At 43.7% G+C, this 118,842-nt stretch overlaps 1 protein-coding gene across 20 annotated transcripts; it reads left to right on the top strand.

The window, feature by feature from the left end:
• Window positions 1-2,183: 2,183 nt before the first annotated feature.
• Window positions 2,184-77,518, top strand: IKZF1 (IKAROS family zinc finger 1). Of its 20 annotated transcripts, none has more exons than XM_063085296.1 (8): window positions 2,184-2,229; window positions 9,912-10,031; window positions 47,315-47,374; window positions 55,301-55,561; window positions 61,079-61,246; window positions 65,786-65,911; window positions 69,743-69,877; window positions 76,809-77,518. In XM_063085296.1, exons 1-8 carry the CDS (start codon window positions 2,190-2,192, stop codon window positions 77,516-77,518), a joined length of 1,620 nt encoding a protein of 539 aa, XP_062941366.1. In that variant the 5' UTR covers window positions 2,184-2,189. The 20 variants fall into 20 exon arrangements, with proteins under 20 accessions (XP_062941366.1, XP_062941369.1, XP_062941371.1 ...); XM_063085286.1 differs by having other exon boundaries at window positions 2,190-2,229; window positions 69,743-69,847; XM_063085299.1 differs by lacking the exon at window positions 47,315-47,374.
• The last annotated feature ends 41,324 nt before the right edge of the window (window positions 77,519-118,842 follow it).

The raw sequence follows: 118,842 nt of genomic DNA on the forward strand, positions 1-118,842 counted from the left end.
GAAGTAACTTGAGTGGACAACTGTAGGGTGTTAGTGAAATAAAGCAGCTGAGCAGTGCATAGTCATTAAAACGATGATGCTGATGTATTTTATTAAATAAAAAGATATGTGTAGCATTAAATGAAAATATATTTTGAAACAGTATATTTTGAACATGTCTAATGTCTATTTGAAAAAGCACAGACACATGCATGCACACACACTGAAAAAATCAGTAGTTCTGAGTGGTGAAAATTATGGGCATTTTCTTGCCTTTAAAAACAAGTTGTAAAAAATATCTATCATTTGTGTAGCAAAAAGTTTAAAGTGAACACTCTAAAACTTTTGTGGTGGAGTAGTTATTGCGACAAGATTTGACTTCTATATGCTTCACCAATCAGAAAAGAGGCATTTTAGAACTGGTTTGTGATACACCACAATAAAATACTGTACTTGTCTTCAGAAAACCAAAGAACAAAGTTCTTAGTTCTCGTGTTAGTGCCGCACAGTGATTACAAAGATTTTTTTTTCATTTGAGTCCATCTTGTCTGTTTGTCATTGTTTTGACAGTTTCAGAAGAATCATAGCATTTTGCCTCGTTTAGAGTAAAAGCATACGAGACTCTGGACAGACTGCTGTTGGATGACACTTGTGCTGGTTTTGTGCTTGCTTCTGGGGGCAGTTGCCTGGCTTCCATGTGCTGGTGGACGCACCCTTTGGGACTGAAACACCTGTGGGCTGTGGAGCCTTTTTCTCTCCTGTGGCCACTGGCTGTGCTCCTAAGCCACACACTAGCCTTGAAAAGTCATGTCACAACTCAGAGTAGTTTTGTGCCTTTCAGAAAGAGATGAAAACCACTCCCTGTCTTCTTGTGACTAATAATGATATTCCTGAAATTGAAAATACATATTACATATGCACCATGAAAGATATTAAAGATATGAAGTTATATATATGTAGATATGTACTCGTATAGAATGTCTGTTCACACGGTTTTCAGCCTCATTGGAGAGGGTAAGGTCCCCGACTCTTCTGTCAGTTTCCAGGTCCCTGGTGAAAACAGGCATCAGCTCAGATCCACACATCTAAACCAAATAGAAGGAGGTGGCCAAGGGGAAAAAAAAAAGTAGGAGGGGACCTGGTTTAAATTCAACAAACAGACTCAGTTTTCTGGTTAGTAAAAGATCTCTTCTGCATAAATGAGCAGATTTCTCTGAGGTCACCTTCTGCACAGGCCACACAGTTCTAACCCACGGAGCTACCAGATGTCATCTTCTGTGGGCACCTGAGGCCTCTGAATTGCAGCCGGACCCTAAGTGCAAAACAGAACACACTCTTTATTTCCACCCCACTGACACCGGGCGTCTCTCCCTGGTGTTTGTGGTGCCTTGCAGTGCAGTGTGTGGGACATTCACTGTGACCACCAAAGGACAGCAGCATCTTCCCAGATGTTCTTTTTTTTTTAAATTTAAACCAGCTTGAGGAGCCAGCCATCTGTCAACAAAACAGGAAGGCCTGGGCCCTCTCCTGGGCTTGTTTTGCTGCCGTACTGAGCTTCTGTTCCCCTGTGAAAGAGTGCTGGTGAAGTCTGAGGCCAGGGCCGAGAAAGATTGAGGGACAAAGACAGAGGCTTCCGTGTTGCCCATCTGCCAGGCTGGAGGTGTATTCATTATTGATGGCGGTGGTGCGCTTGCTGCTCAGATATGCAGCCTTGCCTGGGTAAATGAGACATTCTTCAGCAAATTGCTTCGTTTTTTGATTGCTGATTGTACGCGTGTCACCAAGCTGACTCAAGGTTCATCGATGCATGCTCAGTAAATTAGAAAGAACATAACTATGGATCAGCCAAGAGAATGAATTCTGTGCCTACAATGACCCAGGGCCATTTAATTTTCTGCTTAATTTTGTTGCAGTCAGTTTGCATTTTGGGTTATTATGCAGTAGGAAATTAACAATAAATAACAAATTTGGTCCTCCTGTGCTTGTAATGATATTTTTATAAATCTTTGTAATGCTGTTTTTAAAAGGATCAAGGGCTGTGCCAGTCTGATACACCAGCAAGCATGTGAGGAAGGAAATGCATTATTCTTGCCAGATAACCTTGTTGTTCAATAGCATAGGGTTCTCTTTCTCTCTCTCTCTCTTATCTTATTAGTATTTTTGCTTTAAACTAAAATCCCTTCCTCTCTTTCTCAGATAACCCGAGGACAATGGACGCTGATGAGGGTCAAGACATGTCCCAAGTTTCAGGTGAGACCTATGAGATACCTTTATAAGGAGCCCTTGAGGCAGGCTCTGCTGCAGCCAGAAGTCAAGGCACTCACTATGCTCATGGGGGAGGAGAAGGGGCTGTTCTGCAGAAGGAAAGATGAGGATGGAATTTGTATCTCTCTTTACTTCAACACTTACAAATTATCCCAGTTTGAGAACCTGAACAGAAAAATCTCCAAGATGAAGTTAGTTTTACTGATAAAATTGAGAGCAAATTGGAAAAGATTAAATATAGATTTGTATTGTTGGGGGAGGGGGGTGGCTTATTCATGTGCCCTAGAACCCAGACACGTGCCAATGCTGGTGTTTGAAAGGTAGACAATCAGAGACAGGGAGGAGAGGGGCAGAGAAAGGGAAGAAAGTAGCTTGAAAAACATATTGTGGCGCACAATTCAGCATACTGAACATGTGTGAGGTGTAGACACAACATTGCTCTCCTTTACCATGGATTTTTTCAAGCCATAGTGGACATAGTTCTCCTCATCATAGAAGACCCAGGAAATGGAAACATCAGTAATGGGAGAAGCCTCAGAGTGAGTCACAGATTGTCCCATTAGGCGACGCTGAGGATGGACCGCCAGCCAGTCTGGCAAAAGCTGCACAGTCCACACACCCACAGGCGTAGGAAGACAGTGTTTTATCTGGAGGTGTCAGCAGCAGTAGTGGCTTCCATGAACTTTGGGGTTTCCCACTTTGGGTGTTTTAGGGCCTCACAGGCTCATAGCCAACTCCAGAAGGTTGGCCGCTATGCGAGAATGGTCTGTCAGTGTTATCTGCACCTTGGCTGAGCTGCCCGCATATGTGTTGAAGTTTTTATTAAATTCTGCATTTTGGTCTAAGTCAGTGCTCATGACAGAGACCTGCTTGGTGGCCACTCACTGGAGAATGTGCAGGAGAGAATATTCTGAATCTCATCAACCTGGAGGTAGATCTGCTGCAAATCGTGTCTTCCTCTCTACTCAGTCAGCTACTCCTTTCATTTGCAAAGTTTTGGACTTAAATACTCCAGGGTGCAAAGAACAAGCAGATGGCTAGCTTTTACAGTGTGGCAGTTAGGCACTTCGTGTGTAGTTGGTAGATGTGAAAACAGGTCTGCAAGTTTGGCATTAACTATATGAACCAAAATTGTACATCTTCCACAGCCTAGAAACTTCACTGTAAGGAATTTGCCTTAGGGATATACTCTCACAAGTGCACAGACTGTTTAAGCATATGCTCATTGCAGCATTGTGATGAATATTTAAAAATTATGGTACATCTATGCACTTGTGGATACAGTTCTTAAAAATGAGGAGGATATAAAATATACTAGCATAGAAAGAAGTTCAAGACATATGTAAAAGGGAACAAGGCATGTTCTGGATGGGGTGTATAGTGTGACCCCATTCTTTAAAAAGTAAAAACACACACACACACACACACACATTTTCTCTCTGCTTGTGCATATCTTGAGGAAAAATTTCAAATGATATTATTAACCTGGACTTCCTCTTCAAAGATTGGTGGTGGAAAGAAGGGGGTGAGTTAGGAAGACTTTGCTTTTTCATCTTCTACCTTTCAGCATTGTTTGAATTTATTTTCCTTACACACATACATTTACTTTATTTCTTAAACAAAAGTACAACAAAAAACTAGTTAAAAAAAAAAGAAAAGAAAAGAAGTTAAGCTCTTTATAGCCCCTCATCTGGCTGCCCTGGCCTCTCAATGAAGCCTAGGAGAACTGGGTCTGCTAACTGCTGGCTAGATGAGGATGCACGGGCATTACTCGTGGAAGAGGATTTCATTCACTGGGTTTGCCTACTATGGCTAGAGGGGATTCAAGTGCCAAAAAAATTCCAAAGGCAAGAAGAGACCCTTTCCTTGTTCCTGCTCTGCTGCTGCTGCTTGTTACTTTCATCTTGGGGAGCTCCTAAATTGTGTAAATGGAGAAGCTAAATCTCAGCTTGCGTAAATTCACTCGAAGAGAATGAAACCCCTTTGGTCCCCATTCTGATGTTGTAAAGTCAAAACTGAATGCTTTAGCCTAGGAGCTGTCTCTGCAGTGTGTCCTCTAAGAAACAGCTGGTCAATATTATGATCTCATATCTTGGTAACAAAACTACAGATAGTTTTCCTCTGATAGTTTTCTTTTCCTTCACATTATGCTAAATATGTAATGTGTTCTCGACTCTGACTGTTTAGTGGAGAGGGTCGCTAGAGTGGGGACAAGAATGGAGGGGGACCTTATTACACAAGACTTCCTGAAAAAGAAAACTCTTTTTGCGTTTGAAAAGATTTGGTCTGAAATTTAGTTTGCATCCACTTAGGAAAGGAATTACTATTTCAAAAACACTAATAGTACTTTTGATTTATGTTAAACTGACCATTCTAAATAGTGATTAGAGCATTTGAAGAGGTGTGTCAGTTTTAGTGAAGACGTAAAAGATACTTTTTCTACTTCTTGGAATTTTCTGCTTCACCAATTAAAACTAAGATTTGTTTATTCATCTCTAAAATTGGGGGAAGTGGCAGTTAATTATGGTATGTACACTTAGCCAAATAGGAATTCACATTCTTGATAGGAAATCTGAGGAATATGTTAAAGAATCATCCTTTTTACAATAAAATGTTCAAATATCAGCAATTTCATAGGGTTCAACATAATACATGTGAAATACTTACTTGAAAAACAGAGAAGTACTTATTATCTGCCCTTTTTCAAACCACTTGGTTCTTTCCTTCCTGGGATTTATCCTAAATGTAGACTGTGCCCTAGTTTATAATGTCTTGCAGGTAGGAGACAATAAATATTTGCTGACTTGAATCTACATGTGTTGGGAAAATGTTACTGATAGGCTTGGAGGAGAGTCCACTTAAAGCAAGCTGTCATTTCCTTTAGAGCATATCTCACTAATTCTTTGGGTAAAGTTTTCTTGTCTCTCTTTTTTTGTTGTTGTTGGGTTGGGGGTGCTATCTTTCCAAAATGCTTGTGCATGTGCATTATTTTTTGCTTTTGTTTCTAAAGAAAGAGTTAGCCTATGGGAGAGTGGAAGGCCTGTCTTAGCATCCCACCTCTGCCTCCAACTGTGGGACATGAGACTGTTATCATTCCCTCCTGGACCGCTGTAGTATCATCTGCAACATGATGGACTTGAACCAGTCAATCTTTAAGGTTCCTCTGGGCCCTATGACCCTGAATATAGGAGGGTACTTCAAAAAATTCATGGAAAAATTTGTATTATCTTTTAATTCTTTTCTTCCACAAACTTTTTGAAGTACTTTGTATACTGGATATTTTCTTAATGCTCTTTATAATGTGATTGTTGGAACATGGATACAAGAAGTATACCCTGTAGATAGACATAATCTGCTTAGGGAAAGGAGGCTTATATATGTTGAAGTATCAGTGGAAACATTTAATCATAGTAAATCACATCGATTGAATGCTTTATATTTACCAAACACTGCCCTAAGCATTTTCTCATTTCAACCTTACAAGGACCCACTGAAGAAGATATAGTTATCTCCAATTTGCAGGGAGCTGAGACTCAGAGCATTTAAGTAACTGACCAGAAGTCCCGCAGGTAGACAGAGATGGTTCTGGAGTGTGAGGCCCATTTAGACCCTAGAGTGCAAGCTTCTCCACTGGTCTGTAGACTTGAGATTCTATATTCTGAGCTTTTATTTACCTCAGGAATTATGTTCCCCAAGGTAATTGTGTGTAACAGAAACTCATGCATTTGGCACAGGTGGAATCACAGAACTTTGTTGGGTGAATTACAATCTCCTTGAGAAATTATTTGCTTGCAGTCGATAAATTAATTATACAATTTCTCACCTAATTTGCCCTCAAAAACTTCTCATAATTAATGCTGTACTTGAAACATTTGCAATAGGTAAATTAAATATAAATTGGTGTATTTATAACTTACCCAGAAGTTTCTTTCATTTTTCTAAATAAGTGAAATTTTACTGCATCTTCTAAATGATTCCATTTAAATACTTGCTGTCTTGCTCTCCATACCCCTGTGTGTTTGCATGTGATTGTACCTGCCCTTACAGAAAATATGGGAGCTTGGTGCTATATGTACCTTATGTTTCTATAGTATGTCACAGTTTACCAAATAATACTATGAGCTTATTTAGCATATCAGACTGCACACACATTAAGTTTATTTTATCTTTAGCGTAACCCTGTGAGCTAAGCCAAAATCATGTTTTTTAGCATCCTTTTATACTTGAGGAAAGAGTTTTAAAGAAGTGACCTTTCTCATCTTCCTGTCAGTCTTACAATTTGGTCAAGCCAGAACTAGATCCTGGATCAACTAACTAGTCGCAGTGTGTTAATATTTGGTGTTGTTTAAATATTATTAAATATTATTTAAACATTTGGTATAATATTTATGTGTTGATTTAACAATTTTTAAAAATCTTTTATAATCTTTGCATGGTTTTTGCATTTTAAATGGTTAACTGGGCAAATTTGTTTAAAATCAACACGTAAAAGTATTTTGCCTACAGTGAAGGTTTTCATGAAGCAGTAAATTTTCATCATGGAGATCTCCGGCAATCAAAGTATACGCGGGTCCCTGGATATAGAGGCTCACAGGAGTGATTAATGTCTCAGCACCATGACTCAAACTTTGGGGCTTTTAGGCAAATCAGATGACCTCTTGAAAACTATCACTGAAGTAAAGCAAGATAAGGTTGAATTAAAACAGAGCTGTTGGAAGGCGTGTGCATATATCTCACTTTTTACTAGAAGCCCCTGTATATACCAAGACTGATTTTTTATTCTCCCTTCTCCCCATGTGGTTTCTTCTCCATAGAGTGTTGCTATTGATCAATCTGACCTATAGTATTTTAGAATCATGATCCCTGCTGCCTTCATTATTCCTTTTCTTCCCCGTGTTTAAAAAAAAAAAGAAAGAAAAAAATTAAAAAGAAGTACCGAGATGCAAGGTCAGAGACACCGGAGAGCTGGCACTTAATTCAGTGCAGGAACCCAAGACAGAAATAATTCTCAAGAAGCATGTCTATTATTATGAACATCCTCAACAATTTGTAGTTGATCTTGTTTCCTACTAGACAAATCAGTTAAATTAAAAGAAAAGTAACCAAGAGTTATTTGGATGTATTTTAGCATGAACTCAGCAGAAGGTGTAGGTATTCTTTCATTGGACAGGTCCTGATTCTGTGAGATCCTCTCTCAGTTCTAGTGTGCATGGCATCTCAGGCTTCCAGAGCATCGTGGAGCACTCCAGAGTTATCAGAGGGAAGACCACGATAAGAAAATAAGTTAATAAAGTTTAGTTTTTCAACCTGCCACCTCCACCCCATAATAATGATAGCTGGTTAATCACAGAGACACCGGTGCACACTCTGTATGCCTTGTACCTGTGTAATCATTTTGCCAGCTTATTAGGCCAGGGGGCTCCACTGTCATTTCCATGGAGGAACTTTAGGGGGGTCTTCGGGAAGGTAAGTGGCCTGGGTCCCCAATCTTTCACCCTCTCCACCCTGCAACGTCCCCACTTTACCTAGAAGGCCTATTTTATATATTAAAGTTCTGTGTAAGATTATTTTCTTATTCTTTCTCGCACCCTGAAAGGAAAGGATTCTTCTGACCACCTCCCTAAAGTCCTCAAAGTCTGAGGAAGTCATCTTATATGAACATAAGCGTTCTCAAATGGTTTATAGAACCCCTGCATTCTCCTGTTCAGAGTTCTTCCCCATTTATAAAAGAGGTGAAAAGTAACACTAAAGACATTAACTATTGTGACTTTTAAAGTCTTCCATTTAGGGCCATGAAAATAGTACTGACTTCATGCACATTTCCAAGGCTTTGTATAACATGAGCGCTTTCAATCAATTTCTCTCTGGCCTTTTGTTTCTCCTTGGGAAATTCTTATAATCCTGTCTCATCTTTAACTATTCATCTTATTTTGGCTATCCAAATATACCCAATAATGCTCTTTCTGAAAATATGCCAATTGTGGTAATTACAGAAAAGCTGGAATATTAAATTGTTCTGTCTGTTTCCTAGAGTACTCAATATGATTCCCCAAAGCATAGCCTTGGTGCCTGGGCAGGTTCTATTTTAAATATTCCAGTAAAGGTTGCTGCATACATGGGGGATGATTCTGATGGTCTCGCCAGTCCTCTGAAATGTTGGTGTCACTCTTGTAGAAGGTTTATTCAAACAAGAAAGGAAATTTCACACTGTACCTTATCATATTTTCTAGTTAATTCATCACTTGCACGTTCTCCCAGAAGTCTGGGTTTGTCTACGTGGGAATGTCATCTTCCCTGCTAAATCTTGTCTGCTCACTTGGCAAACACACAATCCCCATCTGTTGCTGTCCTACCTGTCTTCCTTTAGCATCTTAATCTAAATTGGTCTTCTCCAAGCAGCTAAACTACATTAGTTTGCATTCGCTTAGCTCCTCACTAGCTGTTTCTCACTTGTGGTTTGTATCTGGTAACTGAAGTTTAAGTTAGATCTTGAAGGGTGGAAGCTATAGGAATTTCAGCTTCAATGGAAAGAGAGCATTTTCTGCCAGTCACAGCTTCTTGGAGTTGGATTTCTTGGAGTGGGAGTGGACTCCCTATTGCTAGAGGCTGTGATCAAGCTTAATTCTAATTCAGTCAGAATAAATATACTTATCCTGTAAAACCCTGTTTCATTTGGTAAGTCCTACTTTGTGAACTATAGGCAACTTTTGCATGTGTGTGAATTACATTTTAATTTTCCATTTCAAAGAGAAGAAAATTCCTGTTGGCAGAGTTTGTTTGCATACAGGGAAGGAATCTTTTTCTCAATAGGAGTGGGTTTCCCTTTCATTCTCTCCACGAAGTTAAGTCAAATTAGGCAGCTGGCAAAATATTCCCTGGCTCTTCAAATGAATGTGAACAGACCCCAGAGTATGTAGTTCTGAGTAGGGTGCCCCGTCTGGTGTCCTTAAAAACTAATTGATATGAGGGTGTGGTGAGGCAGGCTTGGAGGAGGGTAAATTGCAACAACCTTACAGGGGGAAAATTTAGCAAAACATATGAAGAGCCTTAAAAACGAATGTGCTTTTTGACCCAGCCATAAAATGGCTGGAGATTTATACCAGGGTGATTATTAAGGATATTTGCAAAGTTTAGTTACTCGGATGTTCATCACAGTGTTGTATATAAAAAAAGATTAAAAACAGTATATGTTCAAAAGTAGAAAAAATGATCTAAATAAATCCTAATATACCCATTGTAAAAAAAAAATTGTGAAAATATGGTCACTGGCATGAAATGCATTTGTGAGAATGTCCAAAAGCTAGTTTATTTTGAAAAGCAAAATATATCACCACATATTATCTATAATACATTAATTTATATGTATGTGCACACACACACTCACATAGAGACCATAATTTTAATAGTGGAAATCTCTGGAACTACAGATAATTTCATTTTTTTCCTTTTGCATGTTCTCTCATGTTTGTTTTGTGGGGAGAGGGGCAGTTATATTCTTTTGCGAAAAGAAAAATATGTATTAATCCCAGAGAAATATTAACTCAATCCAGCGGCCTCCTCCTCAGCTCCCCTCCCAAGCCAAGCCAAGGTGAAGTCCAGGGGATCTTGGGCTTTCCCCGCTGGTGACAGTGACTGCCTGAAACTCAAGCTCTGACTTGTTTCCTCAGGGAAGGAAAGCCCCACAGTGAGTGACACTCCAGATGATGGTGATGAGCCCATGCCTGTCCCCGAAGACCTTTCCACCACCTCTGGAGGACAGCAGAGTTCCAAGAGTGAGAGAGTAGTGGGTAAGTGGGTCGTCCCCATCACCCCTCATCCTCCCTGCAGGCATCACCTGCTGTTCCTGTGTAACCTTCGGAGACAGTGACTAAGGGACGTGAGCCATTTTATCTTAATTGTCTTGTTAAGGAAATATGCTACAGAGGTCAGCAGGATGGGGCCTCTTTAGGAAGGACGATGGACACACACAGGCCAGCATGGCTGTGAGACCCACCTGCCCAACAAAATGGCAGAGCTGAGGTGCACCTCTGCCATGGGACGTATCTCTGTCATGCTCCTCTGTCCTCAGTGCACTCGCAGGAGCATCATCAAATTTTACAGATTGTAGTTAGTGAAAATTACACATTTTATGTGTTCCTGCGATAGGGCAATTTATCTTGAGAGCTTTGCTTCACCTGGCCATTTTATGTTATCCCTCAAACCTCTACTTCATAAATGCCAGAATTAAGTGAAAATAGAAAATTTGATAAATGGAAATATTTAAATGTTAAAAATAATATAGATTATTGAAGCTAGCAAACATTTACATATCTTTTCTAGAAAGGGATAGGTGTGGAACCATCTGAAATCACTCCACTGGTTAACTTAAACATGCTACAGTTAGTGTTTAGAAAACTTTGTCCATCCTATTTCTTACAAGAAAACAGAGGCCCAGAGAAGTTCACTGAATTAACCAAGACCAAATGGCAGAGTCAGAATTAAACTCTATTTCTGACTCAAAGACTGTTTTCACTCCGTAATACCATGTTCTCATGAGCTGAGTCAGCAGTTCCTTGGAATTTCTATTTTCTTTTTTTTAAAAAAGAAGGAGCTGTGTTATTGAGAGCCACCTATTTGCACAAAAGAATATCAAGAAGGATATGTAGGTAAAATGAGGTAGGATGGATCAATGCGGAACAGCTACATAAACCGCATTCTCAGGCTTGTGAAAGTCACCTCGGCCATCACTCTATGGGACATCCTCATGCAATAACTAAGAATATGAAATAACTAAGAATTTATAAAAAATATATATATATATATATATATACACACATATATATATAAAACATATTTTGTATATTTTCATGTGTCTTAGAAATGAAGTTGACTTTGGGTGTAATGGTTCTTTTTTAAAAAACTTAGCTATATAATTCATGGCACAAACAGATAATGATAGTGGCAAAGCTGCTGGGTACAGATGAACCGAGAAAACAAGTACATTTATGAATTCTTTTTCCCTGTTGGAAAATAGCTACTATATGAGGGAAGATAAGTGGGGAGAGAAATAACACTTGTAAATCACTATGTTCTATCCAGGAAAGCTATGTACATCATTTCAGGGTTTCCCAAAGTTGGATCACATGTGATCACGCTGTATTTTACTTGTGTATTTATTTTTAAGGTTGTCTTCTACTTATTGCAAGTGATACTAGTTTTCCCATACACTGTACTGCTACAAAGGTTCCTCTTAAAACACATTTACATAAATTAAAAATTCACCTTAACTAAAAACATTAAGCCAATGGATGATAGTCCATACACATGATAAAAATGTGCAAAGGTGGCAGATGGGTAGCTAGCTAATGTAGGGGCAACCTGTGTTCCCTCATTTGTTTAGTCTCTGAAGCACCCGGTGCCACCGGTGCCCTTCTCCCCAACTAACACATGAGCAAACTGATGCTCACACCCTGCCTGAGGACGCAGAGCAAGAGGCTGAGGGGCTGGGAGCCAAGAGGAATTATCCATTACCCATGTAAATGAATTGAGAGCCCAGACGCCAGAGCTGGCCTGTGGCTCGGGGTCACTGTGCAGAAGGTGGTGGGCTCTCCCTGCAGTCTTGCTTCAGCGTGGAGCCTTCGAGCCATCGTGGCCGAGGTGGGTACCCTTTAGAGAACTGAAAGTTGGGCTGATTCCTGGAGAGTAAAGGACAGCCACAGTTCAGTTGGTAGAGATAAATAAACCAATGTTATAAATAACTTCAAAATAGTCTAAATATCTCACCCCTTATGAACTTCAAATTGTTGATAGTTTTCCCAGGTGAGGGACCATGGTTGGCATTGCTAACTGGTTCCCGGGACTGTGTTCTGTCCCTTGGAAGCTGAGCTCTAGGGCCCCAGTGTGTGCAGTACAGGTGTCACCTGAGAGTCTGGGCAGGTTAGTCAACTTCCTATGGACTCTGCCCACTGCCCCTTATCATGTGTGACATGATTTCAGCCCACTTTTCCTTTCAGACAACATGAGTTTCAGAATTATGAAATTTAAAGACCCTGGAAGATCTGTTTGGGTGGTTTGTAGATAGCAGTAGATGTAGCCCTACAGACTGGCAGGAAAGCCAGAGGAGGTGGGCACCGAATTGGGAGTTGGGAGAGCAAATGCTCTCACGGGACTGGAGGCCAAAGGTCATGGCCACGAAAGCACAGAGTGCAAAAGCCAGACAACAACAAGCCCTAGATGGGGGAGTTTTGGGGAGAGGAAGTTAGGAAGTGCAAGGACCCCAGAAGACCCAGAAGGAGAAGAGACATCAAGGCAAGAAATGACTCCCCACAGTGACTCCGTTTCAGAGACCAGCCTTTATGATTCTTGAAGGAAACCAGCTAGCTGTAGTATGTGGAGACAGGTTTTTTATTAAAGTAATTTGTAGTATGTAGCATTAAATAAATGACTTAGGTAGGTAACATCAGGACACAGCATGAAAAGGTAGGGGGAATTTGTAGATCAAAGGAAACCAACTTAATGCCATATTTCGTCAAATTATTCCATGGGGATGAGTCAGAAGAACAGAGAAGTGCGACAGAACAGAAAACAGGAAATGAGAAGAGACCCTCCCCAGGATGAAAGCAGTAAGGCAGGCAGAGGAAGCAGAGTTGTTGAGATGCGGGGTACACAGAAGGGGTGGAGTGGCCCTGGGGAGACGGGGTGGCCTGACGGAGCAGGAAGGAGGGGAGATAACTTAGAAGGGACAAGTCCAAGTCCCCTTCTCCCTGGCCTTGTTGTGCCCCCAGGCAAGGCTTTTCCGGTTGGACCTTCGTTTCCTCCTCTTAAGGTGACAGTAGCAACTAAACACATATCACAGAATGGCTTTGAGGGTTAGAAGAAAAAATGGTAGATATATTTGCTGAAGATAGAATAGCAACAGCAAAGTAAAAAGGATAGAAAAAGGCAGAAAACTTGTGCCAAACAGAAATTTTAAAGATTTACAAGAAGGGTAAAGGAACCTGTTGAAGCTTCAATGGAAAGAAGGGAAAGAGAATAGATAACATTGTTACATTAAGGATAGAAGAAGCACTTATTTATTTTAAAGAGTCCATCCATAGGGTAAGCAAACTGAAAACAGAACCAGAAGAGAAGGGAGGAATTTGCTCAAATAGGGTGAGACCAAAGGAAAGATGTAGGGTGCCGGCCACCACCAGACCCAAGTTAAAGGGTACGAGCTGTGACTGTTGAAATTTCAAGGGGAAATGGTGAGAGGCTAAAGGATGGGAAAAGGTGGGAAAATATTTGGTAATAATAGATTGCAGGCAGGGGTGTCTGTTTTAGAAAGACAGAAGGGGGCCGAGCCCGTGGCGCACTCGGGAGAGTGCGGCGCTGGGAGTGCGGCGACGCTCCCGCCGCGGGTTCGGATCCTATATAGGACTGGCTGGTGCATCACGAAAAAGACAGAAAAAAAAAGAAAGACAGAAGGAATGCTTTTGAAAAGCTGTGAGCTGTTATTACCAGTGGCCTCGTTCGGTTTTAGACAAATCTAAATCTCAACAAGGAGAACCAACCAAAGTGGCGGGAAATGGTAGAAATCAGCCCCCTCGGATGGGGGGTGGAGGTTATACTGCTGGGTGGGCCACTCCAGTGTGGCTGGTCCAGTGTTGAAGGAATCCTGTAGTCTCTGTGAAAATATAGGAAAGCAGGTGGCAGAGCCCCAGGGCAAGGCCAGAGCTCTAGAATCAGTCTCCGTTTTCTTCCAGGTCTGAGTAAGAGGAACAAAGGATTTACAGTGTAGCTCACAGAATTTGAGTTAGACACGCAGGAGAACTTTCTGGCAAGGAGAGATTTAGTCATCAGAGGGGTCTGTTTAATGAAACTGTAGATCGTTCTTCTGAAGTGGTCTCTTTAAAAGCGAGAGAACTCTCACCTCTCTGAAGTGGTTGTGTATGAAACTGTTTAAAGATGAGGATGCACTTGGTGACCTCTTAAGGCAACCCCAAATTTACTCAATCAGCCGTAGCACACTTACTAGGGAAATGAAAAATGGGTACAGATTGATCCTGGAAATTTGGACAGGGGCTCCGAAAAGTCTTTCATTTAGGATTGTCAGGACTGGGGTCTAGACAGCAGACAGGCATCTTGCTTAAGAATACTAAACACTTAGTTATTTTCTTTCTTTACTCAAGAACGCTTCCATTTCTTCCTCCTCCTTCATATCAAGGACTTTTGCCAGTTTCTGACTTGCTCTCTCTTTACCTGTGCACGTCTCCATGTCCTGCAATTGACTGGGGATCCTTGGTCACCAGGAGCCTACTGACCAGCACACAGGTGCGCTTCTGACTCCGAGAGCAGGGAACTGTGGCTGTCGATTGGGCTGGTTCCAAGCACAAGACTGGCCATGAACAAGGAGGAAGGAGGTTTTGTGGGCTGGAGCAGAGGAAAAAAGAAAATACCAGAGGATAGAGAAGAAGGGTACGAGGCTAATAAGCTAGGATGGCCACCCCTGAGAAAGATGACAGCCAAATATAGGGTTTAGAGTGGATCAGAAGCACAGGAATGCTGTAGGACTGAACTGGCACAGACATAGAGGGGGTGGTTGAATCAGCATAGAACTGAGACCAATAGGGGTTGAATGGGGCTTACTGGGTGACTTGCCTACATGGATTGTTCATCAGGACAGTCTTATGCAGTAGGTTCTTTTAGGCAGAACGGAATGTGAGTTTGAATACGGGGACATGGCAAATGTGAGTATTTATACACGCCCATTTCACTCTAGAATGTGCTTCTTTGTCTGCTCCTGTAAGCAGCACGCTGGCGGAGCTGTGGGGGGATAACCATTGTGGTGTGGTTCAGGACGTAAGTGCTGGACATGGTACCTCCGGGACACATGGCTCTGTGCTTCATGGTAACGCTGAGATACAAGCCAAATCAGCACAACTTTGGTCCTTCACGTGGAATAGTTTGACTGGGGTTTGATTCACCCTAGAAAAATGGCAAAAAATGCAAAAGGGTAGAAAAAGTATCTTTTCCTGCCAAGAATCCAGGAAAAATGACCATGAGTAAGAACATATATCTTCTTCTTCTTCTTTTTTTTTTTTTTTTTTTTTTTGTTGATTCATTCAATCAAGAAAAAATTCCTTTACTCAGCCGTGAGTTCTGGGACTGAAGTGGGAATTGTAAGAGGATCCATGTATTTTCAACTGGTTATTCTGGTGCCAAATCTCCCCTTCATTTTAAAGTGTTAGGCAGGAGACTGAGATTATGCTGGGGGTAGGCAAGTGACAGTAATACTCTTCTCCAGCCCAGGAGGGAAGAGGAGGAGCTGGAGACAGTTGTTCAGGATGGAGAGAGAGCCTCAGCTCTGGTCTAATTGGAGATTGGGCAGCGGCTTCTGAGCACAGATGCAGAGCCTGCTTATCTAATCAGCAGCTAGAGGAAGTTGTTTTATCTGTGAAATGCATCTCTTCTGAACCGATAAACCCCATTTTAGCTAGGGAGAACTATTATCTAGCAGCATCTGAGCTGCAGCTGAGCTCAGGCATGTTCAAATGTGAGAGCAGACACAAGCAGAGAGCAGTCTGCTCCACTTCAGAGTGGCTGGGGTCTTGATTCGGGGTTGTTTTTTTTTCCTCCCTCTATTTTCTTTGAGGAGCAACTAAAAGCATATCATTTGGATTCTTGTTCACCTGGCTTTTGTAGTTCCCTGTCCCTCTACCTAGTTGAATTATAGTGCAGTGGTTTTGATGGGGCAAACTTTTACAATTCTATATTATTCATCTTGCAATTTCCTATCTGTATCTTGGAATGCCTTGTGAAGATAGCAGGTGTTGTTGCTATAAACATATTCAAACCGAGAGGGTGCCGGTTGGAAAGCCTGTCCTTTTCCTGAACTACTGAAACGTAAGATACTACAGCATTGCAAAAATTATTTTCCCACCCTCCAAGTCTTTCCCTATTTGATGAGAGAGGCTACTATGTAATAGGCTCATTGCTTCCCATTTCAAGATAAATTTTAATTTACAGTCTTTCCAAATTGTCTTTTTATTACCTCTGATTTGTCAGTTAGGGCAAAATGTTTGGAAATCATGATCTTCTTCACAGAATTCTGTGACAGTTTTGGTACACTAAATAAAAATAAGTGATTCTGTGCTGTATCAGATACAATCTTGTACTAGGTTTTGGTATAGACAGGTGAGACCAGGCAGCAGAGTTTTAAGAATGTTCCGTGGAGAAAACTGCAGTTGATGCATGTGTGTGTATGTATGTGTTTGTGTATGTGTGCATGTAGTATATGTGTCATGTTTGTATGTGTACATGGTACACGTGCATAAGTGTGTACATGTTCATGTGTGTGTGATATATGTGTGTGATGTGTGTATATGTGTATGTATATGTTTGTATATGTTTGTATGTGTGTGATGTGTATGTGTGGTGTGTTTGTGCGTGGGCATGTGTTTGACGTATGCATATCTGCTATGTGTTTGTATGTGTATGGTGTATGTGTGTGTGGTGTGTATATGTGTGTATGTATGTGTATGTGTGGATGTATGTGCATGTGTGTATGTGTGGTATGTGTGTATATGTGTGTGTTGTGCGTGTATGCATGTGTATGTGTGTGTGTGTGTGTGTGTGTGTGTTAGGTGATAAGAGACCACAGTAGCTCACTTGCAGGCACCAACTCTGTGCCTGGGAGCACGCTTTCTGGATAGTGAGAGCCCTGGTTTGGTTGTTCCCCAGCTTGCTAGCCCTGGCAAGTGACTTCACGCCATTTCTGCACCCACAAGATGATGGTGTCCCCTGGCCCCTGGGGACAGGGTGGACGGTCACCCATGGCAGCTGCTGTTGACATTGCCATCATCTTCGCACGGCATGCTTGATGCCAGATATTCCGAGACATCTGGAGACTGGATAGACTGTGCCTGTGACGACTGTTAGGAGGTGACTTCAGGGAGAAGCCTGACCCCTAGACCTTACCCAGGGCCTCAGGTTCCTCGAGTGTCTGCCCCAAAACAGAGTCACCATGACCAAGGTGCCGCCCTGCCCTGTCTCCCCTGCTGAGTCCGCTTTAGGATTTGTGTGGATTCTGCTTCTGTCAGCTTAGAGCTTTCTGCACATTGTAGTTTCTCTGCCTCTCAGGACATTAGGAAAGCCCCATTCAGTATCAGTGACGTTCACTGAGCCCTTGGCTGGGCCAGGCTGCTGCGGCCACTGCCTTTAAGAACCTGCAGCCACAGACTGGAGACGGATGGCAGGTAACGGTAATGCAGAGCCAAGCTCACCAGCATTCGAGGATTTTCTTCAAGAACGCAGACAAGGAAGGAGTGTTCCTGACTGGGGGTGCGCCAGGGAGAGGAGGATGGGGAAGACTCACAGGACACCTGCAGCATGAGCAGGGGACGAAAGCGAATCCTGTTTCAACATGAGGAGGGTGGAAGGAGAGGGGTGGGTGAAGCGAGACAGGCACGAAAGGGCCCCTGTGGCTTGCTTTGGGGCATGAGGAAGGCGGGTCTGGGAGGGGACCCTCCGAACGATCCGACCTAGGGAATCACCCCTTCAGACTGTGTGTTAGAAAGATTGCTCTCATGACCGGTTAAATAGGGACAGACCAGCAAGGCCTCAGTTCAAAGGAGAAACACTGTGTCCTTAGCAGGGGCAGCGGTGGGAGAGGGAGAGTTAGGTGGGGGTGTGTCCCACTCACTCCATGGGTGTCGGGGGTGAAGCTGCTGTAACTGTGACTCTCTACCGAGCGAGATGGGAATATACCCAGAGTTGGGATTCACAGGAGATCTGGTGATGGTTGGAACTGTCTCGAATGCAGGGATGTCAGAGGTGGAGCTGGTTCCAGCTGTGGTGTGACCTCAGCTTGGGGGACGGTGGAGCACCGAGGGCCTTGGGGAATAATACCTTTAATTGTCTGGGAGAGAAAGCAAAGCAGGAGACAAAGAATGAGCTGTCGGACTCAGGCTAAATTTCTAGAAAGAAATATGGCATAGAAGCCACTGGAAAGAGATTTTAACGGAGGCAACAGAGTCAAGGGGTGGTCAGGGTGATGGTGCCTTAGCAAGAGGCCTTGGGGGTCACAGGTGGGTTTTCCAAAAGTAGCTCTGTAGGGTGGAGGCAGAAGCCAGCGTGTAAGAGGGACACGAGAGCAGGCGTGGGGATAAGAGGGCGGCCGCAGACGGAGGAGTTAGGGACAAAGGGAAGAAGAGAAGGAGCAGGCTGAGGGGGTTGCAGGATGGGGGGAAGGATTTATAGGTTGATCTTTTTAGGAGGAGAATATTTAAATATGTTTGAAGGCTGATGGGAAGGAACTGGTGGAGAAGGAAGGATTAAAATATCCCAGCCCAAGAAGAACCCCAGGGCTGGCAGGGATCAGTCACCTAAAAGCTGGGCTGGGGGCACTGCCTTGACCATGTCCCGGGCAGGAAATGTTTCCCCATGGCTCCTCAAGGTGCTGTCTCTATTCAGAGTGGCACACACAGGACAGGTCTTCCTTGACCACATGCTCTGAAGTAGCTGTCTCACCATTCTCTAGCCTTCCTGCCCTGTTTTTCTCTATAGCCACACACATCACCCCTTATGGATGGAGGGCTCAGCCCTGATTGCTCACTGTGGCTCTGCCAGCTCTGGGGTATCCCCTAGCATAGAGGAGGTGGTGCCCAGTAAGTGTGCGTTGAATGAATGGATGGAGTGCTGGTGTTGACTTCTCAAAGAGGCGAGGCAAGGGCAGATGGAGAGTGCAGGACAGTAAGAGAACTTTAAGTCAAGAGGAAGGATTTTAAGGCTGTATCTGTGTTCAGCATCTTGATTATTTTAAGTCACCGTTTCTCAGTGGGCACAACTGATATTTGCGGGAGACCTGCCTCGCAGGAACTGTAGCCACCCACATCACAAGTGGTACCCCTTGGCCCTGGTCATCATGACACCCAGAAAGTCTCCTCGTGTTTCTTGTCTGGGAGAGAAAGCAAAGACAGCCCTAATTGAAGTGCCACGTTGTAGGCTGAACGCTTTCATCCTCCCTTCCTGAAACACCCACTACCCACTCATGAGAAGTTTGCAAATCCAGAAGGGCCATTTTTGGCTGATTATTTAAGATTTTTTAGTATAGTCAATAACGTTCCAGAACCTGACGTAGGAATTAGAAAGGAACACCTATAGAAAAACCAGGCCAGAAAAGGTTGAAAAACTTCCATCCTTGTTTTCCAAACATGCTTCTAGATTTCACTTCATGTCTCCTGAGGTGCAGGTTAACTGTGGAAAGTTGTTTATGTTTATCAACAAAAACCAGTATTTATCTTATCTTCATTTTATCTCACAATCTAAATTTAGGATCACATTGTACCTGACAGCTGGTTTACTAAGGGATATAAAAAAGATTCTTAGATGATGAGAAGTGCTATCAGAGTAGTAGATAAATAATGTTTTCTCCTGCTAAGTTTTTGGTCCCAATTTTATTTTCTGCTTTGTTCCATCTGTGTTGAAAGAGTAGTTGGCTCTGTGTATAAAACAACCAACCGACATTTCGTTAACTTTCCTTCTACATGGGGTTTCAGAAAGAAATGGAAAAAAAAAAAAAAAAAGTTTGAGCTGTGGTTGCCAGTTGCCACCTGTCCCCTATCTGGTTAGGACTTTTCTGATTTGGGAAGTGTAAATATAACCCAGAAAAAAAAAGCTTCCCCTCCTTTTATGCAAAAGTAGAAAGGTTTCAGCAGAGCAGAGCCCCGACCATCGCCCTGCAAAGTTTCCATGGAGCCAGTTAAATGAGAAGAAAACGCACGTTCTGGGGGAGCTGGTGACTTCAGGAAGCTGCACTCACGATGTCTGCTCTGGCTCGCCATGCGTAGTGGAGGCTGCAGGACTGTCCTCCCCCAGATAAGCCCAGTTGTCTTCAAGGTCTTAACAGGAACTACATTTCACAAATTACCACAGATCTGCTCAAAATGTTAAGCCCTTTGCCTGGGAGGATTTGTGGGATAACAGAAATTTACAGGGAACTCCTAAAGTGTGCTCCAGTTGGAATCAGCTGACAGCTAAATTCTCGGAAAATCCGCTAGGCTATTCTTTGACTGTTGGTAGCTTGAAGTCAATCATGGTCGGACGTATTTCCACTGCAGAAATTGGCAAATGCTACAAATTACGGCTTCTTTGTGGGGGGGGGGGGGGAGCTGGTTTATCTGCATGCACTGGCTTAAATACAATTTTAATGTCCTGACAGCTACAATGAAATTTGAAAGAAGGAATTATTTTGTGGATCACTCTGTGTCTGTGTGTATGTGTCTGTTTTATGAAGGGGGCTTTAGGAAAGAGTGAGCCTTTTGTGGAGGACTGTGGGGCAGTAAGGGGTACATAGAATTTGTCCAACAAGAGACTCTTTGCTGTTGATATTACAAACTGGAAATGTTGGAGCAACTAGAATCTCCATATCAGCAAATAGAATGCTTCCTTTGCATTGACTTTGGTTGCTGGTGGAGTATGATTAGAAAAGGATTCTATGTCTTATTTATGAGATATTACTATTATTACTATTGCTGTTATTTTGGTTTGAGGAATTTTAAAGCACAAAGCAAGACTTGTCTAAATTACATTGTTCCTAAATTACAGTGATTTTTCCAGAAAAGCATTAGCCTCACTGTATCCTTCAAATCATGGGATTAACTTGGTCTTTTTGAAAGAATTTTTTGTTTGACTTCCTTAGATTAGATACACTCCTGAGATGTGTGTACAGATCTAGGAGGTGATGGTAAGGCTTCAGCTGTCCTTGTGCCAGCGGTGGTTTCCTGAAGACACTTTCTCAGTAAGGGCTTAGCAATATGCAAATATCTAGGGGGCCTAGCAGAAAACCAACCCTACTGTGGAATGACTGGAGATGCTCTTTGCACCTTCGAGCTTTGAAGCGCCTGACACTCTCTCCCCATTAACTGAAGAGCTGTTAGGTGCCCTACTTTCAGGATTTTGAGTTCAGCTTCAAGGATCTTTGAGTGGCAGGTCGCGGTGTGTCTTTGTGAGGCCCGCTGCCAGGAGAGTACTTCCCTGACAGGGGATGTGGCTGCAGGCTGTCCATTTCCACTGAAATGGGCAGTGATTCCTGTGAAGCTCTGAACAGCCGGTGTCTTCCCCCACCAGGCTGGGCGTGATCAATGGAAGGCCTCCAGCACCCACCAGTGCCTGGCTGAAGTGGCAGGGCCGAGTGGCATGTGTGGTCATTCTCTTTTTCAGAGTGAAGGACTGTTCCCCTAGAAGTGAAATCCTGCTGAAATGAGAAAAGGACTTTTATTATAGCCCTGCAGGCAGCAGTATGATTATTTTTATTATTATTCTTAGAACCGGGCAGAATTTTGACTGCTTTTATAATATCTCTGTGCTCTCCAGTTGAACTTGGTGGCAATAAAAATAAGAACCTGACAGTGCCCCCAGAGCACTTACTCCTGCTGAAGTGCTAAATGATGACAATTAACTATTACCTGGTGTGGCTACCACTTATTTAATCCTAGCATTACAGTTTAAGCAGTCTTTAGTGAAATTAGTGTTCAGTAGAGAGAGCTGTGGTTTAAGTGAGGTGGCTTTAATCCTGAGAAGATAATGGAGTTATTTTTGCCTTTCCTGAAAGCTGTATTTAATTGCAATTTTAAGGTATTATTACTACCCATATATGGTCTCAACACTGACTTTTATATTTAACTTTGTAGAGGTGGATGTAAGCATTTTTTATAAGGGTTTGTATTTGTTAGTTTACTTTTCCCATTTCAATAACTATTTTTTATTATTGATGAAGTATCTAAAAACCTGTCCTTCAAATCAGCCCACTGCGTGCATGTGTGCACCACACACACATGTATGTGCATATTAAGTGTTAGGTGTGAGGTCTTTCTAACTGGGTCTCTAAGCTGACAGTCCCAGCCTGGATTTATGCCTTTTGAGACACAGCAACCTTGATCAGACTTTGGTTGGTCGACATAGGTTTTATAGATGGATGGTAACCAGCATTTCTGGAATGTGTTTGAGAAACATGGGAGTCAGACATACTTGGGTACTACCCTCCAGTGAAAATAGAATGCAATTTGCATTAGTACTTCCCAATTTTCTAGTGGCCACATTAAAAAAGAAAAATGACACAGGTGAAATTAATTTTAATATATTTTGCTTAACTCACTATGCCTAAATATTATTACTTAAACATGTATTCAATATAAAAAATTATTAATGAGATACTTGACCTCCATTTGTTCTAAGTCTTCGGGATCCAGCATATATTTTATGCTGACAGTACATTGCAATGCGATTGGCCACATTTCAAGTGCCCAGGGGCCACAGAATCTAGGGGCCATGGAAGCTAGGGGCCACCTACTGGTCGGGCAGATCAGTGGGCTCCCAAGAGAAGAGTATCATTATATTATAGAAAATCTTTTAAAATTAATCCTTGCTGAATTTTAGCCAAAAACTAGTCATTTATCAACCAAACACTAGTCATTTGTCTCCAAGGCAGTTTTAAAATCAATTTGCTCTTCAAAACATTTGCTCAATGTTCATCACAAATGAATGTGAAAATTTGGTTTTTTGGTTCTTCCATCTTTAGCCCCCATTTGATTTAGAGAAAGTCTAGGTCCCGTCCAAATTCAGCATCCTTTGGGTTTAGTTCATGTAGCTCTGTTTTAACTATAGGTCTTATAGGCATTTGTTTCAGTGTACAATAATGAGAATACAGCGACATGTAAGCATGTAAATCATACCCGTTTTCCAAAGCTTAGTAGCTGAATTATGCAGAAATATAAGATTTTAGTTTCCATTTTCATTCCTTCATTTTATTTTCGTGCACTCTCTCTGGTAACTTTTTTGAGTTAGGACATCCTCTTTAGTTTTTTTGCAACAAGGTAATTAATTGCTTTATAGACACAAAGCACATTTCACGAGAGTGCCATTGGGGACCTGTGCTAAGTAAACTAAGCTTCCAAGACAGACACCACCACATCTGTGAAACTGTTTTGCAAAAATTGTGGAGAATGAAGCCTCTTGATAATTCCTAAAAGATGCTGCTGCCTCCTGATGAGGGGGTGGAGCAGAGGAGGTGAAGGAAAGCACTTTTTTAAGGGACAGGGAGCAGCCAGAGAAAGCCAGCCTGCCATTTCTCCTCAGCACCCGTGTCTTGAGAGACTGTGCGTGGGTGGCCCTGGCATTTGACTCCCTTCCTGGGTAAGGGACACCTCCCGCTGCCAACCACGCTCTTCTTGCACTTCAGAGGACAGCGTGTGCACAGGCGGCTGCCACACTTCCTGAGCACACGCCGTCCAAGGCACAGATTTGACATGGTGGCTTTGATTGTTCTGTTACTGTCCTTAGCCCTTCCTTTCCCTCTCTCTTTTCTTCCCTTTCTTGCCTTCTTTCCTTCCTTCCCTCCGTTTAACATTTGATCATGGATACACTTTCATCAAGCTTCTGTTACATGGGTCCAAGGGTCAGTTACTCAATCATCTTGCCCTCCAAGAGCAGACTTTTTACGAGGCATAGAGAAGAGGCTGCCCAGGAGCGTCAGGTCCGCCCTCCCTGTGCGACAGGTAGACTAAAGCAGTGGTGCAGTTGGCAGTGACTGAAAGAGTCAAAGCCACACAATCCTACAGATCACAAGCTCTGGCTCTTTGCTGCTTATTAAATGAATTAGACCGGGGTTACCTGGTTCAGGATTTATTGACAAGGAGAACTACTTCTTTGCACAAGAGGATTGTGCCAGGAAAAAAAAACATTGTGGCAGGTGAGAAGGTTGCTTGCTGGCTCTAGCTGTGGCAATGCCAGTTTCTTAGGTGAGTGTGCATAGAGTTTAATATTGTGCAGCAGGCCTGGGATTAAGGACCATTCCCCCTGAACACACGCCCAGCAGGCCTGACCTTGGAGCATCTGCATTTATTCCAGGTTCACACTTTCTTTGCATCTCCCTCCTACAATTACCTTCAGACACCCAAGCACATGCTCTTGAATATTTGAGTCTGGGTTTTATTTTTTCTTCAGAAATAGTCAAAAGCCCTTTTAGAACCTAGACCTTTGAATAAAGTACTGAATTAACCTGAGGAATGCTGGGGGATGTGGGGGAAGAGGCGGTGGTTGTTCAAAATAGTATGTGATTGTAAAGTAGTAAGAATTGTTTTTTGGGCTGACTTATAAATTTACCCTAACATACAAAAACAAAGGAAAACAAGAAAACTTCAGAAGATGAGTCTAGCTTGTGATAGGAGATTTTGGAGCAGAACTTCTGGGTTTAATTCTTGGCTCCCTGCCTTACTAGAATTTGGATAGGTGTGCAGGCCTACCTTAGAGCTCCTTTTTCTTCCTCTGCAAAACCGATTGAACAAGATCACATTTTCTCCTAAATGAATGATGTGTAAAGTGGAATTTTGAGAATTCATTCATCTGCACAGCTGGGTTGGGAAGGGTGAACCCCAGCCCTGTGCTCACTGCATGCGCTTCCTCCTGCCAGGGTGCCCGGGCCACGTCTTTCCTGCCCTCTGCCTTCATTGCTTTGTCCCTTCCAAGGAGTCCCTTATGTGGTCCTTCAGCAGCATTTGTAAGCTCCTCCTCGTCACACATCACCAACGCATAGGGCAAGTCATCCACATCTTACCTTCGCATTTAGTGCACTCTTGGAAACAGAGTTTACAAGTTGTACACTGTTTGCCTAAGTTCATGTGAGCACATCTAGAATTCTTCCACTCCTCAGTATCAGTGCTAAAATCCAAACATAGCTTCGTACATAAGGAGATCTGTGGTGGCCGCAGCCTGGCGTTTGGGCATGAGCTGGCACAGCTGTACAACTTTGGTACCGTGTGCAGGAAGGTTGCAGGATCTCCCCAGCGCTGCTCCTGTTATCACGTCTCACTCACATAACACAGCTCAGGGTAAAAAGTAGAAATGTGAACATTTTGACTACAGAAAGACTAAATCCAATGTATTGTGAAAACCCTCTTTGTAATGCCTTTTCATGAGACTGGCTGCAGAAATAGACAACCATCTTGGTAAGGAATTGAAAGTCTGGAATTGACATTGTAACCACCAGATGAAAATAATTGAAACAAAAGGGAAGGGAACAGTGCTTACACAGTTGAGGGGAAAAAAATAAAATGTGTCATCTAAAAAATTAAATCAACTATAGATGGGAAAAAATGAGAGGAATGAATGTTTTAAGTTTTGCTATGTAATTAGATTTTGCTTTGCAGTCTGGAATCTGTGAAGGTCATACCTGTGGCCTTGTTCCTGCCCTTTAGCATACACAAAATCTGAATTGACAACATCCTGGGATCCCAGAAATTATTAGTGGGTCCTACATTAAATTACCATCTTATTAAAATGTTTATAAGTATACACTATGAATTTGTTTTCTCCTCTTTAGTCTTGAAAACCAAAAAGAGGTCCGAATGTTTATTGACATGTTACTCAGAACTGTATTGTCTCCAGAGGACAGTCACTAAATCTATTACAAGCTGTTGGAGCAGATGTCATAGGAAATCAAAGATGTGTAAGAACCAGCTCCCTTGAGGAGGTAAATAAACTGCAGAGACCTAAATGGTACCCTTGCACCTCAGTCTCTGCCAGATGTGGAGCCGAAATGACCTGGTTTTGAGTGGTGTCAGCATTCCAGAATGCAAGGAACCAAGCGGGAGGTGGAGATTGAGCTGGTTTATGGAGGATCAGTTAATGAGACCGGTGCTTGTTAGGTACCTGCTGTGGCCCAGGCTCCCTGCTGGGCCCAGGTGTGAACAAGACAGATAAGATTCCCAGGGTCAAAGAGTTTACATTTCAGTGGAAGAAAGGAAGGATGCGGCCCAGAAGAGGGAAAAAATGGTAAAAAGGGGAAAGATAGAAACAAATATAGAATAAACTATCTACTTGTCCTATAAACAGTTCTGCCTGAGTTTGAACATCTGGCTTAATCAAACTATTTAATGAAAATATTTAGCTTGATGCCTTGGAGTTCATGGTTGCTTCTACTGAATGTGCTGATTGCAGTGTGACCATTCCCCTAGTGGAAAGGCAAGTAGCAGCTTCTGTCTGCACATGAATGAAATGGGTAAAAGTTTAGAAGTGCTTCTGATGCTGACACCTTCCTTGCACCCCCAGCGCCCACAGCTGGCCAAGTGCACGGTTTGTTTGCACAACCTTCTGCTGCTCCTGTGCAGAGACATCTTCATTCCCAAAAAGCATACTAGATGGAAGGCCCAATGCCTAAGTTCTTCTTCAGCATCCTTAACAGGTGATTGGCCCGCCAGTTCTGACACCTCGGGGGACCCATTGTAGGTTTAGGGAAGGACTTCTTATTGGAAAAGTCCTGAACTAAATCTGTTTCTACCTTGATCCATTCCTGCGACCTCCTGCAATATAACTACTTTCTCTTATCTCAAGTGTGAGAGCCCTTCCGTCACTGAAGACAGCTACAGTAGGCCCTCTAAACATTCCCTTCTCCTGGCAGAAGTGTGTTCATTTCCTCAGAATATAATGAAATAAACCCCACAGTACATTGGCCTTGCTAACTCCTGCTGCTCTCACTCTGCCCTGGTATTCTTTGGGATGCCTGAATCCCTCCTAGATCATGGCACCCAAAGGACCTTCCTGGCCTCAACAGAGAATGCAGAATGAAAGAGAAAAACGAGCCCCTGCTTCGGGAGGAGCTCGTGTGGCCTCCTTTGCCCTCAGGATGCAATGGAAGACAGCATGCTAAAGCCAACTGTGGGATTCTGCGAAACTCGCTGCTGGTAGTCTGTGAAACCATGGAATATTAGACACATTTCAGTGCTTCTGAACTTTGTACAATATTCTAGTTCTGAGGGGCAGAGAGCCAAGTAGCAATATCACCTTCCTTGCTCCTCCTACTGCAGCACATGTGCACAAACAAAATTAGGTTAGATTTCCACAGCCAGGACCCATGTTAGCTGTCAACTGAGAACCCATGAGTCAGTTTCTCAGGAACAGCTCTGAAGACTTACCTCTCTCATCCTGTGTTTGTGCTTTTGATATTTGGGTCGAAGGATAGGAACTGGCCATTATCATCATCTTGTTTGGTTCAGTCAGCCTGTTAAGATCTTTTGGAAATACTGTATATGCCAGATGCAGGGACAGTGATGAAGAAGACAGAATTGCTACCCTTGAGAAGCTTATTTATTTATTTATTTGTTTGTTTGTTTGTTTGTTTATTAACAATCTTGTAGTCTGTTACAATAATAATTTTTAAAAGATGAAATTGGCATACCTGAGCTGCTAAGGACACCATTTCGCCTGATCCTGACTCCTCTAGCGTCCCTTGGCTCACTGTCAGTACAAGCACCTGCAGAAGGAAGCAGGTCATGATGGTGTGCCAGGGAACCAAGCTAAGGTCAAAGCCACGCTTTTGTAGTATGAAAACTGAGTTTTTGCGAGTTCCTTGTAGGAAGCACAAATCACACCATGCATCTAACCAAAAGCAGAAAAATGTCGCATAGGAATACGCCTTCAATTCTACTTTATTCCAGCTCTAGTCTTACAAGTAGCTTTGCGTATCAGACTTTTAATTGAATTTCATTTTTACTTTTGTGAGTGAAAATATCTTGAGACAAATCTGTTCTTTCCTGAAATCCAGAATTTCCAGAGCTCAGTTTAAATGTTTGATGGCCTATCACATGGTTCTGTGAATCATTCAGGGGCAGGTGGTATACCCCAGGTATGGTATGATTTCTTAGAAAGATTAAGTGAAAGGGAAACCAGGTAGAAAGAACGCTTTAGAGTCATAGGTGTGCAGTGGCTCTCTGTGACAGTTTGTGGTGAACACAGCATCGTGTTGCTGTGAACGGAGACCCCGTGTCCCATGTTCCCCGACTCTTTAGGTCAGGAAGGCTCATGCTCCAAGGTCCATAGAAAATGGGGCCTGGAGAGGAGGGAGGGATGTTTTACTATCATCAAAGTATGAAGTACCTACTTTATTTAGAAAGAATAAAGAAAATCCCAAGATTTTCATGTGATATACCAGGGGAATTTCCAAGAGAATTCTCTTATCTGAGAGACGTCTCTGCTGATTTCCCATCAGTCAGCCTTTCCTTCACAGTTAACTAGTGAAAAGAATTCATGTCTTCAGTGTGCCAGAAAAAATAATTCTTTGAAGTTTTAAATTGCTGCCTCTGGAAATGACAATCCCACCTTTTTGGGCTCCCCGGGACAGAGTGAGCAAGTCCTGGCCAAAGCTGAAGCAGGAGAAGGTTCATTGACTTTGTTGACTTCATGAGATGCCCCACAAGTAGGCCGTTAGCAAAATTCTCACCTCACAAAGAAAAATAAGAGTGGGATATGTACATTGAGAAAGTTATTTTTGGCACACTCTTTGAGGTAAAACACCTCTTTCAGGTGCTGCTTCCTCATTACAATGGTCCCAAGATTAGAACAAGAGGCAGGTTCTGAGCCGTAGTCGCCCCCACAGCCTGTGCCGGGCCTGGCCTCTTGAGCACCAGGTGGCTGCCATTTTGTGTCAGCAGCCCGCAGGCCGAGCACTGCTGGGACAGGGCGGTGCAGGGCCACAGCTCCTCAGAGGATAGGCACGGAGAAAAGCAGAGTAGCAAGACAGCACTTGAGAGGGTCAGCAGGAAACGGTTTCAGTCGGTGCTTTGTTATTTTGCCTAGTCATAGTGCCCATTCATTTAATAAGATGCACCAGCACCACCGCTGAAGTTGCTAAGGGGTGCTGCACTTCATAAGGTTGAGTCACCTGGAGGAGAAGAGAGAACTGGCAGTGGCGTCAGTTTAGGGGACTTCGTCCTAGCCATGGGCAGGCTCTGCTGTCTCTGCTCCACAGGCGAGGGAGGTTCCAGCAATGCCTGGCCCCTGGCCGGCCTACAGATGCAATTCGCTACCTGGAGCTGTCCAGTCTCCCGCTTGGTCATGGGTTGGCTGTTTTATACAATTAAGAAGGTTAACTAACTGATCTTCCAATCACACATCTTGTATGGACACAAGTTTTCAGATATTAAATCTCTGGCTGTTTTGACCCCTAGTTGTTACCATTTTTTATGTTAAGCATTTGTTTTTGAATTGATGACCTTTGTTCCCACCAAAAGAATGAATATTAGCTGAATGACACGTTGAGACAGATTGGTATTGTATTGCCAACAGCATTAGTAAATGGAAGGAGACTTTGACTGTGATATCCAGCCTATCAGTTTATTCATGAAATATTTTTTGAGCACAAAAGGATGAATAAGGACAGCCTGACTCTTTCTAAGGAGGGAGAATATACAGAATGTTAGAGCGGAAGTATAAAAACCCACAAAATAAGCAAAGAGAGAAATTGGTTTTGATGAGAAATGTGTAGGCTTTTTAGAAGATAGGACATATATTCTGTACCTTCAAGAATGGGTAAATTTTAAAAGAAATTGATGGGGGAAAGGAACAGAGTGTGAACACAGTTGTGGGCCAAGGAACTGCAGGTGTAGACACAGAAGCTCTGCGGCCGGCTCCGCTTTACACAGGGGCCGAGGGGAAGGCCCTGGGGGGAGGGCTGGCGTTGGAGAAGCCCTTCCATACATGTATTCCAGAAGCAGTAATGGCTGCTCAGTTTAAAGCTGGGTGGGAGGTGGGAGGTGGGAGTGTTGGGGAACGGGATGGGGAGTTATTCGGGATAGTTTACCTCCCCCCAAATAATTGCTGGTCTGAACCATTCCTTCTATTGCCTTTTATCAAGACATCTTATAACATGTATCACCCTGGCTAAAATCCTGTAACATTGCAATCATTAATTTTTGTATTTTAAAACATGTTAAGAGGTCTGTGAGAAATAAGTTTGGGACCCTTCGTGCAAAGTTCGAGTCAAGGCTTTGAAAACAAGACAGCTTGTCTTACTTATTTTATAAATTCATTCAGAAAAGCCGTAGGTTGGAAAATACCAAATCTAGATATAAGAAGCCATGTGGGAAACAAATGCAGTTATCCCCAAGTCAGTAGAGGTGCTTCAGCAGTGATAGGAGGACGAGGGTGTGTGTGTGGTGGCCGTGCACCCTGGGGACAGGCGTGGCTTTCAATCCTGTAGCCACCTTGTGGCTTTGATCTAGCTGCCCCTCCTGTCTGAGCGGCCATGTGCTGATGCCCTGTGCTCCAGAGGACCGTGGGCTGAGCTCCTGGGATACACACCAGGCCAAACACCCATGGGTTCCCTGCATCACCTCCTTAGCAGGAGCCCAGCTGCCCAGGCTGATCCCTGTCTCTGTTTCTCAAGAAGACTGTACAGACTCTCCCTCCTTACCGCCATCTCCCCCCACCTTTGGCTTTCATGGCACAGATGCTAGATTTGGTTTCCAGGGCCCTTCTGGGAGTTGAGTGAACTGAGCGGGTAGCGTTTCTGAACCCACCAGCAACTCACACCCTCCCCCGATCTTCAAAGAAGAGTTTGCTTGCAGGTGACTTTGCAGCTGGATTGAGAATCCTTAGGCAGGATTCAGAGGCAGGCAGGCGGGAGGATCAATTGAGTTCTGATAGCACGTTACACCAGCAGACTCTTAAGGATGACCTTACCTTGCGCACAGATGACTCTGCCTCACGCTCAACCATTAGAAATGTGTCACTGAAGTGTAAAACTATTTATGCTGTTAGATTTCCCATCATTTCTGTTCTTTCATTCCTTCTCATTTGCATTGGTTACTCATAAATGTAGATCTTTAGTACAATTTGTACAACTGCTCTGTGTGTCAGTCTGTGAAAAGAAATCACCGGACACGCTGGGCTCTTGGTACTGCGGCTTCCCCACGTGCTGGGTTTCAGCGGTTAACAGAGGGTAGTGGCACCATCGGTTATGCCTAGGGGCCGAAGAGGATCAGGCGAGCAGAGTGGGCCTCTGTTTTATACATTTAAAGATTTAAGACCTGTTTTTTAAATACTAGCTGTGCATTCTAGCATAAGGAGCTTATGTTTTAACACGGTAACTCTAGTTGTTTAATTCAGTTTGTGTATTGCATCCCTGAATAAAAGAATAGAAACAAACTGATAATAAACTTTGTAAATTTTGATTTGAGATTACTGAAACATTTACCACATGACAACTGTCCATTAGATACTGTTTCTTTTTTATGTATTTTTATAATATCGGCAGTGGGGGTGTGGATTTAACCATTATATTTTTATGATATGGAGGATGAATTTAATCATTATAATAGTTGGGGGTTTTTTTTAATTTTAAAAAGTCATTTATCTTGGTGAGAAATCATATATCTTCAGAACCTTGATAAACTGAGTTTTGCATGATTACACCTTAAGGTTGAAACACATTTCATTTCATCATTTCCCAGAAGGGGCACTGAATTCACCCATTTCCTGTTTTTAATCTCAGAATATTCTCTATTTCCTCCACATCTACTTTCCCGGCATCAGGACCCTGGAAGCAGTCGACACCAAATTCATTTACCTCTACCTGACATTTATGCACTTTGCACATAGTTGCAATCAGATCCACAGTCTCCGTGCACAGAAAAAATGGATCTGGGAGGCAAAAATTGCTGTCCCAGTCACAGGTGAAATTGCTCAGCCAGCCAGCCAGCAGCCCATCATGACAGCAAATGTTCCTGGAGCCCCTGTGATATCTGGGGCTCTACCTGGCCTGACACGCATGTTCACATGTTCATGGCCACCTCCGCCAACAGCTCATTAATCTAGCGTCTGGCAGGAGGGAGCATTTCTTCAAGGCTAAATTTTCTAAAGGACTCCAGCCTGCCCCATTTTATTTTCAGTGCATTTTAACCCTTTTGGATGAGGAATCTTCCTAGAACCTACTGGATACCTCCAGTCTCTTTCAAGATTTTTAAAAGGCTGTCTTGAAAATACTTGAACTGGCTCTTCCTAACTGAAGTTGACTGTTGTAAATACTGGCTCCAGCACTTTGGGGAGCTCACTTGTGAGTGCACACTTAGTGAGCAGGGAGGGAGGGTTGTATCATCAGTGCATTCGCTTGCCCATTCTCTTGTTTATTCCTCCCTTCAGCACATGTTTCTCTTGCCTCCAGTGCAGCAGAGTACTGACTTCTAGATTTTCCACAACAGTCTAGATTGCAGATGTGTAGTCTTCTCGTGGCCAGAAATTATCTTTGCGTTGGTCTCCCGAGAGTCCAGAACTTCACTCCAGAAAAAGTCATTGTGCGTAGAGCTTGTAGCTGTGCCCTGACCGATCCTGGCTTTGAATTTGCTCATCTGTTTCGACAATGTTTTCTGTCTCTAACTTTGCTTTCTAATTTGCAACTTCTAATCTGCTGAAGATTAAGAAAAGACCATTTAATCATTTTTACAGCTATGCCTAAAGTAAGGGCATAAGCACCCAGCGAGTGCCAGAGGGACTCGCCTATGAATAAACTTGTGAATTTTAGTTCAGGGGTTTGACTTCTCTTTGGTTGCTTGCCTTAGAGGTCGGTTTTACTTTCCTTCTCACTTTTGACCTGTTGTCACTACTCAATGCAGATGGATGTGTGTGACTTCCGAGTAAGAACAGTGTCAGTGGAAGGGGGTGAGCCCATCCGGTGACTGTTCATCTCAGGTTTATGTATTTAAGTTTAGCATTTCAGAATGAAGCCAAAGAGATGACATTTTCAACCTCTTTGGGTCATTTATTCACATCCTTTCTATTTAAATTTTTGTTGCATTTCTCTCACTTAAACCTGAAGCCTCCAGGTTGAAATAAAATAGTAGAAACATTTCTTTATCTAATGTGCAAATGTGTTTTTATTGTTTATTAGGAATTTTATTTTACTTGGATTTCAGCCATGACATAGCTTGGCAGAATCAGGAACCTAAATGAGAATTTTGTCATTGCAGAGGGTAAAACTTTCTATGAGTTACACATAATATGTATTTTCCCTTCTTACGTATTTTTAGAATTTTGTTATACTGTATTTGCTAAAAATGAAATATTGCTCATAAGCAAGGTTACAGCTTCCATGCCTCTTCTCCTTGCTTAGAGCTTGTGGTAGAATCTCTTCATAAAAGACACAGAAATAAAAGAAAGAAATGAAGGCCCAGGTTCTGCAGGAGTGGTCCCTATGACTCTGTGCCCACACCCTGACACAGGACGTGGTGGGAGCATGGGGCCATCCTCTTCCTCCAGCATTGAGTGGAATTTGCAGATCCGTGTTTCTGGGACTTTCAGGACACTTGCATTTAAAAAAAAAAAAGTGAGAAAGAGAGAGCGACCTGTCTTTCTTCTTCCTTGGTCCCACCAGCTACATACACGCTTGCTGTGATGAGCTGTTTTAGCTGCAGATCCTTCCCATGTCACCATAGCTCCCAAATAGGCCTGATGATGGAGCCCACATACATCTGCTGGCCTGTCCTTTATTTCTGGAATGGATGTAATGATGCTATGACAGAGAACAGAAAAAGAAGTTGCCTCCAGCCTCTGACATCACCAAATGGAGTGACTGACCATCTGGGCCCAGTCCTCTGGTGATGTGGGTGAGGACATCCAGGCCAGAAGACTCAGAGCTCCCAGGTGCACTCAGGACTGCGGGTACCAGAGGCTGTGACGAGAGGCCTGCTGGCCAAGGGCCTGGTGGATGCCGTCTTTGCTTCAGGATAAATCTTCAACTGTGTCGTTTTTATTTAATGGGATTCTCTTTTCAGTGAATCTCTAAATTTACTAGTAAGTTGCTAACAGTTTTATTTATTAAAAAGTATCAACAAGCCTCTTTCATGTGTCTCCTCGTGAGCAGTAAATTTCCAAGGGCCTTGTGCTTGCTCTGTGGGGAGGAGGCAGTTGTCACAGCTTTTTCCTGCTCGCTGCGCCTCTGTTGTAAGAAGGAGACCCATCCATGCTGGGACCCTGTCTGGCCCAGAGTCTGGATGCTTGTAATGACAAAAGGCTGCAGAGAAGGGAGAACTTGCCCTATAGCATCTGCCTGGGTGGCGCTGATCTGTGGGCTCTGCTGGGCTCATCTATCACTCGGGATTTAAAACCCCAGGCTTGCCTCTTGTGCCTGTGAGCTGTGTCTTTGGCAGTTCTCCCTGGCACGGAAGGGGCAGTGATTCTCCCAGCCTGGGCTCCCTCCAGCGCAAGCCGAGCCCAGGTGTTGTGAGCAGAGAGATCATTCGAAAGGTGATCCTGGAGGGCAGGGGGGGATGAGGAAGAGAAAACCAGTGCAAAGATGCATGGCCAGTTGGTCACCGTGGTGGGTGACTGGGCTATGTTCCCCCTAGGGCCCTCGGCATGGATTGATCGGGCCCCGGCTGGCAGGGCAACCTGGTGGAGGTGGGCAGCCTCTGCTTCCAGCTGCCCTTGTGTGAGCAGAGCCCTTCCCGCAGCCTGGCATGCCCAGGCAGCAAACACTCAAGCATCAGAGCTGGGGTGAGGGTTCTGGGCACCCCCCTGCTGAGGGCGGGACAAAGGGAGTCTGAGAGGCAGCAGGCAGCTTGGTACGACATCCAAGGCAGCAGTCTCTGTTCCATGTGCTTTTTGTTTAGACAGAACAAAGAAACAAGGTTCAGAGTTGAGAAACCTGCTTGCAAAAACTGACAGCAAAGAGAGAACGCTGAAATTTTGGACTCATGGGTCTCCTGTTACCCTCTCTAGTATTTCTGCCCTTCTTTTTCCTAGCACTGGTAACTAATTTTAAGAGTAGTCCATGCCTTTGGTTACAGACCCTGTGGTCACAGAGGTGACTCCCCATGGTGGGTTGGAGAGCCCTCAGCACAGATGCTAACACAGATGTTAGTACCCCATAGAGTTAAATAAATGTCTGTTGAATAAACTGGTTTATCTAGGGGGAATATGGTCAGTATTTAGGATTTCAGTGGCAGGTGGGGACAGCTTCAGTGTTACATTTCACTGTCAAAAAGTCATGTTTAGTAGAAGCAATACCTGAAGCATAGAAATGCAATCCAGAACACCTGCCGTCAGGGAGCCCAGAGGAGCATGGCCAGGGGCTGGGGAGAAGGTGGAGAAGGCAGGCATCAAGCCTCTCTCCTGGGCAGCCCCTGCAGTTGGCCGCCTCCATTCTGCAGGGAAGTGACCGAGAGGTCTGAGCTTTCCTTCCCCTCCCCTGAGCAGAAACTCACCGAAGGTCAGGTGCCTATAAGGTCCGCGTCATCAGTGAGCAGGGCTGGAGGGTGGAGAGCAGTAGGAGAGGGTCATGTTTAAGGCATGATCGAGGCACTGCCTGATATCCACCAAGGGCCAGACTGCAGGGCAGGAGACAGGGAGCATCCGGAAGTCCTCCCCAGGGCCCTGAAAACTGTGCTCCCTGGGCTGTGTGCTGAGGAGCTGTGGTCAAAACTTTTTGTACAAGTTTTACTCAGCTTGCAGTTTCTCTTGTTTTACAGTCATTACAAAGTTTAATGTGTTAGCTTGCAGATATATAAATACGTACATACATACATACATACATAAATGGAAAGAATCCTCAGAAGGGAGCACTCAAATTTAAAGTTTCAATGGATAATCAGTATTTTCCTGTAAAAACAATAATCATTCTTGGGGTAGCCGATGTTTCTCTTGGAAAACAAGAGGGGGAAAGGGTGCATTAATTCTAAAACGTGCGCTAGTAAGGGAACTTTCCATCAGAATGCAGAGGCCTCTGTCGGCATGACGGGCTGGAAGACCTCCTGGGCTGGGCCCCTGGCCCCTCCTGCCACAGGCTTGTGAAAACATTAGATAAGGACTTTTTTCTAAGCAACCTCCAAACTCCTCTGGTGAGGATGCCTTAGACTCAAAGATCTGCTACTGGTTATCTCCACAAACAGAAAATGCCGCAAATGCGTCAATTCACTATTTTGTTCTCATTTTCCCTAGATTTCAGGCTTTTTGCTCCTTGCCTGTTAAAAAATGATATTTGGAGATCCTTACATTTACCTACCTGAACATATTTATGCTTTCTGTTCTGTTAGTTTTATTTTTTGCTTCAGTCCTAAAATTAAATTTTTGATTATAATGTTAGGAAGTTTTACCATGTTCTCACTCTGGCTTTTTAAATACAAAAGAAGTCGAATGGCCTACTAGAAATGTCAGGGCCCTCTGGATCTAGCGCCGCTGAGGTGCCGCTGAGGGGCAGGAGTGCAGGGCAGACTCGCACAAAGTGGGCTTGTTACTCTCCCTCCAAGGCCAAGAACTGAGCACTCATACTCTTTAGAAGTTTGGTGTAGATGAAAGAAGGCTGTGTGTGAGCATGTGTGAGTGTGTGTGTGTGTGTGCATGGGTCTCTATCTCCGTGTGTGTGCACGTGTTCTCTGTGTGTGCATGTTTCTCTGTTTCTGTGTGCATGTGTGTTCTGTGTGTGTGTCTGTCTGTGCATGTGTGTTTTCCTGTGTGTGTGTGCATGCATGCATCTCTGACTGTGTGTGCGCATCCATCTGTGTCTGTGTGTGTATGCATGTGTCCCTGTGCAAGTGTCTGTGTGCATGTGTGTCTGTGTACATGTGTGTTCTTTGTGTGCGTGAATGCGTCTCTGTGTCTGTGTGGATGTGTGTTCTGTGTGTGCATGCGTGTGTATTCTTCTGTGTGTGTGTATGTGTGCATGTGTGTTCTTGTGTGTGTGTGTGTGTGTGTGTGTGTGTGTGTACGCTTTGCTAAGCCACCAATGCAATTCCTTGCTCTTACTTCCCTTTCTGTCACTTCTCCATAATTCTTCATATTTCAGTTGGGCTGGTGTCTCTCAGTGGCTTCCTCTTTTCCTGCATTCCTATATTTCATTATTCACCCTTGTTCCTCTTCTAGGGCTTTTACAATATAGCCAGGAGGATGTGGAAACCCAGTTACAATATGACACACAAGCACAGTGTCACAATCGTTGTTCCTGGGCCCTATCTCCTGGAGATGGGGCAGGACAGTGCATCTGGATGAGGAGAGAGGAGGATGACAGGGTGGGGGGCAGAGGACTGCATGGAGAAGTTGGGGCTCCTGGCACCCACTGGACAGTGTTCCTTGGCAGCCTAGTGGCCCGTGAGTGGGGCAGCTCTGCACAGGGCCATGGGGTGCCTATTTCTGCCTCGGGAGCCCAGGCCCCTAAGACTGAGCTTCTCAGGACTGAACTTGTGATCCTGCTTTTCTCCCAGACTACCCAGCTGGCTCCCAACTTCCCTCTTCTGTCTGTGGGGTGCTGTGATGGACCCCCCACCCCCCAGCAATCACCATCCACAGACCAGACCAGTCGCCCTACACTAGCTCCCTGATGTGACTCCACTGAGCAAGGAGGGGTCTGGGTTTCATCTCAGCTTCCAGAGGCCTCTGGAATTGGGCCCAGCCTGCTATACCCCCTGCCTCCCGATCACTGTCCCCAGGTCTCTCTGAGCCAGAGTTGTGGGGGAGGACCACCCTTGCTGTGGCCCCACACCTCCACTGGTTGGAATTCCCTATTCCCCTTCTCATTTTGAATGCCACCTATCTGGGAGGCCCAACACTACGTGACCTCTCCTAACTAACACTCCCACGTCCTCCCTCCATGGGTATTCCTTGTCTTCCTGAGAGCCAAGGACCCTTTCTGTGCTGCTGTGGTCACACAGGCCCTATGTTCTGGTGCGACCTCCCACGCCTCACAGGCTGCAAGCTCCCTGGGCACAGAGACAGGGTTTTCCTCTTCTAATCTCTCCAGCTGCTTACTCGGGCTCTGCGCGCACACGGCTCCTCCAGCAATATGTACCGTGGCTCATTCTAAGGGCCTCATTTCATAAACTTGTAACTAACTGTTGGGTTGGGAAGGTTTGCAGAAGTCCGTTCTGGAGTTGGAAGGGCATAAAGGAGCTACGAAAAAAATGCCTTTGGAGTTCCTGAAGTTGGCTCCGATCCCTGCTTTGCCTGTGTCTTACCCGGTGACTTTGGGCCGGTGAGGAGACCTCTCTAAGTCCTGTTTCTCTCATTTGTGAAGTGGGGGTAACACTTTCCTCATGGAGCACTTCATGGATTAGAAAAACCTATGTATAGGAAACACTTAGCGTGGTCCCTTCACCTAGTGAAAGCTCATAGCTTCGTATGGGCACAGCTATTTTAACCAAGTCAACTCGACTTAGATATTTCACGCTTACTTCTTCTTGGATTTTTAAATAGGGAGAATTGATGACCTAAACCGGTCATTTCCATATATTTCCCAGTAAATGGCTGTTGAATCATAAGGCTAGAAAGATGGGAAAGACAGGGAGGAACCTCCCTTATTTCGAAGAAGTGTTGCTGATGTGAAGGACAGGACTTTCTGAGACACTCTAATCCTCAGAAACAGCTGATATCTACTAGGAAAAATATGTGGCATTTGAAGGTTCTTCCCAAGAGATGTGAGATTTTGACAGAAATGCCAGGAAGTCAGAGGTTTCTGAGTAATGAGCTAGTCTCAGATGAAGGCTGTGGCCACGGCCGGGAGCGGGGCAGCTCGCCCTGCTTGAGCGCCGATGACTGTGCTGGGCCTGGCGTCCTCGCCCTGTGACTCTCTATTCGTATGGAGACATGAGACTGGCATGTATGCAGTTTCATACATAGGAAGCTGAGGCTTGGTGGTGTAATATGATTCTCTCAGGTCCCAGAGCCACTCGGAGGCACGGGGGCCACTCTGTGCACAAATTTCCACGGCTCCTGCGGTGGTCGGAGCAGCCCACTAGGGCCAGTGCTGAGAGTGACACCCCAGGGTTCCATGACATAACACACGCCTGGCACTTACAAAGCATAGTGCTAAAGGCTAGGAGATGGTGGGGGGTGGGAGGTGGAGGAAGAGAGAAGGGAAGTTTAAAAAGAGAGGGGGGAAGCTTTAAAGAGTTTGGAGTTTATTTTACCCAGGTTAGCAAAAAGTCAACACAACGCTAAAGGGCTTAAAGCATTCACATCTCTTGTCTATGTCTTCTCAGAGCCACTGTGTGACTTTATCATCCAGATATAGAATTCTGCCCCAAGTCCCAGTGCTTTGTCCAGAAATCTCTACAGGAACCTTCCTGGTTAAGATGTGGAGGGCACATGAGTGTCATCATGACTTGTCAGTACGTAGAGACCCAGTCCACCTCCTGGGCATTGTCCGCAGGCTGTGCTCACAGAGCTGGGGTCTAGTGAACGTAGCTTGAGCACAGGAGGTGATCTGATGTTCAGAACAGTGGGGACTGCTGTCCACCTGTCTCCATCACTGTCCTTCTTAATGGAAAGTCACAGTACATAATGTACTCTCTTCCCATTTCACTGAGCTGCCTTTGTTAAGTGTAGCAAGAGCAATCTTTGCCATGTGTAAACACACACACACAGGTGCACACGTGCACACACATGCACATCACATGCACACACAGGATCCCTCGTGCACACACACATGTGTGCAGGCTAGCACACCAGGCCAGAGGTATCCCCAATTCACGTGCTCAGTCCCAGCCAGGCTCGCAAACTCAGCCCTTGCTTCCCTTCACAGACGGCCAGCTCAGTTACACACATGCTGAGCTGGCTTGTGTTTTCTTCTCTTTCCTACCACCGGCAAACCGCCTGGCTGGAGCCTGAGAAATGTGCTTTCTGGGAGGAGCATGGGAAGAAATGGCCCTGGCAGGAACAAAGGCGACATCTCCACCTGGAGTGTAGGAAAGTCCCCCGAGGCCTGCTGACCCCCCCAGCATTTCCCACATGATTAATACATAAACACCCCTTTTTCCTCAAAGATCAGCAGCCATCTGAAGACAGCACATGCGCAGGGCTGAGTCTGTGGGTTGAGGGCGGCGGGGTCGAGAGGGTCGTGCAGCCACTGTGTCAGCCGTCCCATCCTTCCTCTTTTGCTAAGTCACTTTCTGCCTGGAATTCTGACAGGGACCCGTTGGGCTTCTGGGAGGGAAGGACAGCAGAGGGTCCACCCCGTGTGTGTCCTGGGGGAGATTACTTTATCTCTGGCCTCCCTGAAGCAGGGCCTGGGCTTCTGGAATCTTTAGGGGCTGACACCGTGCCAGTTCTGGGGATGGGCGGGAATGTCTGTGAGTGTTCGACAGCGTGGAGCTTGGCCCTGGGCTTCTCTCAGTTGATCACTTTGGGGGATGAAGGCAACAGATTTGGGGTGAGATTCTCAGTCCTTTCTTTGCAGGTGTTTCCTCATTTTAAGTCAAGAGTGATGTATCCTATCCTTCATCCATGTGTTAAGTGCACGTCCTATTTCAGGAAGCTGGGTCAAGTTCAACAGTCAAAATATTTCCTTTAGTCTTCAGTCCTTCATTTGGCCAAACTCCTTTGACACTGGAAGCAACAATTCAGCCTGTTGCTTCCTCAAGAACGTGTTTGTGGGCAAAGCACATCCAAAACACACGCGCAGTTACATGAGCTAAAGCACATGCCCCAGCAGCCGATCGGCTCCTCAGTCCCACGCCTGCCCATGTGGCCTGCCATCCCTGCCATGCAGTGTGTAGTGTTTGCCTAGTGTGTCCTCTGCCTGTCCTTGCAGGGCCAAGACAGAGGAAAATGGCCCTCCATGCACGTCTACTGGTCACAGAAACATTCTGGGATGCCATCCTGCTCGTCTGCACAGCCAGCACTCTTGTGTGCAGCTCAGTTACTGAGTAGAATTTCCCTCCCTTATCATTTTGGCCTACATAGTCCAGTATACATTTCCCTCATTGGGATACAATTTAGAATGACAAACCAAATAAAATTTAATTTTTCACTCATATCCACCAGTGCACCCTCCCGTGGCACATGACAAAATCTGTCTGATAATTATTCCTCCAGCCTTCTTAACTTTCTTCAGCCCTATTTATTGCCTGAATATCTCTTTTCCCTAGAAGAAAGCTCCCTCTGCTTTTATTATTATTTCTTTCCATTTTGTCCTTTTCACTTGATTTTCCTTAAATAATGGGACATCGGGGTATTTCTGTAGGCTTGATGTGTTTAGAATAAACAAATATTATTTTTACAAAAATATTATTTTCTTTCAAAAAAAAAGAAAAAGAAAGAAGGATATAGCATTCAGAAAATATCCCTAAGCCTGTTCTTTAACCTACTGAATGTTTTTTCCCAAACTGTGGTTCTGGGGAGATCCCAGGCCTGGAAATAGGCTGACATGAAATACCTTTGAGAAGGTGGGTGAGAGAACATTCCAATCTCAGGATCTAGAAAGGTTGCAAATGGTACGGAAATAGTAATTTAGAAGCTAATCCCATAAATAGAGCCATCATTTTTGAACCTGCTGTTTACTTCTGTTCTTTAGGAGACAGCCTTTATCCATTTCTATCTTTCTGAGCCAGAGGTTTATCTATCAGAACTTTCTCTGTCCTATTTAGTTCACTGGGGAAAAGTTAAAATTATGGCAATGTTGTGTTACATCAGGAGGAAGAAGACATTGGTTGACCCTGGTCTTCTGTTGCGCTCTCTACATTGACTCATGCTCTGGAAGGTAGATCTGACAACTGAAATTTGAAGTAGGGCAGAGTGACTTTTGACATTTTGGCATGTCCCATTTGAAGCAACCAAAATTGTCCCTTGTCCTGACAGTAACCTTGAAACACCGTGAGGGCAAGTGATGCCCTGAGACGGGTCCGCTGTGAGTACCCCCAGGGCCTTTGGAGTTGAAGGGGAGACCACATAGATAGATGCAGAGCTCGAAGGTGCCCATGGCATTTGCCCTGAGAGCATCTGCCTTTGCTCCTGGCCTTCGGTGGCCTTGCAAAGCCCTATTCCTGTTGTTTTTTCCCCTTAAGACACTTGGTGAATGTCGGTTGGGTGTAGCTAATCCCACAGGCCCTGAGGTCTTTGCTGACAAGAAGATAGGCATTATCTTTGTCTGCCTGTGGCTTTCTATGAAGACAGTAGCTACAGTGCTGTTTCTCAGTGTGCCTGCTAAAGAGCAAGGATCTTATAACCATGAATCTTCACTTAAACTTGATAATGCAGATATGATTATTCCCATTTGGTGGATGAGAACACTGAGGTGCAGGGTAGTTAGCACTTGACCAAATTTGCACAGCTGGTGGGAGGTAGAGCCAATGCCAACCACTGCCCATGGCCCTGAAGCTCGTGCCTGCGTCCCTGTCCAGTGCCTCTTCCTGCCTATGGGAGGATGACCACCATCGTTTCCTGCTGACTAGGAGTGTCAGGCTCAGTGACAGCAGCATGTGATGTCACATGGGCCAGAAGGAGCCAGAGGACCCATGCGAATGAATGAGAGAGCAGTCCACAAGTGCTCACTTCACATGGACTAAAGTAAAGCGCAACACTGAACAGAGAGGTGGCGAGGATGCTTTTCCCCGTCACTGGCTTGGTCTCTGTTACAGCACTGGGTTTCCTGGGAACACACTAGCAAGCACCATAAGAAATAAAATGCTTTCTGCCACATATTCTGAAAAAAATGTCATTTAATGTAAATGGGTTTCTGAAAATGTTCAGCTGTGATGGTTATCTTCAGAAAGTCATAGACGTTTGTTAACTCAGCATCCCTTGAAGGGTCACCTCATCTCTCCTCGGCGTTATGCCAGAGAGCAAGTGGGAAGCAGGGAAGCAGAGTCCTCCTCAGTGACAGCCTCTTTGTCTGAGCGCAGAATTGGGCTGGAGACCCACGGCAAGCTCCAGCACTGGGCATACGTCTCAGAGATTCTGGAATGGAGGGACAAGGCTCCTATCACCAAGAGAGAGGTCTGGTCTCTGAATCGGCATCCCCAGGGTGGGAGCATGAACATGCCCTGAAGGGTCTCCAGTCCTGCAAGGCGGGGAAGCTTTACTACCTGAACAGGGGTGGGCTGGTGTGAGGAGGGGCTGCAATCCAGTACCCAGAGATCTGCTGGGATTGGGAGGTAACGTTCCCCTCAGGACTGAGGCTTAGTTACGGAGTGAGTGAACACACTACTAAATGGAAACTGCAGGGTATTTACAAGTGAGGTGTTTGGGTTTTGATTTTAGTAGTATCACCTGCTGAGAGACTGTCATTGCTCACCAGTTGTGGGAGCATCTTGAAACAAGACAACATTTTTGTCTTGTTGTAACAGTGAAGACCAGTGGGAAATTTGGAAGTAGATGTGACTTTATAAGAGCAGCATTTATGATGATCTCAGTGCAATGGGCAGAACAAGTTGAGAGGGGAGCCTGCAGGCAAGGTCCACAAGATGCAAACCCTCCAATCCCTGAGCCATACCATGCACAGGAAGCCCAGGCAGGAGGCCAGGTGGCCTGGGCAGCCTTGCCTGGGTGATGGCCGTGGATTCCTGGTTGTGCTGGGATGGGATGCCATTGATGTCTCCAGGGAACTCAGAGCCCATGAGGCTAGAATGGATGGAATCCACATGGGGATGCAGGAGGGAGAGCTGGGTCTGGGAAGGCTGTGCATTCTGACTGTGTGTGGCCTTGTTTGGGGTGGGGAGAGAAGAAAGAGCAGAGAGGTGGGAACTGAGCCCAGGTGGGTCCCACAGTCCAGGGCCCTGGGCTGTTTCTATTTGCCCCCTTTGACCACCTTTTGCATGCCTGTTAGCTGGAAGGTGCTATGCTGGGGGCGAAGCAGGATATAGGGCAGCATGGGACACCATCACCTGCACAGCAGGACCTTGAAGTCTGACAAGAAGGAGCAGGTGGAATGGGGGGACAGAAGTGACAACAGAGTCGAACCATTCTGCACTGACAGCTGGGTGTGTGGTGGTAGGAGCTGCTGAGGAGTCCCCAGCTTAGGTGTGACAACTGACACTGATGCTCCAAAACTTATAGGATGGTTTAAAAACAAATGTATCCCATCCAGGAAATGTTGAGGTCTGGAGGGATTTTAAAAGCTTTTAGATTTGGTACCTGTTCAGCATGTAGCTAGTACTCTAGCAGGAACATGGCCCTCAGTGTTCTGTGGGGTACCTGGTCCTCCCATCCATCCTTTGCTGTCCCAGCCTGGTGACTCTCATGCTAGCTCAGTCACAGGATTAAGATGCCCTTCTGTGAAATGTCAGATCCGTGGGCATTGCCAAGATTGCTACAAGCCAGCTTATGCAAGTTAGTAAGAGACTAATGATCTAGCTGTGACTGAAAGGTTAATATGATTTAAAGAATATTTGTAGAAGTCAAACTGTAGCCTATTTCTAAATTCTCCTAAATACAAATCCAAATGTGTCTACCCTCCTCAGAAAATTGCCAGTGTCCTTTCTGGGCCTGAAAGTGGAGCAGATCTTCTCCCTGTCATTTTGAAAGTCTCGAGTGTTTTAGCCTCTCCTGAGGGCGACAGCAGCATCAGAAGTTTACAATTATATGCTAAATGCAAACTGAAAAGTGTGGTTCATGGGCATTCATGTTTTTTTTTTTTTTTTTTTTTTTTGCACATAATGTTCATCAATTTGGCAATCTGAATTGGATTCAGAATCTGAGGTGTTTATAGCATTTTATATGAAAATGCTTACGACAGTTTTGGGAATAGATTCCTACCAGATGGATTAAATTTGCTCTTGATAAGAAGAATGTATTTCATGGAATTTAGGAAAATTAGAGAAAGTTTGAATGCATGTTTTTATCTGCACCCTTTTACAAAACAATGGCCTGAAATTTGGGTTGGAATTTACTGAAGGCACAAGGATAAGGCTGAGTTAATCACTGAATAACAACTTCCCTGGCCCACCAGTGATCACTTCTTATGAGGAGCAAGAGGATCAACGTTACCATAGGTCTCAGACTTAAAAGCAGGACTGTCTTGAGGGGTAGGACGAATCTGCACCTGCAAATCTCCCCAAGTGAGTGACAAGCAGCCTCGTGCAGCCCATTTTACACTTGCCAGAAGCAACGTGGGAATATCCTCAGACTGTACAGCTGCTCAGGCCAGCCGGCTCGGGCGTAGCTCTCGGTGCCCACAGTGCCCACTCCCTGCTCTGTGTCCTTGTTCAGTCCCTGCCCTGCATGTGTGTGGGGAATCTGGGCTCAGTGAGGGCCATGCAGGGCGGGGCCAGGGAGTCCATAGCAGCCACACCTGCCAAGCCACTGGCTGGCAACCGTTTCACCGTTTGGGGACTCTATTGGGAGATGCACTGTTACTCAGTGTGCCCACGTGCAGATGAGTGTGTGCACAGCTGCGGTAACGTACACACTTTCCAGTGTCTCTCAAGCATCAGAAACACAGCTTCCAGAAAGCCTCTACCACTCAGGAAGGTTGCGTGGGGACAGTGTGTGTTTTGAACACTGACTGTCATGTGTTAACAAGATATGGCCTCAGATTTGCATATTGATATGCTCACCACCAAGATGGCAAACTCCAGAACTTCCTGTGGGTCCCAGTTTGCTCACTGGTAAAATGGCAATAGTGCCTGCCTCATAGGACAATGCTGAGGACTAAAGGCTGTTTGTGGAAAGTTTAAGTACCTGGCATTTCTAAAGCAAGACACTGAACTTCAGCAAAGAGAAGAGCGGGTCTTCACATTTTGCTCTCGGACACAATTACCTGTGCATTTAGAACAACATACACCTCCTTTTCTGAACTCAGAAGTTGGGTGCATAAACACAGTATGTGAACAAGTGTAGAACAGCTCGATGCCTACCGCTATGTTTTATTTTTAAAACTTTTAAGGAATCTAATATTTAGGACAAAAAATAACAAGTTAATTTGAATTGCACTAGGCAAAAAAGTGATTCTCTTGAAAAGTGATTCACATTGAATGTCTAGGAATGTGTTGTAATAGTCTTTACATTAAATGGCAATGTGTGGAGTGGAAACATCCTGACTAAAATATGTATTTCAAGGCTTACATGTTGATTACCCAAGACTGCACAAAGCTATGCTTCTTGATGGTGAGATACATTTTAGAGAAATTGTGCTCAATTCTAATCTCTTAGCTTCTCTACTCCCCAATTTACCAGTAGACATGAATACCTGCCCCCAGTAAATTCATCGTCACACATACCACGGTGACTGAGCTACTGCTGTTTAGCTGAGGGGACATATTAGAAGTTAACTTTCAAATCCAGTCATATTTAGGCACCATATCAGTATCACCAGTATCTCAGCGTTATGTCATTTAATCAGTTTTATGTAACGTCCCTGTGTTCAAAAGGTAATATTTACCCTTTAAAGCACCTTAGCCTTTTCCTCATTATCTGAAATGGTAGCACCCCAGGACACAGAATAACAATAATGGAGGCCTTAATGTTTACGTAAAGGGTTGGAGCTCAATGGAGACAAGAAGAGCACAGGTTACTATAAAGTGGGTGTGACGTTACTGATCATTTGCCAGCCGTCAAGTACATCCGCATGGAGACCAGCCACTTTAGGGCAGCTCTGTTGGGCAGGACACATGATACTGACTTGACCTGTTAGATTTGGACTATAAGGGGACAGAATACATGGATGAAGAGTAAGGGTTTGTTAGGAAATGATTAAGCCAAGTCATTTCAAGAAACAACTTTGAAAGTGTTTGCCAAACTGTTTGCCCATTATCCCAGAATTTTATTAAGTTTTTCATGGGAAAAAAAGGGGGAGGGCATGTGGTCAGAAAGTTTGGAAGACACTGATTTAAGCAAAGTTCAATAGGTCTGTTTCCTGCAGGTCACCTCAGAGTCTTTAGTCTCCTAACACTGGTAGAGAAAATTGTGTTTGTGTGTGTGTGTGCATGTGTGTGCACATGTGCAGAATCTACCAAGTTTTAAGAGACAGGACACGCTGGGAAACTCTGCCCTATGAAACAGAATAACTTGGAGATTTGAGGCAGTGGTAACACTGATAAAAGCAGCTGGAAGTAAAACCCACAGGAATTGGTGCGGAGGGGGAAACAATAATTTTTCCCCACCCGGTGTCTTGCATGAACATTTAAAAATTTTCTGTGGACACTTTCTAAGAAAAAGCTGAATAAAGAACATTTTGCTGTGCAGTCAGCCTCTCAGGACACGTGCTGCTTCTAAGGAGATCTGTGTTCTCCTAGAAGCTGTTGGGCGAGGGGACTGAGATCCTGGACCAGTTCTGCTGACTGGCTCTCACAGTTCTAGAATGTTTGGGGTTACTACTTCTAAGATGTTTAACACATCGGAGGTTGCTCCAAACTACTCTATAAGGTATATAACACAATGAGTTGAGACCCCTGGAGATTGCAGCCCTGTTTCTGAGAGTTTACTTTTCTGTTGCCTACGTGAGGGCCAACAGTGGCAGATTAGTAGCTAAGCAATGGTTTTGAGCAATAATATGTTACTTTTTAAAATAATGGCTTTCTTTTAAACTCTTGCTGCATCTCTGTTACAGTATCACAACCCAGATTTCTTTCTGCCTTTTTTATTGCAGTTACATATGGGGCTGATGGCTTTAGGGATTTTCATGCAATAATTCCCAAATCTTTCTCTCGTAAGTATATGCTTTGCTTCTAAAAAATGGAAATGTGTATTCATCTCATACTCAGTTCCCATCGTGCAAATATTGTGAATGCATGTTTTTTCATCAACACCTTCCTTAACACTTGATAAAATAAGATAAATTAAATATTTACCATCCTTTTCATTAAACATCTACCATCAGAGTCATCATTTATACAGTAAAGTACAAAAGTAAGCTTTAGACAATTGAGAGAGCATGACAGTAGAGTGACAGAGAATAGTACTAATAAAATTGTTACTCTACTGATGCTGTAGAATGGTTTTGTTATTAACGTCATGATTATCTCCTTTTACTGTGTGATGTTAAAATGGCCATACTTTCTGCCACCATCAGACAACCCAAGATATTTTCAAGATAATTTTTACAATCTTGTGGGACAAGCGAAAGAGACAGGCTTTCCTTCTGTTGGTCTGAAGTATTAATTTCAGAACTGAGAAGAGAAAAGTCACAGACTTCAGGCCGTTATTCTGCGGCACCTCACTGCATGAGCAAACATACTGTTAATACGTGGTGCAGGCGGGAGCTTCTGTGATGTAAGCTGTTAAACCAAAAACAGATGTTAATTTCATTTTTTCTTTTTTAGGTATTGAGAGCTGATAAATGATAAATATATTTGGGCAACATTCTTAAAGGATTATTTTAAAGAATGGAGAATGCTTTTTAAAAAATGTATAGAGAGCTGAATATTTAAAGTGATACAAGTTGGTAACCTCCTTAGGATATAAGATTCAGAGCCTGTATTAATAAATTCTCTAATATTATAAAGCAACATCAGAAAACAGGTTGTGTTAATACTGTAACAATTTTGAAGACAGGCTCTAATTTAAAAGGTGTCAGTAACAGTTAAAGATAAGTTTCTGACATCCTGGTTATCAAAAACTGTTTGGTAACTAAGGGATCGACTGCTTTTCCAGTATATAAAAGTTATGGAAATCTTTTTTGCACTAATATTCTTTTGATTCAACTTTAAAACAATAGCTTGATATTTATTTTTGTGAGATATATAAGGGTACTTCAGAAAGTTCATGGAAAATGGAATTGAAAAATAATACAAATCTTTCCAAGAACTTTTTGAAGTACTCACATACATATGTATATATAAATATTTACATATGTGTATATGTATATATGTATATTTACATATGTGTATATGTATATATAAATATTTACATATGTGTATATGTATATATAAATATTTACATATGTGTATATGTATATATGAATATTTACATATGTGTATATGTATACGTGTGTGTGCTTATATGAATATATAAAACATTAAGGGACTAGGAGAAAGAAATATTAATTTTCAGATGAACAATCACATTGTTGAAATGTCTTGAGAAGTCAAATGCACTTAGGAGTAAGATAATACATTCTAAGAAATTGTGTTAAATGTGAGGAAGGTTTCGGCTCAAGCATGTTGCGATGTTGAAGCAGATCCTTTGGTGAAATCTTTAGTATATAAGGATTGCTGCACATGAGGATATGTAATACTTGGAGCTTTTATAAGATGGATGATAAATCTTTTGGTACACTTTCCATCTGTATATTTACACAAATGTGCTCCTAAAATATTAGTATCTCTCTTTCTCACTCTTCTCTCCAGATATCCACATTGTAAATATCCTTCTCAGGCAAATGGTAGTTGACCTTGAGGACTTTCCCACCCAAACAGCAACCAAGCTGTTCTTGGTCAATATCGCCACCTAGTGGTCATGGTGGGCAATTGTCCTCCCCGCCCCTCAGCACCTTGTCCTCCTTCAATCTCTGCCCCAAGGTATCTTCTTTACACCCATTTGTGTCCCTCGTTACCTGAAGAAAATTTATATGTGCTTGTAACTCAATCTTTTTGTAATAGTCTTCCTCTTTTCTCTTTTCCCTTTCCTCTTCTCTCTCCCTGATTTCATTCCATTTAAAGGCCTAAAACAACAGATAAGGGGAAAAGTATTTCTAATTATGCATCTTGACCAAAAACAAAAACAAAAAAAAACCTCTACATTTTAAATGACATTAAGTTCTAATAAAAAGTTTCATTAACCTTTAAATGCTTGAAAGTTTCATAAATCTCTTTTAGAGGTAACACAAAAACATTGTATACATATGTATATAATGTATATATCCTCATCATCTCAAATTTTCATTTAATTACCGTGCTTTAAGATGTGTCTTAAATATTTTTTATTGCTTTTGATTTTTACTTGCTAGTTGCCGTTGTTGCAAGAATATTTGTCTCCCATTTTTCCTTTAAAGTATTGAGCGTTTCAAGCTTATGGGGCCTTAACTCATAGTGGAGTGACTGTTTTAGGATATGTTTTCAATGGATAAATGCATTCTGAGTACCAAACGTTTACTCTTAAATATGGAGACACATTCTAAAAAGGAAAAGGAAAGGAAGAGGAAACATAAACCATTTGTAAGGTGGGGACTGCCAATATACATTATACCTATGCATTAAAAATGTTTAATTTTTCATGAGTGCATGCAGTGCTTGGCAGCAAATCTAGGCCTCTTGGCTCCTGTTGACTTCTGAGTTCCTTGGATTCTCCAGATTCTTCCATTCTAAACCTATCGATATGCTAAAGTCCACTTTAAGTTCAAGGGCATGGGGTCTCTCTTAGGACTGTTGGGTTACTAATAACATACAAGACCTCTAAAATATATAACAGTAAAATTTTCACTTTTTCTAATTTTAAATAGCATCTGGGAAAGAAAGTAGCCTTGGACTAAGGGTTTGAAAACACCCCCGTCTTTATATAAGCCACATTTATAGAATAATAAAATTGGGCCCCTGTCCATTATCTCACAGTCAGTGGAAGAGCTCAGGGGGACCTGAGCCAGAGTGTTCCGGGGAAAGGAAGGCACAAGTCTCCATTTCATGTTCTATATTTAATCAGTTCAATTCAGCACCTTACTGATTTGACATTTTCCTAAAGGGGAGCGGGTGTTACAAAATATTTATAAGTGTATTCCCTATATTCAGGGAGAGTGTAACATTTTATGATAATACCACAACTAAGCAGTTCTAGGTCCAAGTAAAGGAGGAGATGGAGGGGACCAGGAGTCAGAGAAGGGGGCGGCCAATTGCCTTCATGGAATTGGGTTTTGGGTGGCTCTGGACCATTTAGGGAGTGGCAGTTACTCATAAAATGGAAAAGGAGTTCATCCTATAGCATTCTGCACAGAGTAAAGTGGGTGCCTTGCATTTCCCTTCAGGTGGGCTCCAGAATATTTTAGTATGAAACTTCTGGGAGGCAGGTGCTGGTCCTCCACTCCCTATCACCTCCCGCATTAGGTGAAGCCACCCTGGGCATCATCGCTTCTGCAGGATGTGGATTTCAAAATCAAGGGTCCACAAAAGCTCATATGCATCCACTCAGTGGATGTGTACACTCACGCACAGGCCAAACACCACTTGTGTTTTGTTCTAGGTAAAGGAGAAGGCCCTCAGGACCAGGGCCCTCTCTTCTTTCTTTGGGGTGGGAGGTGCGTCCATGCAACTGAGGCCAGGTTTCCACCAGCCCCTGCATACTGTCCTCTTTGCAGAGGCTCCTGTGGCTGCAGACCCCCCTCTTGGGACAGCCTCTTTCTTGCTTCCATCCGCAGTTGCCTGTCCTGTCTGAGGCGCCTTCTCTTCACATTCAGGAGCCAAGGGAGAAGGGAGGTCTAGTCCTGCATGGCCAAGGTGCCTAGAGGAGTCTCTGCGGTTCTCCTGCCCCAACCTCTCAGCTCTGACAGTTACCTTCTGAGCCAAGAGTGCCCTGGGCCTTGGACATTCCTTGTAGAGATTGGTGTCAGTCCCCACTGACTTCCTGCCTTCTGAAACCGCTCCAGCCTGCGCTTGCCATCTGTGAAAGGAGGCACATGTAGCACTTGGCTGGTGCGAAGGATGCTACAGCCCCATCTCCTGTCTTCCTTTTTTCTGGCCATATCACGGATTGAGCTTACGTTCAGCTAACACTCCAGAAACTTTTTTCACACTTACACCCTCATCCTGAGCTTGTCTTTCTGAAATGTGTATTTTAATTTCCTGGACTTTACATTTATGTTTACTAGGTTCCCACTTTTGAGATCCAATCTAAATCTGCAACTTATGAAGATAGTTTCAAGCCCCAATCTCTGTCATCTACGAAAATCATTAGCATAACACTTGTATTCTCCTAGCCAGATAAGAGACCCCCATTTAATGGATGGCCTCCGTGGGTGGATGGCTATCTCTTGGTTTGTTCTATGAAACCAGCACCCAGTTTGCAGTTGATCACAAAGACACAAGGACCTTTTGCCTGTTTAGAGAAAATCCACCCACTGCTTGAATCTAACCTGCCCCATGGTTGACAGTTGCCCACCTAGTTCTCACCAAGCCCCCCACCCTGCCTCGACTCCTGGTGGTCCTCCATTCCCTTTCTAGACCATAGGGATCTTTCATGTCATCACATGGCCTACAATTTGTCCTCAGAGTGCTAGCAAGCTTCCAGCTCCAGAACGCCAGGCACCTGTCGTTGAGCCCCTACTTAGAAACATGTATGGCACTTGTGGATTAGGACCCCTCTGTCAGACTTCCCTTACTTAGGGTCCCTTGGCCTTGCCCACAGTGATCTGGGGATATTGTCTGCAAACTGTTTTCCAAAAACCTAGAACATCACAGCATCCTTAATTTTCTTCTTTGAGCTTTACCTCTTTCTGTGCTGAAAATTCCTACTGCTGTTCCAACAGGTCTGCGTAACAGATCTTTTTATATCTGTTCTCACACCTATCCATCTCTAGAGCATATCTACCTAAAATTGTACCTTGGTATCCACCTTGATCTCAGGATAACTTGGGATAGACTCGCATGCCTTTCCGAGCCTCTTTTTGTTGTTCTGTTACAGCTCTCAGTAACGGTGCCATGTAGGCTAATAATAACAAAGTCCTGCCTTCAGTTGCCACAAGTCAAATTAGCAGTTGATAGCAAGTCTTCTGGCTTGGAGGACCTCTGTGGTATTGAGGGCAGCACCCACTGCAAGCTTTCCCCAGGCTTCCTCATCTGCTTCTGTCCTGACACTGAGCTTTGCCTCCCTATGCAAGCAGCCTGCTTTGGCAGAACTTGTGCTCCTGAAGCCAGAAACCCGAAGGTCATCCCCAATGTGTCCCTGCTGTTCTGCTCCTCCCCAGGAAGTGCCTGCAGTCATCCATAGCACGTGCCGTAGAGCATGCCAGTCACAGGAATACTTGTTCTTGATAACACAGAAGAACAAGACGTAGCTTCTGGCAGGTGTTAGTGGACCATGTACTGATGTTTGTCCTTGGGAAAGCAAGAGCAAGTTCTTTAGATGCCTCTAAATGTATGCAATCAACCCTCGTAGAGGAACACTAGTTCTTCTGCGTGGTGTCTTTTCTGTAGCCACGGGAGCCCTGGGCTTAATGCAGCCTGTGTCTTAGCTTCTGTGGTTAAAGAACTTGCCACACTAGCTGTAATTTGCTCCAGTGTGCTCTTGAATGCCTTAGTCTCATTTTTAAAAAACCCTTAAGACAGGTGGTTACAAATAATCCTAGGTTAAAAAGTACATAGATCTTTGCAACTGTATCGTGTGTCCAGAGTCTGCTGGTGAGCTGTGAAGGCCCAGTGAGTTAACCTGATAGACACTGAGCACATACCGGAGAGTACTGATTCTAGAGAACTCAGTGGTCAGTAAGCACCATTGCCTGGACGGCAAGCCGGCCTCACTTACCTGCTGCATCCTCTTCATTTACCGCATCTGTAGGATTCGGCCTCTTGTCTCTGGCACTGGGGAGGTTAGGAGGTGTGAGGTGCTCTGAATCTCTGATCTCCAGAATCTTGTAGAGAAGAGTATTTGGAGAATCCCCGCTGCTGGATTTCTCAGGACAGCCATGATAATGCCAGGTTCCAATGGGAGGAGACAGCACAGTTCAGCCTTGAGGTACATCCTCATTTTGGGGTCTCCAAGTCCACTGTGGGGGCTGTGGCCTGTGTTCCAATTAATTTGTTTTTCTTTATTTGTCTGTAGCTCTTTTCATCAAGGAGCTAATGGGAAAACATTAGCAATGTAGTGGTTAGGAATTTGGGCACCTGCAGTTAACTCCCAACTCTGCCACTTGCTGGCTGTGCGACCCTGGCCAGGTGCTCAACCTCTCTGTGCCTCAGTTCCTTCCACTGTAAAACAGGACAGTGATGGTGCTTCCTTTACGGGGTTGTTGTGAAGGTTAACTAGTGGAGTGCACTTAAAGGGCTGTGCACCTTGCATGTGGTGAGTGCTGTGAACATTACTGGGGTTAGGTGGAGCCTTGCTCCATGTAGTGGCTATATTGGGAGTTCTGTTCGCCATGTCCCAGTCCCTTTCCTAAGCCAGCTTCTCATCTGTTAACCCACTAAATCCTCACAGCTACCCTGTTAGGCCAGTGCTGTGATAGTTCCTGTTTTTACAGATGAGGAAATCAAGGCACAAAGAAGTTACATGACTTGCCTGAGATCTCAGAGCTTTTGAGTAGTGGAGCTGAGATTCCAGACGAGGTATTCTGATTTCAGTGTCTGGACTCTAGATCTCCAAACCAAGAGGAATCTGTCAAATAAACTTGGAGTGTCATTAACTAAGTTGATTATTTAGAACAGTTGTTCTCGGTCCTGACTGCACATTAGAACCCTCGAAGGACTCTTTAAAACACAGGTTGCTGGGCCCAGCCCAGAGTTTCTGAGTCAGTACCTGTGGGTGGACCCAAGGAAATCCATTTCTAGCAAGTTCTCAGGTGACACTGATGCTTCTTCTCCGGGGACCAAACTGTGAGAAGCATTCATTGAAAATGTTGATCAGAAATTATATGGTCATGATTGTCATCTATCTCATTGATTATCTTGGTGAAATTTACCTGCCTTCTCTTATCAGTCTGTAAAAGCAGTGATTTTCAGTGCACCTGAACTTCTGCTAGTCACTACAGTCCTGGGTTCATCAGTTCCTCTCCAGGCAGAGTTTCAGAAGAATTCAAACAAACGTCTCTTATTTTCTTTACGAAGATAAATATGCAAATAACATAATTACCCTGCAAGTGACTTAGAGAAAACAACAGTGCAGAGAAAACCGTGGTCACCATATTCATGAACAGTGGCAGGCCCCGTGCCACACACATGCACACCCACGCTTCTTTCTTTTTTAGAAGCTCTTCCATGTCTCTTACATTCAAAAACGATCCCAGGGAACCTTTGAGCAAGTGCAAGAAATGTAAGAAGTGAAACCTCTGCTTTAGGACACAGGATTCGTTTATATCACCGGAAGATAAAAAGGAATTAAAATGATCATGTACCCAAGAAACACATCTTTCAGGAATCTGAACAGGATCTTTGGTCAGAACTCTGAGCATGTGTTGACCAAGTTTTGTTCCAAAGTTTATTAGTAGAAAGGTAGCTAACATTATGAATAAGAGAAGCTTTTCAGGCTTGATAACCATGTATTGGGTATTTTTCCAAACAAGCTCATGCATGCTAGGGAATTGGATTATGTTCCCCAGTATTCACCTTCTAGGGCAAGGTGCTCATCTGGCAGGTAGGGTGTAGGGTTCAGCCTCGGGTCACTCTGGGGATTCCACCAGGCTGTGGATCCAGTGACCTCACCCTGCTTAAAGTGAGGACCCAGCTCTGAAGTGCAGTCTTTATAAGTAGCTTTTTCATGCATTTTCAGAGATGTTCAGATCTCTGGAGAGAGCCAGCAGGTCCCCCCCTGTGTCCCCCCATCCCTGTGCCTCCTGTGACCTCTGCAGGCCCTGAGCATCGGAGGCTCAGTGCCCTCCCCTTGGTATATGCAAAGAACTGCTGTTGAGCAGCCCTGCATGTGTTCCACTATGTTTTTGCTGCTGTGCTGTTTTGTTTTTGCAGTGACACTGAGTGGCCTCCTGTGTTGTTTCTTTCAGCTGGTAATGTTAAAGTAGAGACTCAGAGTGATGAAGAGAATGGGCGTGCCTGTGAAATGAATGGGGAAGCATGTGCGGAGGATTTACGAATGCTTGATGCCTCGGGAGAGAAAATGCATGCCCCCCACAGGGACCAAGGCAGCTCGGCTTTGTCGGGAGCTGGAGGCATTCGACTTCCTAACGGAAAGCTAAAGTGTGATATCTGTGGGATCATTTGCATCGGGCCCAATGTGCTCATGGTTCACAAAAGAAGCCACACTGGTAAGGCCGGGCTTAGTTTTTCCTGTAGTGACCTGGAGAAGGTCCTGTGGGGTGTGGAAGGAGGAAAACATCCTGTCTTCGGGGAGTGTTTTAAGCATGTTTCAAACTGGCAGCTCAGTTGCAAGGGATTGGCTGCACGTCGTATGGGGACTATATGGTGTTCTGGTTCTGGGACAGCATTTAAAAGGACTTCTCAACGTGTACCAATTTGACCCTATAAGTAAAACCAGGGACAAGTGAACAGCATCATACGTGAGGGCTGTCAGAGGCCTGATATCATGCTCCCTGAAGAGTCTCAGCTGCCCCTGCAGGATGCATGGGCTAAGTGGTCCGTCCTTATCAAAACAAGACAAAACAGAAATCTACTGATACACCAAAACTTATTCCTCAGATGTTCCACTGAGAAACCCTAAGTCGTACATGCATTGTAATTGCATTCAAATTATCAGACAGGGCTTGATTTTTAGAAACAAGAATCAAGGATGGGATTGCAGCAAAATTTAGTTTTTAGGAAAGAGTTCAGATCAGTTTTCAAATGGCTCCCCCTCGAACAGTGAGACTTTGAATCAAAGAGTTTGATTGCCAATTTGAATTTTCATTTCAAATCGGGAAAGAATTTCATGCCAAAGCCCCTGTCTTATTGAGAGGTTTACTGGAGGCTTTCAAAGTATAAGAGAATGTGATATCTGCATCCAGAGATGAGGGAATATGGCAATTGGTGTCAGGTGGTCCTGCCCCCGCTCACAAGATGACCTGTCGCCGGGGGATAGGGGTGGTGTGGAAGCCCTGCCGAGTCTCAAGTGGCCGCATCGTGCCCGCCCTGTGTCTCCGGTGGTCAGTCGTGTTGACTGAACAGTCTCACACTTGTCCAACAGAACTGCCGAGTCACCACCTCTGATGGTGCTAAAGAGACTCAGAAATGAAATATTAATGGCACACATTTTACCTCTAACTGTATGCACGAGGTTTCTTTGGATTTCAGCAGAAACTTTTCTTTCTGTGGGAAGCTGCCCTAAAGGTGGGTAATACATGATAAATCCACCAACTCTAGTGGTCACTGAAAGCTTGGATGTGAAATATAGAAGCCCTGAGCCATCACTGCCTGTGAGCTGGCTTTGGTGGGCCATGGTAAAGCTAGTGTCTGCCACTGTAGTACCCAGAAAGGGGGAAAAAAACAGATGCAAAGCACATTGTACAGGTATAGTAGATTTTATCAAGAAATGCAGATATTTGTGGGGTTGTAATTTTGTATTTGATTCAGGGCAGTTTACAAGATGATGTATTCCATTGATAATATATCTGGAAAACCATAAATAAGTTTATTTTCAGTAGACATCCATCTTTAGTAAAAATTTAACTTCAAAAATTAAGCAAGCTTTGCTTTTCCTAATGGGTACCTTAATCCTCAAAGTACCCGGTGTGACAGACCTCTCCCACACTAAGTAAGCATGCCTGGGAGCCATCCTATTCTTTTTGGGGTGAGGTAAAAATGAACGTGAACTTCCCTATCATAGACACTTAGCAGGGTGCTCGGACTCCTGTGCTAATACATTCCTGATTAGGAATAGTCCTCGCAAATGAATTGCTTTCCTGCTAATTCATGACTGTACAGTGAAGATTCTCTTAAATAAATATTTGATAAGTGAATCAAATTCTGGCATGCCAAATTGCCAAAACAGAATAACTGCTTGCCTTGATACAAAGAATAATTACATGTAATGAGTAAATCTGCTGAGTACAGATGTGCAAAGCAGCCCTGCTGATGGCTCATTTCTCCCAACCAGTGGCAGCAAAGTGCCACATACTCACCAAGACCACAAGTTCTTCACTTACAGAACAAATAACTTCCAGAAATAGGGACACACTATCAACTTCATAGTTCCTGTTTTGCCCTTTACTCAAAAAAGCAAAACAAATGAAACACTTGCAGCAATGAACTCATGGGTCGTCTCCATAGTGTGTTTCCACTTGCATAAACATGGAGGGCCACAGGTAGATATAGAAATATATAGTCTGGCCAAGCTAGGTTTGAATAACTAGACATGCCAGGAAGGTTTTCATTTTCCTGAGATCTCACTGGAGTATGTTAGAAAAGGCATGCTTTCTAAATGCTCTACATGTAACACACTTCTAGAGTAATGCTTCCCAAACTCTCAAGGGCGTATAAACCACTTGGGATCTTTTGAAAGCACAGACTGATTCAGACCCTGGGGGAGGCTGAGAGCGGGCATTTGTCAAGGCCCCCAGGAGTGCAGGGACCCAGAGCATATTCAGATTCTGATGGTGGGGACGTGCAGCTGAGCAGTGGACAGTGAACAGGTCCACTGGGGGCAGATCTTCCCTTGGGAGCTTAGGTCCAATGTGGACAAGCTAGGACTTGCACTGTGGCCATTCTTCCTCCTGTCCATGACCACGTCAGCCCGGCACTGCAGGGCTCCCCAGTGCCTTCCCTGTTAAACCAAAGGGACTTCAGGGGACATCTCCCAGGCATAGACCCCTGCCCCTGCCCCATCACCGCCTTGGTGAAGTTCCAGTGGTGCCGTTTTCTATACTTTGTTGGTACCAGCACTCCACTGCCCCTGTTTTCACTCAGGTGTAATAGGGACACCTTCTGCACCTACACCTCAGGGTTAGTGTGAGAATCACCTTGGAGAGTTGTAGGAAGGAAGCAAAAATGCAGAGGAAAAATTGCCCTGCAGATGCACGCATTATTATTCTAGACCAATGGGTTTTACGAAGTAAAGACCAAGAAGAGTGTCAGAATTGTGGTTATTTTGTATAGCCCTGTGCCTATTTGCTCCCACCTGTAAGGTAAAAAGGCACAGGCACCACGCATTCTAAACACAGCACCCGGTGGTAACGCTGCCACGAGGTGCAGTGGCAGAGTCCCCAGGACAGTTCTCGCAGTTCAGACACATTTTCTAATTCACCTTCTTCTGCTGTGAAATTCCATAAGGTAGGCATCCTCAAAGACTCTTTTTTACCCAATGAAGTTTTGAAAAGAGACTCAACATTGTTACAGAGGGTTGCAGACATGGGAGATCTGTAGAGTCATTGGGATTAAACACCAAATGTTGATCGTGATATTAAAGTCCTCATCCCAACTAAATAAAATTAAATATGACCTTTAAGAAACTTGATCTCACTTAGCCACAATAATGAGCTGTTGTCCTGCAGAAGGCAGGCGGTGGCCACAGAAGGAGAACACACAGAACGGGGGCTGGTTCCTTACCTGGTAACACCTCCCCCGGGGAAACTCCCTTGAGTGGAGCACTCTGTTGTCACTTTTGGGAATACTCTCTTCGGGACCCCCACGCCCTGGGCTGCGGATTCACGCAGGCACCGGCAATCAGAAGCAGATTTCCAGTGCAGCCTGCCTTGCCTGCAGATCACACCCTCCATGCCTGCCTGTTCTGCAGGAGGGCAGCGTGGCTGTAAGAATCTGTCCTTTCTGTCTGGACTGAGCAAGACAACGCCCTTAGCTCTAGGGAGGAACAGGGGACCCCAGCACCTGCCAGCATGGAAAGGGGTCTTTCCCACATTGTAGGTAGAGAGTTGGGTACTCTAGTTTTGGGTCCTACCACAAACACAGTTGTATCACCAGGAGCATCCCCACATCCTTATTAAGAGAATGGTTATGACATTAGCTTTCTCAGCCAGCCTGAAGGTCTGCCCTGCCCAAACAAGATCTGTGGGCAAGACATGTTCCCTTTCTCCCTCTCTGGGTCCCACTGCACACAGGATCACTCTATTTTTCCCTTTTGTCCACTTGGAATTGCACACGCACATTCACACACATGGGATGAAGGTCCAGACATGCAATTAAATGATCTCCTTTGGAAGCTCCTCGGGGCTACCTGGCTACCAGCTGTTTTAATCTCCCCATCTAAAATCAGCTATGTGCATGGGTTTGTAACTAAGAGAGTTAGTGAGTGAGTTAGTTAACCAGCACCTTCCAACTGCTTGACTTTAAACACCTCTCTGCTCAGCCGAGTTCAATCCAGATAGGGATTTGGGCAAATACCAGATACATCTGGTTAGTATCAGGACCCCTCCACTTGCCTATAATTGAATATCACTGTAAATTAGTTTCAATTTTTATAGTAGCACATCCATCCTGCCCACTTAAAAAAAAAGTGATGATTGTCATGAAATTCAAGTGCCAATACGGATTTTTAAATTTAATCTGGTGTGGATTTTAATAGTACCAGATGTGCGTCTGCCTGATCGTTTTTGATAAGTGCTGTCTTCTTCACTACAGTCACATTAATCAATTGGGGAAATGGCTAAATGGACGCTTTAACACGTTCTTTTTTCCTAAGAAAAAAATTGTCCCTAGGAAATACACCAGAAATTTTGGCCACATAGTGCTCCTCTTCTAAATAAAGCATTTTTTTTTCCCCAAAGATCTTTAATATTTACCTAAATGTGACAAATGTATCAGTGTCTTAGGTGGGCGTTAAATGAAATGTTCGCTGATTCAGATGCTGAAATCAGCAGGACAATAGCATGTTTCTTTTCTCAGATACCTGTTTATCCCTTTGCAGATCCAGAATATATATAGCACACGCTCTGCCACTCACAGCAGAGATGCAAGTGTTTCCTTAGTCACAAATTCAATAGTACTGCCCTGAAAGAATTCCTTACAAACAACTAACTTGCACCTCTTAGAATATCTGTACCTAAAATATAACTTGTCTTCTATGGATATAGATACTTAATAGCTTAAAGGTTTTAGGATTTGTGAAGAAAGAAAAAAATCACAAAATCTCAATGCAACTCTGACTTTTCCATCCTTGCCGTGGGGAGATTTGGGACTTTTCTTTGGAAGGTGGGAGCTTCCTGCAGAGTTTCTTAACTTCTCATTTTATTCAGTCTCTCTCTCTCCCTCACCCTCACTTTCTCTGTCTGTCTCTCTCCTGATTTGCCTGCTTAGGGACAGACAGGTAATGGAGAAGAAATTGAAAGGGAAAATACAGGGAAAATGTAAATGAAAAGAAGTTATTATAACTGTTATAATGAAGTGCCTTTCATTTAAATATAAGAATGTAACGCTGAAATGAACTTGTGATCCTGAAATGCATTTTTAATGAGTTTCCTTTTTATTTTGCTGCTTCAGTGGCATATTTTAAAGACCCTTTGAAAAAAGCCACATTAAAAAACCCCACCAAATGCCACAACACGCAAAATTGGATATTGGTTTATTCCAAAACTGCTGATCAGGAAGAGTGGCTCTTCATCACAAAATGTTGCAGTCACTTTATTTAAATGAGTTTGAATTTGCATTGTGATGTGCCATTCTGATTTAGGGAAAAAAAATTAGATTTTCAGATCAAATTGACCCAGCCAGTGGAGCGTTAAGGAGCTGGCAGGTTTAGTCTGAAAGCCTCATGTTCTATCAAACCTGCAGCCGGTGGAAGTCACCGAGCCCCTGTGGGAAACAACTTTCTCGCTGGTGTTGTCCTCTTGTCCCCGCGCTGAGTTTTGTTCTCACCCGCTCTCTTCTCTCGGTTCCAGGAGAACGGCCGTTCCAGTGCAATCAGTGCGGGGCCTCCTTCACCCAGAAAGGCAACCTGCTACGGCACATCAAGTTGCACTCCGGGGAGAAGCCCTTCAAGTGCCACCTCTGCAACTACGCCTGCCGCCGGAGGGACGCCCTCACAGGCCACCTGCGCACGCACTCCGGTAGGTCCCCCAGGCACAGGCCAGAGCCACCCGGTTGCCCGTTCCCAGCGTGCCATCCTCCATGCGGTACTGGCCACCACTCCTTTGCTGTCAGTCTCCCCTACCCCATAATCTTCTTTGCCCATGGAACTAGAGGAAATGGGTGGGAAATGCACACGTGCACAAACACGCACATGCACACACACGCATGCACACTCAGAAGCCTCACCTAAGGTAGTGTGTTTCAGAAGATGCCTCCTCATCCCATTCTGTCAGGTGAGTGGGGTTTTCATAAAGGATTTTGCCAGCCACGCTTACACTGGGTATACTGCTAATGCCCAAATAGTTTAAAGAACATTTCTTCATGTTAATTGTTAAGCCACACTTATTACTGTAATTTCAGTAGCAATAATGGGGATAGTTTTCTTTGCAGAGGTGATAAAGGTGAGTGAGGGCATAACCCCATCATCCGTGGGCACGCCCACAGAGACTGAGCCCGAGTGTGACTCTCATGCCTGAAACCAGTCAAGGCCTCAGTTGGAGAGGCCAGTTTGGGGCCAGATTTTAGACAGCAGCATTCTCTTTGAATGAGAAAGTAAAGTACATCCCAAATAACCCAGAGTCTCAGCAAGATCATCATTAGCATAAGTGCTCGATAGTTCTGGAAACCTGTGAAGCCTGAATCCACCTTTAATTAGATTAGATCATCTGCCTCCTGAGAACTCTTCCTGGGTGTTTCCTTATCCAGTAGCCCCCACATCCCACAAATCAGAGGAAGGAAGGGTTCTTGGCCAGCCTGCTGTGCATTGTTTGCCCCCAGTGTGGTCTACACAACATGACACACACAGGTATCTTTCACACCATCCAGTGGGGACATTTGAGGTCATGCACTGCTCAAGGCTTTGGGAGCAAAAGGTCGATGGCCCTTGTCCCTGCCCTCACAGCGCTTGCCCTCACAGCCTGCCATCAGTCCGCCAACTTCTCCGAGCAGCAGCTGCTCCAAGCAGGCACTGTGGGTGATGGAGACGCTTTGGCTAGTCCCCTCCTGGCATCCTCAGGGAGCAGTATAAGGAGACGCCTCCCCCAAGGAGGGGTGTTGGCTCATTGTGGAAGGTTCACACAGGCTCACGCCATCTCTTCCCAAATGTGATGCATGTATTTGATGGTTGGGGGGCTTTAGGGGACTTTAGGGGCCTCTTAGTGTGCCCATCTCTTTGTCACACATTTACTGAGCCTCTCAGGGTGCACACCAGCATGTTGCAAGTGGCATGGCAGAGCGTCCAAGGGACAGTGGGAGCATAAAGAAGGGACCGTCCGTCCTCGGGTTGGGAGGGTCAAGAGAGACTTCCCGCAGAGGGGAGGGCTTGAGTGTATGCTGAAAGGTGAGTTTCTAAAATTTGCTTTAGAGGATTCTAGACAAATGTGTGCTTCTGCAGTGATCCTCGAAAGGGGTGTGGTGCGCATTTTAGCAAGTGTTGGCGAGAACTTGGGCTTTCTCTTGGTGAGTGGGAGTTCACCTGGACGGCGGGAGACGGGGGAGAGGAGTCTCACTGGAGTTCCCTGAGCTATCTCCTTTCCATGCCAACCTCATTCCAGATGGTAAACACAGAAGGGGCGCCCAAGATACCTTTAATGAGAAAATGATGATGATTTGGGTGAGCTTCTTAAAATTTTAGCCCCAAGAAGAGGGCTGCACCAAGCTGAGCAGTTGCTGGCACCACAGAGTGGGCAGGTCAGCAGAGGTAGCAATGGACAGCACACTTGCTCAGAGCTGGGATAGGTTTGCTGCAGGGGACAGGGAGAACAGACAGCTCCCCTGAGGCGGGAGGATGACAACGTGCACTGAGCATTTTCAAATGTCTCCAGGTGTTAGGGACAAGCAGGTGCGGTGGTCCCACCTGGAGGTGAAGGTGGTGCCAGGACTGACAAACCAGGCCATGTGGGCTTCTGCTGTGAGGATCGCGCTGTCTGTGCGGTGCTAACAGGTGACCTAGGGAAGAGAAGCTTCACATCTGTCATTGAGGAGGAGTCATGGAGACACAGACACCATGACAGCAATATTACCTCCAGATTGGTAGGAAGTTCATGTCAGTGGAAAACACACAGAGACTCATTCTTAGGTTAACACCAACCATAACATCACCGTCCCTGAATTACTCTGATTTGCAATAGAAATCTCTCCTGCGTAACAGTCCTTAAAACTTACAGAGATGCTGCCCTCTCTTCTTTCTTATTGTGACATTAGGATCGTCAAGTGCAGTGTTTTATCTAGCTCCATGCCGGCTTATTTAATCCATGTGTGATGGCATCCTGCTCTAAGTATGGTTCGTTACTTGAGTAACTATATATAACAGGTAGTAGACTTTGGACAGTTTATTTCTATTATGGCAAATCATCATCAGTCCAATGCTGCTGGTGATTCTGCTGTCTGAAAGTGCCATTGACATACACACACAGCTCTTGGGGAAAGATCAGTGATTTAGGTTCTTCAAGATGATTTCACTAAAATGAAATGAAGACCTCAGCCTTTGGCAAACTCAAATGTGGCTATGCTCTATTCTGTTGTGGAATGGCCATTCCCCTATTCTATTAAAAATCAGGATCAACCTCATAGCTTTCCCAACTGGTGGTGGCCTGAGATTCCATAAACCATCATGCTAGTGGTTAAAGAGTTATAGAATTTTTCCCACCCTGATAACAAGAGGGGTTGTGGAGGTCTGAAGGGGTAAGGAAGGGACCCCCTTTCTTTCCTCAAAGCTTTCTTTGGAATTTGCAAGCTTGGAGACTTTCTTTCCCACAGAATATTGGGCTATGCTTCAGGACATACTTTAGTTCAGCTGCTCACAGCAAACATATTTCTTATGTTGTAGAGTTAAAATTAATCATATACTCAGAAAAAAATGGGTGTTCAGACACCATGCCATATAGACAAGAGACAATTTTAATTGTGAAGTTTACTAAAGTTATAGCTTCTGCAGGAAAGGACATTGACAGGTTACCTATGTTCTATTATTCTCTAAATGTAGTACTCAATAAAATGTGCAGTTGTAGACAACATTCTATATTACAACATTGTTTCCTGGTGTTGAGGACACATCACTTTCTGTAGATAAAGATAATATATATTTAGAGAGATTTATATATATATATATATAGATAGATAGATAGATAGATAGATTTAGATATATAAAGAAATCTCTCTATATATATAATAATAAAGATAAGAGAGAGAGAGAGAGAGAGAGAGAGAGAGAGAGAGAGAGAGAGAGAGAGAAAGAGAGAGAATTTCTCTATTAAATGTACCAGAAGTCAAATTTTGGTTTTCATGTTAGTCTTTTTAAACCTAGGAAAGAGATTTAACCAATACAAGCATTGGTTAAGCCATTTTACCGAAAAGTCCTTTTTGATTTTAGTTTTGATTTCAGTATAATACTTTGAAATATGTTAAATCAAACAACATGAAAAAGAAGATGATTCTGGTCTTAGAGTGGAAATTTACATTCCTCATGTAAGTGACTGAAGATACTTTATCCATTTCATCTCTTAAAATGGTATCTATTGAACCTTTAAATTTAGGCATGATATGGATTCCTGGCTAGTCTTCTCTTCCTAAAATACCACTCAGTAAAGTCTAGGAACAGCTAAACACATTATATAGAACTGCGCTGCCCATTACAGTAGCCACTAGACATGTATGGTACTTAAATTTTAATTTTAATCAGTTAAAATTAAACAAAATTTGAACGTCAGTCCTCAGTGGCACTAGCCATATACTTTGAATGTTCAATAGCTACACGTGGCTACCATATTGGATAGCATTTGTAGAGTACATTTCCATCATCATAGTAAGTTCTGTTGGACACAGCTGATCTAGAAGCTACACCATCCTAAATTTCCTTGGGGAGAAAAACAGAGCTTTTCCATAAGCTCAGTTTATGTAGGCACATATTGTACATTCTTATACAAAATATTTTGTGTACAAAATATGTACTTTCCTTTGTATTGTATTAGAAAATGCATTTTAGAAATAAAATGTTCATTTCATTAAAGCGTATTTATCCACCACACTTCCTTAGAGACCTCTGGTTGTCTAGTTTAGTACCCTGTAACTGCGTTCGCTCTGGTTGCATTAGATATAGCACCAGTGTCATGCCAGAGCTGGCCCACAAGATAGACTCGGACAAGAGGCCTGCTCTGGAGGCAAATCCATAGTTATCCAGCCTACCCACAGGCCTTCCTCCTACCCCTATCCAGTTGTTAGGTGTCCACATTATAACACTGCAGTGGTTCATTTCCTCCAGTTAAAGGACAGACTTCAGTGATTTAAGGAGGAGAGAATTTGGTAGTCAGGACAGTAGACAGATTAAGATGAAACAAGTGTCACATAAGTTCTTGGTACAATCAAGGAATTTCAACCGAATCTGTAAATGCTTTTAGCTCTCAAGAGTAGAATTTTTTTTTTTTTTTTACTTTTTTGGTAACAATTGTATTGCATGCATTCCCATTACACATAAGGTCGACATTTAATTGGGGTCTTGAACTCAATTGTGTTTTCTGCAGTTGGTAAACCTCACAAATGTGGATATTGTGGCCGAAGCTATAAACAGCGAAGCTCTTTAGAGGAACATAAAGAGCGTTGCCACAACTACTTGGAAAGCATGGGCCTTCCGGGCACGCTGTACCCAGGTAAGCGCTGGCACTTGGAGGCCTGCACCGGCCCTCCCTCCGCAGCATGTGGTGAGCAGGGCACTCCGCACGTGGCCCCAAGGCCCGGCCTGCTTCCCGCCAGCTGGAAGGGAGGGAAGTTTTTGGCCAATGACACCACGGTCGCTCTAGAAGCGCATTGAACTTCCCAATGTTTGAGGCCGCATCTGACCAGAGAGAGCTCCACTGTAAAACCCCTCCCTCTTCCAATCTGGAGAATGCCCAAGATGGCAGTGACCCTTAAAAGTTTGAGGTTTGGTTTTTTGGGTGTTGGTAATTTTTTTTTTTTATCTACAGTAGTGATTGTTTCTTTGCACTTAGTCATCAATATAGGATGTTAAATCTTGTTTTAAAACAATCTTTTCATGAAGTTGATCAAATAAGAACTTTCAGGCTGTGATTTCAAACACGGGCTCAGGCTGAGGGCACAGTGTCCACACCTGCCTGGAATGTGAGGCTGAAGCTTGTTGGAAGACCCTGACAGTCAGTAGCATTGAGGCCCTCAGAGGATTAAAGGAAGGTAGCTTTGTTTTTATGAGCTAAGGAGGTAGCATTTGACTCTAATGTTAGATGATGTAAAGTGGGAGATGTAAACACAGTACTAAAGAAGGCTGAGTTTACTCAGAGGGATGGCAGGGCTATAAAAGGCACCTTCCCAACTTTTTAAGAGATAAGAAATTTATGCATTGATCAAATAAAGCTAACCTCTTTCAAAACACTATTCATTAGCACTACCAATGGAAAAAATCATCATTGGACAGGGAGATAGAAATTAAATTAACGGCCGAGAATTTATTAAGCCTCCTGAACTTTCTGACTTTAACAAGAGATTCATAAAGGAAAATGCACTGGAGTACACTCAGATATTAATAGCAGATGAGGGCCAGAGAAAAGACTGATCAGAATGAATCCTAAAAAGCTATTTATTCAGACTAGTGTTGGCACTGAGAGGCATCATCTCACGTGACTAGAGACTTAGGTTTGTAGTGTTCTCTCTCTACTGATCAGCTGGGGACCTGGGGCTGACAGTCAATTTCTATGGGCCTTAATCTTCTCACCTGTGAAATGGGGAGATTCCATTAAATTATCATTTAGCTTTCTTCAAAGTCTAAGGACTGGAATGGAAAGGTACTGAAGGTGAGTGGAAGAGGAGAAACAAGATACTAAAACAAGGATAATAATATTAGTAATTTAACAGTTATCGATTTGTGGCCAGACCCCAGAGGTTGGGAGACTGAGGGAGGAGAGAATGATTTTGTTCCTTTAATAAAAAATGTGAACACTCAGATATTATATTTTTCTGTAAAAAGCAAATTAATGGGTCTTGGAAATAAGTGCTTCTAATGATATAATTTACATATTGATGCTTAAATAAGCCATTTTATTTACTCAACAAATATTTACTGAGGACTTGTTATCTGTAATACCAAGCCTTACTGAATGCAATGATCTGATATATACATGGAATTGAGAAGCTGAAAGGAACAAAAGAAAGAGCATATTGTTTTCTGTCCCTAAAGAAACAAGCTGCAACATCACAGCAGACTGGGGGCACCCCTTCCACCGAGACCTGGGTCCTAGTTTCATCTGAGTCTGTTTCTGACTCACCTCTGACACGTGAGGGGTAAATTCCTGCCCGGCCCCTTATAGCAGCGCTCGGGGAGACACACAAGAGAAGGACCCCATGCACAGCAAGGGGCCCAGGCATGCATCAGGTGCTCATCCAGAGAAATGTGGGTCGCTGACGTGTGGACACTTTCAGCTTAATTCTCTATGTCAATAAACTTATGTGTCAGTAATATGCATTAAATGTTACCCTCTGGCAAGAGTCAATTTCACCCTAAAATGTTCATTCATTCCCTTTGGTGGTCTAGTTATTTGGATACCTTGGTGATATTTTAAGTTCCTATGCTCAGGAGGTGAGAAGGCTTTCCTGGGAAGGAGCAGTCCTCTGATTCTGGTGCGGCAGCAGACAGAGCTGGGGGCTTGCATCTCATTATGCCGAATTCTTCCTTTCTCATGTTGCATCAGGATGTGCAAAATGATCGTAAATGCCTTTAGACAAAGACACCTTTTATTTTACTCTTGCCAACACTTTGCCCTTGTCTCTGTGCAGTAAATGCTGGTTTAAGGAACCTGGAGCATTGACAGGATCCATAAAAAGACTTTAATGAAGTCCTCCTAGGCTGCATTTGAGACTGGGCAGGCAGGCAGGAGCTTGGGGGTCTTGGTCACCTCAGCTTTGCTGGTGGAGCCTGTGCCTTCTCATGCATCTCTCCTCCTGTCCCTCTGTCAGGCAGTCTCTTCCCTCTCCGGTTCCCCTCAGATTGGGTGCATTTAAACACAAAGCCTGGCTTAAGATGTAGGAAAAGTTTAATTTTTTGGAATAAAATGTTTTTTAGTAAAAGCCTTTTGGTTATAATTTCCTGCTGTCTACAGAAAATGTTTCCCTTGGGCCTTAGGTACACAAACTGTGTCACAAGTCCTTGGTGTAAATGCATCTAAGGACAGAGTAGCCAGTGATTGGGGGCTTTGGGCTCATTTGTCCTTTACTGTGGTGGACTCTGGGGCTAGAGGCTCTCAGGAGGCCCTGGGCATGGAGAGGAGGAAGCCCCACTCAAGACAGTGGGCAGCTGAGGGAGGCCACTGGGACCTGGTTTACAGAGACGTGTGGACATATAAAGATGCTTATTAGTTTGATAGGTCAAGTGTGCTATCAGTAGAACTGGGTGTTATGGATTTATGAACATCCTTCATGTAAAATCAGGGTGTATGCTGTGTATGTTTGCCCTTTTAATAAGAAACCCACATTTTCAATGCTAAAAAATTAAATATGCCAGCAATAAAAACCAATTTGAAATATAGTTTTCAAAGTGGCATTCATGATAGCAATGAAGACAGAAAATACTTAGAGCTTATCTTAGCAGGTAGTCTTCAGGACATGGTGAAGAAAGCTACCAACCATCCTGAGGAGAGAAAGAAAGCTTGGGAGATTGAAGAGGGAGAGAGGACTGGACACTGTCCATGTGCATTCAGAAAATAACCAATGTACAGTACTAGCTCCCTATACAATAAGATAAATTGCAGGGAAATGAAAGAGTTATATTTCAAAAAATCCAGCTGTAAAAACTGGAAGTAAATAGATAAGACTATGCAGGATACAAAGTTGTATCTTCAGTTATAGAAAGAAAGATGATATGGAAAAATAGAGAGTGACTAGAAATAGCTCATACATCAGCATTTACCGCCATAATTTCTAAATTTTCTACAATATGCAGGTGTTATTGGTTATCAGGAGTTTGCTGTGGTGCAGGGGCACAGAGCTCTGGGCTCTTTCCCCAAACTGCTAGGACTTGCTTTGGGATCTCGAGCGGCCATGTGTCTGCATCTCAGTTCACTACCAGTTGACAGAGTAGGGGTCGTTTCTAGATGTGACAGTTCTTTGAGTCTCAGAGGGCTGTTGACTGATGTGGTGGTTTAGGGAATATGTTGAAGAGTCAAAAGGATCCTTCAAAGGGACACAGTTACTTAAACCCAGTCTAGTTTTTGGTGATGGTGCAGTACTTGTTCTTTTGGTCCTAGGGGACGATGTGCTATTAGCAGATGTCGTTCGAAGGAGTATTAGTAGGTGGCCAGTCATTGACGTTGCATGGCCAGCCTCTGTCCCTCAGCATTGCTGGGAAGATTAGAAGTAATGTCTGTGAAGGGCCCGGCTCTTGTAGGCACTTAACAAATGTCAGATTTAACACTGGACGTGACTGAATCCTTTTGATGTGAGCATTTCTAAACTGGCCTCTCTGTCTTTGACTTTAGTCATTAAAGAAGAAACTAATCACAGTGAAATGGCAGAAGACCTGTGCAAGATAGGACCAGAGAGATCCCTCGTGCTGGACAGACTAGCAAGTAACGTGGCCAAACGTAAGAGCTCTATGCCTCAGAAATTTCTTGGTAAGAGTTAAACGTTTGCTGTCTCTTAAAAAACAACTTTGTGGGTGTTTTAGACTCAAGCAGTAATTAGTTGACAGTAGAAGAAAGGGAAAAAAAAATCTTATTTTTAAAAAAGCAAAAACTGGTAATCTTAACATTTCTTAAATATCTTAAATTTCTTAAATATCAGTCTCTTAAGAACAAACCTTCCCTTGCCAGTATTTTCCTCTATGTGATTTTGTAGCATCCCAGGACCTTGGTGAGATCTGCCTGTGGACACGTCCCTCAAGGGGTGGCCGGGTCAGTGTGCCCGGGGTCGAGAGCTTGGGCCTGGCCTGTAGGGGGCCCAGTGCACAGGAGGACACCACCAGCCCCATCCCCTGCCCCAGTCAGTGCCTAACCAGCCTCTCTGAGCTTCAGATCCTCATTTTTCACAAGAAGCTCATAACCATAATGCTCCCCTCCTGGGGACTGTGAAGGGTTAATGGGAGCAATGGCCCAGAGTCCGCCCATGAGAAGTGCCCAGTGAAGAGGGGACACACTCGGATTGCTATTCTGACCTGCACCAGGTGCTGTGAGGGGTAAAAAACAAAAGTGATGCCACCCTTTCCTCCAGGACTATTGTCCAGCATAGATGATAGATAGACCAATATCTACTCTCCAAGCCAGACGCTGCAGGTGCACCCCGGACGTTGAAGCAGGTGTCCAGTGGAAAGGCAACAGGCTTGGGGACCCACCTGAGGTCAGAGCAGAGCCACTCGTTAACTCTGCCAGCTTGAGGAAGCAATTCAACCCCCCAAGCCCTGGTTCCTTTCTCAGTGTATCACCCAGGGTTTTGTGAACAGAAAATGACCCGAAGGATGTGAGAACATTTAGAAACCCTCAGTGTGAAGGTCAATTATAATCATGGTTGGGAAGAGAAGGGTCATGTCCAGGAAGTTCATGAAGCTGGGCTGTACCTTGCAAGAAGAATAGGATTTCAGGGTGTTATAGGAGGGGGAGAAGTGGGGGCTGAGGGTGGGGGCTGGCGTGGGGGCACTTGGGGTGTGGGGCAGAGCAAGGTGCATGCCCAGCACAGCTCAGGTCCCCACGGGGAAGCAGGAGAAGTGAAGTTGTGAGCTGTGGCCGTAGGATGGATGGCCTTTGAATGCCAAGGTGAGAGATATATCTTTCACTCCTTAGGCAGAAAAAACATTGGCAGATTTTTGATGGGAGCAACAGCTTGGAAAGTAGAGACAGCAGGTATCAAAAATTGATTGGAAAATGGCAGCAGGCTGGAAAGAAAAGGGACGGAGGAGGGAGGTTTGGAGGAAGACACACGGCGTAGAGTTGTGACAAGGGCTGGTACAGGAAGCCGCAAGTCACCCTGACTCTAGTGTGGCATTTACAGAAAGCATAGTACCAGGTTCTGGAAAAAGATGGAGTTCTGTTTTCAAGGTGCTGATTGTCAACGACCTCCTGGTGTCAGTGGCATGTGAGAAATGTGTGCTCGGAGAGAGGGTGGGACTGGAACAGTGGCTAATGCAGCTGGGGGCCCCAGAGGGTGCCTGTGGTCCTGCAGGACAGCAGGAAGAGGGAGGGCAGAGGGCAGGCCCAGTTCTGGGGCTCCAGCCTCCCTCTTGACTTAGAAGAAGGCTCCATTTTGAATCTCTTCATGAAGTAGAGATTTGTCGTTGATTGGAGGTTGGAAGGATCCGAAGAAGGAAGGATTCAGTTAAAATATAAAGAAAGAAAACCACTGTCTGGAGATGCCCTGTGGGGAGTTGCCCACATGAATGTGAGCTTTTTGACCATGACAGCAAGGAAGAACTTCCATTTCCTGAGCAGAGTAAGGGGTAAGGTCCTGGGCGGAAGGAAGCTGTTGGGGTGGGTGGAATTTCAAGTAGCATTGAACAGGCAGCTCTGCTAGGAGACCCCCAGGAGTGGGCATGGCAGAGGCCCGTTGATGTGGAGATGGGCAGAGAGGAAGCAGCAAGTGTGTCCAAGGGTTGAGAAGAGTTACTGACCTTGGGAAGCAGGACCCAGGCTAGGAGACTTGCCAAGTGCTTTGGTAAATGAACATTTGCAGACCCTTATAACTTTTGGAGACTTCCAACTAAACGAGAACGTCTGTGTAACTCTACTGTAGCCACCTGGGGTGAGACCACAACGTGGGCGTGGGTGTTGTCTTCAGATGCTTCCTTCCGTGTTAAATGAATGAAAAACAACAGGGTGCCTCTGCTGGAGCAGAGCTGAGATGAAAAAGAAGCCTGGGGGAGAGGCTAAACACAGGAAGAAAAGGCGGAATGGAGGAAGCAGGCAAAGGCAGCAGCGGTGGAGTTTGGAAGGACAGGCCCCCCGTCCCTGTGTATCTGCTGGTGTTTCTGGAGAGGTGGTGATTGGCAGCTCCCTTCTAAAATAGTGCCTCTTCCTGCCCTAAACATGCCGCAGTTTCTCCACCTCTGAAATAAAAAGGGGCTGGATCTCTAAGGTCCCTCTTCACCACTAGGCTGTTCAGTTTACCCTTATCATAAGCACAGACAGACTGTGTAGGAATGAAGCTGTTCTCATGAAAGCTGGCCCTGTTAGTGGTGGGGTTGGAAGGGCTCCTGGGTCCAGGGTCCAGCTCCGGCTGTGATCAGTGGGGACCTTGAGCAAGGCAGTGGCCTCAGTGTCACTGTCTGTGAAATGGGCATGCTCTGCTACCCCACCTCCCTCCCAGAGCTAGTCTGAGATCAAAAGGGATGCTGGATGTGACAATACTCTCAACACTAGAAAGCACCTTAAAAATGTAAGATGATATTACTTTCATGTCGAACACTGCTCAGAGTGGAATATATTTTTGTGCCATTGATATATGAGCTGTGATTAAAAATTTTAAATTAAACTTTGTCATGAGTATGAATAAGTATTTGTTTGGCCAGCAACATCCTTCACCAATAAGGCCATCGAAGATCTCATCCTCTGTGATAATCAGATAAAAGTCGACAGGATCAACGAATTCAGTCAGAAAGAGGCTAATAGTAAATAGCAATGCTAATCATTGCTTTTAGTCTGTCTGGTGATTGTGGGAAAACGTTTTTAACATACAAAAACCTTTTTTCTTTAAAAAAGAAACCGTGTTGTATTATTAAATTGACACATGGTTGGTGTAAAAAACCTTGTTGTAGGGGCTAGCCAGTTAGCTCAGTTGGTTAGAGCATGGTGTTATAACACCAAGGTCAAGGGTTCAGATTCCCACACCAGCCAGCCACCGAAAAACCAGAACAAAACAAACAAACAAAAAGCAGAAGTTTCTTGTGTTATTAAATTGACACATGGTTAGTATACAGGTGAGCATCATTCTAAATATCTTCCTATGCATATGCATGTGAGTGGATAGGTTGACAAATAGCTGGATTGATGGGTAGATAGATGTGAAATAAATATGTTCATAGATACTTGATCCTATCATACATGTCTTAAATTTAACAGGTGAAAAAGAACCCAGACAAAACTGGAGGGCTGGTCGATCTTCAGATACATGTTCTCTCACAGTCAGGGATACTGCTTTTTAAAGGATTTCTCTAAGATTAAAAATATTTATTTTGAAAAGCATTAAGAGCTTTGTATCACTTTTAAATTTGTTTCAATTTAGGCATTATCTACTCACTCATTGCTTTGAAAATCAAGGCCTCATTTCAGTTCCCAGGGTTCACAATTCTATTATTTTTACATTGTCCACCTTCATGTTTACATTCTGTTAAGTAACCATAATTCTCATAGTAGTTTAGCATGTTATTGATTTTACATTCACATAGATTCAAGGACTAGACCCAGTTCTTTTGCTACTATTTGTGTTTATTTTGATTAATTCATTGGAATTAATTGATTGGACTTTACATGTAAGTAACTTTTTTTCGAAAAGTTTCGATCTATTTTCACCATGGTTTTGTGTTTGAGGGTGTCAGCTTGTTGCCTTTTTTCTTGAGAACATCTTAACAGAGTGTGTGGTCTTGGGTTACTCTTTTTTTTCCCCTGAGAACTTTCTAGATCTTGCCATGTTGACCGATGGCATTGCTTATTGAATGTTGCTGTGGACATATCTAAGGCCAGTCTGATTTTGTTTTCCTTAAGGTGATTTCTATTTCCTGTCTGAATGCCTGAAGGGTTCTTTCTTTAAATATTCTAACTGGGATGTATCTTGGAGTTTCACATTCTGAATAACAATTTGCTGCCGTTTTCATCTAGAGATTCCCTTTTTTCTCTTTATTTCTGGGAAATTCTCTTTATATAAATACATCTTTTGTTCCATTTATTGTGATTTCTGTTCAGGGATACCAGTTGTCCATATGTTGGATAATCTGTCTTTTGTATCTACAAGCATTTCTTTACTTTTATTTCTTTGTCTTTTTTATATTCATTCACTGTTACTATCTTGTATTTTTCCTCTATGTCAATAATTTAATTTTTAGCAGTTTCTAGTCTATTATTTTAGTTTCTAATCCATGTATTAATTCTGGAGTAATATTGTTTTGGAACTCATCTTGTTTCCTGAGACCTATATGTTTCTTTCTCTCACTGTTGTTTTTATGTATCATCTTTAATTTTTTTTTAAATTGACTCCATGTCATAAAGCAGTTATGAGGTATTTCTTCTCTTCCTTGAATTAGTGTGTTTTTTTCTTAGGATGGGCTTACTGGTCTGTGTTTAGCTTCCTTTCTTCCCTTGTACTGCTAGAAGGTATTTTCAAAGAAGCTATCACACTTCGTTTCATCTTGCTTATTGTACTTGGTCTGATATAGCTTGATTAATGTTTCGACATTCTTCCCACTGTATCTGAGACATTTTTGTTTCCCTGGGAGAGCTATCGACTTTTCTGAATCCTGAAAGAATGCAAAGGATGGAGTTGGGGGACTTCGGGTGAGGCAAAGCACAGCCTTTGTTAAAAGATTTTCCCTTTGCTCTCTGGTACTCATTCTGAGATTTGGTTAAATGCCTAAACCAGCAGCATTGACCCTAATTGGGGAGTGCTTCACACCCCCCATGGGATCTTTGGGGGCTTTGGGCCATCTCCCCCTTAGACCTCCTCCACAGAGCATGGAGGTCTTCGCTTCTGCAGAGCCAGACTTCTCCCTTCTCTGGTGTCATCTAGATCTCACTAGAAGAGGTGTCAACTGCTCTATTTGAATTGTTTCTCTGCAGCTGTAAGGATATTAGAGGAAATGCTGAGAATGTTCTTGATTCCTGGCTCTTCTGGAAGTGAGATTAGCAGCCAAGCTTTGCCCTATGTCTCATGCTGGAGTCTTCTGTTTCTTTCCCTGGTCCTTGCCTTTTTTTTTCATATGTACTTCATTAGGGTATGTTTCTTTCTTGAGTTGATTGCTGTTGGTAAATTATTTAGGCTTTTATTTTTCTTGTTTTGTTGGATAGTAGGAAAGAGAAATTCTATGGGTAGTTTCAATGTGACATGGTAATCAGGAATATATGTTGTGTTTTTCTACACCTATTAGTTGTTGATACCAAGTTTTTAAAACAACAAATTTTGGTTGCTTGGGTAACCACAGAACCATGACTCTGGGGAGAGACAGGCCGATTAGGTGGGAAAGTACTATTTTTAGTGGGGCTGTAGATATTTTTATATTTTGCAAAATTGGCTACAAAGTCCACTCCCCTCCTCTCCTCATTGGAGTTTGGTAGAGGGTTAGACTTGGGTACAAACCAGAACGGTTCATTCTGTTCTGGAGTTAGTGTAATAAGACATTTAGCACCTCAACACAGAAACACAAGAAATGTGTATGGTTCCAGCAATGCTGCATACTTACACCTACTCTTTCACGGAGAGAAACTCCATTTCTTTGGTCACCACCATCAGTTTTTTGGGGATCTCGTCCTGTTCGTTTTCTGGGAGGCTATAACTGGTCACAGACAGGTTTTCTTTGAGCAGTCTGATGATCACATGGTACTATTACCAGGGTATTTTCCGCTTCAGGTCACAGTAGATGAAAACCACCGGAAACCAGGTCCTTACACGATACAGATGCATTGCGGAGGAAGAAGTGAGATGACGGGGTATATCCCCAGATGGTTATTAGTGGTCACAGACTTCATAGAAAGGACTGTTAGTAAATCTATGAACTGTAGAGTAATTCATCCTTTGTTAGTAAGGACTAGCAGAAGACCTCGGTGTCAGGGGTCAGCATGGGGGTATAGGATCCTCCTCTTGCACCAGCCTCCCGAGCCTCTAGCAGCCAAAACCCGGGCTCTTGGCAGAGTCTCAGTCATCCTCTCACTTTGCCCCTCTTCAGTCTGTTCTTCCCACAGTGACTAAAAAGGTTGCTTCTTCCTTCAAACCCTTCTGCGGCTTCCATCTTTCCTTAGAAGAAGTCTCTGCTTGGTCTAGCCCCCACCTGCCCCTCCTGACCACAACTGTGCACTGTCCCTCCCCCACCAGGCTTTGGCCCCCAGACCTGCCTGAGAAAGCACCAGGCTCCTTGTCCCCTGAGGACCTGCTTTCTTGCTGCCCCAATTGTGGGGACACAATCCCCCTTGCCAGCTGACTCTTCCTAGATCAGAATCCTGTTATACTCCTGTACTATTGTAAATTACTTAGAACACGATACTGACAGACATCATGTAAAATATTAGCTTTAGATTAGATAAAATAATGTTTAGTTATACCATTCTTAATAAAAGACACCAGTATTGGTTTAGTCTGTTTAAATGCATGCTTTTAAAGTTGATATGGACAATCTTTGACTCCCCTGTTTATTTATTCATTTATCCAACCAGATATCTTTAAGTGCCTACTATGGGTAGGTCCCCATGCTTGGTGCCCCCTGAACAGAGATGTACCACCTTCCCCTTGTGCTGGTGCACTGGGACACCCCTGAAGCCGGTGGCCCTCCATCCCTCGCTTCCCTGGGTGGATTTCAGCTATTGCTGCCAGGCCCAGAGGTGGCTGGACCTCACTCCCTGTCCCTGCTTCCCACAGGAGACAAGTGCCTGTCAGACATGCCCTACGACAGCAGCGCCAGCTACGAGAAGGAGAACGAGATGATGAAGTCCCACGTGATGGACCAAGCCATCAACAACGCCATCAGCTACCTGGGCGCCGAGTCCCTGCGCCCCCTGGTGCAGACGCCCCCCTGTGGCTCCGAGGTGGTCCCAGTCATCAGCCCCATGTACCAGCTGCACAAGCCCCCCACGGAGGGCCCCCTGCGCTCCAACCACTCGGCTCAGGACAGCGCCGTGGAGAACCTGCTGCTACTCTCCAAGGCCAAGTCGGTGTCCTCGGAGCGGGAGGCCTCGCCGAGCAACAGCTGCCAAGACTCGACGGACACCGAGAGCAACAACGAGGAGCAGCGCGGTGGCCTCATCTACCTGACCAACCACATCACGCCACACGCCCGCAATGGCCTGTCGCTGAAGGAGGAGCAGCGGGCCTACGACCTGCTGAGGCCGGCCTCGGAGAACTCACAGGACGCCTTCCGGGTGGTCAGCACAAGTGGGGAGCAGGTGCGGGTGTACAAGTGCGAACACTGCCGCGTGCTCTTCCTGGACCACGTCATGTACACTATCCACATGGGCTGCCACGGCTTCCGCGACCCCTTCGAGTGCAACATGTGTGGCTACCACAGCCAGGACAGGTACGAGTTCTCGTCCCACATCACGCGGGGGGAGCACCGCTACCACATGAGCTAAAGCCCTCGGGGCCAGCCCACCATGACAAGCACAAGGACCGCCGCCCCTGCCCTCCCTCCAGTCCCAGGAGCATGGACTGCACTGGACCGGACAATGTGGTATTTCCATGTGTAGGTGTTTTTCTGTTTTTTAAGTTTGTCGTTGGGGTTTGATTTGCTTTTGAAAACAAGGAGGTTTTTATTGTTAGAGGCAGGGTTGCCTTGGGGGCATCCAGACTGCTGTCTTCCTAGAGGTTTTCATAGACTGCTAGCTGAAATCCCCCCCCCCCCATTGCTTCTTGGAATCCCCTTCTCCAAACAATTAGCCTGAATTTTCAGAGAATGATCTAAAACAGTACAAAGCCTGGGAAGGAGCAAGCGGGTTCCTGTGCTAAGCACAGGGTTTGCGCACCAGGTGTCTTTTCCAAGTTCCCAAAAGCAGTGAGCATGGCCCGTGAGGTATGGCTATTGGATAAGATTTGCAGGTGAGACAGGACAGGATGGGCATGTGGCCACCTGGGAGGTCCCCTCGACATGACACAGCTGGCATCTAAGGTGGAAAGGCTGCACAGCTTGAAAGAAATATTAAGTCATATTCTGCACAGGAAAAGAAATTGGGAAAGGGTATCTGTTGGGCTTCCCCCGGCAGAGGGAGGTGGGAAGGAATGGAGAGCCTCTTAGTCCCCTCCCTGGCTTCCAAGCTTCCCCAGTGCTGGCTAGGGGACACTGAGCATTCTGAGCCTGTGGCCAGGTGGGATGAGCTCAGTCTTACTGCGGGTGCATCTGGAGAGCCTGGTTCTCTGCGGTTTCATCTGCATGCCTTGAATGGCCCCAAAAGTCTATCACTACGTTTTAAACACCAGTCCCAAAATTTGGATCTTAATTCTTTGTGAACTTCTAAAACAGTAAAATTCATCAGAAACCAAAGCTTTATTACACATTCCACATTCATTTCTTTGGTTATCTAGTCCTTCTCCTGCTGATTCTACCTAAGACTAGAAACCTGTTTTCCTACAGAAGTTCAATTCTAGCCCTCATTTTAATTATCTATTTTGTTTGTAGCCACAGGCCTGGATTTCTTAGTGTTGGTAAATTTCTTTCCCTACGCTCAATGTCTATTATTCTTATTTAAAAACCCCTAAAAGAATAATTTAGAATGACCATTCATTTTCAGATCAATGAAATATAAGGAGCCCAGCATCTCTGTTAACACACAGAACTCACCTGTTTGAAACTAAGCTTCCAAACGTTCTGAAACTCTTCATCATAAAGAAGCAACGTGTGTGTCCATACGTAAATAGGATCCACAGCTCAGTGTAGGGTACTGGAATGTACAGGGCAGTCACATGACCAGTCCAGGCCCCCGGGAAGTATTACCCCCCAAGTCCGCCAGGAAAGAGGCAGGTGACGCTGGAGGTGAGAACCCTGCCCTCTGTGTTAAGACATGGGTGCCTCCTTGAAGCCCAGGTAAAGTGACTGGGGATTCTAATCCCAACCAGGAAGGATCTCCCTCAATGTTAATTCTATCATTCAGGTCATTACTGTCAACCACCTAGGCAAAGAGAACATACAATTTCAAATGTTTACAGTGCTTGTCTTCACTAGAACTGTCCCAAGGTGAACACAAAGACACAGAGGGGAAATTGTACATAAGCATCTCAGTTCTGAATCTAAACCAGAGGTGTCAGTCTTAGCACTATTGACATTTTGGACTGGATTATTATTCGTTGTGGGGGACTCTCCTGTGCATTGTGGGATGCTTAGTAGCATCCCTGGTCACTACCTAATAGATGCCGGTAGCATCCCCAAGTTGACATCCAAAATTGTCTCCAGATGTTGCCAAATGTACCCTGGGGGGCAAACTCACTTCTACTTGAGAACTACTAATCGAAATGGATTCTAAACCAATCAAAGGTCTGGGAAGCCTTCCAAAGATAAAAGCACTTGAAGAATTCTCCCAGTCAGCAGTAGCAAGGCTGACCTGTGTTCCTTTCGAATCATTATAAATTCTATAACTGAATTATTCCCCTCAGTCTTCAAAGATATATTTCCTCATGTGCATTTGAGTTGGGTTGAAAGGATGGACTTTGTAAAGATATTATTATTCTTTAGTCATGGATTTCTTGGTTTACAGAATGGTGGGGCATTTCGACACTGGAAATAAACAAAATTGTAATTGTAATAATGTAGACTCTGCCACACCAATGCACTGTGTGAAGGAAGAGAGAGAAGCTAGGGCTGTCAACAGCTTCCATTCAGTATGCAATTACAGAGAAAGATACACCTTATCCAAATTAATATACTCAAAGTGAGAGCCTTCTTAGGTTTCTGGTTTGCTGGCAAATTTCACTGAGCCTGTTCTTTTTCATCCATCCCACAGCGTCAGTTGGTTGAAGAGAGTTATTTGTTTCCAGTAGAATTCAAACAAAGCTTAAACCAGAACTGTAAATACTGTCTGCTGGAGTTCTTTTTAAAAATGTCTTGCCTCTTTCTCCCACTGCCTTTCATAGCCAATATAAATGTCTGTTTGCACAACTTTTGTTGTGGTTTTATACTGTAACACCATTTTTCTTTGAAACTATTGTATTTATAGTAAGGTTTCATATAATGTCAACAAGTAATTAAATTATGTTTGGAAGGTGGCCATATTATGTACCAAATGTTGCTGAAGTTTTTCTTCTAGCTGGTAAAAGTAGGATTTTGCATGACCTCACAGTTTTTGTTCTGTGGTTTGTTCTGTTGTATGATGGCGTGAGTGTGTGTCTTGGGTACCGCTGTGTAGTGAGTGTGCATAGATTCCATGCACTCTCATTGTGTTTAAAATACATATCAGAGACAGGAGAGTTCCTGGTAGCAGGCTGACCTATTGATTACAGCTAGAAATTGCTGTTCCTAGTTTTGTTCTGCTGCCTGTCACCACACTGTGAAAACCTGGATCTCTGCTCCCTGCCCCAGGTTCCTTCTGTAGTTTGTACCTTAGAGCGTGTGATTGTCCTAGATGAAGAGTCACTAAAAATCATTATGTTATCATTGTGTTGTTACCAAAGGGCATGTCCCAGCACCAATCACTTTAGATATTGGCATGCTCCATTTTAAATTTAGAATCAACCACATAATAAAAATCTTAGAATTTTCATTGAGAACGAGAGCTACCTGTTATGGACACACGGGTTTGTTTTATGTGGTTTTTTTTTTCTATTTTTGTGCTTTTTTCTTGTTTTGTTTTAACTGCATTGTGACGCTTGTAGCATCCTCTTCTTGACAAAACAAAAGCAAGATGAACTGGACTCAAATCATGATGCCAGTGTATTTCCCTGTTCCTCACTTCAGCCCCAGCAATAGCGGTTGACTCTCTTTAAAATCCAGACCTCTTATTCATTTCAATGTTTTTTAACTTTAAAATGAACCAAAATTAGACTTTTTAAGATGTACAGGCATCAGAAAAAAGCAGCACATATGCTTTTGGTGTGGTTGCACTCACTGTGAACACATGTAACCAGATATTAATATGCAATATTGTTTCCAATACTTTCTAATACACTTTTTTATAATATTGTATGTGGTGATTGTTAAGGTCGAATCTGTTTGTATACAATACAGCTTTAGGTCTTCAACTGCCCTACTGGCAAGTACATGCACAGGATTGTAAATGAGAAAATGCAGTCATATTTCTAATCTGCCTCTATGATGCTGTTACATTATTTCTGTTTTGCTGTGAACAAGGGATGTATCAATGTAGGAACAGAATATCCCTTTGTACGTAATTTGAAATGCTTCTTCTGTGGTGATAGAATAAGTGCAGTGAATCCTCTGTCTGCCCTGTCCCACCAAGTCCACACTACCGTAAGAAAGGGAAGGCCCCACAGAACAGGAATCTGCCAAAGACTCCCTCCCAGTTTTCCCAGTGTTTCAGGAAGAAAACACGCACCTGGAAACAGTTGTGGCACAAGTTGGGGATACCTACGTGACCATATAGATTCATGTTGCTGCAGGCACAGCAGTTCAGCTCAGCAGACTCACCGCCTCCCATCTGTCACTGTGCTGGGCTGGGGAGTGCTAAGGCACAGTCTTTGATCTCGGTGTGGATAGTGGGGGTGGGTGGACGGAAAGAGCAATGAGCTGTACATTTCCAGTGCTTCACGGCACGCCATAGGAATGCCATGATCAGCATGGGCCGAGGGAGCGCGAGGACACAGTGACGGCAGTGACCACACCTTCACAGTGGTCACCCTGCAAAGCGCACTCTTTGCCAGGGCTGGGCCAGTGCCATGAGGCTTATCCTATCTCTGCTGTAGAGCTGTGCTGTTGCCCACCCTCTCTGTGGTGAAAATCCTTTTGAATGAAAAGCCAAACATCATCTGGATTCCGAGCTAGTAAGTAAGGTGAGAGGACTAAGTTTACATGGTACAAATTGGCTCTGAACAAAGCAAAAGTGTAATGAAATAAACAGTATATTGTATTTCATATCAGTTTCCAAAGACGACTTTCAAAAATACCTTTTGCTAGGGCAGCATCTTTAGAAGTTTCCAGCCTCCTTGGTTGGCTCGCTGAAGGAACACGTTGTTTGTATACATACATGCACATATATGATGACACACACATAAAAAAATTCATTCTTCCATTTTATAGCTACACCTTGTATATTTCTCAGTGATCACAGGTCACAAGAATAAAGAATATCCACACTAAGTTAAAAATAATTTGGACTTAAACTAAGGGCAAAGAGTAATTTGCAAAGGTGGGGGTTTGACAGAGAGGGTCAGGAACTTGCATGTGTCTCTATCTGTAGAGAGCTCCATGACACAGCCCAGCAGCTCCATCCCTTAAGAAGCTTAATAAACATGCAGTAAAGACATCATGAGAAAGGGCGTCTCTGGCCAGCCTCCCAGAGACCAGCACCCCTGGAGTGACCACATGAGGGAGAGGTTCCAGAGCTCTCAAGAGCCACGGGCGGGAATGGGCTTCCTTCTCAGTTTTCACTGTCTTTTTTATTTTAAGTAGTCATGAGAATTCCTCTTAACATAGCCTTCTGACGCTTCAGTGTTCATTCCCTTCTGTCTCCTGAAGCAACGACTGGAAACAGCTGCTCCTCTGCTCATCCCTCCCTTAGGAGTGGTGTAGACTTAAAAGTTGAGCTATATTTTAAATGTTAGTGTGGACTTTGGGAATTGGGAGCTAAAGATCAGGATTGGGGGCTAGGAGATCAAATATCTTTGATCCCATTTCTGATAAATTTGTCGCATTTTCCATCAGAATAAAATGTCTTGGAGGTTTTGTTACTCCTTGGTGACAGCCTCTCTCATTCTCGTTGAAAGCACACAGATTCTTGGGGAACAAAACCCCTTTGGCTGTTCCCAGAAGTCATGTCTTCTTTTCACAGCCTCTCAACTCTAACAGTGCTAGGCACAGAGGTGACACTCAGGGATTGAGCAACTGGTAAAAGACTCAGAGGAAGTTCTCAGACAACTGAAGCAGGAACTCCATGTTCCTCCAAAGCCCAGGGCATCATTCTGAAAACTTCTGGCCTTTTCTCTGCACCAGAGCAGCAACCAGCGGGCACAGCTCCCATGCAGGGGTGGGGCCAAAATGCTACTGTTGCCTATGCAGCATCTGTCTGCCCTGCCTTTTCCCACGTCTCGCACCCCTTTCTGCCCCTAACAAGGTGGAAGGGATTCCCTTTGGCTCTTCAAATAACAGCACTGCCCTCTGCAGCCTGGGCTCCCCTTGTCTTCTCCCTCTGCTAACCAGTCTGGAGCAACCCAGTCCTGAGTTCAAGGCAGCCATGAGGCTACCTCAGCAGCTCCAGCATTGCCAGCGCCCATACTTCCCACGTCTCCATGACTGTGGGTCTCACATGCAGCTCAGAATCACCTGAGTGGTTGCTAAAAATGCAGTTTCAGAGGCCCTTGAACATTCTAAGGCTGGAGGTTTGGGATGCAGCCCCCCACCAAGTGGGGGACTAGCTCCTCCAAGCCCTGTTAAGCAAAATCCCAGCCCCCTTCCTTGCTGAAGCAGTCACAGCCTTGACTCCCTTCCTAGCCCACCCCACCCCCTTTTTTTTGAGAGGCAAGGAGTTTGAAACAACTCAGCACCAAGAGAATCAGAATGAAGAAAATCAAAATTCTAGCTTTGCTGCTTATAAAAGTGAATTAGAGGACACAGCTTTAATGGTGACCACAGTGGGCTTTCTAACACTTGTCCTGAATCAGACAGACTTGTCGCCTAGCCACAGGCAGCACTTAAGCTCAGGCACCCCCAGAAAAGGCTGAGTCCCTGTCCTGCAAGACGGGGGAGAGGGGACAGAACTCATGCCCTGCAGGCAGCAGACCCCAAGAGAGCATGAGGAAGCTACTCAGTTCCTGCATCTAGACTCGAAAGCAGGTCACTCTTCTCCTAGGGGACCAGACGGGGCTTTACTAAAGTCCCTCCATGTGGAAATGAGTCAAAACAGCAGAGTCTGCAGATGTCCCAGCCTCATCACCTCAATCTCAGCCTGTCCCCTCAGTGGGGAACTCAAGCCCATTCAAACCCAGCCTCCATGCTTTACTAAATGGAAGGCTGTGTACCAGCTGTCTTTGGCATTTAGTAAAGTCTCTCTCTGTGCTGTCCTTCAGCAGGAGCCTCCTAATGGCCTCCCTGTCTCCTTACTCCAATCCAACCTTCATGAGGCCTCCAGAATGATTTTGTTAAAGCAGGGACCAAGTTAGAGACCCTACCCTGCACGCAAATCTTCAGTGATTTCCTGCTATGTCAAAGCAAAGTGCATTTTCCTCAGCCAGGAACGCAAAGTGACCCTAGCCTTAGAAGGCCTCCCTCTGGGCATGTCCCCACACATAGAGCATGGTGATTCCAGACAGGGTTCTGGAGCCTGAAGCCTGGATGAGAATTTCTGCTCTGCAGGTTGAGCCTATGTGACATCAGACATGTGGCCTAACCTTTCTGAGCCTAGTTTTCTCATCACTGAAATCCTGGAGGATTGTTAGGAGGATTAAATCCTTGGCACCTGTCCAGCACTGAGATTAGGGCTGCTGGAGTGAGCAGCCTTTCCTGCATCACCTAGCATTGGCATAGCACTTCATTTCATCTCCGTGACAACCAGGCAAGATGGAGACCCACCCACATCCCTGTCTTAGAGGACAGACAGTTGTATCTGCTTTATAGACACCCGGCACGTTCTCCATTACCCTCGTCTTCACAACTGCCCTGGGATTATGACTATGTACCCCAGTGTAAAGGAGGAAAGAGCAGCATCTCAGGCCTCATGTAGAACCCAAAGTCCTATGAGAAGGTACCAGGTAGAGGCACAAGTGGCCCAGGCCCTGCTCAGGCTCCTCTTCTCCCCAGCTCCCCCTCCATCTCAGCTCTGCTCCTCTCACTGGGGATGTGGAATTTAAGATACACAAACCACATGGGTTTGACAACCCCATCACATTTGAATCCCAGGGAGGGGAGAAAACACAGTCACATAAAAACCTGCTTTCAGAGCAGTCTTTCCTCGGCCGGCCTCCTCAACCAAACTCACCCACAAATCTCACATCCCGCTTCCCAGCCTCACCCTTGATGAGACTCATCCTAGGTCAGCGGGTCCCTCAGAGATTGTCCAGAGGAGTCTCCAGGCATGTGCCAGAGCAGGCATGAGTCACAGACACACAAAGCTGGGAGGGGAGGGGGACTGCAGAGCTCTGGGCCCCAGACCACAGAGCACATGATGAGGCCGCAGCAGCAGGAGAGCCCATCTCTGGGAGAATAGCAGGCACGGATGGAGCTGGAAATGGAGGTGGAGGCAGGAAGAGAAATGAGAGCCGGTCAAGGCTGGGCATTAAGGGCATATTTCAGAATGCTAGAGACACAGGCTAAGCCAGGTATAAGGGAAGCAGGGAGAGCCCTCAAACTGCCACAAAGCCTAAGGAGATCTAGTCAAAGACAAATACAATTATGATCAATAAATTCAACACCCAAGACAAGAGCAGGGAGGGTTCCCCCCAGTTAGCCAACGCCCCCTCTGCATTCCTGCCCCCACAGTCGATGACACGTTTGACTTTAATTTGGTTCTCTCTGCCCCCGGTGCATCTTATCCCTGGCTCCCAATATTAATGATGAAGAGTTAAGATAATTCTCTGCTTTGTTGAATAATTTGAGCTGCAAATGCGGGTGGGGAGGGGGTCTGGAAAGTTGAAAATAAAGCAAATCAATTTCTTCTTGATAGAAGTGACATTCCTGATATCAGGTAATATAAGGACCTACTAGAAGCCAGGTTGTGTGCTGGAGTCAGGTGGACCCAGGTAAACAGGCTCGTCAGCTTCACAGGTATTCATTCGGTGCTACAACTGCTTGTGCTGTGTGCACCCACACTCACCTCTAAGACAGGCACCATCGTCACCTCCAGTCCTACAGCTGAGAACCTTGAAGCTTGGAAAAGCTGAGCTGGGCTCCAGTGCCTACCCTCCAGTGACTACCTGGACAAATGACCCAGCGCAAAGGTGGTGAGGACAAAAGGCACAATGAAGAGTGCTTTCAAGTGACAAAGTGCTGTCAAGCTCAGTGATAGGAGGCAGCGCTGTCCCTGGGGGAGTAAGGGAAGCTTCCTGGAGAAGGTCTGGACTGATCCGAGCTTTCCAGAATGGCTAGGATTCCAGCATCAGAGGGGGGTGGGTAGAAAGAAAGGCATTCATGACAGAATAAACATGCAAACGAATCTACTGCACAAAGACCAGAAGTCCAATAGCAGTGCCCCGCTTTGACTGGGAAAAGAGTATTCAAGGGAAAAAAAGGGGAGATAAGTCTGCAAATGGGGGGTGAGGACAGAACAGGAGTTTGAACGGGTGAACAGCAGGCAACCAGGAGCTGTTGGAGGTACTCAGGAGGGACAGAGGTCATGAGAACTTTGGGGAGAAGGATGGAAGGACTGTGTGGTCCAGGCAGAAGAGATAAGGCTTTAACCAGAGCAGAGGTGCTGACAGTGGAGAGGAGAATCGAGAGATGAGAGAAGCAGAGAGGAGAGGGCTCGACTCTCTGCCACTAGGATGCAAGCTCCATGAGGAGGGATTTTTCTTTTTTTAATTTACTGCCATATTCTCAGTATCAAGAAGAGTATCGGGAACACAGTAGGTGCTCAGTAAATATCTGTTGCATAACTGTCTATTTAAGATAATTCAATCTATTGTGCTTTGAAGGAAGGATGAGGCATTGACCCCCAGTTTCATATCCTATATGAGCTCTTGGTAAAAAAAAATTTTTAAAAAAAAGGAAAAATGGGCAGAGGATTTGAAGGGCAGGAGGCCCGGTTTTGTTTAATCTAAGCAGCCGTGGGACAGCCTGTGTCCCTCCGGGTGGTGCAGGTGCATTTTGGAAGCATTAGTACATGGGCTGCTGTAACAGAAGCTGGGAGAAGTAGGTTGCCTTGGAAGAGAGAGTGGAGGGAGGGTGGGGGAGGGGAGAAGAGCAACAGCAGGAGTGGGTGAGGAGCCGAAAGCAACTGGGACGGAAGGGAAGCAGGTGAGCACGCCATCCCAGTTTTCTTTATTCGAGAAGAGAGGCCCATAAACAGGTCCAATAAAGCAGATCAAATGAAAAAGGGGGCTCAGAAGAGGCCTTTGGGCTAGGTATGTAGGAAGCCTGCAGTGACGTTCAAGGCGGGCCATGGTGGGTGGAGGTGGGCTCCAGCTGGCAGAGAAGACGGGAGCCTCAGCACCACAGCCTGATGTTTTAGAAACGCCATGTTCTTGTCTGTGTTTTCCTAAGGAGGATGGTCAGAGCATCACTGTGAAGCCCCCTTGCATTTTCTGCTTTTTAACAAGGCCAAGGACAGGAGCAAGGTGGGCGTTGTTCAAGCTCTGTCTCCTGTGACTGCTTGTCCCCCACGTGGTCCCCACGCCACGGGCCACTCCCAGCAGGACGCCTCACGGTCCAGCACAAGGAGCAAGCCCCGGGCCTGTGCCCCTCCTCCCCAGTGGCCGGCGCCGCTGAACAGATGGGGCTCCCGCCACTCGGTGAATCGGCAAGACGGGAAGCAGATGCGCCCACCACAGTCCCAGGGCACAGCCGGGAACCCACCACGGGGGGAGGAGATTTGCATAATAAGGATAATTTGGTATCAAAACTGTCCCCTGAAGTGAACTGCATGGATCTCGGTACAGTTAACAAATTTCACTTCTTCTTTCCCATGTTTTGTCAAACCAGCTAGAGGTGACGTTGGGTGTGTGAATTGTCCAAGTGATTCTTTTTCTCTGCCTCATGGGTCAGCCCCAGGCTCTTTTCCCTCTGCTCTGCCACAGCCGCGTGCTCCAGCGGGTTGTGCTCACACTCCCGCAGAGGTTCCCAGGCCCTTCCCTGTCAGCGAGGCCACCCCAAACCCTCTCTGCATGGGCGCGGCCTGCGGGCTTCCAGGCCCACTGAGGCCTCCTCTCCCGACGCTGCCTCACACTGCTTGGTCCCCAGCACCTGCACAGCTTCCTCATTGCCATCCTCCCTCCAGCGTCCTGTGGGCAGAGGGTGGGCCGGGCCCCAGGATGAGGGGTATGTGGTTTCAGGGCCCCTCAATTCAATTCCCCTTTCAGGGCCCTCCTTCCTTCTGGTCACTGACCTCCTCCCACCCACAGTGGGCACTGCCCTTCATAAAACCCTCCTCGCATCCCCTCTGTCCACACCCACTTCCCCGCTCTTGAAGCACCATGATTCCTTTTTAAAATCGGTTTCATACCACCGCACAGGACCACAGTTGTGCATTTATATCCATTGATACGGAAATAAAACAGACACGCATCTGAGTTCAGGGAGATCTGCCACAATCTCAGTACCCTGGGAGGAGCAGGAGGCTGGTCTCCAAGTCAAATCTGCACTCTCTGGAGTGGCCTGTGTCAGACCAAGACCTGATACCAGCTGACCTCTCCAGCCTCCTTCCACCCTCTACAGCACTCACACCCAATTCCCAAGCATGCTCACACTGCAGGGCCCTGCTTGTCTTGGGATGTCTTCTCCAGCCTTGCCGGCTGCAGAACTCATACAACAAGGCAGAAATTATTGTGCCTACTTTTTGGAGCTTTTCCAAGGCCAAGTCTCTGCTACTGCAGTTTTGTGTAACTCTGTGTCAGGGCTCTCTCCATGCCAGTGCCAGCCTCCTCCATCAGACTGTGAACCTCTGGAGGGTGCAGGCTAATCTCAGTCATCCCTGAATCTCCAATAACAACAGTGTGTGGAGTAGATCTCCATCCCAGCTTCCTGAGCTCCCTGACATCTCATCTTGCCCTGGATGATGATCTGGACCCTTGGCCCATGGCTTTTCCTTCTGAAGCCACTTCCCATCTTTCTACTTGCTTCAGGGCCAACGTCAACCCTCCCCTGGAGAAAGAGGCAGGACACAAAAGGACACTGACCCCTCAACTCCTGGGCTCCCTGAGACAGTCCTCTTCTGGTCCTAGCATTCAGGCCCTCGTCATGGGGGCTCACCCAGGGTACAGGCAGTGTGTTTCTGGGGTGAAGCTACTAACATGGAAAGGAGGACTGTGGAGTGGGGAAGGTAGGAGCAGCCCCCCACAGGCACAGGGAAGCTCGGCCAGTGCAGCAGTTGGTATAGGGGAGAGGGGATTTCCTTCAAGAGGGCCTCTGGGGACTTTTTATTTTATAATTTAAAGACATTTTTACACCTCGTGTGTTTGTATAAAGCTCATTCAAGTGCTGCCCTATATACTTAGGCCTGTTCTGTTCCACCAGCATTGATCAGGCCTGCACTTGCCACCCCAGGACACAGGGCCAAGGATGGGGATGTGAGCATGTCAGGTGAATGCCCTGGAGGAGCCAGAAGTGAGGTGAATGGCTACAATGCCAGGCGAGGGTGTCTAGAGCCAAGCTCCATGCTACCCAACACAGCACAGATGGGACCTGAGTCCAGCCAGTCAGGGTCCATGGGACCAAGTGCTTCTCAGCTGAGTCTTGAATACCAGAGGGTGGAGAAGGGAAGATATGGGATCATACAAAATACTCAATTAAAGCCAGAGAGTAGAAGACAGAAAGAAACAAAAACAAAGAAAAAGGGCAACAAATAGAATAGAAAACAGTTATTAAATGTAGTAGATATTAATCCAACTGTATCAATAATCACTTTAAACATCAGTGGTCTACATACACCAATTAAAATACACAGATTGTCAGAGTGGATCCAAAAACAAGACCCAACTAACTATATGTGGTCTACAAGAAACCCACATTAAATATAACAGCACTTATAGATTAAAAGTAAAGGGATGAAGAAATACCATGGTAACACTATCAAAGCAGAAGCAACTATGTTAATTTCAGACAGCTAAGCAGGGGATGGAGGAAGAAGCAGAAGATAAGTCCCTGTCCTGTCTGGGAGCTACTGGGCTGTTGTAGAGGCGTGGGCCTCTGAGGAAGGGTGGAGAGGGGTGTGACTGCCAATTTCAGGTAGTGAAACTAAGGCCAGGGAAGCAGAGGGCCTTTTTCAAGGTCACAGGGAGTCATCCTCAAGCTGCATTTCCTAAAGTTCATTGTGCATAGTACAAAAAAGCAGAATGGGGCAAAATGGTTTAGGAAAAGCCACATTCTCTTGCTCCTCTGATCTACCTTAGCACTGGAAAGGCCTTGAGAAGAGTGCAAAATGGCTTATTTAATCCAGATTTGCACAAATGTATTTAACCCAGAAAAGTCCCCACCACACCTTTTTTTAATTGTCATCAATGTATGTAAGTGCGATAGGAGAGGAAACACTTTAGTGAATGGGGTTCTAGTGGAAATGCCACAAGCCATGGTGGAGCCACAGCCCACCTGTCCTGCCTCTTTCCTGGCCTGGTATGGTTCTGGACTGCTGCTCTCTCACGTCCCCAGCACTGCCCCTCTCTCCCTGCAGTGCCAGATCCTGGATTGTAGATGAAGACACAGGCATGCCTCCTTGGTGACTGCGCCAATGTCTCCCCATCCCGGAGTTAAGCTAGGTGGTCCCAGCGCCTACTCCCCATAGGCCAATTGGTGCCTCTGCACACAGAGGGGTCAATGTAAGGGCTGTTTCCTGACTTCCAGAAACTAGCATTTCTATGAGAGTGGAACTGGCTGGGGGGTGCATTTGTCTGCTCCCCACAGAGGTGGAGATGGCATTTCAGAGCCAAGACTGGGAGGCTTTGAGGAGGCTCCTCAGGCTCATTCTCCTTACAGCAGAGAACAAAGAGGCAGGACTGTCTGTTTCCTCAGCCTGTGTCAGACAGGCTTGACATTGAAATTTAGGACCCTACTTAGGGCCTGGATAATTCAGAACAGATTTAGGTCCTAAGTATCTGGGTCAACCATATGAAAAGTACCAGTGTACCAGTTGCATATTTGTTTTCTAGTTCAGGCCCCAGTAAAAAAAAAAAAATATATATATATATATATATATATGTGTGTGTGTGTGTGTGTGTGTGTGTGTGTATATATATATATATGTATGTATGTATGTATGTATATCATTAGACTAGCTGTAACATGCTTAGAGACCTGAATAAAAAGGAAAGAGAAATGTCAGCATTTGCTGAGTTTGTGTTGTGTACCAGGTGCTGTGCTAGGAACCCTACATAAATGTTCTTGTCATTGCACAAGGTTTTATTGTGCCTTTTTACACATATGAAATCCTCAGGCTCAAACAGGACAAGTAATACCACAAAGCCATACAGTGTTCACAGATCCTTCGTAGCCATGATAATGCAATTTACAATAACAAAAAAATTGCAACTTGCCAATATTGAGGTAATATGAGATCTTATACTACATCTGTTATGTTTAAAACAGAGAAGAAAACGTATCACTTAAGCTAATAAATCATCTTTGTTTTCCAAATATTTCTCTACAACTGGATGCCTTTAGGTATTATTCATATTTATGTTTGACAGCATACTTTTTGGTGTAGATTCAATCATTTGGAATTATGAAGAATACTCAAAATTGTTTTCCTTGGGTAGTGTAAAGCCTGCTTACAATACTGCATGTGGAAGACAGAATAGTTCTGGGAAAGAGAAACGTGATAAAGAAGGGTGACAGTGCGCTTCAATGTATGTGCCTGGGTTTTAACGATGGAATATGGAAAAGTGCAGAGAAGTGATGGTTGTTCTGAAGGAAAATCAGAAGTAGTAGTTTGTGTGGAAAAATAGCCCAGAAAAAAGGTTCGGCCATTCTGTACATGTTTAGTATGTAGTGATTATTTGCAGTCTCAGCCAAGCATCACAGATACACAGCGCAAGATGCCAAAAGTCCACCTCCCTGAATGAAGGGAGGCTCAAAAATTCAAGAGATTTCTTCAATAGGTCCTGCTTCATATTATACAATATCCTCAACCCAACCTTAGGAAACAAATCTTTCCTGCTTAGGACAATCTCCATGTTTTAAAAAGCATGTTTATGAAGCCACAACTGACTCCCAAACCTTCCAACATTCTTCCCTGCACCCCATGAGACATAATACTTAACAGCACATAGTAGGTGTCCAATAAATGTATGTACAATAAGTGTAACCTCTCGCTTCCCACCCTAATATCAATTTTCCTGCTGATCTAAATATTCCTTAGTAGGAAGAGTCGCTTCAGACCGGGGCGTGATGAACATGAGACTTTACTTCTGCCCCGACATCAAGAGGGTGGGAAACCACCGCACTGGCGCGGCCAGCCTCCCCCCGCATCTCTAGTGTTGACCAAGAAGAAAAGTGCTTCTCATGGCCAGGCCTTCTGTGTGAAGCCTCCAGACTTAGGAGTCCACTGGTTTTCCCACTGCATAGTGGAATGGAGCATTCCTCCCAGTGGACACTGACACACGATCACTGCATGAATATTTTCATGGGCCAGATACATAGAAAATAGGAATACTGTAGTGGCCATGCTAACAACCATCCCGTGACAAAGGAGTTATTATCTCCATCCCTTAAAGAGAAGAGAGAGGCTGAGTGAGTCAGGAACCTCATCTCCTGTCCCCCAGGTGTCACACATCTCACCATCCCCTGCAGCCTGCTTGGCAGCTCAGACTCCTGATAATGGGAGCTACAGCTCACATATAGCAAGACTGTACTGAACAACCAAAAAGGAAAACTATTTCCCATCCTAAGGATTACTCACTCACTGACACACTGGCTACACACACAGCTCACACGTGCTGTACGTCAGTGTATGGAGAGATTAATATAGAGTAGGTGAAAAGCGTGCCTTACAGAAGCAAACAGCAGTCTGCTTCTAGATTGCTCGCTCGGAGAAATGGACATCCATTCCACACCGGTAACATTGTGATGCCAGAACCTACAACACGGAATATTCATTTTGTTCCCCAAATAGAGGGTCTATTTCTATGTTTGCCAGGCAGCCTCTCGCCCCCAACTCCCATACACACCTTGTGCCGGGCACTGTGCTAGACAGTGGAAGTGGAACAGTGCTGTTCCATGTAGTAGCCACTAGCCACACCTGACTACTCAAACTTAACTAAAATTAAGTAGAATAGAAAATTCAGTCCTTCAGTTTACGATAGCCACATTGCAAGTGTACCACAGCTGGATGTGGCCCTGGCTACTATACTGGACAACACAGATTTGGACATAGAAATTTCCACAGTCGTAGAAAGCTCTGTCCAGTAGTGCTGACGAAACTCTTGTGCCTGCCCTGGGACTCCCCAGTGTCTAGCACAGTGCCTGGCATAAGGTGTGTGTGGGGGGAGCTACCTGACAAACATAAATTCCCTCCCCAAGTAAGCCAGGCATCCCCAGCTGGTTTCCTGGTAAAGTCTGCCCTGGAGTCCTGAATCCCAAAGACTGCCCTCACTAGTTACAGCTTGCAGTAATTTTCACTTCCCCATTTGCAACCAGGCCCCTCGCTCTGCCTGAGGGGAGATGACATTTGCCTGAGGACATGTGCTTTATGTAAAGCAGGTACACTGGTCCCTCACAAGGTGTTGGCTGGCTTGCTAACTCTCTCCCCTCCCCGTGACGATATGCCCCTGGCATCTCCTAGACCTCCACACTGTCTCCATGTGAGTCTGGGCCCCTCTGGCTTCCTGTGACCTCCAGTCCCCTCCTTCCAGTAGCAACCTGCAAAACAGAAACTGCGACCAGCAGTAGCGGGAGGGTGGAATTTCCAGCAAATAGGGAAGGACTCGCTACTCCCCACTAGTAGATTCTTGCAGGATCATCCTCCTCTCAGGAGAAAAAGAGGAAAAAAAGGCAAATCACTTTCCTCTTGCTTCTGCTTCTCCTAAATAAACTGCTTGCCTAATTTCCTTTGCAGTTAGAGAAATGTTCCTTGTGAAAGCTGCTATTTCCACACAGTCACACACTGTGGATTCTGGGGCTCTGGGAGATATTTGCATTTCCAGGTTCCCTCTGTCTCTACCGTGGAAGCTGCCCTTGTACCTCTGCTTGAAGACAAACCCCAGCGCAAGTCAGACTAGCTGACATCACTGGATTCTTCTTTCATTGGGGGGGTGTGGCATCCCCTGGACCCCCAGGGGTGGGGGAGATGCAGCTCTGGAAGATTCCATGTGAAGGCTGGGGATCTCCCAGCATGGCCATGTCAACCAACACAGCCACGTGAACGAAGTAGGCTTCTCTGGGCTCCTGCTGCAAATCACAGGATTTGAGAAACCCAGACCAGTCCTCTACTCAAGGACACATACATAAAGTCAAGTGCATTCCCTAATCACAACCTATGTTTGCATATCTTGTATACATGTTGGGGTGCAGGTAGGGACTTATACAGTTAACAACAGCTTCACCTACTTCCTCTGTAAAAACAGAGACTAAAAAATGCTCACTCTAGGAGGAGTAGGAAGAATTCAGTGAGATAATAGATGTGAAGAAAGTACTTGCAAAATGCCCAAAGAGGTAATCAATTCATTATCGAGCACCACTGTGACTACAGTTTGTCTCTGTGCTGAAGATTTATGAGCACACGAGTAGATAACAGAAATCTCAAAAGCTTGTGGACTGAAAGAGCTAGTTTCTACCTCCTTCCTGCATCTGCACCATCTCCTTGTGTCTGACTGAGCTGGGAGAGATCAGTTCACTTAAAAGGGACTGAAGGCACTTTTTCACATTTACAGAAGCAAGTATCAGTAAACCAATTCTGCTGGAAATCTCCCTGGTAATAAATACTGGTCACAGCATTTTTGAAGTCCAACTAATTAATGGTAAAAAAAAAAAAAAAAATTTAAGTGCACTATATGAAAATAGATTAAAGTGAGAAAACCCAAAAGTTGAGCTTTCTAGCAAATTAATTGACAGAACATTTTCTAACATGTGAGTTGGAATTCCTTAAAAAGTTGTTATTCAAAGTAGTAAGTTTCCACTGAGGGACAGATTCAATCGCCTCCAAGGCCTTTGGGGCGCACTGGGAATCCTGAGAGAGGTTCTCCACCTAGTGGTAAATGAGCACAAGACTGCAGAGAATGAACCAACATAGCTGACAACCACCATCAGCTTCCAGAGTGGAGATCTTCCTCCACCTCTGGGAAAGAGCCAGCTCTGCACATCCTGCCCAACTTCCCCATGGAGAGAGGGAGACGCTGAGCCCAGGGGCAGTATGGAACTTACCCAGGTCACTTACCAAGTTAGGGGTCGACACGGGGTTGCAACCCAGGGAAATGTGTTTTGTCAGTATCCTTTGCTTATGGCTTGATTTCAAACTTACCCTTAAAAATCGAGTTGTTGTGAACAACAATTAAAAATCAATTCTTGATACTAAAATCAATTCTTGCCCAAACTCTTTTAACACCAAGAGCAAGGATCTCTCCCACACCCAGAGGGACTGTGGTGACAGCCTTGCTCTGTGGCCCAGAACCTTCTAGCCCTGAGGCACGCTCCTGCCCTACACCTGCCTATAGACCCACACTGACCTCTGCTGAGCTTCCCCCAGGCCTGATGCTTGGGGTATAAGGAGCCCATCTGCAATAAGAACCTAGCTCCATATGTGATCCTTCTTTCTGCTGGGCCTTCCATCCTGCTGTGGCTACTGCTGGCCACCTCCACTGACCACTGTCAAAGAGGCCACCCTGGAGAGTGTAGATGGAAAAAAGTGACCACTGAACCCTCGCAGATCTGGGCTCAAATTCCAGACCTGCAAAGTCTGACTTAGGTCAGCTTGGGCATGTTACTTACTGTCTGTGGGCCTTCACTTGTCCATCTGCAAAGCTGGGACGATATTCATCTCTGCCTTAAAAGGTGGCTGTAAGGGCCGGCCCGTGGCTCACTCGGTAGAGTGCGGTGCTGATAACACCAAGGCCATGGGTTCGGATCCTATATAGGGATGGCCGGTTTGCTCACTGGCTGAGCGTGGTGCTGACAACACCAAGCCAAGGGTTGAGATCCCCTTACCGGTCATCTTTTTAAAAAAAAAAAAAAAAAAAGGTGGCTGTGAAGAGGAAATGAGATGGCTCAGGACATGCACAGTGCCCAGCACACAGAAGACACCCAGGGAAAGGAAGCTCCCCTCCCATCATCCCTCAGCCTCCCGTTCTCTTCCAAACCCTCAGTACTGTTTAGGTCTTGTCTTCTAATTATCAAAGTTGCTCAAGAAGTGGGTCAGGTTCAGCTTTGAGACAGGGAGATCCATGACCCCAGCTGCAGAGAGCTGTGAGCAGGACAGGCATTCCTGTGCCGTCTCCAGACCCTAACCTGTCTTATATTTGTATTAGTTCATTTATGTTGCTTACAACAGAATGCCTGAAACTGGATAATGTATAAAGAAAAAAGGTTGATTTCTTATAGTTTTGGAGGCTGGGAAGTCCACGGTACAGGAGGCGCATCTGGTGAGGGTCTTCTTCGGTATGGGAGCTCTCTGCAAGGTCCCATGGGTATTACATGGTGAGAATATAGCAAAAGCTTTCTCATGTGTCCCTTATAAAGCCACCAGTCCACAGCCCTGATAACGCATTACTCCATGAATGGATTAATCCATTTACAAGGGAACAGCCCTCATGATACAATCACCTCTCAAAGGCCCCACCTTTTAAATATCATAATTGGATTTCCCACTCTCTTAACCTATTACAGAGAGAATCAAGTTTCCAACACACAAACTTTTGGGGGACACATTTGACCCACAGTACTATTATATCTCTATGAAACAAGGCATTATTCCACAAGAAGCCTTTATTTCCCTTGTGATTAATTGCTTATGTTTTTGAATAGATAACTAAATGATAGAAATCATCTAGCACTGTTTATACTAGTTTTCTTTGTAATATCCTAAAGCAACCCAAACACACATCAACAGGGATGGATGAAAAACTGTGGCATATCCTTACAATGGAATACTACTTGTCAGTGAAAAGTAATGAATTATTGATACATGCAACAACATGTATGAACTTCAAAATAATTATGTTTCATTAAAGAAGACAGACAGAGAGTACATACTGTGGGATTCCAATTATATAAAATTCTAATAAATGCAAACTAATATCTAGGTCAAGAAAGAAGTTCATTAGTTGCCTAGGATTGCGGGATGGGGGTTGGGAGCAATAGGTGGGAGAAAGGAATTACAAAAGGACACATAAGAACTTTGGGGTTATGGATATGTACTTTATTTTGACTGTGGTGATGGTTTCACCTGTGTATACATTTATTAAAAGTTATCAAATTGTACACTTTAAATATATGCAGTTTCTTGTATTTCAATTATACCTCAATAAAGCTGTTTTTAAAATTAAGGTATCTGACTGTGATGAATTTATTTTGAAACTGCACCTTATTTTTGAGAACTTTTCTAAGAATGTTGCTGAGTTCCTCAGAGGTCTTCAATGCCAACTTATAGTCATCCCTCAGTATCCTTGAGGAATTGGTTCCAGGACCCTCATGAATAAGTCCCTTATATGAAATAGCATAGTATTGGCGTAAAACCTGTGCACATCCTCCCATATACTTTAAATCACCTCTAGGTTACTTATAATACCTAATACAATGTAAATGTTTTGTAAATAGTTGTTATACTACATTGCTTTTTATTTTGTACTATTTTGTATTGTTGTATCATTTTTTTTGTTTTTTCAAACATTTTATATCATGTTGGTTGAATCTGTGGATGCAAAACCAGCAGATAAGGAGGCCGACTGCACCCACATACATCATATCCACAGTCCCTCGTGTCTCAGGAGAATATTCAGAAGCTAGACCACACAATCATGAAGCCCTGGGTTAGGCAGCCAGTCAGGACTCACCAATATTGATGCACTGGTCAAAGCATATCTGAGGTAGGCTTTTATTTTTTATTTCATTTACTTAATTATTGAGTTACGGCTCACTTCACTTCAGAAATCCTTTGTGGTGATTTTAAATACATAACAGTCCCCAATATCTGGTGTGCAAAAAAATCACATATCTTTTCTTTCTTCTTTTTTTAAAAAAGAAATACGAATTAGTTTAATTTTATCTCCAGACCTTATCTCATTAACTTGGCAGAAAGGTAAACCACAGTAATCCTGGGGATCTCCCACTTGGGGTACCAAGCTCCTGAGGTCTCACACGGTACGCAGGCATCTGAGAGGCTCCTGTGTTCTCTGCCCTCTGTCACCCTGAGTACCTCTCCTTAGTTCCCTCAGGCCTTGCTGGCTCTTTTCTCTGGGACCATGTTGAGCTGAGGAATCAATGGTGAGATAAAATCGACCCTTTCCGTTGTATGTGGCACCATCCCTCTGAAGTCTTGTCACTGTCTTAGAGCATTGCCAAAAAGCTACTATTGTGGATTTCTCTCTCTCCTCTCTCTCTCTCTCTCTCTATCTATCTATCTCTATCTCTATCTCTATCTCTATCTGTCTCTCATCTATCTGTCTCCCCCCTCTCTCTGACCTTCCTCCAGTCCAGGGAAGGATTATTTCCACCTAAAGAAAATCCCTCTTCCTCTCCATATTTTCCTCAGGCCCTCCCTCCCTCTTCCCTCACATCCTATTCTCTTTATTAGACTTAGGAAGACTGTCTCAAATATCCTGCCATACATGAAACTACAGACCTAGCTACATTATGGGATGGGAAAGAAGAAAAGAGAGTGAGGAAAATAAGTGAACATCTCAAAAGCCATCTGTAATAGATTGAATTATGTCCCCCCAAAACTCCCTGAAGCTTGAATTGTGTCCCCCAAGTTTTATGTATTAGAAACTTGGCACCCACTGTGACTGTTAAGAGGGTGGGAAATTCTATTCTGGTAATTGAAAGGTGGAGCTTTGAAGAGGTGATTAGATTGTAGGATCATGCAGTAGTGAATGGATTAAAAATGGTGGTCGGGGCGTGGTTCTGAGGGCTTTAAAAGAAGAGAGAAGAGAGTCTGGCTCTCTCTCTCTCTCTGCTCTCTCTGCTTCCACCATCTTGTGATGAGAGACCCCTGGGTCACTGTAGTGAACACCTGATGGCCTTTGGACTTCCCAGCCCCTGAAACTAAGCAATAAATTTCATTTTCTTATAAATTACGCAGTTCCATGTATTTTGTTATAAGCAACAGGAATGGACTAATACAGAAAATTAGTACCAGAGAAGTGGGGTGTTGCCTATAACAAATACTTGAAAATGTGGAAGTGGCTTTGGAACTGGGTGTTGAGGAAGGTCTGGAGGAATTTGGAGGAACAGGCTAGAAGAGGCCTAGATGCTAGTGAAAGTTTAGAAGACAAGAAAACCAGGGAAAGTTTTAGAGACTGGTTAAATTGTGGCAGGCAGATTGCTGATAGAAATATGGAATGTAAAGACCATTTTAAGGAGATCTCAGATAGAAATAAGAAGTTTTTTGGGAACTTTGGCAAAGATCACCCTTGCTGTGAACTGGAAAGAAATTTGGCTGCATTCTGTCCGTGCCCTAGGACTTTGTGGAAGTTGGAACTCAGGAGCTATGAACCAGAGTACTTGGTGGAAGAAATTTCTAAGCAGCAAAGCATTAAGGAAGCTGTATGGCTACTTGTAACAGCCTATGCTGAGTTATGGCAGCAAAGGCACAACATAAAGGTGGAATTTAAAAGGAAAACAGAGTGTAAAGATTTGGAAAATTTGCAGCCTGGCCATGTGGTAGAGAGGCAGAGAGCATTTTCAGAAGAAAAATTCAATGGTACTACGAATATTAGTACAAAAGAACAGAATTATCGAGAGAAGAAAAAAAAGGCCCTGAAGGCACTGCAGAAGCTTCTGGGGTCAACCCTTCCATTTCAGGCCCAAAGACCTAGGGAGACAAAATGGTCTTGGGGAACAGGCCTGAGGTATCCTCCACGGGCTCACTGCCCAGGGCCACTTCTGGATGCTGTTCCCCACACCCGCACTCAAGCAGTTTTGGCTGCTCCAGCAGTGGCTAAATTGGCCCTGGGTGTGGCTGGACATGCAGCTTTGGAAAACACAAGCTGGAAGCCTTGGGGACACCCACGTAGTGTTACGTCTACAGGCTTGCAGAATGCTAGAGCTGTAGAGGCTTGGGAGCCTCCACCCCAATTTCAAAGGATGTATGGAAAAGACTGGGGACCCAGGAAGACATCTGTCACAGGGGCGGATTTACCACATAGAGCCTTCCCTAGAGCAATTCTGAGTGGAAATGTGGGGTCACAGTTGCAGCAGAGAAACTCCATTAGTGCCATGTCTAGTAGAGCCATGAGAGTGGGACAGCCATGGAGACCCCAGACTTGTGGAGTTGCCAGAGCGGAACACCCAGCCTGGGAGAACTGAAGTGTGGCCTGCGACCAGGAAAGCCATGGGAGCGGAACTGCCAGAGGACATGGGGACCCAACCCCAATACCAGCGTTCAGATGAGGTGGAACATGGAGTCAAGGTACCTGATTCGCCAACTTAGAGATTTAATGCCTGCCCTGCTGGGTTTGGGATTTGTTTGGGACCTGTTAGCCCTTTCTTTTGGCCTATTTCTCCCTTTTGGAATGGGAATATGTACCCTATGTTTGTCCCACCATTGTATTTTGGAAGTAGATAACTTGTTCTTAATTCACAGTTGGAACTTTGAACTTTGGACTCTTGAGTTGAAACAAGTTAATACTTTGGGGATGAAATGAATGTATTTGCATGTGAAAAGGACATGAGTTTTGGGGGACCAGGGGCAGAATGTAGTGGATTGAATTATGTCCCCCCAAAACTCCTGAACCTTGAATTATATCTCCCAAGTTTTATGTATTAGAAACTTAGCCCCCACTGTGACTGTTAAGAGGGTGGGAAATTCTATTCTGGTAATTGAAAGGTGAAGTTTTGAAGAGTGATTGGATTGTAGGACCGTGCAGTAGTGAATGAATTAAAAATGGTGGTCAGGGGTGTGGTGCTGAGGGCTTTAAAAGAAGAGAGAGTCTGTCTCTCTTTCCCTGCTCTCTCTGCTTCCACCATCTTGCAATGTGAGACCCTTGGGTCACCGTAGCAAACATCTGATGGACTTTGGACTTCCCAGCCTCAGAAACCGTAAGCAATAAATTTCATTTTCTTTACAAAGTACTCAGTTTCAGGTATATATCTTATAAGCAACAGGAACAGACTAATACACCATCCTTCCACATGTTAGAAAATAAATTTTTAAAAAAATTATATATATACATACATATATGTGTGTATGTATACCTATATATGGGTATGTATACATATATACATACACACACATACACACATATATATGCATGCGCACACACTGACTCGGGGTTCTAAGCTCCCTGCCAGATGTTACTGGTTCCACATGTTTCCTCATTTAGCAGAATATAGCATACAGAGCATTCTGTTCTGAGAGGAGTTCCTTTCTTCATGGGACTTCAAGTAAGAGGCCCTGAGTATTTTTAATACATTAATTCCCAACCCTGGCTGCATAATAGGATCACCTGGTAAGCTTTTAAAAATACTGAGGCTCAGAACCCATGCCAAAGCAATTAAATTAAGTGTCTGGGAAGAAGGCCTGGCAATCTGAATTTTTCGAAGCTGCCCAGGTGCAGCCGGGGCTGAGACCACTGAGACAAGCAGACAACTGACATCCTTAGCAATCCCTTTCAGTTACTGCCTGACAGGTTTCTCAAGGCTTCTCCTTGTGAGACCATCCAAGTTACCAAGGCCTGGTGTCAAAAAGTAAGCCAGAGTTTAAACATGGCCAGGACTGGTTGTCTGACTGGATCCAGAGATAATGCAGAATGTTTGGAGTGTGGGGTCCAGTTTGGCACATTATTAGAGGCACTGATGCGCCCAGTTAAGGGTAGCCAGCTTGTGGAAGGGTCGGTAATTTTACTACACAACAAGGAATTGAAGAGACTGTAACAGCTAGTGATAGAAGAGAATGTTCTGGGGGCCGGCCCCGTGGCTCACTCAGGAGAGTGCGACACTGGTAACACCGAGGCCGCGGGTTCAGATCCTGTGTAGCGATGGCTGGTGCGCTCACTGGCTGAGCGTGGTGCAGACCACACCGTGCCAAGGGCTGCGAAAAAAAAAGAGAGAGGAGAATGTTCTGGGGAGACACCTCCCTGAGACTCTGCCACTGTATACGGTCTGTTGGCCTCACAAGACTGTGAGTTCCTTCAGGGCAGGTCCCATGTCTCATTTATCTTTGTATCCTCACTGACACTAGTAGTCATCAATAAATGTTTATTTAATCAATGATTGTGACTAAGGGATGAGACTGATTTCATGCTAACCCAGAGGGGAGAGCTGCAACAACAAAGGAAAACTAGAGAAAGAGTTTCCACAATGAGAAATGGCCAAAGGATGCCGGGGAGTTTAATGAATTCTCTGTCATTGGAGATATTCAAGTATTCTCAGAATCACTGGAACCCTGATGTTCAAAGACTCCAGGTCTATTCTACGAGTTTTCCATTTGCAATACGTGAACATGAAAGCAAGCCGACGGCCTTTGATAATTCATGGACAACCATGCCACATAGTTAAGTAGACCCTTGACATTCACAAGCAACTTGGACCAGTGGAGATTCACAAATCCCCATCTTCACAAATACCACAACAAAGACTGCCCAACAGCAACGAAGGCCTGAGTAATGATGAGTAGAGATTAGTGAAGCCAGATGACATCTTTGTGCTGGGCTCACCTTGAGGCTAAAAGCCTGGCCACCATTCACAACATGTGCTGTTAAAATCCATGCCTGAGCACAACTAACATCACCTCCTGTCCTGAAATTATGGTTCTCAAATTTTCAAAATCACAGATGTTTAACCAAATATGCAAGATTTCCTGTCTACATACACTTTAAAGCCAGAAATTGAGTCACATTTCATGTATTTAGTACTAGTTATCAAGGTAAAAGAGAGATACTAGTTCTTTAATCCAGGATTTAAGGAAATTTCATTTTGCTTCACTCTGTTAATATTTCAGATAAAAATAAATAATGAACAACTAATGCAAGAAGTCTCAAAAATGAAGAGTTGAGGGAAGATATTTAGCAAAGATTTTAGCTCTAATTTCAGACATGTTTTCAAACAGGCTTGAACCCACTGAGTGAATCATTGATATACTTATTACAGTCAGGTTATAGAATCTCTCATCTGTAAGATGCGTATAATAATTAAGGAAAATTCTTCCAAACATGGATAAGAGAAAGAATGGCTGTGTCTTTTTAATGTCATACTCTCACAGGCCCCCCCAAGGGTTACTTAATTCTCTAGGAGAATCTATTTGTGTTTAACCTGCTATTGCTGTTAGTTCTGTAACTGTGAAGTTACGTCTTCATTTGCACATTTTGTTCTGTGGGGATACAAATGATTTATGCCCCACAGCAAAGGTAATCCCAAAAGTTATGGCTTTATTGTCTTAAAAATATAGGCAAGTTTTGTTCCTCACTTAGCAAACCTCTTACAATATTTCTTTCCTGGCTACACACAGGTACTCAGCCTCTCAAATGCTCTTTGAATCAGCTTAACATCCTACTGGTTTCCTCTTCAATTAATTAAATAATTCTTTGACAAGTCTTCACTATATATGTGTAAAACAAAGAGAATGTAATTTAGCTAAAAGAACTCCAATAAAACTCATGTGACATCAGACGCTTAGAATGTCCACACACACATTACTGAAGTGACATTTCCTTACACCTGAATTCAAGTTAATAGTGCCTCTCTTCTTCCCTGGACTCCCTATTTATCTATTATCACTGTCGCTGTTAGTGTTGCTGTTATTTTGGTGGCATGTCTTTGCCCAAAAGGCTCTTAAGAGCTCTGAGAGCAGAGCACTGCCTGTGCTGCAGGCCTCTTCAAGGCTTTGATGGGCAGATCAGATTATTCCTATTTTCACTTTGGTTGGCAAGTGTAGATTCCCACTGAGGTTCATTTTGGTTTTGGGCTATGGGGACCCAGCCCTCTAGATAGTGCAAGATAAATCAGTAGCCATATTTTTGGGAAGACTCCAGGAAAGGAAAGATTTTCCAAGTAAGGTGAAAGCTTACTAATAAATCTACCAAATAGACTTCTTTTTCTATTTAAAAATTGGAGCAGATGATGCTGATAATGTGTTACGGTTATGTACAATGTTATTACTAGAGGGAAGTGGAGTGAAGGGTTCAAACTAACTGTGCTATTTTTGAAACTTCTTGTGAGTCTGAAATTTTTCAAAATGAAAAGTACAGTCATGTACTGCATAATGACGTTTTGGTCAATGACATATACAACTGTGTACCATGTAGCCTAGGTGTGTAGTAGGCTGTACCAGCTAGGTTTGTGTAAGTACACTCTATGATATTTGCACAATGACCAAATCACCTAACGACACATTCCTCAGAATGTATTTCTGTTGTTAAGTGACACATGACTGTATTTTTAAATAAATAATATAGGAGATATTTTAATCAGACAAAAAGGTGAATGAACTACTAAGTTTCTTTTCTTTTTCTTTATTTTAATAAAGATGTCCAGTAAGGGGATCTTAACCCTTGACTTAGTGTTGTCAGCACCACACTCTCCCAAGTGAGCCTCGGGCCAGACCTTGAACTACCAAGTTTCTAATAAGCAGTAGGATTCTTAAGTATTTTAAAAAACAGCAACTATTGGAAGGGCACTCTGAAATCTATGAAAGCAAACCATAAGTCTTTATTTTACTATGTGTTTTTTAGGGGTAACTGTATGGTAAATATACAGCAGTGAATTGGTAGATGGTGCAATATATTTGAATTTTGGACCACAAACTCAAGCGTGCAAGAAATATCATTCTATTGGTCTTATTGATTATTTATTTATTGGTACCTACAATTTATCCCAAAACTCAGCGGTTTAAGACAGGAAACATTTATTATCTAACAGTTTCTGTGGGTCAGGAATCCAGGCACAGTTTAGCTGTGTTTTCTGGCTCAAGGTGGCTCACAGGCTGTAATCAAGTTGCTTGGGCTGAGTCTTGTCTGCAGATCCTATCACAGAAGAACTCACTTCAAAGCTCATTTTAGAAATGTCAGGTTCAGTTCCTCTTGGGCTTTTGTGCTCAGAACCTCAGCCCAAAATTTCTTGCTGGCTGTTTGCCAGAAGCTGCCTCTGTCCCTTCCATTGTGGGCCTCTCCATAGGGCAGCTCATGTCATGGGAGCTGGCTACTGTCAGAGTGAGGGAGACAGTAGGACTGCATGCCACAGTCTTTTTGTAAACTAATGGAAGTGAGATCCTATCACTTTTTCTTTATTTTGTTCATTAGAAGAAAGTCCCAAGTCCCAAACACACTCAAGGTGAGATTATACAAAAACATGAGCAGCAGAAGGCAGGGTTTCTGAGAGCCATCTTAGAGTCTGTCTGCCAGGTCCACCCTCCACCCACCAACAATTCACAACCCTGACACATGCAAAATACATGCACTCCTCCCAAGATTCCCAAATGTCTCATCCCATTCAAGCTTCAGCACAAAGTCCAAAAATCTCTCATTTAAATTGAGTCTGAGTTCATATAAGGATTAAGTACAGTTCCTAGGGCAAAACTTCCCTTGATCTATGGACCCGTGAAACAAAAGAGACAAGATATCTGTCCTCCATCACACCCTATATACGATGGTAGACAGGCAGAGGTGAGAGAGATGAGACACATTCTCACTCAAAAAGAGGAAGCACAAGGGGTAAAGAGGATCACTGAGCCATCACAGTTCTGAAACCCAGGCAGGTGAATGTTCAGAGTTTCTTGATTAAGCTCAAAGCCTGAGAATAATCTACTTGTGGCTCTTGGCTTTGCCTTTTGAGTTCTTGATTCTGCCTTTGAGTCATCTTCTGTTTTCATGAAAGGCATCTGCAGGTGAGTAGTTTTATCAGCTTTCTGTTTCCTGCCAGTACAATTTGGGAGTCTGACAGCTGCCTTTCATGTTTACTCTCTCTGATCCTGTTTGTCTAAACTGGCATTGTTTCTGCTGAAACAACTTTCTCAAATATTCTACAGGCCTTTTGTGGATTAAATGGGTTTGCACGTCACATCCACAGACCTGTTTGAGATAACCCCTTCTCTGTGGTTGGTCCCCTGTGGCATTACTGAAGAACAGTGCCCTTAATCTCCCCAGGGGCCTCTAGTTTATTCAAAGGGTGTGTTACGCACAAAAGGGTCTTCTGTGTGAGTGGATATTCTGAACTCTTAATCCTTCTGAAGTTTTGGCAAAAGATTGTAAAATTATACCCTGTGCTTTTCCCCTAGAGCACATTTCCCTGACAATAAATCTCTTCATTTTAGCATTTTTGCCACCTGGAGAGGCTGAGAATTTTCAAAATCATCAAGTTATGGTTCTGTTTTGTGCAACAGTTCTTCTCTTGATATAGATCTCTCCTCTTGCATTTTACCATAGGCAGCACTGAGAAACCAGGCAGCTCCTTCAACGCTTTGCCCAGACATCCCTTTAACTGTATAGGCAAGTTAATCACTTAACTAGTTCTGCTTTTCACTTAACTGTAGGACACAATTTCACTAAGCTTTCTGCTGCTATATAACAAGATTCTCTTTCTTCCAGTCTCTAAAAACTTGCTCCCCCTTTCTTTAGAGCCCTTAATGTCAATGCCAAAGTCCATATAACTGATAACAGTCTGTTCAAGCTTCTTCAGGCTTTGTCTAATATATTCTTTAAAATTCTTCCAGCTTCCCACCATGGCCTATTTCCAAAGCCACTCCCCGTCGTATATGTGACAGCCACCCTCTACTTTCAGATACCAAAATTTCTATTAGTTATCTAGTGTTACATAATGAATCACAACAAATTTAGCAGCTTAAAATAATAGTGTCTGTGGGTCCAGAGTCTGGACATAGCTTAGTTGAGTCCTCTGTCCAGAGGTCTCACCAGACTGCAAAGTGTCAGCTGGGCTGCATCTTCTTCTGGAAGATCAACTAGAAAAGACTCCACTTCCAAGCTCTCTCAGGTTATTGCCAGTATTTATTTCCTTGTTTGTATACGACTGAAAATTCCAGTTTTTTTTCTGCTTGTTAGCCAGATGCGGCCCAGACACAAAGGCACAAACTCCAGCAAGCAGGGACCATGGTTGCCTCCCTGAAGTCTGTCCACCACCAATCTCATCAGAAAAGTCTTTACATATCGGGAAGCCGATCACGATAACAAAGGAAAGTTTCCTAAAATTCAACTTCCTTCAAAGCTTGGATTTTAGGTTTTGCAACAAACACTGTCAGTTGCTTTCCTTGAAGTTACAGGCTCACTCCATTCATTTATGAAAAAATATCTGTCAAAAACCCAAGTCTGAGTAACCATAGTTGCCTGCCATTCTTTTCTGTAAAAATGATGTTCCATGGGAAAAGTGGTAGGTTAGTGGCAACTGCAACCACTGGATGGGTGCTTATCCTCAAGGAGACCAGCATGCAGGTGGCTGAAGGAGTGCTTCTCATGCAATTTCCATCTTGCCTCACAAAATACAAAAGATGTGCACTAAGGTCGAGACATAATGAAGCTCATGATTTTACTGCTTCATCAAGGATATTCTTAAGTAAAAGTGGCATTTTTAAAAATTCGGAGTGTGCAGCAATGGGAACACAATGGCTATCGGTACAGTGTGCACACACTGCTGCGACTCAGCCTAGGTGCCATCAGCTTCACCTACCACAGGGTTTCCACCATTGCAGATGTCTACACAGGGAAAAAGCAAACGATGTCTGTGCTTTGACCTTGCATACACCCTGAAAGGGGTTCAAGGACCACAGGTGTCTGTGAACCACACTCTGAGAACTACTGATATCAAAGAACAAGTAGGTAAAAAGAGAACTGAAAAATAAACAGAAACAAGAATAATTATTCAATTAATGATTCTATAAAACCAGTAAGCCATTAGAAAAAATCAGTTTAGTGCCTCATGTCCTATTAAACACAAAAAAAATATCTAGACAAAAAGGTAAGTGAGAATATAAACATAAAAAATATACAGGATATCTCATCCCTGGCTGGAAAGAGGCTTTCTAAACTAAAAGTGATAGAAGAAATCACAAAACACAGATTTGAAGATTTGACTAATAAATGATCCACTTCAAGAAAGCTTACCCCTTCTCTTTCAAATCAACTTTCCTCTGAGATGTTCCGAACCCAAAATTCCATTTCTTAAGTGTAGCCTGATACGTTGGTGCAGAATAATATGATTTGAAATAATTTCAAAAATGCTATTCAAAGGCTGCTCTTTACACTATTGTAAAACATGCTCAGAATTTTCTAATCACATCATTTCTTCTGTTGCATTAAGCCTGGGCTTCTCTAACTGTAACATGCATGTGAATTACCTGGGGACCTTGTGAAAATGTAGATTCTTGATTCCGTGGGTCTGGGGTGGGTCTCCAGGTAACTAGGATGCTGCTGATCTATGGGAAACACTTCACATTTCCTAGTAACTGAGGCGCTGAAGAAAATAAATTTGTGAGAATCTCGTTAAGGTTATCAGCCTCCTATTTCTTTTAACCCCATATAGTTCTCTGCTGTTCTTCTAAGAATTTTCTCAAGAGCTAACAACCTTGTCCTCTACATACAACATTAGGGGACTAGTTAAGAAAATCATGGGGTACTGCTCAGTGGAACACTTGCAACCCTAAAGAGTCTTTATGAATGTAGAGTTCTGCTTATAGTACATTGCTAAGTCATTTTCCAGAGAGAATGACCTCAAGAGAAATATACCAAAATACTCTGAGTTGTGGTGTTTTGTATTTTTTTTTATCTCTATAAGCATGTATCAGATATTTTCAAATTTATATTTCTCCTTTACTCCTTACAGTAATCTTTAAAGTAGGGAGCATTATCCTTTTGAGAAACAAAATACAAGAAACATTTAGATAAGACAAGGGACACAAATCATTAAATTCTAGTACCTTTTAGAGCCATTGATCCTGGGTCTGTATGCATTTTATGATTAGCTTACAAAATGTGGGATTTTTTTACCCATGTGAAATTCAGTTTTGTCCATTTAATATATTTGCTCCTTTTAAAGTTTATAACTAATCTTAGAGGAGGTCACTTATCTTAAACTGATCACATCATTTACCAAGTTACCAGGGTACTTTTCCCCTTGCATTCTAAAAATGTCTTCACTAGAACATTATAAAGCACCTATTATGTTTTACATAAATTAGCACATTTAATTCATTCTAAAGGAAATACTATATTGAATTCCCCATTTCTTAGAATAGATATCTATGACATGATTACTAAATGTGGGTATAATTTTAGGATTTCCTCAACTAATAAAGTTTACTTTAAATTCTACCTCTTCTTAATCTATCTATTGCACAGGATGCAAGAAAGACAAATCTTGCTTATTACTTAAGATGAGTGCCCAATAAACCAAAAATTACCAAGTTGGAAGGTATCACAGCCTTTTAAAGATGCTTGGATTGGGCTCATTATCAATCCCTCTTTTGTCTGGCAGTGATGCCAGGAGGATCCCTCTGTCCAGTCTAACTTATTTTTTGCCTAATGAAATTACTGACTCTACCATGCAGACACACTTGCTTGATCAAAGGAGAATTTGTGAATTTCATTCAATCGTGAGGAACTTGATTGCTCAGGCAATGTCTGACACACAAAAGGTACACAATAGATTGTGTGGTGGGATTGAAAGAGAAAGTCTTTGAAATTAATTATACACTAGGATTAAGTTTTTCCAAAGTACTAAAATGGCTTAGGCAAAGCAAATTTTTTTCATTTCTGTGTGTACAATTGTAGAGTGGATGTTGGGTGCCTTTTCCACTCTAATTTAGACCAGTTGAAAGGAATAAATAATGAAGTACTAACATATTTATTTTGCATCTACTAAGCTTGTCCATTAAAATAGATTTATCTGCACCATTTCCCTTAAATTGCAATCATGCCCTAGTTTTACAGCAATTTTCTATATTCTGTGAAATTATGTCTCCAGAAGCTCATCATGCATTTTGGGGCTGTGTTATCGTACTGGGTCAGAAGCATGTACATAGCTATGCCATTTCTCCCAGATGTGAGAGCTCAACATTATCTGTCTCCCAAACTCCAATAAAATAGAATTTATCCACTTCTGTAGTCACGGATGTGATGTGATGCATATATGTTGTTTGCTCAAAGCCTTCTTTGTAAAATGGGGTTCTGAACATTCAATTTCTTAAAATGCAGATGAAATCTGTATTTGCCTCACAGCTACTTTTCAAAGCAATTTCAATGGCTTTGCTCAATTTGGAGTTGGATGAATGACTATTTGCTATGGATTCTGATTCCGAGAGGTTTACTTCTAAATACAATCTTATATATGTGCAAAACATGGAGACTTTCAACCTGTTTTTAAAAGATTCATTTTGGTTGGTCATCATCTTTTCAGCCTTATTTTCTAAATGCAACGCATGATGTTTTTTAAGAGGAATTTATAATAAAGGCTTTCAACTCTTACTGCTTTCCTCCCCATTACTTACTAACAAACCCAATGGCTCCAACTTTTGAAAACAAACTGTTTAATTATACAGGAAAGCTATGTTCCAAATACTGTTTCATTGAGTTCTTAAAAATTACAAAATTATTGTTGTGAACAATCAAAACAACCATATTGTATGTGTAAAGTCAAATATTGAAAATCCCTCTTCCTCCCCCAACTTTTAGAGAGGTAAACACTCTTTTAACTGTCATTGTACACCCTTCTGGAGCTCTGTTACCTTCCTTCAGTTAAATACATACATACTGAATTACTGTGCAGCTTGCTCTTTTCTCTGAACAATCCAGCTTGGAGCTCTTTCCCTCTCAGTGCATAGAATGGACTTGATTTTTAAAAACCACTGCATAAAACCCCCTAAAACGGATTTAACTATTCTGCATTGATGGATATTTAGGTTATCTATTTTTTTATATATTAAAATGTCTCAATAAAATTATTTACATAGTATAGATTCCTAGAAGTGAAATCCTTTCTGGTTGATTTTACCAAATTGTTTTCCAAAAAGGCTGGACTTATCTACTCTCTTCTCTAACAGTTTGTGCCAGGGCCCTATTCTCCAACCTTCACCAACACAAGTATTATTATTTTCAAATTTTATGCTAGTATTTTAATAATTTAAAGATTTTGAATTTACATTTTGATGTTTTTAGTTTAATGTGTGAAGGTTTGTGATTGGTACAAAAGGTAGTAACTTTTTATCAGCATGAAATATTTTTCTTTATCCAGTTTATTCTTTTTAACCTCAAGTCCTCTTTTGTTTGGTATTAGTAGCACTGTTCCTGCTCGTTGTTAGCTCTTTCCTGTCTGTATCTCCATTCCTTTATTCTCAATATTTCTGTTTCATTTTATAAAGGTAATGAAATTGAACTTGTGAGGCTTTCCTTATCAAAAAGTACTTTGCATTTAATGTCAGCCTTGAAATGTTTCATCTTTTTCCTGACATCTTATTTAAAATTTTCTCTTTATTAGACTTTTATTCATTTTTCTTCTTTTTCAAAATCTTTTCTCTTTTTCTCTGAATTAATCAAATTTTTTTGTTTTGATTTTTTTCTCTCATGATCTGGAAGTTTTATATCCCATTTCTGATATATGTCCTATTTCTATTTTACTAACAGTTGCACTTACATTTTAGACAGACATAGTTAAAAACACACACATGCATATACAAGCTTTGTTTTGACCTTAACTTACATGAGATATACATATATTTGAATATATATATTCATACATTACATATGTATATTTAGATATTTAATCACTACTGATTGAATAATACTTTGTTATCATTAATATTCACAGAGCCATACACACCAGGTATTAAACGGGACATAAGGACATGACACAATGACACAGTAAGTTAAAATGCAATGTTAGATACACGTGACTTTGTCAGATCCAAACTTCAATACCAACAACTTCAGGGACATTTTTCAATGAAAACATATATAAACAATAGCACTATTTCAAGCATTTGTATTTTTACATAGCTTTATATGTTTTGCTCCATCTATATATAGTAAGTACTTCTCAGTTACAGATAAAATATAACTTTTCAAATTTTTCTCTGAAATAATCTCTATAGTATAATTCACACCACATGATTTTAGATGACAGAATGAGCCTGGACTGCAGACTTATTTCCAAATCTGTAGCAACACTGGGGTAACAAGACGTGAGACTGTTAAAGAACAGAAGCTGGTCTGTTTCTGTGAAGCTCACTAATTCCAGAAGCTAGATTCTCAATTTTCAACTTAAAGATATAGAAATTAAATTATTTTCCAGTTCTAAAGGTTGCCTGCAAATATACAGCATAGAGTTTTAAGAGAAATTTCCTAACTTGTTTACAAATGTGGCGGTTGATGCTACACAATTCTACATCTGCCCTGTCCCATACAGCAGCCTCTAGTCTCAAGTGACTATCCAGCACTTGAAATATGGTGAGTTAGAACTGGGATGTGCTGTAAATATAAATACACACTGGATTTCAAAGACTCAGTATGAAAAAAAAAAGAATGTAAAATATTTCATAAATAATACTTATATTGATTACATGTTGAAATGATAATAATGGGATAACGGGACATTAATTTCACCTGATTCTTTTTACTCTTTGATGTGGCTACTAGAAAATTTAAAATTATTTATGTGTTCTCATTATGTATCTATTGAACAGACCTTCTGGATGTCCTTGGACCTACTCAAGAGACAAAAGCCTGGTGAAACTGTGACTGCAAAGAAAAAATCCTTTTCCATGAACTGCTAAGAGAGACCGTGGACAGGTAATTCTGGGTAGGGCTCCTGGCTGTCATTTAGAGTAGGTGCTTTACAACACCCACAGAATAGATTGTACTCCGCTCACGTTGGTTCTCATTTTCTTGGAACTCCACTAATTCTGTCTTGACAACACCTGTGACAGTTCCAGGTTTAGTTCCTGCTTAGTTTAATTTGATCTCAAGGATTTCAGCCACAGTTCCCTGAAAACACAGGAGACAGTGTCCTCTTTTTAATGAGAGAAATGGCTACTGACGTCACTTTCCTGGTAAAATAGCAGCTGCCGTTATTTGGTCTAATTATCAGCACACATTCCGAATTCATCACATGGCTCAGTACTGTGACTAGTGGCTGAGTTTCTGACTCTGGATTTACTTTGTTTTTGCACATTACTCCCGTGTTCGAAATACTCAGAGCCTCGGTAATTTATAACTTACACTAAACTGCTCCTATGCTTTATAGATATATTAATCTAAAATGATGACTTTTTTTGGTCCTCTATGAAGAGCAATATTCAAGTTTCCTAACAATGTCATCTTTTAGAAAAAGAAATGTGGTCCTGTTTGTTTTTTCACTCTCCTAAAAGCTTAGTGAATAAAGCACATGACTCAAGTAGGGTTTCCTGAGATGTCCACTCCCAGTGGTCTTCCTGCGCCTCCCCTCCGCTCCTTGCTGTCATGTGGCCAGAGTTGCCCCACCCTCCCACCCACCTCACCATGCTGCAGGGCGAATCCCACCACATACCTGCCATGGGGCCCACATTTCAGCCTCAATGTCCCTGGGCCTCGCCCCTAAACCTATGTATTTTCTATTAGCGTTAAAACAGCCAGAATATATACAGAACCCCACCCCCAAATAAAACAAAAACAAAACAAAACAAAAAAAACAGGTGTTTTATTTTCCTTCTCCTTCATTCCTGTTTTTTAAAATCATCTGGAATTTTAGTTTTGGGTTATTTTTAATGGTATGCTTTTATTTTACGAATTCCTTTTAAGTTTCATTAAACTGTACAAGCATATTATCAGAAATGACTTAGACTTGGTCATCAGGTTTGCTGGTTCCTTTGCTCACAGCTGTTTGTTATATCCAAATCTTTCTTTTTGTTGACTTCTCTATCCGATTCATTTTTCATTTGGCTAAGTCATCTTTGAGGGTCCTTTTTTCCTCTTTTCCCATAAAGAATGTGTGAGTGATCATTTTTGTGTCTGTTGGGTCTAAAGAGTACTTTGTTTAGTCCCACATTGGACATCTTGGATCTACAATTCTAATCTCAAGATTTATTTGCCCCCTGAACCTTGTGAATATCACCCTATTATTTTCCAGTATTTAATGTTATTTGACACTTTGGTGATGCTCTGATTCTTAGTCTTTTATAAATTACCTATTTGGTAGATACCTATCTCTTGTCTCTTTTCTCCCCAAGCTCAGAAACTTTACCAAGAGATGACACAGTATTTCCTCTCTATCCTCAATTCTTGCTTAGCACTCAATGGACTCTTCTGATATGAATCCTCATGTATTTAGCTAACGAAAATTATCTGCTCTTCTTAATGTGACTATTATAGAATTCTCATAATATTGATATTAATTTTCTGGAATCTGTGTTTCATACCACTTAACTCCTCATTTCTATCTCTTCATTTTGCTGCTTAAGATTCTGAAATAATTACTCTTACTTACTCTTCCATAAAATTTGCTTTCAGCCTTTTTCACTCTAAAACTCAGTCCTTCCATTAAGATATTTATTTTGACAGAACTCTTTCCTGTTTCCTGAGTCTTTATTTCACAGCTGTGGTGCACACACTCTAAAGTAGCTCCCATGATCCCCACTTCCTGGTATTTTTGCCATTTTGAATACCCTCCCCTGAGTGTGGGAAGGACCTGTGTCATGCTTTTATCCAGCAGAATATAGCAAAGGTGATGGAAGGTCACTTGTGTCATTACATCCCAGAAGATTATAATGTCTGTCTTGCTGGGAGACTCTCTCCCTTGTTGGCTATGAGGAAGAGCAGCCATGATGGAAAGCTTGTAAGGCAAGGAATGGAGGGCAAGCTCCAGCCAATACACAGCAAGAAACCAAGGCCCCAGTCCAGCCACCTGTAAGGAACTGAATGCTGCCCACAACTATGTGAGACTGGAAGTGGGTCCTTCCCCAGTGAAGTCTCAGATGAGACTGCAGCCCTGGCCAACACCTTCATTCAGTACAGCTTTGTGAGCACTTAAAACAAGGGACTCAGCCAGACCTGACCACAGAAACTACAAGATCATTAATGGGTGTTGTTTTAAGCCACTAAGTTTGCAGTAATATTGTTACACAACAATAAACAACTAATACAGTAGATGCCTGTTTTTATCTTGTGGCTAGTGTCTTCTGGGACCAAGAGTTTTAAAGCTCTACTCGGTCTCCTTCATCAAGTGTTTTCTTTGATGGGAATTGCTCTGCTTCTTCTGGGTGTCTCTCAAGCTGTTGGGTTTTTTCAGATGTCTGGTGAATCTTGTGTGATTCTGAAGTGAACTGGAAAGTTTCTGGCTGGAAGGAACTTTCTAGTAGTGGGTGTGATTAGGAAAAGACAGTAGGCATAAATATTTTCAGTTAGGGTAATGTGATAGTGATGGGTGTACATGTGTAGGGAGTTGGTGGAGTTTAGTGGTCAGGGAAGGCCTTCTGAAGAAACTGTATGTCACTAACTTGAATGAGGCAAGAGCTTTTCCAACTCAAGCAACAAATACTATAAAGGCCCTGACTCCCTGTATTATTTTCCTATTGCTGTTATAACAAATTGCAACAACCTTAGCAGCTTAGAGCAACACAAAGTTATTATCTCACTGTTCTATAAATCAGAAATCTGGTAGTCTCTGCTGTTTCTCTGCCCTGGGTCCCACAAGACTGAAATCAAGGTGTCAGCAGGCCTTATCTGGAATTTCTGGGGGAGGCTTCCAGGCTCATTAAGGTTGTTGGCAGAATTCAGATCTGTGAAGTTGTAGGACTGAGGTGTGTTTCTTTGTCCAGGGGCTGCTGTTAGCTCCTAGGGGCCTCTCTCTATCCCTGCACATGGGTTCCTACAGCTCAGAGCTGCAACAGCAGGTCAAATCTTTCTCGTTTGGAATCTCTGATTTCCTCTTCTTCCATATCTTTCGTCTTCCTCTTCTCTAACCAGCCAGAGAACATTCTCTGCTTTTAAGGACTTGTAATTAGCTTGGGCCTACACAAACTATCCAGGATAACTTCCTTATTTTAAGGTCTTTAACTATATTACATCTGCAAAGTCCCTTCTCAGCAGTATCTAGAATAGTGTTTGACTGAATAACAAGGGAATAGGAATCTTGGAGGAACGTCTTTAGAACTCTGTCTACCACACTTTCTATACAGGAAATGTGTTTGCTGCCCTTGGGAAAGATAAAAAAAACCTGTAGGATGAAGCAAAGTGAGAAAGAATTGATGTTTGGTTCTAGGAAGGAATTTGGGCTTTATTTTCATTTCAATAGGAATCTATTGGGGGACTTTTACATGGGGAAGCAACAAAAATTCATTTATACTTGAAAATTCATCAGTGTGGTGAGTGGGAAAAGCTTCCTTAGCAATTATATCTTTTATTCTGTGCAGCAGGGCCCTGTGTATGAAGGGATGTGTTAATAATGGAGTGGACATGATCTCTGTATGCCTGCACGTGAGCGTGTGTGCAAGCATGTGTTGGAAGGGGAGAGACGTGGGGAGGACATCTTTTCAGAAACTGGAAGAAGGGAGGGACTGATCCCTATAAAGTGAGGAAGGAGGTAACAAGTTACAAAGGGAGACAGGTGTACACTGGAAGTACTTCATCAAATACTTGTGCTTTTGTCTAATGAGGCAACCTGAAGTTACCTGCTACCCTAACTCACTTCTCAAGATGCAGGGCCCACAAAAACCAGGCCAGTATAAATCACTCCCTGCTATAGGAAACTCTACTTCCCAGCAGTTCCATATGAACACAGTGGGGCACGAGCTGTCCAAGACTACCCTCTGCAATCATTTCAGTTAACAGACCTCTGGCCCACAGCCTGTTTTGCTGCCTGAGCTAGGGGTATAAGCCAGGCACTACTGAGAAAAACAATCAGCTGGCTTATCTGTGGCCCTTTGTTAGATTGCAGGTTTCTTAGCTCAGGAATCCCAACCCAATACCATTCGCCTTGTAACTTCCAGAAACACCTAAAATGTCATATTTGAAAATGACATCCTTCCCTTTTTACCAATATTGCAATGGATTTATTCTTAGTTTCATTTCAATGAGTTTACAAATATGGATGGAAAAGGTAAATTTGTGGCTTAGTCCATGATTTTAAACAGAAATCTCCATACTATACCTTTTCTTATTGAGCTAATATTTTCTTGTGGGGGCGGGGGAAGGCTGGCGTAGTTTTCCTAGAGGCATTCTAAGGGATAGCTGAACTCCATACTTTGGATACAAAGATAAGGAGCAACTGTGACAGCAACGGATGGGACCACCAAGAAGATGGGTCCCTCTGCAACTACCTGCCTTCATCATACAAGGGGCTGAGAACAGGGGCCTGACAGTCAGGGGCAGCAGTGAGGCAAAGTGAGGAAAGGAAGGGTAAGGTTTTGCTCTGGACTCACTGGCTCTGCACATGTTGTGGTACAGAAGTGCTTGCCCTGGTCATAGCTGAGGAACCTGGGACTTGCCTACTTTTCCCTAAATCACCTCTAAATTTCTTGGCAAAAACAGATTAAGAGAGCTCTAAGACCTAGGCCTTTCTGACCTTGGCAGGCCCCATTAGCAGACACACTGCCGATTGCTGAGACCCCTGAGCTTGGCCATTGCAAAGCACCAAGGGTTTAAGTACCTTGACTATAGAGCATGCTGCCTAAAATGCCACCTTATGTGGACTTTCGAATTTCTGTTATTTTCCATTTTCTTAACTGATTTATATATTGAGTGGCACATTATGCTGACCTAACTCCTTACGAAAGCTCTCTCTCCATGCTTTCCCATTCAGTTCCTATGAGCCAAATTAGTAACACTTAAAGTTAGCCCTTACATGACTACATTTTGTTTAGTGCCTGGCATAGTGCCCAGCACCTGGTACTCTGTAAACATTTGTCAATTTGATAAATTAACATTTGATAACTGATAACAAAATAGCAAACCTGATGTGTCGTTAAGGATTATCTAATACAACTCCCTCACTTTTACTAAGAAAACTGACATCTTAGGGGGTATGATGTATATAAACTGTCAAGGTCACAATCACTGGCAGTTTTCTAATGCCTATTTTAATGCTCTTTCCATTATGAACTGATTGTCTGTTGGATAAGTCTTATTTAAGGACAAGAGTTAAAGTGGTGACTACATCTTATCTATTCTCATAAGGCTCCCTCCACTCAGACACGCTGCAGAGGAGGTCATTTAAAATAGCTCTATCTTCTTAAACTGTTTAGTGTGCTCCATCTGCTTGCATACCACCAACTTCAGATTTGAGGTCAAGAACTAGGAATCTGAGAAGGAAGTTAACTTTATCTGACCTTCCCTTTTGCCATGGACCTGGATAGAATCCTCTCTTTCAATCAGACCTTTGCAGATGGGCTATAAAGCACCCCTTAAAAACACTGGGGAATAACACTGAAGACCAATAAATAACACATAAGGATGAGTAAGTGAAAAATAATACTCTGGGATTTATGAAAAAGTTCTAAAGTCTAGAAAAAGAGAAACATAACTAAAAGATATTTCTTTCTTTTCAACTAGATATATTCCATGAAACCAGATACATTTAGATGGCCTATGATCTCTAATAATGAGATGCAAGTATTGCAAAACCACATGAACAGTTAAACAGAAAACAATTCTTCAAAGCAATGAAAGAAAAGTCGAGGTAGATGGAGAGAAGAGGATGAACAATTACTGAACAACCATGAGCCAGGCCTTTTAAATCTGTATTTTACTTAATCCTCACTCTTCAACAAGACAGATATAAACTATTCTCACTTTAGAATTATTGAACAATTAGGTAGCCTACAGTCACAACTAGTAAATGACAGAGCCAGAATTTAATAACAGGTCTATTTGATCCCAAAGCCCATGATCTTTATAGTATGACTCCACCTTATCAAGACCAACTTGTCAATGTGGAAGACAGACTTGATATTTTAGAACTCAGAAAATGAATTAAAATTTCAAAAAAATGGGAGAGAAGAGGATAGACTGAAATATAAATTTCCCACAGAATACAAATCAAAAGGACCATATATAATTATTAGATGTATAACAGAAACATTTAAAAAGACTTGACATTATACATTTG

The sequence above is a fragment of the Cynocephalus volans genome, chromosome 2 (assembly GCF_027409185.1).
Source record: "Cynocephalus volans isolate mCynVol1 chromosome 2, mCynVol1.pri, whole genome shotgun sequence".
Classification (NCBI taxonomy): domain Eukaryota; kingdom Metazoa; phylum Chordata; class Mammalia; order Dermoptera; family Cynocephalidae; genus Cynocephalus; species Cynocephalus volans.

Bases quoted from the DNA above. Each gene is read 5' to 3' on its own strand.
- IKZF1 (XM_063085296.1), top strand. From the start codon at position 2,190: ATGGACGCTGATGAGGGTCAAGACATGTCCCAAGTTTCAG. The intron at 47,375-55,300 runs GTAAGTATATGC...TGTTTCTTTCAG, and splicing joins AATTCCCAAATCTTTCTCTC to CTGGTAATGTTAAAGTAGAG. The intron at 65,912-69,742 runs GTAAGCGCTGGC...CTTTGACTTTAG, and splicing joins TCCGGGCACGCTGTACCCAG to TCATTAAAGAAGAAACTAAT.